At 48.6% G+C, this 144,179-nt stretch overlaps 2 protein-coding genes and 1 long non-coding RNA gene across 3 annotated transcripts in view; 1 reads left to right on the top strand and 2 right to left on the bottom strand.

Annotated features, from left to right (window-relative positions):
* Positions 1–304: 304 nt before the first annotated feature.
* eif6 (eukaryotic translation initiation factor 6) lies at positions 305–90,198 on the bottom strand. The gene is given in 7 exon segments (XM_086005959.1): positions 305–591; positions 13,460–13,641; positions 18,261–18,332; positions 18,334–18,438; positions 49,324–49,499; positions 68,143–68,228; positions 90,076–90,198. Coding segments are annotated over 7 exon segments (738 nt in total). The 5' UTR covers positions 90,183–90,198; the 3' UTR covers positions 305–581.
* A 170-nt stretch (positions 90,199–90,368) lies between these two features.
* LOC147108962 (uncharacterized) lies at positions 90,369–105,540 on the top strand. The gene is made up of 2 exons (XR_015080697.1): positions 90,369–90,474; positions 105,029–105,540. It is a non-coding gene; the product is annotated as an uncharacterized LOC147108962 (long non-coding RNA).
* A 17,333-nt stretch (positions 105,541–122,873) lies between these two features.
* mmp24 (matrix metallopeptidase 24) overlaps positions 122,874–144,179 on the bottom strand; it is a 168,682-nt gene continuing 147,376 nt past the window's right edge. The window contains exons 6-8 of the mRNA XM_086004301.1: positions 127,895–128,054; positions 126,721–126,836; positions 122,874–126,055 (exon numbers count right to left, since the gene is read on the bottom strand). Coding sequence (XP_085860427.1) covers positions 125,718–126,055; positions 126,721–126,836; positions 127,895–128,054 — 614 coding nt within the window. The 3' untranslated portion in view covers positions 122,874–125,717. The remainder of the gene's footprint in view (positions 126,056–126,720; positions 126,837–127,894; positions 128,055–144,179) is intronic.

A 144,179-nucleotide genomic window follows, 5' to 3' on the forward strand; every position in this document is an offset into this window, starting at 1 on the left:
ATGGCCGGTGGAAGTGGTCTGTACAGTAAGTGAAGAAGATTAATCGCACGTTGGTTATTGATTCTAAGGCAGCACAGAGCAGCATATCCGCGAGGAGACAGCCATGTATGTTTAGATTTCCCAACGTGTCAGGCTCGCTCGCTCCCGCTGCCCTGCATGAACTCCACAGGAACAGCAAACACCTCAATGCTGCTAATTCCCAGAGTTCCTGGGAGAGTTCACAAGACACAGGAATTTTCCTGGTGACTCGATGGGCCGTGACTGCACATTGACATCGAACTTCTGAAGAATGTCCAACAAGTCCTTAAAAAGCTAGGATTGATTTATTGCAGTATAGCGTGAACAGTCGGATCTGTTTAATCAACACTGTGACATTTCACCGTCTCGTTTATTACATTCAGATTCTTCTCAAGGGTCATTTAACCTCAAACTGGGGGGGGGGGGGGGGGGGGATTGAATACAAGTAATGTGGATGCATTACAGTAACAACTGTCCATTCCCTGAGCGGACGATGGTATCTCTCTGCTGTCCGTTCTGTAGAAGAACACCATATTCTCCTCAAGCTCTCCACATCTAGTCTTTTATGTTAAGCTGAAAAAGATAAAGAGAATCAGTGTTACTGATAACTTCAGAGGCTTTTGCTAATGCACAGAGGTAAGCAGCACGGAGTCCAGTTCTACGGAGTACTGCTTCTATAGAGTTCTAAACTCGGGAATTTGGTGAGTGAGACAATTCGGTGAGGTGGGGGTAAGAGGTGCTGCTTGATACATTAAAAAAAATATAAACTAGGGTTATATTAGGACTGTGGGCTAAGTTACAGTTAAGACCTAAGGCATATAACAAAATTTAATAAATAAAACAAGATTATTACCTAGATTAAAAACTATTAATAGACAACTGAGTATTTCAAAACTTGAAAACCTAATTAGTTAAATAAAATACAATAGGGATGGCAGAGCAGGTGATGTGTTGCAGGTGTAGCGTGTGGGAGCTGGTGGACCCCAGTGTGATCCACAGCGACCACATCTGCAGTAAGTGTCTACAGCTCGAGGAACTTCGGCTCGGAGTTGATGAGCTGGAGTCCGAGCTTCGGACACTGCGATACATCAGGGAGAAAGTTACCCGGACACTTTGTTCCAGGAGGCAGTCACACCCCTTAGGTTAAATCCTTCAGATTTGGTCCGTGGTCAGGGACAGGAGGGTGTGACTATGAGTGAGGCAGGTACGGGGATCCAGAAGGTAGTATTGGAGGAGCCTCAGCCCTTGCACTTGTCCAACTGGTACGAGGTTCTTGCAGCCTGTGTGGATGAGAGCAGGGACTGCAGGGAGGATGAGCAAACTGACCACAGCAGCGTGGTACAGGGGGAGCAAAAAGGAATGTAGTAGTGGTAGGGGACAGTATAGTTAGGGGGATAGACACTTCTCTGCAACCGAAAGCGTGAGTCCTGAAGGCTGTGTTGGCTGCCCAGTGCCAGGGTTAAAGACATCTGAAGAGGAACTTGGAGTGGGAGGGGAAGGATCCAGTTGTTGTGGTCCACGTAGGTACCAACGACATAGGTAGGACTAAGAAAGAGGTTCTGCTGAGGGAGTATGAGCAGCTCGGGGTTAAATTAAAAAGCAGAACCACAAAGGTAATAATCTCTGGATTACTACCTGAGCCACGAGCAAATTGGCATAGGGTCAATAAGATCAGAGAGTTGAATGCGTGGCTCAAGGATTGATGTGGGAGAAATGGGTTTCGATTCATGGGGCACTGGCACCAGTACTGGGGAAAGAGGAAGCTGTTCCGTTGGGACAGGCTTCACTTGAACCATGCTGGGACCAGTGTCCTGGCAAATCGAATAACTAGGGCTGTAGATAGGGCTTTAAACTAAATAGTGGGGGGGGGGGGAGGGGAAGAGAATCTTAGAAAGCTAAAGAGAAAGATGAGGGGAAACTTAGAAAGTTAAAGAGAAAGGACAAGGCAATAGTGCAGGGTAGCGATAGGGGTAATGATAATCAGAGTGTACAGGAAGGGACAGAGCGTACAAGCATAAGAGTGCACCAGCAAATAGGGTCAGAGTAGGGAAAATGGTAAAAAGACAAAATTAAAGGCTCTTTCTCTGAATGCATGCAGCATTCGTAATAAGATAGATGAGTTGACAGTACAAATAGAAGTAAATGGGTATGATCTGATAGCCATTACAGAGACGTGGCTGCAAGGTGACCAAGGCTGGGAACTGAATATTCAGGGGTATTTGACATTTTGGAAGGATAGGCAGAAAGGAAAAGGAGGTGGGGTAGCTCTGTTAATAAAGGATGAGATCAGTGCAGTAGTGAGAAATGATATTGGCTCAGAAGATCAAGATATAGAATCAGTTTGGGTGGAGATAAGAAATAATAAGGGAAAGAAGGCCCTGGTGGGAGTAGTTTATAGGTCCCCTAACAGTAGCTACACTGTAGGACAGAGTATAAATCAAGAAATAATGGGGGCTTGTAAGAAAGATACTGCAATAATCATGGGCGATTTTAATCTTCATATAGATTGAACAGATCAAATTGGCAAAGGTAGCCTTAAGGACGAGTTCATAGAATGTATTCAGGACAGTTTCTTAGAACAATACATTGTTGAACCGACCAGGGAACAGGCTATTTTAGATCTGGTAATGTGTAATGAGACAGGATTAATTAATGATCTCAGTAAAGGATCCTCTAGGAAAGAGTGATCATAACATGATAGAATTTCACATTCAGTTTGAGGGTGAGAAACTTGGGTCTGAAACTAGTGTCTTAAACTTAAATAAAGGCAATTACAAGGGTATGAAGGCAGAGTTGGCTAAAGTGGACTGGGAAAATAGATTAAAAGGTAAGATGGTAGATAAGCAGTGGCAGACTGTTAGAGATATTTCACAACTCTCAACAAAGATATATTTCAGTGACAAAGAAAGACTCTACGAGAAGGATGAACCATCCATGGCTAACTAAGGAAGTTAAGGATGGTATCAAATTGAAAGAAAAGGCATACAATGTTGTGAGGATTCGTGGTAGGCCAGAAGATTGGGAAATTTTTAGAAACTTCCAAAGGATGACTAAAAAAATAATAGAGGGAGAAAATAGATTGAGAGTAAACTAGCAAGAAATATAAAAACAGACAATAAGAGCTTCTACAGGTATATAAAAAGGAAGAGTAGCTAAAGTAAACGTTGGTCCCTTAGAGGATGAGACTGGGGAATTAATAATGGAAACAAGGAAATGGCAGAGACTTTGAACAAATATTTTGTATCTGTCTTCATGGTAGAAGACACTAAAAGCATCCCAATAATAGTGGAAAATCAAGGGGCTATAGGGAGGGAGGAACTAAAGACAATCACTATCACTAGAGAAAAAGTACTAGGCAAACTAATGGGACTGAAGGCTGACAAGTCCCCTGGACCTGATGGCCTGCATCCTAGGGTCTTAAAAGAAGTGGCTGCAGAGATAGTGGGTGCATTGGTTGTAATCTTCCAAAATTCCCTAGACTCTGGAAAGGTCCCAGCGGATTGGAAAACTGCAAATGTAACGCCCATATTCAAGAAAGGAGGGAGACTATTGGTCAGTTGGCCTCGCATATCTCATTGGGAAAATGCCGGAATCCATTATTAAAGAAGTACTGGCAGGACATTTAGAAAATCATCATAAAACCATGTTGTCTCTGCTTGATTGTATGAAAGGGAAATCATGTTTGACAAATTTATTAGAGTTTTTTGTGGATGTAACGAGCAGGGTGGATAAAGGGGAACCAGTAGATGTGGTGTATTTGGATTTCCAGAAGGTATTCGATAAGGTGCCACATAAAAGGTTACTGCACAAGATAAAAGCTCATGGGGTTGGGGGTAATATATTAGCATGGATAGAGGATTGGCTAACTAACAGAAAACAGAGAGTCGGGATAAATGGGTCATTTTCAGGTTGGCAAACGGTAACTAGTGGGGTGCCACAGGGATCAGTGCTGGGGCCTCAACTATTTACAATCTATATTAATGACTTGGATGAAGGGACCGAGTGTAATGTAGCCAAATTTGCTGATGATACAAAGATGGGTGGGAAAGCAAGTTGTGCAGAGGACACAGTGTCTGCAAAGGGATATAGACAGGCTAAGTGAGTGGGCAAAACTTTGGCCGATGGAGTATAATGTGGGAAAATGTGAGGTTATCCACTTTGGTAGGAAGAATAAAAAAGCAAATTATTATTTAAATGGAGGGAGATTACAGAATGCTGCGGTACAGAGGGACCTGGGGGTCCTCGTACATGAAACACAAAAAGTTAGCATGCAGGTACAGCAAGTAATTAGGAAGGCAAATGGAATGTTGGCCTTTATTGCAAGGGGGATGGAGTATAAAAGTAGGGAAGTCCTGCTACAACTGTACAGGGTGTTGGTGAGACCACACCTGGAGTACTGCGTACAGTTTTGGTCTCCTTATTTAAGGAGGGATATACTTGCATTGGAGGCAGTTCAGAGAAGGTTCACGAGGTTGATTCCGGAGATGAAGGGGTTGTCTTATGAAGAAAGGTTGAGCAGGTTGGGCCTATACTCATTGGAGTTTAGAAGAATGAGAGGGGATCTTATTGAAACATGTAAGATTCTGAGGGGGCTCGATAAGGTAGATGCAGAGAGGATGTTTCCCCTTGTGGGGGAATCTAGAACTAAGGGGCACAGTCTCAGAATAAGGGGCTCGCCCATTTAAGACGGAGATGAGGAGGAATTTCTTCTCTCAGAGGGTCGTGAATCTTTGGAATTCTCTACCCCAGAGAGCTGTGGAGGCGGAGTCATTGAATATATTCAAGGCGGAGATAGACAGAGATTTGAACTACAGGGGAGTCGAGGGTTATGGGGAGCGGGTAGAAAAGTGGAGTTGAGGCCCAAATTAGAACAGTCATGATCTTATTGAATGGTGGAGCAGGCTCAAGGGGCCAAATGACCTACTCCTGCTCCTATTTCTTATGTTACCCTGGTAACAGCTGCAGGTTGATGCATTCACAGAGAGGTCAGTACAACAGAACATTGGGCCAGCAAACACTGCCCTCAACCTCCCAGCTACACATCACGCACTAGAGGAGGACACGGAGCAGTGGCATCTGTGCTGGCTCAGGGGGTAATTGTAAATGTACTGAGCCACACAGACAAGGAAGGACCTGGGACTGTGCTGAGTTAGTTGATCTCAGCTGCAGTGGCTGAGTTGGGCTCAGTATTTCTGGGTGTGGGGGTTTTAGGGGTGCTGGAATAGTGACTACACCCCTGGAAGGTGCAGACACTACAACTCGAAGCGCGACACCATCCGGGACGGTACAGCTCCCTTGATCGGTACTCCTGCCACTGGACACAATCGCCACTCCCTCCACCACCGGCGCACCGTATCTGCAGCGTGTACCATCTACAGGATGCACTGCAGCAACTCGCCAAAGTTACTTCAACAGCACCTCCCAAACCCATGACCTCCGCCACCTAGAAGGACAAGAGTAGAAATGTCGTAGGAACACCATCGCCTCCAACACAGGACGGCAGTGAAAGGGACCGAGAGCGGGACAAATGCTGGAAGCAATGATTTGCTGGGGTGGGGGGGGGGGGGGGATTAGAGGAAGAAGAAAGTACCTGCAGTTCTATAGCACCTTTTACCTCCTGAGGACGTCTCAAAGCGTTTGCAGCTAAGAAAGGGCTTATGTGTAGTCAGTGTTATGCAGACATACTGCACGCAGAACTATCGCACAACAATAATGAGAATCTGTTTCAGTGTTGTTGGTTGAAGGATAAATATTGGCCAGGACACTGGGGAGAACTCCCCTGTTCTTCGTAAATAGTGAAATGGGATCTTTTACATCTGCCTGAATGGGCAGACGGAGCCTCGGTTTAACGTCTCATCTGAAAGACGGCATCTCAGACAGTGCAGCGCTCCCTCAGTACTGCCCCTCCGACAGTGCAGTGCTCCCTCAGTACTGCCCCTCCGACAGTGCGGCGCTCCCTCAGTACTGCCCCTCCGACAGTGCAGCGCTCCCTCAGTACTGCCCCTCCGACAGTGCAGTGCTCCCTCAGTACTGCCCCTCCGACAGTGCGGCGCTCCCTCAGTACTGCCCCTCCGACAGTGCAGCGCTCCCTCAGTACTGCCCCTCCGACAGTGCAGCGCTCCCTCAGTACTGTCCCTCCGACAGTGCGGTGCTCCCTCAGTACCGCCCCTCCGACAGTGCGGCACTCCCTCAGTACCGCCCCTCCGACAGTGCAGCGTTCCCTCAGTACTGTCCCTCCGACAGTGCAGCGCTCCCACAGTACTGCCCCTCCGACAGTGCAGCGCTCCCTCAGTACCGCCCCTCCGACAGTGCGGCACTCCCTCAGTACTGTCCCTCCGACAGTGCAGCGCTCCCTCAGTACTGCCCCTCCGACAGTGCAGCGCTCTCCTGGAGTGTCCATATTAACTAAGTGCTCTAGTACAAGGCAGTGAGAACATATAGCAGCTTGAGAACTGGTCCCGACAATGCCCAGGGTCATTGAGTCAGATTTTCATGCATTACTCTAAAATATATATTTACACACATACCAATTGTTCAGATTTTGGACATCAGACAAAGTTTAAAACCAGACTTGCCTGTACATTCGATCTATTTCTATTTAGTAATTATTAGTGACTAAACTGCTTCAAGTTCAGACATCCTTAAATCAGGTGAAGAGCAGACGGAAACGCTGCTTCTTGGAGCAGTTTGTTGGAGCCTGAATGTAGGTTAACAAGTGATACAGAGGACTGAAAACACATTTCCCAGCACACTAACTCAATGCTGCATACTGCCGATCTAATTTACTCCCAGTTGTACTTTGCTGCACATTATTGAATCAGCTCTGGCCTTTTCCTCAAATCCCATTTTCTGCTTGAATGATATTTATTTTCGTGGATCTCGACACCCACATAATGGCAGCTCTTAATTGACTGCGCAGAATATATCATGGCACTACTCTCCTTCCTAACAATACATCTTAATAACCTCTCGTCCCATGGTCAACAATGATCCCTTAACCAAAGTCACTAAAAGCAGATGATCTTGTCGTTTTTCACATTGCTGTTTGTGGGAGCTTGCTGTGTGCAAATTGGCTGCTGCGTTTCCTACATTGCAACAGTGACTACACTTCAAAAAGTACTTCATTGGCTGTAAAGTGCTTTGAGATGTCCTGAGGTGGTGAAAGTTGCTATAGAAAAGCAAGTCTTTCTACTACTGCACGTGTACAGGCTGGCGCAGTGACTCGAGACTAGGAAGAATTCTCTAGTAAATGAAATGTGAGACTGGAGGTAGTGTTACACTCCATGTTCTTGAAAGAGAACAGTTTTCTACGGGTGTGTAAGGTGCGAGTGTGATCAGTGGTAGTAAGCGCACACTGGAATTTCATCCTTTATATTTCGAGCTGGATTTCTCAACTTCTCTGCATTGTGCACCTGCCGAAGATCCCAGGCAGCGGGAGTTATACACAGAATGTCCTGTGCAGTAACAGCACACTCACCTTTTTACTGTTAACGAGGTGCAGAGCTGGAGGCTGCAGGTGACACAGAGTCTGCTGTGCTCCCCTGATCGGAATGCTCCCAGTTTAAACAGGAATAGCGCAGGGCCGGAGTATCGGGGTGAATGCTTCAGGACAGATCTGCTGATGGGAGGTGTTGTGGGAAGGGCTGCCTTTTCCCAGCAGGAGGTGATGGGAATGGGGAATAATCTGTCTCATGGCCCCTGGTTCCACTCTGTTTAATTGCACCAAACAAGATGGAGCAATTAAACAGAATGGAACCAAGGTACATTAAACAAGGCGATACAACGATCGCTATGGTAACCGTGGGTGGTAATCTGCCAATAACCTGAGGGGAGAAAGAGCAGCGAACTGATTTCAATAAATGGTGTTTAGACAAATACTGAGGCTGAGTGAAAGGACAGGTTAGGAGGGGTGATCGAAACGCGGTCAAAGAGGGGGATTTTAGGGAGGGGGAAGTGGAGAGTTGGAGGGGTTTAGGGAGGGAATTCCAGAGTGTGGGATATAAACTGCTCCCATGTTCCTCACTGGATATGTTGTTTAAACTACACAATCCAAGTAAACTAAATTGGGAAGAATTAGATGCATTCATTTGAAATGAAAGCTATTTTGATGCACAGGGTGAAAACTGTAGACGGTGAAATCGGTGAATCTTATTCCCCCAATGCGAGGTCAGATATTTAAATTAATTTTCTCCCCTCTCCTGAAAACTCCAACCCATTCTTGGATATCGTTCCATGGGAATCGGCTCCCCATTAGCGCCTCACCCAATGGCCATTTTCAATGTGAGACTAGATGGCGAGAGGCCTTTCGACCATGGGAGGCATTAGGTGAGTCTGATATTGTCCTCACTGAACTGCCAAACATACACTTTCCAACTGGACAGAAATCAGGACTGGCTCAAAATCAATCCGAGGGGACAGGGCCAATTATGGTGCCCTTGATGCTTCCCTGAGTGAGGAGACGTAACTCAGACTGGGAATCAAAAGTTAGAAGCTTCCTGTCTGCAAGGCTCGGGTAACACCACCAACCAAGGCCTTTCACAATTGATGCCAAGCCAGCCCGCATTAAAGAGTCCATTAACATTGCAGTCTCTGCACCAGCATCATTACAGAAAGCAGTGTGGGACTGGGTAGGTGAGATAGTCACGCCACTCCACCCTACACCAGCAGCACAAGAACGCCAGCCAGTATGGAATCAGTTTTTTTAGAATCCAGCAGATGGCTGTTATATTTTTAATGTTAGTACAGAGCTGGGCCCTTCCTGAACATTCCCGATTTCCAGCAGGATCCCGAGAATGCTCAAAGAACCCAGAGCTCTTGTGGCAAGTTTAGAGCGGCGCGCAGCTGGCAGTATAGCTCAGGGCTGCAGGTGCACACTGCTCTACAGCAGGTGCTAGTGTCAGTCTAGAAACCTACAGAATAAAGACACGGAGAGATATTTTCTTAATGGTGAGAAGCTGGGAGCTGTGGAGGAGCCGAGAGATCTAGGGTCCAAGTACAGAAATCACTAAAAGCTAGTGGACAGGTACAAAAAATAATTCTCTCAAGGGGGGTGGAATCCAAAAGTGAGGAAGTGATGCTTCAGCTGTAGAGAGCCTTGGTCAGACCCCATCTGGACATTGTGTTCAGTTCCGGGCCCCGCTCCTCAGGAAGGATATACTGGCCTTGGAGGGGGGGGGAGCGCAGATTCACTGGAATGATCCCGGGGCTAAAGGGTTAAATTGTGAGGACAGGTTGCAGAGACTGGGCTTGTATTCAGCTGCATTTAGACGATTGAGGGGTGATCTAATTCAGGTGTTAAAATGATTAAAGGGTTTGATCGGGTAGACAGAGAGAAACTATTTCCTCTGGTGGGGGGGAGTCCAGAACTAGGGGGCAGAACCTTAACATTAGAGCCGGGCCGTTCAGGGGTGATGTCAGGAAGCACTTCTTCACTCAAAGGGTGGTGGAAATCTGGAACTCTCTCCCCCAAAAAGCTGTTGAGGCTGGGGGTCAATTGTAAATTTCAAGACTGAGATCGATAGACTTTTGTTGGATGAGGGTATCAAGGGATACGGAGCAGAGACAGGCGAATGGAGTCGAGGTACACAGGCTCCAGGGGCTGTATGGCCTCCTCCTGTTTCTAATGTTCCTAGATCGGGTTAATGAGATCACCACATATAACAAACATTAGAACAATGTATTTCCGTGCAGAGCCGAGTTAGAAAGGTCATTCAAGAATGACTGTTTGAAGCAGTGATCAGCACTGACTGGCCTCCACCCTATAGCATGGGATAGGCTTAGTGCCACAAAAATTAGGGCCATGTTCATGGAAGATCTACAGCTTCTAGGGTTATCAGTAGGTGAGGGGAACAGATTGAGTTCTTTGCTGAAGAGAGAGTTGATGAGCGTAGTGCAATAGATGTTGTGTATATGGACTTTCCAAAGGTGTTTGACAAAGGGCCACATAATAGACTTGTTAGCAAAATTGAAGCCCATGGGGTTAAAGGGGCAGTGGCTGCTTGGATACAAAATTGGCAAAGGGACAGAAAACAGAAAGTAGTGGTGAAGGGTTGTTTTTCAGACTGGAAGGAAGTATACAGTGGCGTTCCCCAGGGATCGGTATTAACACCACTGCTCTTTTTGATATATATTAATGATCTGGACTTTGGTATACAGGACACAATTTCAGAGTTTGCAGATGACACGAAACTCAGAAACGTATTAAACAGTGAAGAGGATGGTAACAGACTCTAAGAGGACAGACAGACTGGTGAAATGGGCAGACACGTGGCAGATGAAATTTAACACAGAAGTGTGAAGTGATTCATTTTGGTAGGAAGAACGAGGAGAGGCAATATAAACTAAATGGTAGTTTTAAAGGGGGTGCAGGAAGAGAGAGACCGGGGGGTGTTCGTACACAAATCCTTGAAGGTGGCAGGACAAGTTGAGAGGGCTGTTAAAAAGCATACGGGATCCTTGGTTTATAAATAGAGGCATAGAATACAAAAGCAAGGAAGTTATGCTGAACCTTTATAAAACACTGGTTCAGCCCCAACTGGAGTCTTGTGGCCAATTCTGGGCACCGCACTTTAGGAGCATGTCCAGGCCTTGGAGAGGGTGCAGGGGAGATTTACTAGAATGGTGCCAGGGATGAGGGACTTCAATTATGTTGAGAGACTGGAGGAGCTTCCTTAGAGCAGAGAAGGTTAAGGGGAGATTTGATAAAGTTGTTCAAAATCTTGAAGGGTTTTAATAGAGTAAATAAGGAGAAACTGTTTCCAGTGGCAGGAGGGTTGGTAACCAGAGGACACAGATTTAAAGTAACTGGCAAAAGAATCAGAGGCAATATAAGGAAGCTTTTTTTTAATGCAGCAAGTTGTTGTGATCTGGAATGCGCTGCCTGAAAGGGCGGTGGGAGCAGAGAGTCAATAGTAACTTTCAAAAGAGAATTGGATAAATACTTGAAAAGGAAAAAATTGCAGGGCTGTGGGGTTAATTGGAGAGCTCTTTCAAAGAGCCGGCACAAGCACGATGGGCCGAATGTCCTCTTTCCATGCTGTATCATTCTATGACTGCAAAAAAGGCACGAGGGTTGAAAGAAGAGTGGGACAGAAGACAACAAAAATCAAACCGCAGTGATCAGGTGACGCTAGGCTGGGGTTTGAAATCTTGTCGTTTATAAAGGAAGGAAAGACAGAGGGAAGTTAGGAGTTCCACTGTTTTCAAGTCAGAGTCATAACGGCACAGGAGGAGGCCATTCGGCCCATTGAGTCCGTGCCGGCTCTCTAGAGCAATCCAGTCAGACCCATTCCCCTGCTCTATCCCTGTAGCCCTGCAAGTTACCTTCCCTCAAGTGCCTATCCAGTCTCCCCTTGAGAACATTGAGTGTCTCCGCTTCCACCACTTCCGTCGGCAGCGAGTTCCAGGTCCTCACCACTCGCTGCGTAAAAAAGTTTTTCCTCACATCCCCCCTGTATCTCTTGCCCAAAACCTTAAATCTGTGTCCCCTAGTCCTTGTTCCATCAACTAGTGGGAACAGCCTTTCCCCGTCTAGCCTATCCAAGTCCTGGGAGTAAGTTAGAGCAAGAAACAGTGTAATGAATGTTGATTTGAAGAAAGTGAAGAGCAAGAGCTGGGAGGAGCAGTGGGACAGTGCATTTGGGGTTTTGGAGGAATGGGTACATGTGTCTGCCTAATCCAGATGTTTTTGAGTATTCAATCACAGGAGGAATAGCTTTGTCCAGTCGTGCGACTCTACAAGCTGCTACACTGCAGCTGTTTAGGAAGCTGGCCGCAGACCCTCGCTTCACAGCTCGTACCATCCAACAATATAACGGGACAGGATTTAACATGCAGTCTTTAACCTGTCACAGATAACTTTATTGGAACCAACTGATCTGCCGAGCCAGCACATTGAGTTAGCACTATGGAGAGAAAGTGACAGGGATGGAAATGTGACAAGAGATGTTGCCCGACGTGAGGATAGTGAGATTTGACAGATGAAGTGTTAGAAACTTTACTCTGTCAATTCAAATACAATATATTTCTTTGTAGCACCTCTTCCCTTCGCACAACATTAGCAGTGTTTTTTGTCGCAAAGCGACAGATGAGTCCCTGGTTGCCTAAACAGGCTTTTATATTTAAGAACTGTAACCGGCAGCAGACGCACAGGTCTTGTGGCATCAGCTGGAGTCAGAAATATAAACTATCTGATGAGGTTTGAGTGGTGGTGCAGAGCCGTGAGGCTGAGTTTACATTACTCGATGTTACAGGAGCAGAGAGACAGCAGCGGGGTAGCGGAGTGTGGGGTAGCGGAGTATAGTGCAGCGGAGTGTAGTGTAGGGGGGTAGCGGAGTGTAGTGCAGCGGGGTAGCGGAGTTTGGGGTAGCGGAGTGTAGTGCAGCGGGGTAGCGGAGTGTAGTGTAGCGGGGTAGCGGAGTGTAGTGTAGTGGGGTAGCGGAGTGTAGTGCAGCGGGGTAGCGGAGTGTAGTGTAGTGGGGTAGCGGAGTGTAGTGCAGCGGGGTAGCGGAGTGTAGTGCAGCGGAGTGTAGTGTAGTGGGGTAGCGGAGTGTAGTGCAGCGGGGTAGCGGAGTGTAGTGCAGCGGAGTGTAGTGTAGGGGGGTAGCGGAGTGTAGTGCAGCGGGGTAGCGGAGTTTGGGGTAGCGGAGTGTAGTGCAGCGGGGTAGCGGAGTGTAGTGTAGTGGGGTAGCGGAGTGTAGTGTAGTGGGGTAGCGGAGTGTAGTGTAGTGGGGTAGCGGAGTGTAGTGCAGCGGGGTAGCGGAGTGTAGTGTAGTGGGGTAGCGGAGTGTAGTGCAGCGGAGTGTAGTGTAGTGCAGCTCTCCCAGAACGGAGGGCACAGCAGCTGAGTGACTATGGTCCTGGACTAGACATCATGAGTTCAAATCCCATCATGACAAATTCAATAAACCTGGTAATTTGTGAATGAAAACTTCTGGGTTCTAGTAAAAACCCAACTGGTTTACTAATGTCCTCCAGGGAGGAGAACCTACCGTTCATACCCATTCTGGCCTACACGTGACTCTAGTCCCACTCCACATGGCTGAAGAATCTTAATACTCTCAGGGTCACTAGGGAAGGGCAATAAATGCTGGCTTCCCACATCGCAATAACTGGGATTGCAGCACAGAAGCTGAACTGGGCTGGGCTGCTGGATCTCAAGGCAGCACATCGCCGGCTGTATGAGTGGTCGTGGTGTTGTTTATCAAAGTCTGGTACCCAGATTGACTGTGGTTGGAAGGCTGAGGTTCGGTGCAGGCTTGTACAGCAAGCAGCGCACACTTCACCATCACACACCAAAACATTAAATAAAATGAGAAAATTCCTTAGTGCCCCTGCTAAAACACTAATCTTTCTTTTTCAGACACTATTTCAAACACTTCCAGTTCATAGTCCACATTTTGCACCCTGTGTGTTTCTGAATGTTGCCCCAAGCACCACTCACCTTTCTATGAGTGAATCTCTCATACTCGTTGCAATTGCACTGGGCTGAGCTTCATTCAATCGGAAAACGCTCTCGATGACAGACAGCTCTGTGCTGGTAGTGTCGAGTCCGCAGAAAGCGCACCAATCATTCACCACCATCCCCCCGGCGATCACCTCACTGCCACGATTCACCGTGCCGGCCTGGAGCAGAACAAGGGAACAGACGGTGAGCTCGGGTCCTGCAGCCCGCGTGAGCAACAGCTTGTCTGAGAGCCGCACTGAGAAGGCCGCGGATAACTGGTGCAGTCCGGAAGATCGGAAAATCCAGAGGCGAGGGATAGACAGAAGCACATCAGATAGTGAAGCGTGTGGAAAGGGGAATCCAGGAGACTGCAGCAAGTTAAACAGTGACAACAGCGCAAAGGGCAAGGTTCGAGCTGATGGACTGAAGAGAGAGTAGACTCTGGGCTGGGGCGGGGGGAAGGGGAGCAGGCCCGGGGCGGGGGGGAAGGGGAGCAGGCCCGGGGCGGGGGGGAAGGGGAGCAGGCCCGGGGCGGGGGGGAAGGGGAGCAGGCCCGGGGCGGGGGGGAAGGGGAGCAGGCCCGGGGCGGGGGGGAAGGGGAGCAGGCCCGGGGCGGGGGGGAAGGGGAGCAGGCCCGGGGCGGGGGGGAAGGGGAGCAGGCCCGGGGCGGGGGGGAAGGGGAGCAGGCCCGGGGCGGGGGGGAAGGGGAGCAGGCCCGGGGCGGGGGGGAAGGGGAGCAGGCCCGGGGCGGGGGGGAAGGGGAGCAGGCCCGGGGCGGGGGGGAAGGGGAGCAGGCCCGGGGCGGGGGGGAAGGGGAGCAGGCCCGGGGCGGGGGGGAAGGGGAGCAGGCCCGGGGCGGGGGGAAGGGGAGCAGGCCCGGGGCGGGGGGAAGGGGAGCAGGCCCGGGGCGGGGGGAAGGGGAGCAGGCCCGGGGCGGGGGGAAGGGGAGCAGGCCCGGGGCGGGGGGAAAGGGGAGCAGGCCCGGGGCGGGGGGAAGGGGAGCAGGCCCGGGGCGGGGGGAAGGGGAGCAGGCCCGGGGCGGGGGGAAGGGGAGCAGGCCCGGGGCGGGGGGAAGGGGAGCAGGCCCGGGGCGGGGGGGAAGGGGAGCAGGCCCGGGGCGGGGGGGAAGGGGAGCAGGCCCGGGGCGGGGGGGGAAGGGGAGCAGGCCCGGGGCGGGGGGGAGGGGGAGCAGGCCCGGGGCGGGGGGAGGGGAGCAGACTCGGGGCGGGGGGAGGGGAGCAGACTCGGGGCGGGGGGAGGGGAGCAGACTCGGGGCGGGGGGAGGGGAGCAGACTCGGGGCGGGGGGAGGGGAGCAGACTCGGGGCGGGGGGGGAGTGGAGCAGACTCGGGGAGTGGAGCAGACTCGGGGAGGGGAGCAGACTCGGGGAGGGGAGCAGACTCGGGGGCAGGGGGAGGGGAGCAGACTCGGGGCCGGGGGGGGAGGGGAGCAGACTCGGGGCCGGGGGGAGGGGAGCAGATTCGGGGCAGGGGGGGAGGGGAGCAGACTCGGGGCAGGGGAGCAGACTCGGGGCAGGGGGGGAGGGGAGCAGACTCGGGGCAGGGGGGGGGAGGGGAGCAGACTCGGGGCAGGGGGGGGAGGGGAGCAGACTCGGGGCAGGGGGAGGGGAGCAGACTCAGGGCAGGGGGAGGGGAGCAGACTCGGGGCAGGGGGGGAGGGGAGCAGACTCAGGGCAGGGGGAGGGGAGCAGACTCAGGGCAGGGGGAGCAGACTCGGGGCCGGGGGGAGGGGAGCAGACTCAGGGCGAGGGCGGGAGGAGTGAAAACAGTTTAAAACCAGCTGCAGATGTGATGGATGGGGTGAGGGGATAGTAGTCTTTCTTTCTGACCCAAGATGGGCTGAATGGCCTTCCTTGTTTATTCCTGTGATTTATGTAAAATTGCTGATTTTTTCTTCTTCTTTTACACAGGAACTATCCTGTGACAAGAACAATGCAAATATCATGGAATGCATGGAGCAACCAGCTGGTGCCACCCCGTCTTACTGCCGTGTCAGAGAGCCGTGTCTCCACTGGGTTTGGTGACTCGGCCATGGAACCTGGGCTAATGAGAGCGTTTTGTTAAAACTTGTGAACATGACAGTCACGCTCTGGCCATGAAAGTCCAGATCGGCATTTATCCTGCTGATGACCAAACTACATGGCAGCAATAACGCCCTGGAACTGCAGGGCACAGAACCACCTCCAGCTGGCACTCTGTGCTGGATACACTGTCACGCTGCCACACCGCCAGAAATGTCGCACAATGACCGGTTGGTGTCCACTCACTGGCATTTTACTGGGGCTTCATCCTCCTTCTCCAGCCAATGGGCAGCCTGACAGAGGGCTGGAAAAGACCAGGTAATTACTTTACTATTCCAGGATTCAAAGCTGACAGAGCCGGGGGCAGGGTCTGGACACTGGCCACTGCGGGAAAGTGAAGACAGGACTGGGCTGAGCTACGCTGCCACCTCTGGTTGAATATCCCAGAACACCGACTGCCCAGGCTTGCAGATGATGGGTGGACACTTGGGCGAGGTGCTGGCAGGACTGCACACTGACATGAGTCAGCACCTTTGAGGGACGAGGGAAAATATTAAAGAAACACACAGCTGGGACCACACTCCATGGGGGTAGGGGGAAATCAATGGCCAACACCCCAGCACATCGAGCACGTTTTCTCCAGGCTCAAGCTTTAGTCAACGGGAACATTATATTTTCAAACACTGAATGTAAAATCACAGCAGCTGCAGATTCACAGGGTGTGCGTCAGGGCGAGGAACGGGATGCCGTCAGCGGAAAGCCGATTGTAGCAGCATTATCCCAGGGGCTGGAACAGGACAGGGAGTGAAGGGCAGGGGAAGGGGGCAACAATTCACTGCGCGCTGTAACCTGTCTACACCTTGGGTTGGCACCCAGGGGACGGAGTGACTTGTTACCGCCTGATTTCGGTGCCAGCGTGTCGATCAAAAGCTGGCGGCTGCTTCAAATACAAATTCTGGTGCGTCACTCACCTCCGTCAAGCACAGGGTGAAAGGGACACATTATGCCGTGACTGCTATAAACAGAAGTCGAGAGAGGCTGTGCTGCTCAGTTACCATGGCAACAAGCTGAGCGGATCCAACTAATTAATGTCAGCGCAGAGCCCGAGATTCTAACAAGGTTGCTGCTTTCACCAGCAGATGTGACAAGCGAGATTCCTCAGAGTTGTGGCTTTATGTGCCGGGCATTTACTATGGCAGCAGGTTCGGGGGGGGGGGGCGGGAAGGCGGGCGTTACTATGGCAGCAGGTTTGGGGGGGGGGGGGGCGGCGGCCGTTACTATGGCAGCAGGTTCGGGGGGCAGGCAGCCGTTACTATGGCAGCAGGTTTGGGGGGGGGGGGCGGCGGCCGTTACTATGGCAGCAGGTTCGGGGGGCAGGCGGCCGTTACTATGGCAGCAGGTTCGGGGGGGCGGGGGCAGGCGGCCGTTACTATGGCAGCAGGTTCGGGGGCAGGCGGCCGTTACTATGGCAGCAGGTTCGGGGTGGGGGAAGGCGGGCGTTACTATGGCAGCAGGTTCGGGGTGGGGGGGGGAAGGCGGGCGTTACTATGGCATCAGGTTCGGGGGGGGGGGAAGGCGGGCATTACTATGGCAGCAGGTTTGGGGGGGGGGGGGGCGGCGGCCGTTACTATGGCAGCAGGTTCGGGGGGGGGGGGGAAGGCGGGCATTACTATGGCAGCAGGTTTGGGGGGGGGGGGGGCGGGCAGCCGTTACTATGGTAGCAGGTTCGGGGGGGCGGGGGCAGGCAGCCGTTACTATGACAGCAGGTGCGGGGGGGGGGGGGGAAGGCGGGCGTTACTATGGCAGCAGGTTCGGGGGGGGGGGGAAGGCGGGCATTTACTATGGCAGCAGGTTTGGGGGGGGGGGGGGCGGGCAGCCGTTACTATGGTAGCAGGTTCGGGGGGGCGGGGGCAGGCAGCCGTTACTATGACAGCAGGTGCGGGGGGGGGGGGGGCAGGCGGCCGTTACTATGGCAGCAGGTTCGGGGGCGGGCAGCCGTTACTATGGTAGCAGGTTCGGGGGGGCGGGGGCAGGCGGCCGTTACTATGGCAGCAGGTTCGGGGGGGCGGGGGCAGGCGGCCGTTACTATGCAGCAGGTTCGGGGGGGCGGGGGCAGGCGGCCGTTACTATGGCAGCAGGTTCGGTGGGCGGGCAGCTCCCGTAGATCAGCCGGAGAGAGATGTGTAGCCCAGACTGGCCCGCGTGCTCTTCCCTCACAGTTGTACCAGGACAATCACTTTAGAAAAATAGACAGGAGTGAAAAAGTGCCCGTCTTCGCGCTCCCCACCTCGCACCGAGTCAGTCTGGGGTACAGTACCTCTGCCGGCTATCCCACTGGGGGTCGGGAGATATCACAATCGCTCGGAATCCAGTTGGACAATGTCTACACGGCAATCTCTGGGCACGACTGAGCCTGGATGACCTCCCTCCACCCCACTCGCTAGCCCGACGGTGCTGAGGCCACTCATAACCATATCACCATCACAGTGTTAACACAGCACGCAGACAGGCAGCAATCCAGGCACCTTCTGCAGCCAGCAGTGCCTTTACCAACCAGGCTTGTCCCCCGCCCCGAGGCAATGGCCCATCAACAGGATGAAATTGGACTATAACTGTACAAGGAGCTGGGGCCAGAATAGCCAATCTCAGCCTATTTCAGTCTCCCACCCCCAAGCAGCTGATGGGCCACTGGTTAATCATCTCCAGAACAAGAAACAAAACCGTAACGACACACGGGGAGAGGAACAAGGGGCCGTACCACCAGCGGAACCTGCAGCAGGGAGGAGAGCTCATCCTGGTCTTCGATGGAGGTCTTTGGATGGACCAGTCCCTCCCTGGTTACTGAAAGCACAGTAACTGCCCACTAGAACCTGCTCGGCAACGGTCTGTCGGAAAACTTCCACCTTCAGCACATCAGCCAAGATCTCCTCTGTCTCCTGCACAAGGAGGAAGGGAACAAAGGGGTTAGTCCAAGGACTCACATACAGAATAGAGGTGGTGAAGAGGCAGCTTGGGCTTAGCTACTCCGCACCGAGGCTGGTGAATATATCAAACCGGCTGCCAGGAGGCAGAAAAAGCAAAGCGTTCCAGTGATGTATCCCTTAGCCTGAGCCTTCAGAGTCTCCCCCTCACCTCTTCAGAGTCTCCCCCTGCACCTCATCAGTAGCCCCCCCCTCACCTCTTCAGTATCTGAGGAAGGATGTTCTTGCCATGAAGGAGTGCAGCGAAGATTCACCAGGCTGATACCTGGGATGGCAGGAATGACATAAGAGGAGAGATTGGGTCGATTGGGCTTGTACTCCTGGAGTTTAGAAGATTGAGAGGGGATCTCATTGAAACTTATAAAATTCTGTCAGGCCTGGACAGACTAGATGCAGGGAGGATGTCTCGATGGCCGGGGAGTCCAGAACCAGGGTCACAGTCTAAGGATAAGGGGTAAGCCATTTAGGACTGAGATGAGGAGGAATTTCTTCACCAGAGAGTGGTGAACCTGTGGAATTCTCTACCACAGAAGGCAGTAGAGTCCAATCCATTAAATATATTCAAGAAGGAGTTGGATATATTTCTTAAGGCTAAAGGGATCAAGGGATATGGGGAGAAGGCAGGGACCGGGTACTGAATTTGGATGATCAGCCATGATCGCATTGAATGGCGGAGCAGGCTCGAGGGGCCGAATGGCCTACTCCTGCTCCTATCTTCTATCTCCCCTCACCTCTTCAGTGTCTCCCCCTCACCCCCGCCCCCCACCAAAACTCCTTCAGTCTCTCCCCCACCTGTACAGCACAGACACGTGTCTACATGAGCAGTGCTGTATAATGGAAAGTGCTTTCAGTAACGCATGCACCCAAACTCCATCAGTAAAGCTGAGCAGGGCAAACAGCAGCTCATTGCGAGTGGTAAACACAGGCCATTCACACCTTTACCTCGATACCCAGGCCCACACCTGTGCTAAGTTTCTTTCAAATCACTGACTGTCCAGTGATGTTTCACTGTGCCAATAAATGACGGATTACGGTTGGGTGACGTGCTCACCGCTCCCCAGTAGGGTCTTGAATTTCAGTACGAGTTTGGAGTGGCTCCATCCACTGAACAACCGCCCCAACTTCCCCCCAGCCTGGGAGTTCACCCTGCATCAGGGAAAGTCGACAGCACCCGGGGAGAACGAGATCCAAAACGGAGAGCCCACTCAGGTAGGAAACAGGATATCAAAAAAGACACGGGGCCGTACTTGAACAAGTTCTTACATTTTTCACAGCCGTGACTCAGTGGGCAACACTCTCGCCTCTCAGTCAGAAGGTCGTGGGTTCAAGACCCACTCCAGAGACTTGAGCACAAAATTTAGGCTGACACTCCCGGGGCAGTACTGAGGGAGCGCCGCACTGTCGGAGGGGCAGTACTGAGGGAGCGCCGCACTGTCGGAGGGGCAGTACTGAGGGAGCGCCGCACTGTCGGAGGGGCAGTACTGAGGGAGCGCCGCACTGTCGGAGGGGCAGTACTGAGGGAGCGCCGCACTGTCGGAGGGGCAGTACTGAGGGAGCGCCGCACTGTCGGAGGGGCAGTACTGAGGGAGCGCCGCACTGTCGGAGGGGCAGTACTGAGGGAGCGCCGCACTGTCGGAGGGGCAGTACTGAGGGAGCGCCGCACTGTCGGAGGGGCAGTACTGAGGGAGCGCCGCACTGTCGGAGGGGCAGTACTGAGGGAGCGCCGCACTGTCGGAGGGGCAGTACTGAGGGAGCGCCGTACTGTCGGAGGTGCCATCCTTTGGATCAGCAAATTGGCTGTCACGTCACAACAGTGACTACAGAAGTGCTTCATTGGCTGTAAAGTGCACTGGGACGTCCCAACGGCACAAAAGGCGCTGCAGAAATGCAAGTTCTTTTCTTCAAGAATTCAACTTATTTGTAAAAATATGACCAGAAAATACAAACTGAATAGTAGCAGCAATCAAAATAAATGAAGTCCTAACCCAAGCAAGGCGCAGTTTGCCTATTCCGGTGAAAAATAGAAGATATTTAAAAGCAGAGCAAATCCTCAGTATGCAGCTTGCTTCGAACAGTTTGTTAAATGCCAACCCAGCTACAACATATCCGGTGATCAGACTGGGTTTGGCTGGATTGCTAAATGTCTGTTGCTTGACTTACTTTGGTTGCAGTGCTACATATTAAACATATGATTGTGTGCCGCGCTCGGGAGGGGCTCGCGCAGTGAAACAGAAAGGCAATGAGATGTTCTGGAAGAAGGCTGGGTTCACACTTCAGCAAAGCTTGAATTTGTTAACGTTCTGCCTGTTACAAGGTGACTGGACAGATAATACCGACATCAAAGTAGGGACCAGGTGCCAACTTGCAGCCCTGATTGCCCAGTAAGTGATTGCACTGACTCAGAGCACAGGACGGTGAGGGGAAATATCTTCCTGTGCAGAGTGAGACGTTCACTGCTGTGGAGGCCACGCCGAGATTCAGCCTCATCATCCCGGGCTCAGGAAAGTGTCAGCGAGGATTCCCACCTGTGATCGCACCCTCGTGTCAGGACAGCAGGGCTGGGCTCAACTGCCTCCTTTACAGGCTGACAGGTATTGCTGGGTGTGAGCAGCCAATGCCCATCCACAGTGCAAGGAGGTAGAGAAATAACGATTCACTGGAACGGACACCAATATCCAACAGATTCCCCTTCAGCTCTTTGTAAATGAAAAAACTCTATTCATTGTCTTTAGATTCATCACAGATTCATTGTATGCAAACACTTTCTTTAACACAAACTCAAGAGAAATGTAAAAATATAGTGAACAAAAGAGTTATAAATAATTTCAAAGCAGTACGATCTTGTAAAGGTGCAAGTACAACACGGTCTGATCATACATCGCTGTCACAAAGATAAAGCATTATTACTGCTTGCTTCAAGATTTTCACAGCCTGTCCGTGGGCTTCTTATCCAGACACTGCTAATAGCAGTTTCAAAAAATACAAAGTGCTTTTTAAAAAAAATAAGTGGCCCTTAACAAAACATTAGTGAGCGCGGAAAATGGAAGTGTTGCACTGTTATGGTGCAGCGTTCTTCTACGTTTGGGATTTAAGTGTAACCTTGGGGCAGTGCTACTCACGAGCTCTCTGTCCAGGGACTTCCAGGAGAGCTGCTCTCACAGGAGCACGAGGAGACCATTGAGCCCCTCGAGCCTGTTGCGCCATTCAATGAGATCATGGCTGATCTGCGACCTAACTCCATATACCCGCCTTTGGCCCATATCCCTTAATACCTTTGGTTAACAAAAAACTATCAATCTCAGATTTAAAATTAACAATTGATCTAGCACCAATTGCCGTTTGCGGAAGAGAGTTCCAAACTTGTACCACCCCTTGTGTTCTCAGGAATGCTCCATGACAGAGTGGCGAGACAGAGGCTGGGCATCTCCTCGCGCGCCAAGCTCGCCACCCATGCTGACACCACGGGCAGCTGCTGAGTGGCCCTTGCTCGTTGGATCCTGGAGTGACTCTGCCTCCTAAAAGGGCTCCTTTGATTCGTCTTCCTGGAAAGCACCAGAAGGAGCGGGCAGAGCACGGAATTCCAGCTCCGCCTTCGAAAGTCTTCACATGCTGGGGAGGCAGTGAATGGTCCCAGGCTGCATGAGGCCGTGTTAGCTCCCCTCGGTTGGCAGTGCTTTCGTCTATGGGTCAGGAGGCTGTGGGTTCAAGCCCCACACAAGCATTTCATCGTAGCATTGCATCGTACGAGTTAGGCGAACATTCCCATGCAGTACCGAAGGAACGCTGCACTGTCAGAGTGTCGCACTTCTGATGACGTTAAGCAGAGGCCCCCCCAGACTAGGGAGTTGCCACTGTCCGAGAAACCACCAAAGACACGTAAACTCACCACCTGCCTCACTGGTGCATGTGCAGCAGCTGCGCTTCGGCAACAGAACAGGCACTGCACGCCAAAAGGGAAACTTTTAAGACAATGACAATATCCCTTTTCTCTCTTCCAATGGTATGACTGAATCACAAAGATCAGCAAGTTCCCAGGCTTGATCCCCAGCCAGAGGAAAAGCTGGGATTGGGGGGTGGTAGCGGGGGGAGAGAACAGCCAGCTCTCTAGCTCTCGACTGTTGCACAGTTAACCCCTGCAGCAAGTACAAGTGTGTGGATGGTGGCCGTGAACAGTTTCATGGTAAAATAGCTGGCCGACAACCGTCAAGGCTCGCACGTGCAGACTGGTCACTTGGGCGAGGCCCCACATCCTGACACCTTCCTGTGAGTGGGGATTAATGGAGAAATTCCATATCTCAATCGAACCCTAAATTGCAAGACCCACAAGTGGTTCAAATCATTTGAGATGATGAGGAAAGAGAAATAAATAAATTCTGCAACAATGCACACACAATTCAACAAGGCCGTCCAAATACGACGATTCAAGCCAAAGGTTACCAACAGCACTCAACACCCGGCCAGTCTGTTACTATGCAACACGAGCGTGCTGCCAAGGGATGTGGGTCAGGGTACAGGAGGTGGAAGGATGGGAGCAGGTGCAGCTTAAGCTATATCCGAATTAAAACAGTTTGGCAGTGATACGGGGCGGGGGAGCTGTGAATCATTGTTCAAATTTACCATAAGTCTACATACATTAACCACACTATCAGTGCCAGTGCTACAGCTTGCAATGCGATGCCTCGGAAGCAGAAATATTAGCCCTTTAGCGCACATGGAGCTGGAGCAGGATGGGCCAAGGCAAGAGGGGATTTGTAAACAAGGTGAACGGGCTTTACTGGGGGACAGGGAGCCAGTTGCCATCAGTAAGGACCGGGAGGATGAGCGAGTGGGACTCAGTGTGGGACAGGAGGCAGAGTTCTGGTTGAGTTGGAGCCTGGGAGGGGAGAGCGGTCAGTTGGACATTACAAGTTGAGTCCTGAAGTCCTGGATAAGGGGTGCAGTGGGGATGGGGGGGGGGGGGGGGTGTTATAGGACTGGAGGCGAGCAACTTTGTTCAGTTGGAAGTGATGGATAAGATATTGGGTTTGAAGTTTACCTCCGGGTTGAACAGAAGTTGTATATAGTCTGGTTCCATAACAACCCTCAACAACGATGGGACGGGGACAGAATCCATGGTAACGGCAGAGCGTTCGGCCAAGTGTCCAGCGAAATGGCTTCAGTTTTCCCAATATTCAATTGAAAGAAGATTGGTCTTACCCATGACTTGGGTCAGACTGGCTATCTGACAACACCGAGGTGGAGATGGTTGTGGAATTGAGGGAGAGGTGCAGCTGACGTTGTCAGTGTTTGTACAGAAATGACTCCAAGTTTGTAGATAATGGAAGTGACTCTGCACTCCTGGAGCTGAAGGTGTAAATGCAGGAAGCGTGGATCGGAGACAGGGCTATAGCACCAACTGAATGAGCCACACTCCTTGTGAACTTGGCTTCCCACTGGGACCGTCCTTAGTGGCTTTGACCAGTGTGGTCCTGGTGCTGTGGACGTGATGGAAACCAGCTTTACGGGATTTTCAAAGGGAAATTTTACAAGCTACCAAATAATCCAACTTTGCTCTTGTACAGTATTTCCTTTCCAATACACCCTCCTTCAAAGAAAGTTGTTTTCTTTTAAATTATTTGTGCAAGCCATTTCCTAGAAATACTATGCAGTGCTGAGCCGTGCAGCCTGGGGAGGATTCTATAATGTAACTCCTGGTTGAATAGCCTAACAGTCACCGCTAGGCTCACACATGAAGAATGGGTGAGGGACTGAAGGGCTGTGGAACCAAAGAGGAACAATCAGTTAGTGATAGAAGTCAATATTTGAGAATAGGTTAGATGGGCGGCTGAAGGAAAGGGCTATAAAGGATATGGGATCAGAGTGGGCATGTGATTCAGACTCACTCTCTCTCAAATCATCTGGTCATTGCCTCTTCTAATGAAATCTGCCCTGAGGATCAGGACCCCCAGCACGAGTTAATCTCATCACTGCGCAACCACACACAACTCGCAGCAACACAGAAGTGGCAGTATAACTGCAGCTTTGGAACCTGAAGCACCCCCCTCCCCCCAGCCTTTCCACTGCGGGAAGGTTTACTCTCACCTGCCAAGGGAATCAAGAGCAAGACTTGGGCCACAAGTAATATCCATACAGCACGGAATCGTGTTGCTAAACCCATTCTTAATCAGCAGCAGCACGACACTGATTTATAATCAAACTGAAAACTCTGTTGATGTAGAATACACTGTGCTGGAGGATGCTAAGGATGTCTTTAAAGTACATGAGGGGAGGAGGACTCAGAAAAATTTCTAAGCACTAATGATTGACTAGTGAAGGGAGGAAAATCAGCAAGCAATAGGAGGCCGATTGATGATAATTCAGGACTGCACCGAGTGCTCACTTTCCCATTCCACATCCCACTGCCCCAGGATTACCAAGTTCTTAACTCCCTATAAGAGCGTCTGGATCTCACAGCTGTAAAGACTGGGTATTTAACCCTGGGGTTACCACATACCCTGAAGTTCCAGTAAAGATCACCTACCTCGGTGACACCATCTGCACAACAGAGGAATTGACAAATACATTCAGACAAGTGACTGATCTGTGGGCCGAGACAACCTGGCAGCCTCTCACACTGGGAACACTGGCATCAGCGAGAGCAGGGGGAAAGTTCTAGGAGCCTTTATGTCAGAGAAAGGGAGGGGCGAGGCCATGGAGGGATTTGAAAACTAGAATGAGAATTTTAAAGTCGAGGCGTTGCCGGACCAGGAGCCAATGGAGTTTTGGATGATTAAAACTTAGATTGAAGCTTTTTCATTTAAAGCCAGCACTGCGCACAGCCCTGAGCCTAGTGGACAAGATTCAATCAGCAGACTGTGCTGATCTCAGGGAGGGTGGAGGGATGGACACCACTGGACTAGGGGCGGTAAGGAAAGTGTGCAAATGTCAGGTGAGGATGGTACTGGGCTCAGTTGTGAGGCTTCCTATGGTTGAAATGTGGGCAACAGTCACAACTGAATAACAGCCACTCGGGAAAGACACCAGAGGGCGCCTGGTGCCAGTAAAACTAGACCCGAACCAGGAATCAAGCTCTTGGGAAGGGAAAGAAATGAGCCAGCACTGCTTTAAAACTCCTGGAAATGACACAACAGTTTGCCTGAAGCATGAAAAATTAATCTTTAACAAGGGTTGTGCTTTGAATATGAGAGTGTGTGAGAGTTATTATGAGCTGCAATCTTAGCAAGGAATTCGGATTATGCCATAATCAGTGACAGCAAAGCCTGTGCAAGTTTTAAACAGTCAGCTGAACCCAGGAATCGGTAGATTCTTGGCACCTGATTTTCTTTAATGCTGGCAGATCTGGGGTGTTGCTCAGTGAGTTGAAGTTGCAAGGGCGGAGGGAGGGGCCAGGGCGGAGGGGAGGGGGGCCAGGGCGGAGGGGAGAGGGGCCAGGGCGGAGGGGAGGGGGGCCAGGGCGGAGGGGAGGGGGGCCAGGGCGGAGGGGAGGGGGGCCAGGGCGGAGGGGAGGCGGGCCAGGGCGGAGGGGAGGCGGTCCAGGGCGGAGGGGAGGCGGGCCAGGGCGGAGGGGAGGCGGGCCAGGGCGGAGGGGAGGGGGGCCAGGGCGGAGGGGAGGGGGGCCAGGGCGGAGGAGAGGCAGGGGGCACATTGCCACTCAAAATGTGGAAAGGGGTTTGAGATGAAGTACTTGTGTTTAGACTGGAGGAATAAATCTGTGACATTGTCTTTTCCTCAGCACTGCGAGTTAAATGCATTTGTTTCTGTGACACAAGTTACACAAACAAGGACGGCCTGTAGGGGTTGTGGCTACATAAGCAGCAGCCCTTTGAATATAGTTTATTCTATTAAGTGTTGAAAAGTTTAGGGGGGAGAAATACGGTTGCTTGGCGCCATTGGGGCGCAAAGCAACTAGCGCCCGGGCGCGGCACCGCCAACGTCTCCCGCGAAATTCAATGGGAGGTTAGTGTCGGTGGTAGCCATTAGCGCCCCACGGCGTTGCACCGCCGGTGATGACGTCGTCGCCATGCGCAGTGCCCCGGCCGCGATCTTCGGTAGCGCCCCCTGACTTGCCACTGGACGCTATGTCCAACAGAGTCGGGGGGCCCATCTGCGGCCAGGGCGGTGCTAATTAAAGGCGAGATGCCGGGCGGCCATTTTTGTTGCTGGCTGTCTGCCAGCACCTGCCTCCGTTGTCGTCCCTGGCCTCCTGAGCACCCCCGCCCCCCCCCCCCGTGCGGAGTGCCGGCTGCGCTCCGTGAGCCCGGCACTTCTCTTGAGTGCCGGGCTCTTTTGCCGGCACTCCGATCCCTGGTGGCGCAGCTGGGCCCCGGGTCAAGGCCCCTCCCCTTTACGGAGGGGAGGAAGTCCTGCAATACTGCGGCACGTAGCGCGAGATATTCCCTCGCAGTGCCCCAAGAGGGAGGCAGGGCGTTTCCAGAAGCGCCCACTTCCCTCTTGGGGCGCTACTGATGAATTTTGGCCGTGGGGGCGCTCATTTTCTCAGGGTACTAAAAGTAGCTTTTAGCGCCCTAGTGAAGTTAGCACGCCAAAGGGGGCGCGACTCAATTTTCCCCCTAGGTATTTTGTGGTTTGATTTTTTATTGAAGTATTCATTGCTGCGAATAAAGACGACACTGGCTTTTTGGTGCTGTCATTTCTCAATGATTATAGACACAGCACAGAAGGAGGCCATTCGGCCCATCATGTCTATGCCAGCTCTTTGAAAGAGCTATCTATCCAATTAGTTCCACTCCCCTGAATGTTTAAGGTGGTGGATGGCATGCCAATCAAGCGGGCTGCTTTGTCCTGGATGGTGTCGAGCTTGAGTGTTGTTGGAGCTGCACTCATCCAGGCAAGTGGAGAGTATTCCATCACACTCCTGACTTGTGCCTTATAGATGGTGGAAAAGCTTTGGGGAATCGGGAGGTGAGACACTCGCCACAGAATACCCAGCCTCTGACCTGCTCTTGTTGCCACCATATTTATGTGGCTGGTCCAGTTAATTTTCTGGTCAATGGTGACCCCCAGGATGTTGATGGTGGGGGATTCGGCAATGGTAATGAATGTCATGGGGGGGTAGTTAGATGCACGCTTGTTGGAGACAGTCATTGCCTGGCACTTGTGTGGCGTGAATGTTACCTGCCACTTATCGGCCCAAGCCTGAACGTCGTCCAGGTCTTGCTGCATGCAGGCATGGACTGCTTCATTATCTGAGGAGTTGCGAATGGCGCTGAACACTGTGCAGTCATCAGCGAACATCCCCATTTCTGACCTTATGATGGAGGAAAGGTCATTGATGAAGCCGCTGAAGATGGTTGGGCCTAGGACACTGCCCTGAGGAACTCCTGCAGCGATGTCCTGGAGCTGTGATGATTGACCTCCAACAACCACAACCATCTTCCTTTGTGCTAGGTATGACTCCAGCCATTGGAGAGTTTCCCCCCGATTCCCATTGACTTCAGTTTTACTAGGGCTCCTTGATGCCGCACTCGGTCAAATGCTGCCTTGATGTCGAGGGCAGTCACTCTCACCTCACCTCTGGAATTCAACTCTTTTGTCCATGTTTGGACCAAGGCTGTAATGAGGTCATAAGAACATAAGAGAACACAAGAAATAGGAGCAGGAGTCGGCCATTTGGCCCTTCGAGCCTGCTCTGCCATTCAATAAGATCATGGCTGATCTTCTACCTCATCTCCACTTTCCTGCACTGGAGCCAAGTGGTCTTGGTGGAACCCAAACTGGGCATTAGTGAGCAGGTTATTTGTGATTAAGCGCTTCTTGACAGCACTGTCGACAACACCTTCTATCACTTTGCTGATGATTGAGAGTAGACTGATGGGGCGGTAATTGGCCGGATTAGATTTGTCCTGCTTTTTGTGGACAGGACATACCTGGGCAGTTGTCCACATTGTCGGATAGATGCCAGTGTTGTAGCTGTACTGGAACAGCTTGGCTAGAGGTGCGGCTAGTTCTGGAGCACAAGTCTTTAGCACGACAGCAGGGATGTTGTCGGGGCCCATAGCCTTTACTGTTTCCAGTGCGCTCAGCCGTTTCTTGATATCACGTGGAGTGAATTGAATTGGCTGAAGACTGGCTTCCGTGATGGTGGGGACGTCAGGAGGAGGCCGATATGGATCATCCACTCGGCACTTCTGGCTGAAGATGGTTGCAAACGTTCAGCCTTGTCTTTTACACTCACGTTCTGGGCTCCGCCATCATTGAGGATGGAGGATATTCAGAAGTTGTTTAATGGTCCACCACCATTCACGACTGGATGTGACAGGACTGCAGAGCTTTGATCTGATCCATTGATTGTGGGATCTCTAAGCTCTGTCTATAGCATGCTGCTTCTGCTGTTTAGCATGCATGTAATCCTGTGTTGCAGCTTCCCCAGGTTGGCACCTCATTTTTAGGTATGCCTGGTGCTGCTCCTGGCATGCTGTTCTGCACTCCTTATTGAACCAAGGTTGGTCCCTTGGCTTGATGGTAATGGTAGAGTGAGGGATATGCCGGGCCATGAGGTTACAGATTGTGGCAGAGTACAATTCTGCTGCTGCTGATGGCTCACAGCGCCTCATAGATGCCCAGTTTTGAGCTGCTATATCTGTTCTGAATCTATCCCATTTAGCACGGTGGTAGTGCCACACAACACGATGGAGGGTGTCCTCAGTGTGAAGACGGGACTTCGTCTCCACAATGACTGTGCGGTGGTCAGCTCCAAACTATGGTTGTGTGCATTAGTGTCAGACGGGAGTAGTACAGCACAGAAGGAGATTGACTCTTTCGAAGAGTGATTCAGTTAGTCCCATTCCCCCACTCTTTCCCCATATCCCTGCAATTTTTTCTCCTTCAAGTATTTATCCAATTCCCTTTTGAAGGCTACGATTGAATCTGTATCCACCGCCCTATCAGGCAGTGCATTCCAATGGTTGCTTTGATGTGCTATCCCTACATTATAACAGTGACTAAACTTCAAAAATACAACTCCATTGGCTGTAAAGTGCTTTGGGAAGTCCTTTCCTTCTTTCGTTATGATGTATTTAGTTTACCCGTTGCGTTTTGGTGAACAGTTTCATTAAAATCGCTGGATTCGAACTACTGGATAATTCATAATTTCTTTGACCAAGTAACGATTCCAAATCAGCAGGAGTACATGGTTTACAAAGGGAAAAGAATCAGGAGAGATTCAAAGTGTCTCAGGAATGATAATGGACTTGTCACCTTCAATCTCAACACAATGTTAAATTAAAAAGCAAATAGATAAGGATACATAGCTAGAATTGTAGAACGGAGGTTTACAAAGGTCACACCGAGGTTTTATATTCACTGGACAGATATCGTTTCATACCCTTCGATACTGCCACTTCCTTAGGTTAGATTCTGAGACAAGGATTAGTGAGCCAGCTAAACCCATCTCCTTTACATAAGCATAGAAACTACAGCACAGGAAGAGGCCATTCAGCCCATCACAGCGATGCCAGTGCTAACTGCAATTCTATCCACTCAAATCCCGTATTCCTACCCTAACCCCATGTCCTCTTACATTCCTCCTTTTCAAATATTTATCCAAGTCCTTTTAATGTTGTGATGTTCTCTGCTCAATCACCAATTGCAGTATATAGTCATATAATTTAACAAAAAGATATTGCACAAAATCTGTGTCTATGATTGAATCTGGCTCCCTCAGACTGGTACAGAGTCAATGGCAGGAGTTCACTCGCAGACACGGGTTAATGGCTGTGTGGAATTCTGCCCACCACACTACAAAAGGCACATAAATGCACCGCAGAGGGTGATTCCAAGCATTAAAACGGGATGAGAATAGATTAAAGAACGGAAACTCTACATTTTAGGCAGAGGTGGTTGAGGGGCAAACTGGCACAGACAAGGCCGACCCACAATACTACTCGAGGTCCGTAGAGCAAGAGACAACAAATTTAAATTAAAGTAAGAAAGAAAAAAGAAAGACTTGCATTTATATAGCGCCTTTCACGACCACCGGCCGTCTCAAAGCGCTTTACAGCCAATGAAGTACCTTTGAAGTGGAGTCGCTGTTGTAATGTGGGAAAATTAGATCTTAGAAAATCAATTCTTTACTGATTGAGGACTAAACATTTAGAAGAATCTACCCAGCCAGGCAGTGCAATCCAAGATTGTCGAGAGTTCCATCTACAGCTGCACCCCAGGCTGAGTGGCTTCAAAGACTAGAGCGATGACCCTGTTGTTATCTGATAGATAGTCTCTCTGCTAAAATTCAAACTGAACTCTCCCAGTTCAAGGTCCTGTACACAGCCCAGACTTGAAGCAAACATCCTACCTTCCTCCCTCAATCTTTCTTTAACCCCCCCCCCCCCCATCATAACAGTGACTCACGTTGGGTGCAGCTCTGTCACAGCACTCATTCTTTGTGTGAACACAGGAGCCAACACAGCAAGCCTCATCTGTCTAGTCCATGTTTCTGCACAGAGCACTTCCAGCACAGATTGCTGCAGTGACCATCAGCAACCCTTGCAAAATATTCTCCTGCCTTGTCCAGGACTGCAGAGATTAACTGAAGTGGACATTGGTTAACTCTGCAAACACAAGGAATTGAAGCAGGGATTTACACTGTCAGTCCCACCCCACGCAGTGCATTAGCTGAGGTTTTGCTATTAAATGCAACATTTCCCACTGAGAAAGGCAAGAGACAACCAATAGGAAGGGCTTGAGAGCAGACTCGGACAAACCTCAGCCTCCAGTTTACTCGTATTCTTAGCTTGTGTACAGCATCTCCTCTCAACAACCTACAGGGGCCTGGGAATCGCTGGGACAAGTGCCAGCCTTACCATTTAGAGCCAGTATATTCAGTGCGAGTGAGCCTCAGATTAGGCCAGGCATCGTTAAACCAGGGACTCCTCGGACAACAATCCAAGAGCAGAGTCGCAAAACTGGGCCGGAAATAATTCTCCAACACGTCTCTGCACTCCAAATGTAATTCATCTCGGTGACATTGTGGCAAAGCTTCCAAGAAACAGGAGTCATTTTTGGACAAAGTACATCTACACTATGAAGTGAGTCCAGCAATGAATGAGTTAAAACAGATCTGGTGCCCCAAGCCAGCGCTCAGCTCGGAGTGCAGTCTCTAGACATCACTACCAAACACAACCAGCTCCTGCAAGCCCAGTACAAGAGGTAGCACTTAGAGAATTTATTTCATGAAATTACAACTCTTACATTTCCCTTCACAGTTTAAGCAATAAAATTACAGCACATGGACTGAGATTAACATCCTGATTTTTCTGGGGAGGGAGAACGCAAGGAAGACGTGCAGTTATTTAGTGCCGCATCATGTCTCAAATATTTGAAAGGACGTCACATTCCATGGAGCAGATGTAGAAAAGCACGCAGCCATTTTGTGCTTAGCATTATCCCACAAACAGAATAGTAACCAGTTAATCCATTTCTCGGTAGAACTGGTTGCAGAAGGATTAGCACAACATCCGAAGGATATCAGCTCTGTCCATGTAGAGTGCCTTCAGTGCTGCACTGCAGTATAAGTTCAGGACATGTGGGGGTTAAACCCATAAACTTCTGACTCAGAGGCAAGAGGGATACCAACTGGCATACTTAGCACGATAGAATTTAGGCTATGCTGCATAAAATACATAACTGGTGGCCTTGTAACGAGGCAAATCTTTCACATATCGCGTAAATTGTGTCCAGACAATGGAATCCTTTCCTGCTTTCGACACCCAATGACAGCAGCAAGGCATTCCCAGGCCAGGTGCAGAGTAAGGCCACAGTTATACTGCCACAATGATGGCTGTATGCCACAACTACAGCGGAACAATACTGCCTATTGCATTCCCAGGCCACCTTCCTCACACCGAGACTAGGGGCGAGCTCACCGTACTAATGGGGTTCTTGCTCACGGGCTGAGGGTTTGCCATACTCTGCCGGCAGGGCAGGTGCCCACATAAGAACATAAGAAATAGGAGCAGGAGTCAGCCATTTGGCCCTTCGAGCCTGCTCCACCATTCAATAAGGTCATGGCTGATCTTCTACCTCATCTCCACTTTCCTGCACTATCCCCATATCCCATGATTCCCTTAATATTCAAAAATCTATCGATCTCTGCCTTGAATATACTCAATGATTGAGCCTCCACAGCCCTTGACAGTAGAGAATTCCAAAGATTCACCACCCTCCGAGTGAAGACATTTCTCCTCATCTCAGTCCTAAATGGCCAACCCCTTATCCTGAGACGGTGACCCCTGGTTCTAGACTCCCCAGCCAGGGGAAACATCCTCCCTGCATCTACCCTGTCAAGCCCTGTAAGAATTTTGTATGTTTCAATGAGATCATCTCTCATTCTTCTAAACTCTAGAGAATATAGGCCAAGTCTACTCAATCTCTCCTCATAGGACAATCCCCCATCACAGGAATCAGTCTGGTGAACCTTCGTTGCACTCCCTCTATGACAAGTATATCTTTCCTTAGGTAAGGAGACCAAAACTGTACACAATACTCCAAGTGTGGTCTCACCAGGGCCCTATATAATTGCAGTAAGACGTCTTTACTCATATACTCAAATCCTCTTGTAATAAAGGCCAACATACCATTTGCTTTCCTAATTGCTTGCTGTACCTGCATGTTAACTTTCAGTGATTCGTGTACAAGGACACCCATTTAAAAAATACTCTGCTTTTCTATTTTTCCTACCAAAGTGGATAACTTCACATTTCTCCACATTATATTCCATTTACCATGTTCTTGCCCACTCACTTAGCCTGTCTATATCCTCTTGAAGCCTCTTTGCATCCTCCTCACAACTTACATTCCCACCCAGCTTTGTATCATAAGCAAATTTGGATATACAGGAAACTTTGGTTTATCCGGAGGTTAACTGTCCGGAATGCTCGAGCCACTGGCAAAAATCAGGAGCCGTTTCGTTAGGTTTTTTTTCTTTTCGTTGCTTTTTTCCCCCCACCAGTCAGGCTCTGCAAGGTCTCGCTGAAGCTGTTGCTAAGCTACAGAGACGCTTGCAAGGTACGGCTGACTGTTTAGAAGCTGTTGCTAAGCAACAGGGTTTGTTGCCAGATACGGAGCTCAAAATCTCCGTATGTTTCAACATTAGCGCTGGTTTGTCCGGCAGTTTTGATGGGACGGCAACAGCTCGGTCCCGTCGGTGCCGGATAGCACAAAGTTTCCTGTATTACATTTGGTCCCCTCATCCAAATCATTGCTGTAGATTGTGAATAGCTGAGGCCCAAGCACTGATCCTTGCGGTACCCCACTAGTTACAGCCTGCCAACCCGAAAATGACCCGTTTATTCCTACTCTCTGTTTTCTGTCCATTAACCAATTCTCAATCCATGCTAGTATATTACCCCCAATCCCATGACCCCTAATTTTGTTTAATAACCTCTTGTGTGGCACCTTATCAAATGCCTTCTGAAAATCCAAATACACATCCACTGATTCCCCCCATATCTATTCTGCTAGTTACAATCTCAAAAAACTCTAACAGATTTGTTAAACACGATTTCCCTTTCATAAATCCGTGATGACTCTGCCCAATCCTATTATTATTGTCTAAGTGCCCTGTTACCACGTCCTTAATAATAGATTCTAGCATTTTCCTACTACTGATGTCAGGCTAACTGGTCTGTAGTTCCCTGTTTTCGCTCTCCCTCCTTTCTTAAATAGTGGGGTTACAATTTCTACCTTACAATCTGTGGAAAATGTTCTAGAATCTATGGAATTTTGGAAAATGACAACCAATGCATCCACTATCTCTATAGCCACCCCTTTCAAAACTCTAGGATGTAGGCCATCAGCTCCAGGGGATTTATCGGCTTTCAGTCCCATTAATTTCTCCAGTACTATTTTTTTACTAATACTAATTTCTTTCAGCTCCTCATTCTCGCTAGAGCCTTGGTTCTACACTATTTCCGGGAAGTTTTTTGCGTCTTCTTCCGTGAAGACAGACACAAAGTATTTGTTTAATTTCTCTTCCATTTCCTTAGTCCCCATTATAATTTCTCCTGTCTCGGCCTGCAAGGGACCCGCATTTATTTTCGTTAATCTTTTCCTTTTTACATACCTATAGAAGCTTTTACAGTCTGTTTTTATGCCTCTCGCTAGTTTACTCTCATATTCTATTTTCCTTTTCTTTATCAATTTCTTGGTCCTCCTTTGCTGAATTCTAAAATCCTCCCAATCCTCAGGCTGACTACTTTTTTTGGCAACATTATAAGCCTCTTCCTTTGATCTAATACTATCTTTAACTTCTCTTGTTAGCTACGGTTGGGCCACTTTTCCTGTGGGGTTTTTGTGCTTTAAAGGAATGTATATTTGCTGTAAATTATGCATTAATTCTTTAAATGCTAGCCATTGCTTGTCTACCATCATACCTTTTAATGTAGTTTCCCAATCTACCTTAGCCAACTCACCCCTCATAGCTACATAGTTTGCTTTGTTTAGATTTAAGATCCCAGTTTCGGATTTAACTAAATCACTTTCAATTTCAACATAAAATTCTATCATATTATGGTCACTCTTCCCTAAAGGCCCCTTTACTACAAGGTTATTAATTAACCCTTTCTCATTGCACAATACTAAATCTAAAACAGCCTGTTCCCTAGTTGGTTCCTCAACATACTGATCTAGAAAACTATCTTGCATACATTCCATGAATTCGTCCTCCACACTATTACTGCAAATTTGGTTTGCCCAGTCTATATGTAGAGTAAAGTCCCCCATGATCACTGTATTACCCTTGTTACATGTGCCTCTAATTTCCTGATTTATACTCTGCCTTACATTACAACTACTGTTTGGGGGCCTATAAACAACTCCCACCAATGTTTTCTGCCCCTTGCTGTTTCTTAGCTCCACCCAAACTGATTCTACTTCTTGATTTTCCGGGCTACGGTCCTTTCTCTCTACTGTCTTTATCCCATCCTTTATTATCAGGGCTGCCCCTCCTCCTTTTCCATTTTGCCTATCTCTTCTAAAAGTTAAGTATCCTGGAATATTTACTTCCCAACCTTGGCCACATTGCAACCACGTCTCCATTATGGCTATTAGATCAAACCTGTTCATTTCTATCTGCGCTATTAATTCATCTATTTTGTTGCGAATGCTTCACCCATTCAGATATCGTGCCTTTAGCTTTGACTTATTTCTAATTTTCCCTGATGTCACCTCAGTCACTGATGCCCTATGACCTTTGTTACTCTCTCTGTCCCTTCCTGACCCACTCTGCTTATTTTTACCCAAAACTCTACTCTGCTCTAGAGCCTTGACATTTCTCTCACTGCTTTTAAATTTACTCTTTCCTGAGTCCTCCCACCCTCTGTTCATATCTGCCGGCAGGGCAGGCGCTCACAGACCATGCAAACTCACAACTGACCGAGTGTTCAATTGTCAGCAGCTCGTGCATAAGGACTGGGTTCAGATATTTCAAGGAGGTGGGGAAAGAGATCCAGGATAGGGTATGGAAGGGGGAAAGAGACAGATACATAGAGAGAGAGGAAGGGGAGAGGAGGAGGGAAAAAGAGCGAGAGAAAGAAGCAGACATAAGAGATAAGGAGAGATCCATGCCATCTGTGTTTGGTGAAATGCTGGTCTCGGGTGAGAGAAGGATGGCTCGACCCTGATTTTCCCAGTGATCATTTGCACACCTGTTCACTGTACTGAACTCCACAATCGTCTTTTTTTAATTGATTGTCAATCCTGAAGTTAAAAATTAAGCTCTTCAAACAATTAACAGCAGCTATGAGTATATTTGGAAGATCCTGGCACTGCTAATTGTGAACGGCACCTCAGCTGGTGCCTGCTGTCACCCTCCGTGCACTGAGCCCTGCAAGCGGCCCATTTCTCTGTATCCCTCACCCCACCCCACAGTGGGTTGTGCCTGTGCACACTGACCCGTGGTGGATTTTACCCCAATGATCCACTCACATAGCCTTGCTGTGCCCCCAGACCAGGCTCCAGCCTCCAGGGAGCTGTGCCGTCAAATGTGGCAGGAGGGGGCAGAGCTGCACACCCGACACCTGAACACCCAGCGACAGCATGAAACCTTCCTCCCCTGCCCCTCCAGACCCCCTGCTCAGGATGGTCCTGGTGCAGACTCCACCACCAGATACTTGGGGTGCCCCTGGGCCCCAACAAAAGGAGATCGAAGCGAGAGGCCAGGAACAATCCAGCACGCACCTCACTCACACCGCGACAGTCTCGGAGCAAGTAATCTCTTTACTGGCCATCAGTGGGAGTTAACACTCAGATATATTAGACCATAAAGTACCACTGTTCAACAGTAACCTTGAATTTACATTAACATCCAAGGCTCCCGGATAATTCTGTAGCTTCAGTCTAATGTAGGGATCCAGTCAGTCTTTAACTAGTCGATATTTGTAGGAGATTTTCCTCAGTAATCGTGACATACACTTTCATGACCCACACCAGAGCTGCAGTTAAGTTTTCAGATGGGCCAAGAACTGGGATATTAGCTCAACAGCCCGCTTCATCCTCCTTCTTGTAAATCGAGGATGGCTCTCAGGGGAGAAAACAAACAAGACACACAAGCGGGAAAAAGTCAATGTTCCCCGAGTCATTAAAATTACAGAATAATCTAAAGAGGTTTCAACTTAGACTTTACACAGTCAGAGCCCACTTTTAATATAAAATCAGGGACTATTATATTATAGAATGTCTGGCTTTAACACGGGGACTGACTGCATCTTGCCTGGTCCCATTAGCCCCACCCTTTGAACCCGCCGTGGTCCCATTACACCCCCACCCCCCACCCTCTGACCCGGTCCCATTACCCCACCCCCACCCTCTGACCCGGTCCTATTACCCCCCCACCCCCTGACCCGGTCCCATTACCCACCCCCCACCCTCTGACCCGGTCCTATCACCCCACCCCCCGCCCTCTGACCCGGTCCCATTACCTCCCCTGCCCTCTGACCCAGTCCTATCACCCCACCACCCCCCCACCCTCTGACCCGGTCCCATTACCTCCCCTGCCCTCTGACCCAGTCCTATCACCCCACCACCCCCCACCCTCTGACCCGGTCCCATTACCCCCCCCTCCCCCCAGGTCCCATTACCTCCCCCGCCCTCTGACCCGGTCCCATTACCTCCCCCATCCTCTGACCCAGTTCCATTACGCCCCCACCCTTTGACCCCCGCCATGGTCCCATTGACCCCTACTGTGGTCCCATTATTCCCGCCCTTTGACCCCACTTCACCTGAACACTACACTTGGTCTCGACTCCCCCTGTGCAACATCAAGGACTATCGACTCGCATATAAAACTGTAAACTAAAGAGCACATACAAAAATGCATTTAAAAGCTTACACAAAAATAAAATATAGAGCAAGTCCATCAACATCAGAGGAAAAGAGAGACAGGTTTTGGGAGGAATGTCATCAGAACCGATGCTGACCTTGTGTTAATTCTGACAGACCTACTGTGCATTTTCAGCTTTGCCTCAGAATTCCAGCACTCATGTTTTCCCCATTTAAACGTTTTATTATTACTCTGAGTGTGTGCTGATACTGGGTTCTGACTGCAGTTACTAGAGTGTTGCCAGTATAGAGGAGCCCAGCACTGAAATCTGGCTGCTTGTCTATAAACAGTTTGGTCTTTAATTTTTTTGCTGATACTGGTTTCAAATCAAACATTGATCTCCTGGCCCAAGAGCAGATTCCCTTCGTGAATAAATTGACTCGAGTCCAAGCGCAGAATCCCAATGTACACGTCCCATATATCAAGCTGCTGCTCCGAGCAAAGGACACAAGCATTTTCACCTCAGATACATCGCTGTGGATATTAGTTCACAAACATCCATGTCTACAAAACATGCAGCCTGTATTTTCACACTTCCATGTAATGTATGTTGAATTACTTCACACGGAGTGTTGTCACACGTGGAACAGGCTACCTGGGGAGACTGAGGAGGCGGATAGTGTCGGAAAATTCAAGAGGGAACTGAAGAGGTTTTTGGCAAAAGATGTGATTGAGGGGTATGAGCTAGCAATGTATGGTATTTTAAAAATCTTCTAGACTGCAATGACGGCTTCTGGTCCAAAACACACCAGTTTACTGTACACTAATGTGAGACATGTCTGCACACACACCATACTGCAGGCTAGTTAACCCGAGACCCCATACTGCAGGCTAGTTAACCCGAGAGACCGTACTGCAGGCTAGTTAACCCGAGAGACCGTACTGCAGGCTAGTTAACCCGGGAGAGACCGTACTGCAGGCTAGTTAACCCGAAAGACCGCACTGCAGGCTAGTTAACCCGGGAGAGACCGTACTGCAGGCTAGTTAACCTGAGAGACCGTACTAAGAACATAAGAAATAGGAGCAGGAGTAGGCCAATCGGCCCCTCGAGCCTGCTCCACCATTCAATAAGATCATGGCTGATCTATCACTCTCCATCCCACCCGAACCCATGTGATCTCCCGGGAGAGGCGAAAAACCAGATAAAAAACCCAATGGCCAATTTGGGAGAAAAAATCTGGGAAATTCCTCTCCAACCCATCTAGGCGATCGAAACTCTTCCAGGAGATCACTCTGTCCCTATATTTTCTACAGTACTTACCTTCTGTAAAGGCGATCTCCACCCCAGCCAGGAACAGGAATAAAACCATCTCCTGAAATCTAACACAGAATTAGAACACAAGAAGTAGGAGCAGAACCAGGCTACATGGCCCCTGGGCCCGCTCCGTTACCCACAGGGCCATGACCGTTCCGAACATAGACTCATGTCCAATTTCCTGCCCGCTCCCCGTAACCCTTAATTCCCTTTACTTCTAGGAAACTATCTATTTCTGTTTTAAATTTATTTAATGATGTAGCTTCCACAGCTTTCTGGGGCAGCAAATTCCACAAACCTACCACCCTCTGAGTGAAGCAGTTTCTCCTCATCTCAGTTTTGAAAGAGCAGCCCCTTATTTTAAGATTATGCCCCCTAGTTCTAGTTTCACCCATCATTGGGAACATCCTCACCGCATCCACCCGATCAAGCCCCTTCACAATCTTATATATGTTTCAATAAGATCGCCTCTCATTCTTCTGAACTCCAATGAGTAGAGTCCCAGTCTACTCAACCTCTCCTCATATGACCACCCCCTCATCCCCGGGATTAACCGAGTGAACCTTCTTTGTACTGACTCGAGAGCAAGTATGTCTTTTCTTAAGTATGGACACCAAAACTGTATGCAGTATTCCAGGTGCGGTCTCACCAATACCTTGTATAACTGCAGCAATACCTCCCTGTTTTTATATTCTATCCCCCTAGCAATAAAAGCCAACATTCCATTGGCCTTCTTGATCACTTGCTGCACCTGCATACTAACTTTTTGAGTTTCGTGCACCAGGACCCCCAGATCCCTTTGTACTACAGTACTTTCCAGTTTCTTGCCATTAAGATAATAACTTGCTCTATGATTTTTCCTGCCAAAGTGCATAACCTCACACTTTCCAGTATTGTATTCCATCTGCCAAATCTCTGCCCACTTACTTAGCCTGTCTATGTCCCCTTGCAGGTTTTTTATGTCCTCCTCACACTACTTTCCCTCCCATCCTTGTATCATCTGCAAACTTTGATATGTTACACTCGGTCCCCTCCTCCAAATCGTTAATATAGATTGTAAAGAGTTGGGGACCCAGCACTGACCCCTGCGGAACACCACTAGTTACTGATTGCCAGTCTGAGAATGAACCATTTATCCCAACTCTCTACTTTCTGTTAGAGAGCCAATTCTCCACCCACGCCAGAATATTACCCCCAATCCCGTGATTTTTTATCTTGAGCAATAATCTTTTGTGTTATGTTCTTATGTAACCCGAGAGACCGTACTGCAGGCTAGTTAACCCAAGAGACCGTACTGCAGGCTAGTTAACCCAAGAAAGACCGTACTGCAGGCTAGTTAACTCGAGAGACCGTACTGCAGGCTAGTTAACCGGAGAAAGACCGTACTGCAGGCTAGTTGACCCGCGAGACTGTACTGCAGGCTAGTTAACCCGAGAGGCCGTACTGCGGGCTAGTTAACCCGAGAGACCGTACTGCAGGCCAGTTAACCCGAGAGACCGTACTGCAGGCTAGTTAACCGGAGAGACCGTACTGCAGGCTAGTTAACCGGAGAAAGACCGTACTGCAGGCTAGTTAACCCGGGAAAGACCATACTGCAGGCTAGTTAACCCGAGAGACCGTACTGCGGGCTAGTTAACCCGAGAGACCGTACTGCAGGCTAGTTAACCCGGGAAAGACCATACTGCAGGCTCGTTAACCCGAGAAACCGTACTGCAGGCTAGTTAACCCGAGAGACTGTACTGCAGGCTGGTTAATCTGGGAGATGTTCCGATCCTTTCCTTATTATGCTGTGGACCAATCTCCTGTGCAATGTCATAACGGGCTTCACTAAAATCTAATGATATAAAGGCTTCGTTCTCCTGATCCACTCGATCAGCTGTCTGTTCAAACAGTTCAACAGATTTAATCAGACATGGCCTCCCACCAATGTCATGTTTATTTGTCTTGCTGCTTATTTCCCCCGGAGCCTTTAATCCCGTCTTCAGGGTGTGGTGTAATCTTTTACCAGCTACAGGATGTCAGTCCCTCGAGCTCGCCTCCTTCTGTCCTGAAATGAGTACCTAACTGTCCATCTGTACAGACCCATGATCAAGATGTTGACAGCTAATAACCAGGATTTTTACCACTTTGGGGGGGGGGGGGGGGGGGGAGGGGAAGAAGAGTTTGAAATGATGCTCCCACATAAGAACATAAGAATTAGGAGTAGCCCATGCGACTCCTCGAGCCCACTCCGCCACACGGCCCCTCGAGCCCGCTCCGCCACACGGCCCCTCGAGCCCGCTCCACCACACGGCCCCTCGAGCCCGCTCCGCCACACGGCCCCTCGAGCCCGCTCCGCCACACGGCCCCTCGAGCCCGCTCCGCCACACGGCCCCTCGAGCCCGCTCCGCCACACGGCCCCTCGAGCCCGCTCCGCCACACGGCCCCTCGAGCCCGCTCCGCCACACGGCCCCTCGAGCCCGCTCCGCCACACGGCCCCTCGAGCTTGCTCCGCCACACGGCCCCTCGAGCCCGCTCCGCCACACGGCCCCTCGAGCCCGCTCCGCCACACGGCCCCTCGAGCCTGCTCCGCCACACGGCCCCTCGAGCCTGCTCCGCCTCACGGCCCCTCGAGCTTGCTCCGCCACACGGCCCCTCAAGCCTGCTCCACCTCACGGCCCCTCGAGCTTGCTCCGCCATTCAATAAGTTCACGGCTGATCTTCGACCAACTCCACTTTCCCGCCCTATCCCCATATCCCTTGATTCCCTTAGAGTCCAACAATCTATCGATCTCATTAACCACAGCAGCTTTGACTCCAGGCTGGATTTTCTTTTCTTTAAGCCTGTGGGTGATGGTGGCAAGGGCCCGCTGATTGCCCATCCCTAGTTGCCCTGGGATGGGGGAACCTACTGTAGCAATTGTTTTTACAAGTGCTCGGCCCCTTTCGGAGCGAGGCTAAGCCAACCATGTGGTGTGGGATTGAGCCATGAGCACATCAGGCCAGGCAGTGCTCGCAGGCTCGCTTCCCTGACGGATATTCATGAAGTAGTGGGGTTTTTACAACACCCCAGCAGCTCAGTCATTCCTTTCTGGTGTTGCCTCAAAAATCTAATTCAATTTACAACTTGCCATGGTGGGATTTGAACTCGTGATTTTTGGGGTTGCTAGTAATGTTCCCTCGAAGCTGTGCACGTGTGCTGCCGTGCAGCCATCGGGAAGTTACCGCGCAGGCTGCTCACAAGCTGCCGTGCAGCCATCGGGAAGTTACCGCGCAGGCTGCTCACAAGCTGCTGTGCAGCCATCGGGAAGTTACCGCGCAGGCTGCTCACAAGCTGCCGTGCAGCCATCAGGAAGTTACCGCGCAGGCTGCTCACAAGCTGCCGTGCAGCCATCGGGAAGTTACCGCGCAGGCTGCTCACAAGCTGCCGTGCAGCCATCGGGAAGTTACCGCGCAGGCTGCTCACAAGCTGCCATGCAGCCATCGGGAAGTTACCGCGCAGGCTGCTCACAAGCTGCCGCGCAGCCAGCGGGAAGTTACCGCGCAGGCTGCTCACAAGCCGCCGTGCAGCCATCGGGAAGTTACCGCGCAGGCTGCTCACAAGCTGCCGTGCAGCAACTTTAAAGGTACTGCGCACAAAACATTTTTTTTTTTTTTTTTTTTTTTTTTTTTTTAAAAAGAGGGAACATTGGTTGCTAGTCCAGTACCATAAGCACTACAATACTGGGCCCGCCCAATTCCCAACACACTGCCGCATCAGCTGATGCGGTGAGGCATCAGTGCCCTGGACTGTTCTATCGCTGCTCCAAGTATCCATTGAAGACCAAGGTCAGATCCCATCCTCCACCACCCTGACACTCACAGGCACCTCAGCCCCACACATCAGACTGGGAGAAACCTGGACATAACAACATAGCCTGGAAGAATTGTGTTCATACATATATCCACAGTGGCATCTTTTGAGGAATGCACGAAGAGGTACTGAAACAAGAGTGTATTACATTGTCTGCTCCATGTTGGGAGGCACAGGGCAAGGTTTAATAATCACAACCAGGAGCTCATTTAGTGACAAATCCTGGTTTCACTGTGACATTCCAGAATGTTTACATATTTTGAGGGGGGGGTGTAGTTTGTATTTCCTGCAGTAACCTTGCCTGTAATACAAGGAGCTGCGATTCCCACTGGTTTAAGCGTACATTGCATTCCAGAATTCTGCCTGCTTTCACGTGAAACCTCAGGACTCCCGCCGCCTTCTCTGAATTAACAATCGTGTTCCTGCATCGTGTCCAAACGGCAGTTGATGGGTACAGGTTCAGACTGCCGGATAATGAATCCCCCCACCAGCCCAAATGAAGAGATTCTACAAAGTAGTTGCCATGGTTACAACAGCCAACACTTTCCATCAAAAATGTGAGAATCTTCACACTCCCAAATCCTTTTCCTCGAGGAGATCGCATCAGCAGAAGGGATGGGGGTCGTGACTCATACTCTAATCGCATTTGGCAAGCGAGGAAACGAGGAAATTGCAACTCCGATCACACAATGTGGATGGAACTTTCAGAGCCGGTCACACTAAACCAGGATTCCCGATATTCCAAGGGTGTCGCTCAGCGGCTGCCCAGCTCAGAGGGAAAGGGGGAGGGGCTAACGCGGAGCTCATTTAAATAACCCAATAGTTTACAACACACCCAACAGATTGACAGCAATTAAAGCAGAAAGGCTCCATTTGTAAAATAACATTCATGAAGGAGCACTTGCTCCAGAGTGAACAAATCTCTCTCTTCACCAAATAGAAGTGTTCACAAATTTCACTATAGTATGTAGGGAGACACTGGCCTTCCCCAGAGAGACGCCGGCCTTCCCCAGGGGGACGACGGCCTTCCCCAGGGGGACGACGGCCTTCCCCAGGGGGACTCCGGCATTCCCCAGGGAGACGCTGGCATTCCCCAGGGAGACGCCGGCATTCCCCAGGGAGACGCCGGCCTTCCCCAGGGAGACGCCGGCATTCCCCAGGGAGACGCCGGCATTCCCCAGGGAGACGCTGGCATTCCCCAGGGGGACTCTGGTCTTCCCCAGGGAGACACTGCCTTCCCCAGGGGGGGGGCGGTCTTCCCCAGGGGGACACTGGCCTTCCCCAGGGAGACACGGTCTTCCCCAGGGGGACACTGGCCTTCCTTCCCCAGGGGGACTCCGGCCTTCCCCAGGGGGGACTCCGGCCTTCCCCAGGGGGACAGCAGGCGCACCATCAGACATGCACACTCTGGGGTCAGTTTCATCGTGTGCCCAGTGAAAAAGGTAAATGACTCCCACTCTGTGGTAAACCACTTTTATCGTTCACTATCGTTACACTATAGTTATCACTGTTGTATTGTTATCACTGTTCTCACTGTTGTATCACTATACGAGGTCGCCTCTTGTCGCGCTGTTATACCTGGGCTGACCACCTCCGACTCCACCCATGGCTCCACCTACCTGCCCAGGTATAAAGGTAGTCGACTGGCTGGTATTCCTCCTTGGTGGACCCGATCACCCACGAGGGTGGGCTCTGTTATTTAGTCAATAAAAACCTTTAGTTACGTTCCTAACTCGTCGCTTTTTATTGGACGAATTGATAGGTATATCAATTTTATTGACTAAATTTTAAAGATGTCTACTACTGGCCAGCCAGAAGCCCTCCCAGAAGCACAGCCACAGCAGCTTTCAGACACCGGGCTACACCAGCCAGCTTGGCTGCAAGCCCTCAAACCACCGTACCTGGATCTAAACCCACAGGCAGCAAACTCAGCCCTCAACTTCAAACACTGGCTGGACTGCTTCGAATCCTACCTGGAAGAATCCGGCGTCCCTCAGAGATCCAAACTAAGAGTTCTGAACGCCCAAGCGAGCCCGAGAGTATACGCACTCATCCAGGACACGACTACATACGAGGCCGCTATCAACCTACTGAAACAGCAGTACCGGAGCCCGGTAAATTACATGTACACCAGGCACCTCCTGAGATCCCGCCCGCAACAGCCAGGAGAGTCTGTAGCTGAATTTTTACGGGCGCTAAGAGCACTCGGCAGGAACTGTGACTTTAAAGCGGTGACGGCTGTTGAAAATACGGAAGATAATATCCGCGATGCCTTTGTGAAAGGCCTACGGTCCGACTACTCACGGCAAAGACTGCTTGAAGCTAAAGACCTCGACCTGGACAAAGCTGAAGCCCTCGCTCTCTCCCTAGAGGTGGCCCATCAGGACCAGGAGGCGTTTTCCAGGTACTGCTCGCGACCCTGGGACTCGGGCCCGACCCCTACCGCAATACCCTTCGCAGCGCCACCCCCGGGACCTACCTCAGCGTCGGCGTCCCGGACCCGACTGGGACCGCCACCCCCGGTACCGGCTCCGACATCGGGCACCCGCGATCGGGCCGCCGGCTGCTTCTTTTGCGGCCAGGAGAAGCACCCGAGGTCGCGCTGCCCAGCCAGGAACTCTACCTGCTCAACCTGCAGGAAGAAAGGCCACTTCTCTAAGGCCTGCAGGAGCGAACCTTCAGAGGCCAGCAGTGCCTCATGCGAACTGTGGGGGCGGCCATCTTCTTTCAAGGCAACTGAGGCCAGCATCCCCACACGTGAGTCATGGGGGCGGCCATCTTTGATCAAGGCAACCGACCCCAATAGTGCCTCATGTGAGTTATGGGGGCAGCCATCTTCTCCGCCATTTTGTCCTACCTCGTGGGAGACGCCATTTTACCCACCACGCCCGACTGCCACCGGGCCCCCGGACCCGACGACCGCCTCGCCCGCAGACGACAACGACTCGCTTACCTACACACTAGCCTCCGTCACTCTGGATCAAGCCCGCCCACACCACCTGTCCAAGTCGATGATGGACATCAAAGTAAACGGCCACGCCACGACCTGCCTGTTCGACAGCGGAAGCACGGAGAGCTTCATCCACCCAGACACGGTGAGCCACTACTCCCTCCCTGTCCTGCCAACGCGCAACCGAATCTCGATGGCATCGAGGTCCCACGCCACGGACATTAGCGGCTACTGTGTTGTGACCTTGTCGGTTAAGGGTACGGAGTATAAAAATGTTAAACTCCTCGTCCTCCCCCAGCTCTGCGCTGCCGTCCTACTAGGGCTGGACTTCCAATCCCACCTCCAAAGTGTAACCCTAGCATACGGTGGACCCCTCCCCCCACTCACAGTCGACAACCAGCGAATGTTAAACCGCCCACCGCATAACACCTGCAGCCTATCCACCCTCAAGGTGCCGCCACCTTCCCTGTTCGCTAACCTCACCCCCGACTGCAAACCCGTCGCTACCAAGAGCAGGCGGTACAGCGCTGGGGACAGAGCCTTCATTAGCTCTGAGGTGCGGCGCCTCCTGAAAGAGGGCATTATCGAGGGGAGCAACAGCCCCTGGCGTGCCCAGGTCGTGGTCGTTAAGACCGGCGATAAAAATCGCCTGGTCATCGACTACAGCCAGACCATAAACAGATACACCCAGCTGGACGCATACCCCCTTCCCCGCATATCTGACATGGTCAATCAGATTGCACAATACCGCGTATTCTCGACCATCGACCTTAAGTCGGCCTACCACCAACTCCCTATCCACCCCGAGGACCGCCAGTACACCGCCTTCGAGGCGAATGGGCGCCTATACCACTTCCTTAGGGTCCCCTTCGGTGTCACCAACGGGGTCTCGGTCTTCCAAAGGGAGATGGACCGGATGGTTGACCAGAACGGACTGCATGCCACATTCCCCTATCTAGATAACGTCACCATCTGCGGCCGCGACCGGCAGGACCATGACGTGAATCTGGAGAAATTCCTCCGTACGGCCCAACGGCTGAACCTCACCTACAATAAGGAGAAATGCGTGTTTAACACCTCGCGCCTTGCCATCCTTGGCTGTGTGGTAGAGAACGGACTCATCGGCCCCGACCCCGAAAGAATGCGCCCCCTCATGGAGCTACCCCTCCCCCACTGCCCTAAGGCACTGAAGAGAACCCTGGGGCTCTTCGCCTACTATGCCCAATGGGTGCCCAATTATGCGGACAAAGCCAGACCCCTCATGAAGTCCACATCCTTCCCCCTCACGGAGGAAGCGTGCGCGGCCTTCTCCCTCATCAAGGGAGACATAGCCAAGGCCACAATGCACGCAGTGGATGAGTCCATCCCCTTCCAAGTGGAGAGCGATGCATCCGACTTCGCCCTAGCCGCTACCCTTAACCAGGAGGGGAGGCCGGTGGCCTTCTTCTCAAGGACCCTACAGGGCCCCGAGATCCGACACTCGTCGGTCGAGAAGGAAGCCCAGGCAATTGTGGAGGCGGTACGGCGCTGGAGGCATTACCTGGCAGGCAAACAATTTACCCTCCTCACCGACCAACGTTCGGTTGCTTTCATGTTTAATAACAAGCTGAGGGGCAAAATCAAGAATGACAAGATCTTGAGGTGGAGAATCGAGCTATCCACCTATGATTATGATATCTTGTACCGGCCAGGTAAGCTGAACGAACCCCCTGATGCTCTTTCACGAATTACATGCGCCAGCGCACATATCGATAGACTTCAGACCCTCCACAACGACCTCTGCCACCCCGGGGTCACCAGACTTTACCATTTCATTAAGGCCCGCAACCTGACCTACTCCATCGAGGAGGTCAGGACCATGACCAGGAACTGCCAAACCTGTGCCGAATGCAAACCGCACTTCTATAGGCCGGACAGAGCAAGCCTGATCAAGGCCACCCGCCCCTTCGAGCGCCTGAGCATCGACTTTAAGGGGCCTCTACCGTCATCTGACCGCAATGTGTACTTCCTCAACATCGTTGATGAGTACTCCCGTTTCCCTTTTGCCTTCCCCTGCCCAGACATGACCAGTACCACGGTCATCAAGTGCCTGAACGACCTCTTCGCCTTGTTCGGGTTCCCGAACTATATACATAGTGACCGGGGCTCCTCCTTCATGAGCGAGGAACTCCGTCAGTTCCTACTAGCGAGAGGTATTGCAGCAAGTAGGACCACCAGCTACAACCCCCGAGGGAACGGCCAGGTGGAAAGAGAGAACGCGACGGTATGGAAGGCCGTCCTCTTAGCCTTAAAGTCTAAGGGCCTCCCAACCTCCCGCTGGCAGGAAGTCCTCCCGACAGCGCTGCACTCCATCCGGTCACTACTTTGCACTGCCGTTAACGCCACCCCCCATGAACGAATGTTGGTTTTCCCCAGGAAGTCGACTACGGGAACCACTCTACCAACCTGGCTGACCTCTCCGGGGCCCGTCTTGCTGCGAAAGCACGTGAGGGCCCATAAAACGGACCCCCTGGTCGAGAGGGTGAACCTCCTGCACGCCAACCCCCAGTACGCCTACGTGGCTTACCCAGACGGGCGGGAGGACACTGTCTCCTTACGAGACCTCGCACCCTCGGGCACTCCGGAGACACCACCTTTACCCCCCCCCACCACCCCCCCAATTCCAGCCCAGGTAGACGGCATGCCGGAACCCCACGAGCCTTCGCCGACCACGCAGACACCAGCATTAACACCGGATAATGCAGCACCGCCGCTGCGACGATCGGAGAGGCTTACGAGGCCTCCGGACAGACTGACATACCAGAGCTGGTAGTACACTTCACCCCGCCGGACTCAAATCTAAACAAGGGGTGAATGTGGTAAACCACTTTTATCGTTCACTATCGTTACACTATAGTTATCACTGTTGTATTGTTATCACTGTTCTCACTGTTGTATCACTATACGAGGTCGCCTCTTGTCGCGCTGTTATACCTGGGCTGACCACCTCCGACTCCGCCCATGGCTCCACCTACCTGCCCAGGTATAAAGGTAGTCGACTGGCTGGTATTCCTCCTTGTTGGACCCGATCACCCACGAGGGTGGGCTCTGTTATTTAGTCAATAAAAACCTTTAGTTACGTTCCTAACTCGTCGCTTTTTATTGGACGAATTGATAGGTATATCACACTCAAGGTGGCTCTGTAATATAAACAGGGCTCAGCTTTTCAGGGAATCTGGCTCCCTGCAAATTCCAGTTCAGGCCTTAGTGCGTCAGCTGGGCTCAGTTGGTAGCACTCCCGTCTCAGGGAAAGAATATTGTGGGTTCCAGATCCACTCCAGGACCCGAGCACATACTCAAACTGACTTCTGTGCTGTACTGTCAGAGGGGCCATGCTTTGGATGAAACACGTCTGCCTGTTCCACTAATCGAGGCACCCTTCTCAATAAGTATTCCCCATAAAATAACCCCAAGTAAAGCATGCATACTCTGTCGAGGTCCGGGTGCACCAGGGCTACGTAGTCATTGCAGGCGATAACGTTGCCGAGTGCGGAAAGGCGTTCCTCAATTCTCTGGATGGCCACGGATTCTGGGAGGCAATTGCGGATGTGCTGCAGCTCCTGATCCGTTGTGTTATTTGGGACCATTAACCCATGTCGGTTACCTGGGGAAGACAAGTGGACTGATTAGGCCAAGACTAAATAATGTACCATTTACCCTGAATAGGTTCAAACAGGAATGATTCCTCACTGTGCGATCAACAGCAGAATAGCCAGGTTTGTCGTTATTGCACAATTATAAATAGGCAGGAGTTTGGTTCCTGGCTTGCCAGAAAGAAACACCCTTCAATGTAAATCATTAGTTCCATTCTAAAATACAGACAGTATCTCCATCATAAAATGACATCTGATTCACACAAACATTTACAGACAGATCTTTGTGGTATCCTGGGCACGCAAATGATTAATTTACTCCCTTTACTTTTCAGACCTGGGTTCAAAGAAAGCTCAATAGGGATGCTCACTTCCTCTCTGAAGATTATAAAAAGGTCCAGCGAGAAATAAATTAAGATTATGACAGTTTAAAACAGATACAGTCACACCACTTCCAACGCCCGGAATTCAGCACAAATTGGGCAATCTGACTTAGACAAGCGGAAGGATGGGGTGGGGAGATCGAGAAATCGCAGCGTGCCTCTCCGAGGTGGTGGTGGGCCCTCTCCTTGAACTCCTGCAGTCCCTGTGCCTGATGGTGCTCCCACAATGTGTTAGGGAATGCCAGGATCTTGACCCAAGGACAATGAAGGAGGTGATTATATATCCAATTCAGGAAAGCGAGAGATGAAGGCGCTCCTGCGATCTTGCTGCTCTCTCTCCTTGGTGGTAGATGTTGTGGAGCAGGAAGGTGCTGTTAAAATAAGCTGCAGAGCATCCTGTAGACAGTACATCATGTGGTTCCACTCTTACCTAGCCAATCATAGCCAGAGCATATCGAGCAACGGCTTCTCTACTCAGCCCTGCATCGTCACTGTGGAAATTCTACAAGGATCCATCCTTGGCCTCCTCTCCATGTGGCCCCAATGACACTATCTGCAAACATGGACCCAGCTTCCACATGTACGCTGATGACACCCAGCTCTACCTCTCTATCTGCTCCCTTGATCACTCCACCGCCTCTGTGCTACCAGACAGATTTTTGAACATCCAGTCTTGGATGAACCATAATTTCCTCCAGCTACAGACTTTCAGGCACACAGCCATTCCCTTTAGCCCCCAGTACGAACTCTACCCTCGCCACCAACTTCACCCCCTCCTTGATCACCAATTCCACTTGAACCAGACTATTTGTTAGCCTGGCCGACCGAATTTCCAACGACATGTGCCTTCCCGTCACAAAGATCGCTTACTTCCATCTCTAGATCAACAACTTGCCTTTATCTACCATCACTCACCTCCTTCCTTACCTTGGCACATCTGCCACTGAAGCCTTCATCCATGCCTGGATCACCTCCAGGCTCAATTACTCCAATGCTCATCCTATCCATCTCGTCCACCCTCAAAATTCACCCTATTCTGCTTACAAACACTTCAGCCTGGTCATGTGCTGGGCTTTAGGAGGCTCATGTAGCCGCCTTCTCCTGTTATTGGTACTTCATCCTTCGCGATGCCTGGTGCTGCTCTCCTATTCTCACTATTGAGTTCCTTGCTTGATGACGGATGGGTGAGTGAAGAATGTGCTGGGTCATGAGCTTATAGATTATGATGGCATACAATTCTGCTGCCGATGATGGCCCAGAGTAGCTCATGGATTCTGAAGCCAAGACTGCTGGATCTGTCGTTAGTCTGCAGTGGTAGAGCCACATTGTACGATGGAAGGTGTCATTATGAAAATGAGACACAGTCTTCACAAGGACTGTGCAGCGACCAATCTGATCAATGCTATCGTCAACAGACGCATCTACAGCAGGTAGGTTGGTGAGGATGAGATCAAGTAGATTAGTCCATTTTGTTGGTTCCATCATCATCTGACGCAGGTCTAGTCTGGCGATTATATCCTTCACTGGAACTCCCTGTGCTCTTACTTCTCCCCAGGTAACGCTTAAATGGCGTTCAACATAAAGTTCCGATTTGCCAGCTGACGGGGAGTCGGTGGTAATCAGCAGGGAGTTCCCTTGGACTTGTTGGACCTGAAGTCGCGATGCTTCATGGGATCCGGAGAGAATGTTGAGGACTCCCTGGGCCACGTCACCAGTATGGCCATGATACGATGTCTGGGTTGTTACTGCTCGATCAGTGCTCTTAATATTCAGGTTTCTAGCCACTCTTCAGAGTCCAGCGCAGATCAATCAAATATGTCAAACCTGAGATTGATAGATTTTTTGTTGAGTAAGGGTATTAAAGGATGTGGAACCAAGGCGGGTAAATGGAGTTAAGACACAGATCAGCCATGATCTAATTGGATGGCAGAACAGGCTTGAGGGGCTGAATGGACTCCTCCTGTTCCTATATGAATTAATTTTCAATCAGAACACCTTCTGGGCACTGTAGTTTTATATATTAACCATAACCATATGCCCCATCATTTTCTTTGTTTATATTCTTTAACCTTTTGATTTAATCCAATATTTTCAGAAAATAAAACAGCAACAGAGCACATCGAACACTGGTTACAGAAGATTATAATACCAAGGACCCTTGCCCAACTCCAGGAGGACCTCCTTTCGAATGAGGATGGATGGTCTCGGAAACCTTTAGCACTTCCCGTTAACCGGTGATAAAGAGCTGAACGCTCACAATGAGGTAGGAGCGACCCACAGATCCTAACTCGTAGGTGTCCGTGGCAACGCTAGGAATATGGCGGGGAAGCAGCCTCCTTCCAATCAGCATGGCCGTGCAGATTCTACACGAGGTGTGTGGGGTGCAACTGATGAAGCTTTGAGACACACTGTTCAGTGAGTGTCGGAAGAACAGGGACTTGCGGTATTCGGGATTCTTGTTGCCTGCTCACAGGAGCGCGAGGGACGGAAATTCAAACCCCTCACCACGGATAAGCATTAAAAAAAAACAGTATGCACGAGATGACAATCGTTATAGAAGTGACATGTTGAAAAGAGAAAGCACGGAACCCAATTCTGATCACAGTTTGGAGAAGAATTCACATCCCGCTTCCCAACATACCTTCCCAGACAGCCACTGAGCCTTGTAAACAGAAGTGATAAAATATTCATGGCTGTCACTTCCATCAGCTCCAGTTCAGAGTGCTGCAGTCGGCAGGAATAAATTATACAGCAGCTAGCCGGGACAGAGGCAGAGCCACACAGTAAGGAACAATCCCGTGATTGCCACAGAGATGTTTCACTGCAGAGGGAACACAACCATAGCATCAGATTTTGGAAGGGGATTGGGTAAAATGTGATTTGAGAGAAAACCTACCATAATCTTGAACGTATAAAGACTAAAGGGAATTGGACATATACTTAAAAAGGAAACATTTGCAGGGCTATGGGGAAAGAGCAGGGTGTGCGAATGCTCCCCTCAACTGCATGTAAAAAAAAATACCATTTTAAAAAATACAATGCTGAATTTAATTCCCCCACTAACATTCGACGAGGAGATAGAAGCTGTTTCTCATTCACTGGCGGAGTTTGCAGTTTTATCAGCCTTCAGACAGATAGGCAGGCTGGAGTCTGAGGTTACTCATCAATTATTTAAGATAAAACACAGCGGCAGACTAAGCAGCTACTTCACGCAGGATAAAACCCAGGAGAAGGTGACCTCGATTCCACAGCCTGCCTGGCAGCGTTAAGGAGATCCGATTTCAGGTATAACTGAAGCTGCAGTGTTTCACCCCCGACCCACCAAATGCATCGTCGGATCGTTAGTGCTCCTGAGGCACAACATCTTCAAGACTCTGGATGGGAGGGAGTGTGAAATTCACTGTCCAGGGGCGTGCTGCAAGGACGGACATCCTCACGACATGAATTCTTGCTTTCTCTAGCAATAGGCCTTTGTGTTTGTGCTGCAGGTCCATTCAACCATCGATCTGACTCACAGCATCACTCTACCTCCCCTCAATCAAAGAATTGCCATTGATTTGATCCTTTAAACCCAAAGAGTTGGTCCAGGTCCAAACTAGCTGAAGTGCTTCAAAAAGGATGAACATCATGTAATAAAATTCACAGCACAGAAACAGGCCATTCAGCCCAACAGGTCCATGTCAGTGTTTGTGCTCCACACGATCCTCCTCCAACTTCTCACCCCATCAGCATATCTGAGCACTGCAGGCTGTACAAAAACTAATTCGCTTAAGGATTAAAGAACTTCTCTGGCAGATTACTAATTCAAAATGTAATGTTAAAGCAGCAATATTGGAGAGATGTAGTGAGCAGATAAGACTGGGTGCGAAGGAAGGTATTTTAAAAGACATGGGGTTATAGTCCAGTAGAAGAAGAGTTTTTGAAGTATTCTAGGTTCTGTTTTAGTTTTTAAAATGTCAGACTGAAGCACGTTCTTTTCTTCAATCCACCCAATGGGTTTCCCCTTCCCCCAAACCAGGGAGTAAACTAGCAAGAAATATAAAAACAGATTGTCAGAGCTTCTACAAGTACGTAAAAAGAAAGAGAGCAGCAAAAGTAAGCGTTGGTCCCTTAGAGGCTGAGACAGGTGAAATTATAATGGGGAATACGGAGATGGCAGAGACTTTAAACAAATATTTTGTATCTGTCTTCACAGTAGAAGACACAAAAAGCATACCAAAAATAGTGGGAAACCAAGGGGCTAATGAGAGTGAGGAACTTAAAGTAATTAATATCAGTAAAGAAAAAGTACTTGAGAAACTAATGGGACTAAAAGCTGACAAATCCCCTGGACATGACGGCCTACAGCCTAGGGTTCTAAAAGAGGTGGCTGCAGAGATAGGGGATGCATTGGTTGTGATCTTCCAAAATTGCCTAGATTCTAAAATGGTCCCAACAGATTGGAAGGTAGCAACTGTAACCCCGCTATTCAAGAAAGGAGGGAGAGAGAAAACAGGGAACTACAGGCCAGTTAGCCTGACGTCAGTTGTCGGGAAAATGCTGGAATCCATTACTAAGGAAGTGGTAACAGGGCACTTAGAAAATCATAATATAATTAGGCAGAGACAACATGGTTTTATGAAAGGGAAATCGTGTTAAACAAATTTATTAGAGTTGTTTGAGGATGTGACTAGCAGGGAAGATAATGGGGTAACAGTGGATGTAGTATATTTGTCTTTCCAAAAGGCATTCAATAAGGTGTCACATAAAAGGTTGCTATGCAAGATAAGGGCTCAAGGGGTTGGAGGGAATATATTAGCATGGATAGAGAATTGGTTAATGGACAGAAAAGAGAAAGTAGGGATAAACGGGTCATTTTCCGGTTGACAGGCTGTAATTAATGGAGTGCCGCAAGGATCAGTGCTGGGGCCTCAGCTATTTACAATCTATATTAATGATTTGGATGAAGGGACCAAGTGCAATGTATCCATGTTTGCTGACAATACAAAGCTAGGTGGGAAAGTAAGCTGTGAGGAGGACACAAAGAGCCAGCAAAGGGATATAGACAGGTTAAGTGAGTGAGCAATAAGGTGGCAGATGGAGTATAATGTGGGGAAATTAGGAAGGCAAATGGCATGTTGCAAGGGCGTTGGGAGCACAAGAGTGAGGAAGTCTTATGACAATTGTACAGGGCTTTGCTGAGACCACTACTGGGCACAGTTCTGGTCTCCTTATCCGAGAAAGGACATACTTGCCTTCGAGGCGGTGCAACGAAGGTTCACTAGATTGATCCCTGGGATGAGAGGGCTGTCCTATGAGGAGAGATTGTGTAGAATGGGCCGATACTCTCTGGAGTTTAGAAGAATGAGAGGTGATCTCATTGAAACATACAAGATTCAAAGGGGGATTGACAGGGTAGATGCTGAGAGGTTGTTTCCCCCTGGCTGGAGAGTCTAGAACTAGGGGGCACAGTCTCAGGATAAGGGGTCGGCCTTTTAAGACTGAGATGAGGAGGAATTTCTTCACTCAGAGGGTTGTGAATCTTTGGAATTCTCTGCCCCAAAACAAAATAATAAGAATGAAACCGGACGGACCACCCGGCATCGACCGCGGCACCGGCACCGGCACACCCAGCCCAGTCAACCCTGCAAAGTCCTCCTCACCAACATCTGGAGACTTGTGCCAAAATTGGGAGAGCTGTCCCACAGCCTAGTCAAGCAACAGCCCGACATAGTCATACTCACAGAATCATACCTTTCAGCCAATGTCCCAAACTCCTCCATCACCATCCCTGGGTATGTCCTGTCCCACCGGCAGGGCAGACCCACCAGGGGTGACGGGACACTGGTATACAGTCGAGAAGGAGTGACCCTGGGAGTCCTCAACATTGACTCCGGACCCCATGAAGTCTCATGGCTTCAGGTCAAGCATGGGCGAGGAAGCCTCCTGCTGATTACCACCTACTGCCCTCCCTCCATGTTGAACACCACTTTGAAGGAGCACTGAGAGTAGCAAGGGCACAGAATGTACTCTGGGTGGGGGACTTCAATGTCCATCACCAAGAGTGACTCGGTAGCACCACTACTGACCGAGCTGGCCGAGTCCTGAAGGATATAATTGCCAGTCTGGGCCTGCGACAGGTGGAGAGAGAACCAACACGAGGGAAAAACCGACTTGACCCCGTCCTCACCAATCTACCTGTCGCAGATGCATCTGTCCATGACAGCATTGGTAGCAGTGACCACCCCACAGTCATTGTGGAGACAAAGTCCCGTCTTCACACTGAGGACACCCTCCATCGTGTTGTGTGGCACTACCACTGTGCTAAATGGGATAGATTCAGAACAGATCTAGCAGCTCAAAACTGGGCATCTATGAGGTGCTGTGGGCCATCAGCAGCAGCAGAATTGTATTCCACCACAATCTGTAACCTCAGGGCCCGGCATATCCCTCACTCTACCATTACCATCAAGCCAGGTGACCAACCCTGATTCAATAAGGAGTGTAGAAGAACATGCCAGGAGCAGCACCAGGCGTACCTAAAAATGAGGTGCCAACCTGGGGAAGCTGCAACACAGGACTACATGCATGCTAAAAAGCAGAAGCAGCATGCTATAGACAGGGCTAAGCGATCCCACAATCAACGGATCAGATCAAAGCTCTGCAGTCCTGCCACATCCAGTCGTGAATGGTGGTGGACCATTAAACAACTAACGGGAGGAGGAGGCTCCATGAATATCCCCATCCTCAATGATGGTGGAGCCCAGCACGTGAGTGTAAAAGACAAGGCTGAAGCGTTTGCAACCAACTTCAGCCAGAAGTGCCGAGTGAATGATCCATATCGGCCTACTCCCGAGGTCCCCACCATCACAGAAGACAGTCTTCAGCCAATTCTATTCACTCCACGTGATATCAAGAAACGGCTGAGTGCACTGGATACAGCAAAGGCTATGGACCCCAACAACATCTCAGCTATCGTGCTGAAGACTTGTGCTCCAGAACTAGCCACGCCTCTAGCCAAGCTGTTCCAGTACAGCTACAACACTGGCATCTATCCGACAATGTGGAAAACTGCCTAGGTATGTCCTGTCCACAAAACGCAGGACAAATCCAACCCCGCCAATTACCGCCCCATCAGTCTACTCTCAATCATCAGCAAAGTGATGGAAGGTTCATCAACAGTGCTATCAAGCAGCACTTACTCACCAATAACCTGCTCACTGATGCTCAGTTTGGGTTCCGCCAAGACCACTCGGCACGCAACCTCATTACAGCCTTGGTCCAAACATGGACAAAGGAGCTGAATTCCAGAGGTGAGGTGAGAGTGACTGCCCTTGACATCAAGGCAGCATTTGACCGAGTGTGGCATCAAGGAGCCCTAGTAAAACTGAAGTCAATGGGAATCAGGGGGAAAACGCTCCACTGGCTGGAGTCATACCTAGTACAAAGGAAGATGGTTGTGGTGATTGAAGGTCAATCATCACAGCCCCAGGACATCGCTGCAGGAGTTCCTCAGGGCAGTGTCCTAGGCCCAACCATCTTCAGCTGCTTCATCAATGACCTTCCCTCCAACATAAGGTCAGAAATGGGGATGTTCGCTGATGACTGCACAGTGTTCAGTGGCATTCACAACTCTAGAGATAATGAAGCAGTCCATGCCTGCATGCAACAAGACCTGGGCGACGTTCAGTCTTGGGCTGGTAAGTGGCAGGTAACATTCGCACCACAGAAGTGCCAGGCAATGACTACCTCCAACAAGCGAGAGTCTAACCACTTCCCCTTGACATTCAACGGCATTACCATCGCCGAATCCTCCACCATCAACATCCTGGGGGTCACGAAACTTAACTGGACCAGCCACATAAATACTGTGGCAACAAGAGCAGGTCAGAGGCTGTGTGTTCTGCGGAGAGTGTCTCACCTCCTGACTCCCCAAAGCCTTTCCACCATCTACAAGGCACAAGTAAGGAGTGTGATGGAACACTCTCCACTTGCCCGGATGAGTGCAGCTTCAACAACACTCAAGATTGGTACCCTATCCACCACCTTAAACATTCACTCCCTCCACCACCGGCATACTGTGGCTGCAGTGTGTACCATCTACAAGATGCACTGCAGCAACTCACCAAGGCTTCTTCAGCAGCACCTCCCAAACCCGCGACCTCTTCCACCTAGAAGGACAAGGGCAGCAGGCACATGGGAACACCACCACCTCCAAGTTCCCCTCCAAGTCACACAGCATCCTGACTTAGAAGTATATCACCGATCCTTCATCGTCGCTGGGTCAAAATCCCGGAACTCCCTCCCTAACAGCACTGTGGGAGTACCTTCACCACACGGACTGCAGCGGTTCAAGAAGGCGGCTCACCACCACCTTCTCAAGGGCAACTAGGGATGGGCAATAAATGCTGGCATTGCCAGCGACGCCCAGATCCCATAAACGAATAAAAAAAAAGGGCTGTGGATGCTCAGTCAGAGTATATTCAAAGCTGAGAGCGATAGATTTTTGGACTCTAGGGGAATCGAGGGATATGGGGTTCTGGTGGGAAAGTGGAGTTGAAATCGAAGATCAGCCATGATCTTATTGAATGGCGGAGCAGGCTCGAGGGGCCGTATGGCCGACTCCTGTTCCTAATTCTTATGTTCTTAGGCACAAAATGAGCTGAATAGTTTAAATGCTGGTCCTGGTCCCACAGCAGTTTCCCTAGCTCAGGGAGGGTAAGCTTTGAGTTAATTGCACCTGTAAGAAATCATGAATTGGAAGAAATAACTTGAGACAAATGTCTCTTCAGACCGCTGTTGGAATAACTGGATAAACACTTCGAATTTGCTGATGTTCTTGGTTCCCTGCGGATGTTATAACATTCTGCACCGTGGCGGTGACCTTGTTCCCAGACTCGCTGTCTGCTGGTTCTGTGCTAGAAAGGTTGTTGACTATATTTTTGATAATCTACCCTAGGCTCACCCCTAAAGAGAGTAAAATAGATATCTAAAGAGCTTTTAGCACAGACGGGAAGAGCTGTTGGCGCACGCCAGCCGTCTGTCTGATCGGGGCCGATACCAGCTGCATGTCACAGCCGTGTGTCTACTGTGACTCTGACTCTATGTCTATCCTGACTGTGTGTTGTACTTAACTTAAACTGTTGCTCCTTAATGAAATGCCTTACAACTCCTGAGACCCTTTGGGTAATCTGTGTGTGACCTTTGATCCAAATCTTTAAGTGGTGTCAGAAGTGGGATCACAGAGTTGGGAGTTGCAAGGTTCCAGTTGTGGGGACCGGAGGAACTTGGTCGCACGTGATCGTCGCTTAAGACTAAATAAAAGACACTCTGAAAGAAGGGAGAGGGAGAGAGTGGGATAAAGGTAAAACCAGAGTCAAGGGTATTGGCATATTACCGAGAACAGCTAGTAGACAGCCTAACATACAGGGTGGATAAAGGGGAACCAGTGGATGTGGTGTATTTGGACTTCCAAAAGGCATTTGACAAGGTTCCACACAAAAGATTACTGATCAAGATAAAAAATCACAGGATTGGGGGGAATATACTGGCATGGATGGAAGATTGGCAATCTAACAGAAAACAAAGAGTTGGGATAAATGGTTCGTTCTCGGGTTGGCAATCAGTAACTAGTGGTGTCCCACAGGGATCAGTGCTGGGACCCCAACTCTTTACAATCTATATTAACGATTTGGAGAAAGGGACCGAGTGCAACATATCCAAGTTTGCCGACGATACAAAGATGGGAGGGAAAGCAGTGAGTGAGGAGGACATAAAAAACCTGCAAAAGGACATAGGCAGGCTAAGTGAGTGGGCAGAGATTTGGCAGATGCAATATAATGTTGGAAAGTGTGAGGTTATGCACTTTGGCAGAAAAAATCAAAGAGCAAGTTATTATCTAAATGGAGAGAAACTGCAAAGTGCTACAGTACAAAGGGATCTGGGGGTCCTGGTACATGAAACACAAAAAGTTAGTATGCAGGTGCAGCAGGTGATCAGCAAGGCCAATGGAATCTTGGCTTTTATTGCAAGGGGGATGGAGTGTAAAAACAGAGAAGTCTTGCTGCAGTTATACAGGGTATTGGTGAGGCCACACCTGGAATACTGCGTGCAGTTTTGGTTTCCATATTTAAGAAAAGATATACTTGCTCTCGAGGCGGTTCAGAGAAGGTTCACTCGGTTGATTCCGGGGATGAGGGGGTTGACGTATGAGGAAAGGTTGAATAGGTTGGGACTCTACTCATTGGAGTTCAGAAGAATGAGAGGCGATCTTATCGAAACATATAAGATTGTGAGGGGGCTTGATCGGGTGGATGCAGTGAGGATGTTTCCACTGATGGGTGAGACTAGAACTAGGGGGCATAATCTTAGAATAAGGGGCTGCCCTTTCAAAACTGAGATGAGGAGAAACTTCTTCACTCAGAGGGTAGTAAATCTATGGAATTTGCTACCCCAGAGAGCTGTGGAAGCTGCGACATTAAATAAATTTAAAATGGAGATAGACATTGTCCTAGCAGATAAGGGAATTAGGGGTTATGGGGAGCGGGCAGGGAAGTGGACGTGAGTCTAGGTTCGGATCAGCCATGATCCTATTGAATGGCGGAGCAGGCCCGAGGGGCCGTATGGCCTACTCCTGCTCCTATTTCTTATGTTCTTATGACAGAAAAACGTAAGAACATAAGAAATAGGAGCAGGAGTAGGCCATACAACCCCTCGAGCCTGCTCCGCCATTCAATAAGATCATGGCTGATCTGATCTTGGCCTCAACTCCACTTCCCTGCCCGCTCCCCATAACCCTCGACTCCCTTATCGTTCAAAAATCTGTCTATCTCCACCTTAAATATATTCAATGACCCAGTCGGCACGTCCACAGCAGTGGATCCTAAAAATCTTAGAAGACAGTAGCGGAGACTATGACTAACATCCTTGATAAAATCTCTTGAGGATGTTCAGAAAAACAAACTTAAAATAAAGAGAGGTCAAGACAGGTTAGCTTACGGGGCACATTTGTGTGCTGCCCAATTAAATAGGGAGACTAAAGAGTTAAAAGATTTAGTAAGCCAGATGTGGGAAGAAAGAACTTTCTGCCCTCCGCAACCAGTTGCGCTGGGAGCAAAAGACTCATGACAAAATGCAGTGTACACAAAAGAAACTAGATCAAAAACTCGAACAGAATATTGAACTATAGGCAGAAAACACCAGATTGTGTGAGGAGTTAGAGGATGCAAGGGGAGCGTTAAGGGAATTAAACCGGCGAGAAACCACTGCCTCCCCCGAAGCAGACCACGGCCTGTGCTTAGAAAAACCCAACAGCTGCAGGCACCAATCGGCCAACAACGGGCAGTGGTGGCTGCCGTCTCCAAGACAAAACCAAAAGATCACGGCCCTTGCTGGGACAACATAGTTGGGGACCCTACTCCCTCTACTCCACTCCCCACCCTACAAGGATGGCAAGGCAGGGGAGACGATACCAGTATGTGTGGTCACCCAAGCTAAGGCAGAATGCAAGCCCAAGCGCCAGGCTGCCCGAGACCTGGAAGGCGAGGCAGCCTCCTTGACCACCACTAGTAGCGAGGCAGAAATCACAACCACAACCCTCATTGGTCCCTTACCGCGGTTGAAGTGGGGGTGCTAAAAGCTAACCTGGGGGCGGTGGACATGGACATCAGCCCCCTCGACTTCAGGCAGCGGTGGAGGATTTTTATAATCACCCACCCAGAACTAGAAGGGGACGACCTCAAACAAGTCCCCCTGGATGCATGTTCCTCAGGACTAAAACAAGAAATGGACCTGGACATCCTGAGGGGGGGGGGGGGGGGGGGGGCACAATAGATGAGATTGAGTTAGAACTATGCCAAACACTAGGGAAGGAGGGCATTGATTTTCACCAGCTCCTAGCTAACAGGGCCCTACCGAAAGCCCAAACGCCATTGCGCATAAACTCCATGGCATCTTCCAGCACACCAGGGGCGGTAGAGGGAATTACTTCAACTACCCGGGCTTCAAAACCCTCTTTTTGAACTGCCTCCAACCGCTGGTCCATAACGTGCTGGGTGTTTATGTCTCTAAAGACACCAAGTGGGACCAAATACGCGCCCATGCCAGGACTGCTTGGGATCAGACCGGTGCCAATATCCCTAGGACACCTGCCAAAGTTGCAGTCGAGGCCGTTGAGTGCCCGCTGCCTAACCAAAAGTCAGGGCCACCTAGAACTCCAGGGAAAAGTGCTGCAGTACGCTGCTATCTCTGCCACCGTCTAGACCACTGTGCCCCGCAATACAACAATGGTCACAACCCCTCCAGACAGGCAGGCCCCGACTCACTGGAACGACGACTAGAAAAGATGGAGGCAGCATTAGGGGCTTTGAACATCGTCCAGGGAGCCCGACCGGTTGCCACAGTGCATCAACAACCCGAGCAAATGGTAGGCCTTCCACCTCCCCTATGACTCCTGCTGGCCTCTCATCTCAGGGAGATGATTTCCCCTCTCCGATACGATGGTGGTGGGAGATTGGTAGTCAACACTGTTAATTCTGGAGCCTGTCAACAATTAATGTTAGTCGATTCCGGCTCCTCCGCCACCATCATCATTCACGATCCCCACCCCGATCCTATAAAGTGCGTGCCCAAAGATTTATCAGGCTTTGACAATTCAATCCAGACAAGGATTCCTTTCCTTGCAGCTAAAGCAGGGTGTTGTTCGCAAAGGCACGTTCATGACCAGCTTCCCAGTTTGGTTGGTTAGAAAACCGGGTGACTATCAGATGACTATTGATTATCGCAGTATGCAGACGACGCTTGCGTCTGCGCACACTCGGACGTCGAACTCCAAACCATCGTCAACACCTTCACTGAAGCATACGAGAGCATGGGCCTTACACTAATCATCCGTAAGACAAAGGTCCTCTACCAACCTGCCCCCGCCACACAGTACTGCCCCCCGATTATCAAAATCCATGACGAGGCCTTGGACAACGTGGACCACTTTCCATACCTCGGGAGCCTACTGTCAACAAGGGCAGACGTCAATGACAAAGTCCAACACCGCCTTCAGTGTGCCAGTGCAGCCTTCAGTCGCCTGAGGAAGAGAGTGTTTGAAGACCAGGACCTCAAACCCAGCACCAAGCTCATAGTCTACAGAGCAGTAGTGATACCCGCCCTCCTGTATGCCTCAGAGACATGGACCATGTACAGCAGGCACCTCAAAGCACTGGAGAGGTACCACCAACGCTGCCTCCGCAAGATCCTGCAAATCCATTGGCAGGATAGGCGCACCAATGCCCGTGTTCTCGCTCAGGCCAACATCCCCAGCATCGAAGCTTTGACCACGCTCAATCAGCTCCGATGGACGGGCCACATCGTCCGCATGCCCGATACGAGACTCCCAAAGCAAGTGCTCTACTCGGAGCTCCGACACAGCAAGAGAGCCCCAGGTGGGCAGAGGAAACGCATCAAAGCCTCCTTGAAAAAGTACAACATACCCACCGACACCTGGGAATCCCTGGCCCAAGACCGCACAAAGTGGAGGAGAAGCATCCGGGAAGGCGCCGAACACCTCGAGTCTCTTCGCCGGGAGCAAGCGGAAGCCAAGCGCAGGCAGCGCAAGGAGCGCACGTCAACCCAAGCACCCCACCTACCCGCCCCTTCAACCACCGTCTGTCCCACCTGTGACAGAGACTGTAGGTCCCGCATTGGACTCATCAGTCACCTGCGAACTCATTTTTAGTGTAGAAGTTCTGAGGGACTGCCTAAGAGATTGACTATCGCAAACTTAACTCAGTCACCCTCGTGGTTCGGGGGACACCCACCCTACTCTCCCAGATTTCCAGTGGCAGTAATCAGTACAGAATGAGATTCAGTAGAAAACATCAAAAATTTAAAATTGGCTTATGGGAGAAAGGATAAAATAATTATGATGGAATAAAGGAGAAGAGGGAAGATCATGTCTCTTTTCTGCTGTTCTACAGGTTTTTATTTGTTTTCAGTGTAAATTTTGATGTCTTTTTGCAAAGCATCTGAGTGTGTTTGGGAAGTTAGTGTTCCTTTTGTCTGAAAGTCTGTCTTTAAAAGAAAGTGCCCGTTATGTTTGTTTTAGTTCCACCCGCTTTTCTGTGCATTGAGCTAAAAGCCATTTAACCCTTTGTAATCTTGTCTTGGATTTTGGAAGTTTTAAGAATGTGCGAATAAGATTGTGCACCCAGAATTGAAAAAAAAACTTTGAACTACAATTTAAGTTAAGTTGGTGTGGAAAAACTGAGGAAAACAAAAAGTTTGTTTAACAAAAGATTAAGTTTCAGTCTAAGATTTAACCTTGGCGTTGCAGTTGTTATTGCGAATTTTCCAAAGCAATTTGATTTGTTTAGTTTAAGTGTGAAAACTAATTTTTCTCCAGTTGTATTCAGTATTTTTAGTCATTTGAAAAGGCAACTGAAGAAAGAACAAAGAGAAATATTAAGTAACTTCCTGTGTTTTTTTTGTTTTATTTTATCTGTTCTGTATCGTGCTTAGTTAATAAGAATATTTGCTCCACCGCCTTATAAACCTGCAAAGGAGTTAACCCTTGCCGCTGGGGTTTTTTAAAAAATGGTTCACCAAACAACTTTGATCTATGTTTTCTATCTTTAATATTGTGTTGGACAGTAAAGTTCCTCCAGGGCTCATGAATGAGATATGAATAATGATTAATGGGATGCCCCACTTAAGATATAAGACTGAAACAGGAGAAGTACACTACCAAATGGGAATTTTCCTAACTTTCTAGTGAAAGTCAGGAAAGTGTAGTTAAGAATAATAAATTGATAGCTTTCTCTTGGAGACATTTGTGTCCCTGCCTATAATGAACTTGTTAAGAAAACTGAATTTGATAGTCCAGCCACTACCCGAGACATCGGGACCATGCGGTGGAGGATGAGCAAAGATCTCCAGACAATCTTTTGATAAGATCACCTGAAAGCCCGAGAATAGCTTGTATCGGATGGCACATGTGGCATAATATTGAGATGCCGATATGAGTGTGCAAATGTGATTTGTTACATACAGGAAACTTTCGATTAACCGGCCCCTAAATAACCGGAAATGTCGGTTAACCGGCAAAATTCAGGAGTAGGTTCAGGTAACTTTTATTACTTTTTATACTCCATTTGTTGCTGTGCAAGGGTGTAGCTGCAACTGTTGCTAAGCTACAGAGACGCTTGCAACTTGTGCCGATTGTTCTGAAGCTGTAACAGGGTTTGTTGCTTTATACAGAGCTCTCAGCTCCGTATCTTTTACTGTAGCGTTCGGTTAGCCGGAATTTTTGGTGAACCGGCACCACGTCGGTCCCGTCCGTGCCGGATACCAGAAAGTTTCCTGCATGAAGCAATTACCATCCGGAAATGCATGGTGAATCTGCACTGAAGAACAGGTCTTACACATGCTCAGTTAGTTGACAAAAGCACGACATGAAATGGTTAATGTGGCTCAGGAGAGCGAGACAACTTTTAAAGCATTGACCCATACTCCATCGAGAAACTATCTAATTAATGAAACAATCAGAATAGAGTTAAACACACTGGTACCTGTTAGAGGGATTGAAATTGAAGTTGAAGCGGAGAGTTACATGGAATCTGGATTGGGACAATTGAGTCTGGGGAGAAATCATGTTTAGCAAGAATTATCCACAAGATGGATATGAGTAAAAGAGATCTGGAGAATCTTTTAAGTCCATGACTTGTTGATTAGATGTTAAACTGTTATGTCGCTTAAAATGATTGTACGGTTGAATTTAACTGTGACTGTAATAATTGTGTTTTGTAGGTAACAGAGTGTGGGAAAAACCAGTACGAATCCAGTATGAGGTGGTTTTGGTGGTGCCTCCTGTGTCACTACTACCGCGCTTTACGGGTCTAACAGGACCTGTCCCATCAACCAACACGTTTTACTCAGTATCAAAACCTGTACGCAAGTGAAACTGACAGTAAATGAGACACTTAAGCACAGGAAACACTCGTTTAAACGGCACCTAAATATCCGGAATTCTCCATTAACCGGCAAAATTCATACTCCAAAAACAACACCTCAATAACCAGAAATGTTGCCGAGTCCGAGTCTCCCGCGGTGGCCGAGTTAGTCAGTGGGGGTAGTCCTCCAAACTGCCATTACTCGGCTTCTTGGCGCTGTCGGAAGTCCGAACACCTCACTAACAGGAGTCTGACTCTCCCGCGGTGTAGGTGAGTATACTGCACATTTCTTGATTTTTTTATTTTTGTTTGTTAAAAATAGCCTCGGTAGATAACCCTCTCCGTCATCTTTAATCAACCGGCACCATCCCGGTCCTGTCGGTGCCGGATACCAAAGAGTTTCCTGTATGAGCTGCACAATTCAGGTATGACATTCCCGTTGTCAGAGGGTTTCAGTGAGCTCGTGATGCGACTGAACTCCTCCCTAAAGCATTTTTATGTTTTGGAGCAAGACAACTCGAGAATAGATATTGAAATTGACAGCATTGGGGACGACTCACACAGGTGGGATAATGGGCTTAATATATCAGCATACTCTTAGGTTCGTATTATTTCACACGCTCTGGTAGTTCTCCAACTTGTAATGATAGTGTATTTGATATATGTAACCCATGTAGTAAGCCAATTGTGTACTCATGCCTATGACTATATCAGCAATAACAAATTAATTGTGCATACTGAAAAAGAAGATCTGAAGCAACGTAGAGGAGACCCCAGGCGGGGTAAGATCAGGAAAGATAGAAGAAATAGAGAATACCCCAGGTGGGGCAGAATTGGAACACCGGAACACTGAACTGAACCTGTATGAAGGGTCGGAGGTTACTCCTCCCCCTTAAAAGAATGGACTGTAAGAGGGAAATCTTCATTTCTGAGTCTCTCTACTAACGCCCAGGTTGAGAAAGCAATAAGCAAATTAGGGGACTACGAGTAGTGGGAAGTAGCTTATAATGCCAGCGAGCATCCCTGGGCACGAATGGTATCAGCGGGCCGATAACTTAGAACTAGCTAGATTAGTCAAAAGAGGATTGTGAGAAGTCAATATGGATATTTTCTTCTCAAGGTGGGGAGTTGTAAGAAATCGTGAATTGGAAGAACTAACTTGAGACAAAAAAGTCTCTTCAGACTGCTGTTAGAATAACTGGATAAACACTTTGAATTTGCTGATGTTCTTGGTTCCCTGTGGATGTTATAACATTCTGCACCGTGGCGGTGACCTTGTTTCCAGACTAGCTGTCTGTTGTTTGTGTGCTAGAAAGGTTGTTGACTGTATCTTTGATAAGCTACCCTAAACCCACCCCTAAAAAGAGTAAAAGAGATATCTAAAGAGCTTTTAGCACAGACGGTGAAGGGAAGGGAAGAGCTGTTGGTGCACGCCAGCTGTCTGTCCGATCGGGGCCAATACCAGCTGCTTGTCACGGTCGTGTGTCTACTGTGACTCTGACTCTATGTCTATCCTGACTGTGTGTTGTACTTAACTTAGACTGTTGCTCCTTAATGAAATGCCTCACAACTCCGGAGACCCTCTGGGTAATCTGTGTGTGTGGCCTTTGATCCAAATCTTACTGTGGCCTTTGATCCAAACCCCATACCGCACACTATCAGATAAATGGAGTTTGGTTGGATGAAGACAAAAATGTATAGCTCTAGATGAATGTCCGGGCAACCAGCAAGCCTGGCACTCCCGCCGCTGTCCCTCTACCCCCCCCCCCGGCCCAGCGTTCCCGCCCCGCCCACCCCCCTGCGCTCTCTACATCCGGCAGATGGGACAATAGCATTCTGCTTTTTAAGAGATTATTGTTTCTACTATGTAATTTCTTAATTTTCATATTTTCCCTTCTTTGAGGTCATCTCCCAGCACGAAGCAGACTGAGGGGAGCAGTCAGGAATTCCAATTACTGGGCTTCGCCAATCCCAGACGTATTGAGTTGTGTGGATGCGTGCGAGAGCAGACTTGGGCGAGTGACTCTCCAACCACTGGCCCTCCCGTCATGCTGGCACTTAATGGCACTGCACGATGAAGGTAGTACGAATTCAGGAGGAACTTCTTTACCCAGAGAGTGGTGAGAATGTGGAGTGGTTGAGGCGAATAGCAGAGATGCATTTAAGGGGAAGCTAGATAAACACATGATGGAAAAAGGAATAGAAGGATATGCTGATAGGGTGAGATGGAGAAGGGTGGGAGGAGGCTCGTGTAAAGCATAAACACCAGCACGGACCTGTTGTGCCGAATGGCCTGTTTCTGTGCTGTGAATACTCAAATAACCGGACTCCTGCACATTTAAAAACAAGCTTACCGACACACATTCTTCCAATGATTCTGCATCCTGCGATGGAGGCGTGGACCACGGGGATAGTCTCGGATAACTCCCCTTCAAAGACACTGAAAACACAACACACAGCTCGTTAACAGCAAGCCTTCAGCAGGCTGATTAACACATTATTCTGACCAATCCACACAATCCAACGCACACAGCAATAGTGTTGTAGGAAGGGAAATCAGGACCAACTCTCTGCCAAAGGTTTATATGGTCGTGCCATGCAAATCCTTGGGCATCCTGTGTGACCCAGAGCTAAGCTTCAAACCCCATGTTCCATCCATCACCAAGATTGCTCCTGTCAGCCTCCAGAACCACCCCACCCCACCTGCTGCTTGCCCCCCAGCCTCCGTAACCTGCCCCCCCAGTCTCCACTCGCCCCCCAGCCTCTGTAACCTGCCCCCCCAGTCTCCGCTCGCCCCCCCAGCCTCCGTAACCTGCCCCCCCAGTCTCCGCTCGCCCCCCAGCCTCCGTAACCTGCCCCCCCAGTCTCCGCTCGCCCCCCCCAGCCCCCGCTCCACCCACCCCCAGCCCCCGCTCCACCCACTCCCAGCCCCCGCTCCACCCACCCCCCGCTCCGCCCACCCCCAGCCCCCGCTCCGCCCACCCTCAGACTCTGGTACAAGTCTGCACTCAAACGCTCTACGATGCCACCCATTATATCAACATCCATAAAAGGGCCAATTTAATACAGAAAATCCCAGATATGCATCAGAGCAGTGTTGATTATACATGCAGAGCCTGTACAAGCTCTTCCAATGGGTAACGGTGCTGCCTGGTGGATATGGAGCCGTATGGGTTCACTCTCAGTCTGTGTTGTGTTAGGAGGTCCCAGCTTCAGTAACACTGGTCAGTTGGTAAGTGAGATCAGCATGCATGATGTTGGGGTGGGGGGGCGGTGCTGGACAATCAGTCAGGGCTCCCTCTTCTGAATATTATCCGGAATATTGGGCACATACACGGAGAATGGATCGTGAGGGTCAGTCCTCACAGGAGCAAAGAAAAACCCCACGACTCCCAGGTCAGATCTTACAGTACCTGATCTTATAGCGATTTAAAGAATGAATGTATATTAGTTACATATTTTAAAATTCATAGAGCTGCTTTCAATCAGTAAAGTGAAATATGGGAACATTCACTTCATGAATTTTTTATTGAGTAAAGCTCAGATACTCTCATTCAGAATATAAATATTAAATTAATCAAATTAGTTCAGTTTGGCATACAGATTAAAAACAATTTGACAGCGTGACGTTTACAGAGGCTGCAGTGACAGCGTGACGTTTACAGGGGCTGCAGTGACAGCGTGACGTTTACAGGGGCTGCAGTGACAGCGTGACGTTTACAGGGGCTGCAGTGACAGCGTGACGTTTACAGAGGCTGCAGTGACAGCGTGACGTTTACAGAGGCTGCAGTGACAGCGTGACGTTTACAGGGGCTGCAGTGACAGCGTGACGTTTACAGGGGCTGCAGTGACAGCGTGACGTTTACAGGGGCGGCAGTGACAGCGTGACGTTTACAGGGGCTGCAGTGACAGCGTGACGTTTACAGGGGCTGCAGTGACAGCGTGACGTTTACAGGGGCTGCAGTGACAGCGTGACGTTTACAGGGGCTGCAGTGACAGCGTGACGTTTACAGGGGCTGCAGTGACAGCGTGACGTTTACAGGGGCTGCAGTGACAGCGTGACGTTTACAGAGGCTGCAGTGACAGCGTGACGTTTACAGAGGCTGCAGTGACAGCGTGACGTTTACAGGGGCTGCAGTGACAGCGTGACGTTTACAGGGGCTGCAGTGACAGCGTGACGTTTACAGAGGCTGCAGTGACAGCGTGACGTTTACAGAGGCTGCAGTGACAGCGTGACGTTTACAGGGGCTGCAGTGACAGCGTGACGTTTACAGGGGCTGCAGTGACAGCGTGACGTTTACAGAGGCTGCAGTGACAGCGTGACGTTTACAGGGGCTGCAGTGACAGCGTGACGTTTACAGGGGCTGCAGTGACAGCGTGACGTTTACAGGGGCTGCAGTGACAGCGTGACGTTTACAGAGGCTGCAGTGACAGCGTGACGTTTACAGGGGCTGCAGTGACAGCGTGACGTTTACAGGGGCGGCAGTGACAGCGTGACGTTTACAGGGGCTGCAGTGACAGCGTGACGTTTACAGAGGCTGCAGTGACAGCGTGACGTTTACAGGGGCTGCAGTGACAGCGTGACGTTTACAGGGGCTGCAGTGACAGCGTGACGTTTACAGGGGCTGCAGTGACAGCGTGACGTTTACAGGGGCTGCAGTGACAGCGTGACGTTTACAGGGGCGGCAGTGACAGCGTGACGTTTACAGGGGCTGCAATGACAGCGTGACGTTTACAGGGGCTGCAGTGACAGCGTGACGTTTACAGGGGCTGCAGTGACAGCGTGACGCGTTAGAGGACAGGGAAAGAAGCAAAGCTGTTCTCATTAAGGTGACTTATCAGTTCTATCTGCCTGAATATCATTTTCAACAGAACTGCAAATTGCAATCCCCAAAACACCGACAATCCCATGTAATAAAACTGGAATTCATCTAATGTAGTCAGCCCCTCAGTCATCGCTGAGCTGATGGATGAATGGGGATTCAGTGGCAATAGTCATTGTAATGCAGCAGATGTGCCCGTTTTCACCACAGTCCCCCATTTTAAAAGAACTGAAAGACTTGCATTTCAACAGCGCCTTTCATAACCACTGGACGTCCCAAGGCGCATTGCAGCAGTCAATTTGCGCACAGCAAACTCCCATAAACAGCAATGCGATAATAACCAGATAAATCAGTTTTTTTATTGATGTTGATTGAGGAATAAATATTGGCCAGGACACCGTGGCGAACTCCCCTGCTCTTCGAAATAGTGCCATGGGATCTTTAACGTCCACTTGAGAGAGCAGACGGTTTAATATCTCATCTGAGACGGCACCTCCGACAGTGCAGCACCCCCTCAGTACTGCCCCTCCGACAGTGCTCCCTCAGCACTGCACTGGAGTGTCAGCCTAGATTTTTGTGCTCGAGTCTCTGGAGTGGGACTTGAACCCACAACCTTCGGACTCAGAGGTGAGGGTGCTACCCACTGAGTCACAGCTGACACTGTAAAGGGAACTATCCTGTCCGGATTTTGTAATAGATGGAGTCTTGCAGGAAATAAAATACAATATAAGCTGTGACTCAGAATTTCAGGGAGGAAACAGGGAGAGGAGGCCCCGGCATTTACAAGAGGGGTCGGTGCAGAGGTACTGACCTAAAAGCAATTCACCGCAGCATTACCAAGCATAACTAACAGGCTGGGGTACAGCACCAGTGGTCCTCCTCATTCCCTCCCCCTCCCCCCACCAAAAAATGGCAGAGTTTTTCTGACAGGTTATGGTGCATCTAATCTATCAGAGCAGCAGAACAAATTTTAAATCAATAATGTACTTTTACAGCCCAGTTTCAGCTCTTTAACGTACCCCTTTAGGCTTCTGCAATGTGAGCAGATCTAGCCTGCCTTTGCTCTGCTTTCTAGAGCCGGCCATTTCATAGAAAGATGCGACTGCTGCCAACAAAATTAATTGGCTGCACATGTGCTGTTCCAGTGTTTTTTTGTCTTAAGATATTACAGTCGCTCTCTTTACAATTGCAGAGTATCCACGTTGCCCATCACTAATTCCAGACTCTTCTGGTCCGAATGCGGGTTTATTCTCCGTTCGCTTTCAACATGCAACGGTTTGGAATAAAGGCCAATTCACAGCATATATTCGAGCTCAATCTTTGTACAAGTAAGATCAGATTATGGATTGATCCCTTTTCGCAGGAGCCACGGCGGGAGCTAAACCGCAGCAGAGACTCCTGGTGGAAGAAGTTGAACAGTGACAGAGCTGCTATTGTGGTCTCGGTTAGAAGTGCAATTGTAACACAACAGGGGAATTACAGTTAATGAACTGATAACCCCAATAGCAATTCATTTTCTTCTTTCTTTCACACGGAGCTCATGCTCTGTACAAATAAATCTCCGCAATCCTCCCCCCACCAAATTATTATACATTAATACTTAAACCAACCCACGATATTATTATAAAACCAACCCAAAGGGCCACAGATTTATACGATATAACGGTATTATTATACATAATATTTAAACCACCAGAGTTATACGCAGAAGGCAGCTTTCAGTCGGTCACTCTATTCATAGAATCAGAGAAATTTATGGCACAGAGGAGGCCATTCGGCCCATCCTGTCCGTGCTGGCCCAATGAGCGATCCAGCCTAATCCCACTTCCAGTTCTCGGTCCGTAGCCCTGTCGGTTACGGGCACTTCAAGTGCATATCCAAGTACTTTTTAAATGTGATGAGGGTTTCTGCCTCTACCACCCTTTCAGGCAGTGAGTCCCAGACTCCCACCACCCTCCGGGTGAAGAAAGTTCTCCTCAACTCCCCTCTAATCCTTCTACCAATTAATTTAAATCTCTGCCCCCTGGTTATTGACCTCTCTGCTAAGGGAAATAGGTCCTTCCTATCCACTCTATCTGGGCCCCTCATGATTTTATACACCTCAATTAGGTCTCCCCTCAGCCTCCTCTGTTCCAAAGAAAACAACCCCAGCCTATCCTCACAGCTAAAATTCTCCAGTCCTGGCAACATCCTGGTAAATCTCCTCTGCACCCTCTCTAGTGCATCTTTCCTATAATGTGGTGACCAGAACTGCATGCAGTACTCTAGCCTAGTGTTTTACACAGTTCAAGCATAACCTCCCTGCTCTTATATTCTATGCCTCAGCTAATAAAGGAAAGTATCCTGTTTGCCTTCTTAACCACCTATCCTGCTACCTTCAGGGATCTGTGGACATGCACTCCAAGGTTTCTCTGTTCCTATACACTTCTCAGTATCCTCCCATTTATTGTGTATTCCCTTGCCTTGTTAGCCCTTCCCAAATGCATTATCTCACACTTCTCCGGATTGAATTCCATTTGCCACTTTTCTGCCCACCTGACCAGTCCATTGATATCTTCCTGCAGTCTACAGCTTTCTTCCTATCAACCACACGGCCAATTTTAGTATCATCTGCAAACTTCTTAATCATACCCCCTACACTGCAGTCTAAATCATTGATTTATACCACAAAAAGCAAGGGACCTAGTACTGAGCCCTGGGGAACCCCACTGGAAACAGCCTTCCAGTCACAAAAACACCCGTCGACCATTACCCTTTGCTTCCTGCCACTGAACCAATTTTGGATCCAACTTGGTGTGGAGGACGAATTCTTGGAATGCATGCGAGATGGTTTCCTGGAGCAGTATGTGGAGGAACCAACCAGTGAACAGGCTATTCTGGATCTGGTACTGTGTAATGGGAAGGGGCTAATCAATAATCTTGTGGTAAAGGGGCCTTTAGGGACAAGTGACCATAATATGATTGAATTTTACATTAAGTTTGAGAGTGATTTAGTCCAATCTGAAACTACAGTCTTCAATCTAAACAGAGGAAACTACAAGGGTATGAGGGACAAGTTGGCCATGGTAGATTGGGAGACTACACTAAAAGGTATGAAGGTGGACATACAATGGCTAACATTCAAGGAAATAATGTATAATTTGCAACAAACATATATTCCTCTAGGGCATAAAAACCCAAAAGGAAAAGTGATCCAACCATGGCTAACAAAAGAAATTAAAGCTAGTATTAAGTCAAAGGAGGAAGCTTATAAAGTTGCCAGAAAAAGCGGTCAGCCTGAGGATTGGGATCTGTTTAGAAATCAGCAAAGGGGGAACCAAGAAATTGATAAAGAAAGGGAAAATGGAATATGAGCACAAACTAGCAAAAAATATAAAAACGGATTGTAAAGGCTTCTATATAGGTATGTGAAAAGGAAAAGACTGGCGAAGGTAAATGTAGGTCCTTTACAGTCAGAGACGGGAGAATTTATAATGGGGAATGAGGAAATGGCAGAGAAATTAAATAAATGTTTCTGTCTTCACAGAGGAAAACACAAAAAACCTCCCAGAAATACGAGAAAACCAAGGGTGTGGCGAGAATAAGGAACGTAAAGAAATTATTAGTAAAAAAACAGTACCAGCAAAATTAATGGGACTAAAAGTCGATAAATCCCAAGGACCAGATGACCTACATCCTAGGGTTTTGAAGGAGGTGGCCATTGGGATAGTGGTCGCATTGGTTGTCATCTTCCAAAATTCTATAGATTCTGGAACGGATCCTGCAGATTGGAGGGTAGCAAATGTAACCCCGCTATTTAAGAAAGGAGGGAGAGAGAAAACGGGGAACTACAGACCTGTTAGCCTGACATCAGTAGTTGGGAAAATGCTGGAATCTATTATAAAGGATGCAATAACTGGGCACTTAGAAACTAATAGTGAGATTGGGCAGAGTCAACATGGATTTATGAAAGGGAAATCCTGTTTGACAAAGCTATTGGAGTTCTTTGAGGATGTAACTAGTGGAATAGACAAAGGGGAACCGGTAGATGTGGTGTATCTGGATTTTCAGAAGGCCTTCGATAAGGTCCCACACAAGAGGTTGGTGAACAAAATTAGGGCACATGGAATTGGGGATAATATATTAGCATGGATTGAGAATTGGTTAACAGACAGAAAACAAAGAGTAGGGATAAACTGGTCTTTTTCAGGATGGCAGGCTGTGACTAGTGGGGTACCACAAGGATCAGTGCTTGGGCCCCAGCTATTCATAATCTAGATCAATGATTTGGATGAGGGGACTAAATGTAACATTTCCAAATTTGCTGATGATACAAAGCTAGGTGGCAGTGTCAGTTGTGAAGAGGCTTCAAGAAGATCTTGACAGGCTCGGTGAGTGGGCGAGAACATGGCAGATGGAATACAATGGCCCAGAAATTCGGGTCTCCACGGGTGAGTACGCACGGGGTACTCACGCGTGGGCCCGATGGAAGTGCCGGTTTCTTGCATGCACTGCGCATGTGCGGGAAACCGGCACTTCCATTCCTCTGAACGAAGGGGTTCAGAGGTCGAACGCATGCGCGGGGGAGTCTGCGCGTGCGCTTTGAACTTACGTTTTTTTTTTTTAAACAGGTTTTTCCGTGAGGGCAAGTCTTTAGCTTTTAGAAACGTAAAAACCAGGCGTAAGGCCTGCATTTTAAAAGGTAAGTGGTCAATTAATTAAAATTAAAACATTTTTTCCACAGGTTTATTATTTTTAAATACTTTAAAGCAAGGTAAGTTTATTTTTAGCCCCGTTAGAATATAAAATTATTTTTTTCAAAAATTTAAATTATTGTTTAAAATAGTTATTTAATGTAATAAGAACATAAGAAATAGGAGCAGCAGTAGGCCAATTGGCCCCTCGAGCCTGCTCCGCCATTCAATAAGATCATGGCTGATCTGATCCTAACCGCCAATCCACTATCACAGAACCATCTCCTGAATCTAACAGAATTAGACACACGAAATAGGAGCAGGATCAGGCTACACGGCCCCTGGGCCCGCTCCGCTACCCACAGGGCCATGACCGATCCGAACCTAGACTCATGTCCAAATTCCTGCCCGCTCCCCGTAACCCTTAATTCCCTTTTCTTCTAGGAAACTGTCTATTTCTGTTTTAAATTTATGTAATGATGTAGCTTCGACAGCTTTTTGGGGCAGCATATTCCATGGACCTACCACCCTCTGAGTGAAGTAGTTCCTCCTCATCTCAGTTTTGAAAGAGCAGCCCCTTATTCTAAGACTATGCCCCCTAGTTCTAGTTTCACCCATCATCAGGAACATCCTCCCCGCATCCACCCGATCCAACCCCTTCATAATCTTATATGTTTCAATAAGATCGCCTCTCATTCTTCTGAACTCCAATGAGTAGAGTCCCAATCTACTCAACCTCTCCTCATATGTCCATCCCCTCATCCCCGGGATTAATCGAGTGAACCTTCTTTGTACTGACTCGAGAGCAAGTATGTCCTTTCTTAAGTATGGACACCAAAACTGTATGCAGTATTCCAGGTGCGGTCTCACCAATACCTTGTACAACTGAAGCAATACCTCCCTATTTTTATATTCTATCCCCCTAGCAATGAAAGCCAACATTCCATTGGCCTTCTTAATCACTTGCTGCACCTGCATACTAACCTTTTGAGTTTCGTGCACCAGGACCCCCAGATCCCTTTGTACTTCAGTACTTTCAAGTTTCTTGCCATTAAGATAATAACTTGCTCTACGATTTTTCCTGCCAAAGTGCATAACCTCACACTTTCCAGTATTGTATTCCATCTGCCAAATCTCTGCCCACTTACTTAGGCTGTCTATGTCCCCTTGCAGGTTTTTTATGTCCTCCTCACTCACTACTTTCCCTCCCATCTTAGTATCATCTGCAAACTTTGACGTGTTACACTCGGTCCCCTCCTCCAAATCGTTAATATAGATTGTAAAGAGTTGGGGACCCAGCACTGACCCCTGCGGAACACCACTGGTTACTGATTGCCAGTCTGAGAATGAACCATTTATCCCAACTCTCTGCCTTCTGTTAGGTAGCCAATCCTCTATCCATGCCAGAATATTACCCCCAATCCCGTGATTTTTTATCTTAAGCAATAATCTTTTGTGTGGCACCTTGTCAAATGCCTTTTGGAAGTCTAAATACACTACGTCCACTGGTTCACCTTTATCCACCCTATATGTTACTTCCTCAAAGAACTCCAGCAAATTTGTCAAACATGACTTCCCCTTCATAAAACCATGCTGACTTTGTCTTATTAAGTTAAATTTATAGTTTATTTAAAAAGTGTGATGATTTTTAAAAATTTATTTGAAGGTTTACTACTATTTTGGGGCCGTAGTATTTATAAGTTTTGACAGGTCTTCCTGTCACTACTTATGAATGGGCTTTTCCCTGCACCGATTGGCTGCCCATGGCCCACGTGATCCCAGGGGACGCATCGCACTAACTACTCCCCTGGGACACACAAGCACAGCGCGCCGGCAGCTGGGCCAGGCCCCGGAGCGCGGAGCGGAATTCCATGGGGCCCTACAGCTCAACTGCCGGCGCGCAAGGTAAGTGCAGGTCGGGGGCTTGCACCCGCGGGAAGCCCCGGACCCGAATTTCTGGGCCAATGTGGATAAATGTGAAGTTATCCGCATTGGTAGAAAAAACAGAAAGGCAGAGTATTTCCTAACTGGTGAAAAATTGGGGAATGCAGATGCTCAAAGGGACCTGGGTGTCCTTATGCATGAGTCAGTGAAAGTGAATGTGCAGGTGCAGCAAGCCAATAGGAAGGCAAATGATATGCTGGCCTTCATTACAAGAGGATTTGAGTACAGGAGTAAAGAACTCTTACTCCAATTATATAGGGCCTTGGTGAGACCACACCCGGAGTACTGTGTACAATTTTGGTGTCCTTACCTAAGAAAGGATATACTTGCCATAGAGGGAGTGCAACGAAGGTTCACGAGATTGATTCCTGGGATGGCGGGACTGTTGTACGAGAAGAAATTTAGTAAACTAGGCTTGTATTCTCTTGAATTCAGAAGAATGAGAGGGGATCTCATTGAAGCATACAAAATTATTACAGGGCTTGATAGGGTGGATGCTGGGAGAATGTTTCCCTTGGCTGGGGAGTCTAGAACCAGGGGCCACAGCCTCTGGATAAAGGGTAGGCCATTCAGGACTGAGACGAGGAGAGATTTCTTCACACAGAGGGTGGTGAATCTTTGGAATTCTCTACCCCAGAGGGCTGTGGAGGCTCAGTCATTGGGTATATTCAAAACAGAAGTCGATAGATTTCTGACTAGTGAGGGCATCAAGGGATATGGCGATAGGGCCGGTGAATGGAGTTGAGGCAGAAGATCAGCCATGATCTCATTGAATGGCCTACTCCTGCTCCTATTTCTTATGTTCTTACGCCACTTTCCCTTGGATCCCATGTGTTTTTACTTTTCTGACCAGTCTGCCATGTGGGACCTTGTCAAAAGTCTTGTTAAAATCCATTTAGACTACATCAAATGCACTACCATTATCAACCCTCGTTACCTCCTCAAAAAATTCAATTTAGTCAGACACGACGTCCCCTTAACAAATCCATGCTGACTGTCCTTGATTAATCCGTGCCTTTCTAAATGACGATTTATCCTGTCCCTCAGAATTTTTTACAATAACCACCAAGGTTAGGCTGAGTGGCTTGTAATTACTCGGTCTATCCCTTTCTCCCTTTTTAAACAATGGTACAAGATTAGCAGTCCTCTGGCACCTTACCTGTAGCCAGAGAGGATTGGAAAATGATGGTCAGAGCCTCCGCTATTTCCTCCCTTGTTTCTCTTAACAGCCTGGGATACATTTCATCCGAGCCTGGGGATTTATCCACTTTCAAAGATGCTAAACCCTTAATATTTCCTCTCTCACTATGTTTATCTCATCTAATATTTCACACTCCTCCTCCTTAACTTCAATATCTACATCATTCCTCTCTTTTGTGAAAACATGGAGCTCTATATTCTAACCCCAATTCCCTGTCTTTTCTCCATATCCCTTAATACCTTCACTTCCTTTTAAACACCTCCATTGGTTCTGCACCTGTAACTTTTAGCAAGATGTTCCACATTCTCAGCCCTGTGTGAAGCAGCTGTCTCGCTTCAGTTCTAAGAGTCTGGCCCTCATTCGAGATTCCACTACCGACCCCGCCAATCCCTTTTGTTATTTTAAACATGCAATTAGATCACCCTTTAAGTTCATGTCCAGGGAATATAACCCAAGTTCACATTCTCTCCTCTTAGCTCAGTGCTTCATCCCAGGTACTCTCCCGGTGAATTGTCCTCAGGCTCTCTAAAGACTGTTCTATAACCACCTAAAACTGAACACAATACTCCAGAGGAGGTCTGACCATAGTTGCAGTTTGTTCCTTCCTTTTACACTCTATACCTTATGAAGTGCAGCTTCCTGGTACTACCTGGTCACCTTTTTTCCATGCAAGGGAAGTTTTAATGACTTATGTACCTGGACACTGTTCATTTACCCGCCCTACTGCCTCCCTGTTTGGACTGTAATCCCATCTGCTAGTCTTACACCTGGAATACACGGCCTCACACTTTGTTAAACTGTATCGGCCAGTCTTACACCTACTCGTTTATTCCACACCCATCATCAGAATACCTCCGAGCTCAGTTGGACATACTCCCCTCTATTCCCAAATCCAGGTCATTTATTTGTCGAGGGACAGGCAGGGGCTCAGGATAGCACCTGAGGCGACATTGTTCGTCACCGCCTGCCACTCTGAGAACACCCTTTATACCCCAGCTGCTCGCCACCTTGCCTCCAATGCCATGAATCTCAGTTTTAGCTAGCAATCGCTTGTATGGACCCACTGCCTCCTGAAATCAGCTGTGATGGCCCTGTGGTGGAATAGTCTAGGCTCAGCATGCACACAACTGTACTCCAGCATTTGACAGCACTTTGGGGGGGGGGGGGGGGCGGTGGAGAGAAGGGCACAGAAAAATGTAAACTGGTATCTTCCTCCACATTATGTGGAGAGGTTGTCCCGTGACATGCAGCAATAATATGTGAATGGGATGCAGTTTCTCAAATCATTACCATGATGGGAAATGACAGTGCAATGTTTGGACTGAGTGAGCAGTCAAATTACTGCATGACTCACACTGCACCATGGAGACACCCAGAACAGGTAGACTTTACACTGTGCACTCAGACCAGAGAAGGCATTTTGTTGAAACACACCACTGTTTGGTAAATATTTTAAAATATCTAACTGCAGAGCTCCTGAAACAAGCGCTTGAGCCAAGAGGCACTCAGCCACAGCATGTCTGCGGGGGAGTTAATGGCTTTGTTCTGTTGAGGGAGTGAAATAGTTCTCACATCACCGCAGGCTATCCCCGCACTCAGTCTCTGCTACAAACCGAGAAGGTGCTGGAAAGAACAAGAACAATCCCAAGGCAGCTGGAAGGTGCTTCTTCTTCTTAGGCAGTCCCTCGGAACTGAGGATGACTTGCGTCCACACTAAAAATGAGTTCTCAGGTGACTGATGAGTCCAATGCGGGACCTACAGTCTCTGTTACAGGTGAGGCAGATGGTGGTTGAAGGGGCGGGTGGGTGGGGTGCTTGGGTTGACGTGTGCTCCTTCCGCTGTTTGTGCTTGGCTTCCGCTTGCTCCCGGCGAAGAGACTCGAGGTGTTCAGCACCATCCCAGATGCTTCTCCTCCATTTTGTGCGGTCTTGGGCCAGGGATTCCCAGGTGTCGGTGGGTATGTTGCACTTCTTCAAGGAGGCTTTGAGGGTGTCCTTGAAGCCTTTCCTCTGCACACCTGGGGCTCTCTTGCTGTGTCAGAGCTCCGAGTAGAGCACTTGTTTTGGGAGTCTCGTTTCGGGGCATGTGGACGATGTGGCCCGTCCATCGCAGCTGATCGTGCGTGGTCAAAGCTTCAATGCTGGGGATGTTGGCCTGGGCGAGAACACTGACGTTGGTGCGCCTATCCTGCCAATGGATTTGCAGGATCTTGCGGAGGCGGCGTTGGTGGTACCTCTCCAGTGCTTTGAGGCTTGTCCTAGACTCACCCACCAGCTGGAAAGGTTGCTCTCTACCCTATTAATTCCTTTCAAAATCCTAAAAACCTTAATCAAATCACAGTACGGCAGATGTGGTCTAACCAGGGCTTTGTATAGCTGTAGCAAAACTTCCTCCCCTTTATATTCCAGCCCTCCAGTTATAAAGGCTAACATTCCATTAGGCTGATTGATTATTTATTGTGTTTGACCACTACATTTTAATGATCGGTACATGGATCCCTAAATCTCTTTGGACCTCCACTGTTTCTGGCATTTCACCATTTAAAAAATACTCGGATCTATCCTTACTTTGATCCAAAATGGATAACCTCACACTTACCTATCAATGTCTCTTTCTAATTTTATGCTCCACTCTATACTACTTACTATGCCACCAGTCTTTGTGTCATTGGATGAAAGTCTCTTTTGATTGCTGGCTGTCAGAGAGTAAAAACTGACCCTAATTTGCCACGAATTGACAGGCTGGTGTGGGAAATGGAAGGAAAGGTCGCTCTGCCACACTAGCGTTGCTTGAGTTTAGAGGTGAACTATGTTGCTGGGGAGGGTGGATGCTGACACTGGCTGCATGAAATGGGAAGATCTCCACTCCCCAGCACTATCATAGAGCATGATAATAGGCTCAGAGGTCAGAAGTATAAGCTACTGAAAAATAACTTAGATCAGATAGCACAAACTTCTTCATAGAGGCGAGGAATGGTGAATAACCTGCCACGCAGGGTAACAGAGGGTAAGGGCGCTAAACACTGAGGGAAGACCAGAGGCTGAGCTCGACTGGGCAGAAAGGCCCTTTCTCATTCTCTTTAATGGTGCTCTGAGCTAGTGGGTGAAGGACAGGAGCTGGGTAAGGAACATTCATAGAAACATAGAAGATAGGAGCAGGAGTAGGCCATTCGACCCCTCGAGCCTGCTCCGCCATTCAACGAGATCATGGCTGATCATCCAAACTCAGTACCCTGTCCCTGCCTTTTCCCCATATCCCTTGATCCCTTTAGCCTTAAGAAATATATCCAACTCCTTCTTGAATATATTTAATGAATTGGCCTCTACTGCCTTCTGCGGTAGAGAATTCCACAGGTTCACCACTCTCTGGGTGAAGAATTTCCTCCTCATCTCTGTCCTAAATGGCTTACCCCTTATCCTTAGACTGTGACCCCTGGTTCTGGACTCCCCGACCATCGGGAACATCCTTCCTGCATCTAGTCTGTCTAGTCCTGTTAGAATTTTATAAGTTTCAATGAGATCCCCTCTCATTCTTCTAAACTCCAGCGAGTACAAGCCCAATCGACCCAATCTCTCCTCATACGTCATTCCTGCCATCCCAGGTATCAGCCTGGTGAATCTTCGCTGCACTCCTTCCATGGCAAGAACATCCTTCCTCAGATAAGGCGACCAAAACTGCACACAATACTCAAGATGTGATCTCACCAAGGCCCTGTACAACTGCAGCAAGACATCCTTGTTCCTGTACTCAAACCCTCTCGCTACGAAGGCCAACATACCATTTGCCTTCTTAACCGCCTGCTGCACCTGCATGCTTACCTTCAGCAACTGGTGCACAAGGACGCCCAGGTCTCGTTGCACTTCCCCTTCTCCCAATCTATTGCCATTCAGATAATAATCTGCCTTCTTGTTTTTGACACCAAAGTGGATAACCTCGCATTTATCCACGTTATATTGCATCTGCCATGCTTCTGCCCAATCACCCAACCTGTCCAAATCATACTGGAGTTTCTCGGCATCCTCCTCACAGCACACACGCCCACCCAGCTTTGTGTCGTCTGCAAACTTGGAGATATTACATCTAGTTCCCTCGTCCAGATCATTAATATATATTGCAAATAGCTGGGGTCCAAGGACCGATCCCTGCGGTACCCCACTAGTCACTGCCTGCCACTCGGAAAAAGAGCCGTTTATTCCAACTCTTTGCTTTCTGTCTGCCAACCAGTTCTCTATCCAAGTCAATACCTTGCCCCCAATCCCATGTGCCTTACCTTTACACGCTAATCTCTTATGCGGGACCTTATCAAAAGCCTTTTGAAAGTCCAAATACACCACATCCACTGGTTCTCCCTTATCTATTTTACCAGTTACATCCTCAAAAAATTCCAGTAGATTAGTCGAGCACGATTTACCTTTTGTAAATCCATGTTGACTTTGTCCGATCTGGTCACTGTTTTCAAAGTGCTCTGCTATTACATCTTTTATAATGGACTCTAGCATTTTCCCCACTGCCGATGTCAGGCTTACCGGTCTGTAATTCCCCGTTTTCTCTCTACCACCTTTTTTGAACAGTGGGGTAACATTAGCTACCCACCAATCCATGGATACTGTTCCAGAGTCTATCGAATGTTGGAAGATGACCAGCAATGCATCTACTATTTCTAGGGCTACTTCCTTAAGTACCCTATGATGTAGATTATCAGGCCCTGGGGATTTATCGGCCTTCAATCCCATCAATTTCTCTAACACCATTTCCCTACAAATACTGATTTCTATCAGTTCCTCCCTTTCATTAGACCCTATGTTCCTCGACATCTCTGGGAGGTTATTTGTGTCCTCCTTTGTGAAGACAGAACCAAAGTATGAATTTAGTTGGTTTGCCATTTCTTTGTTCCCCATTATAAATTCCCCTGATTCTGACTGCAAGGGACCTACGCTTGACTTCACCAATCTTTTTCTCTTCACATATCTATAAAAGCTTTTAGTCAGTTTTTATGTTCCCTGTAAGCTTACTCTCATACTCTATTTTCCCCCTCTTAATTAATCCCTTTGTCCTCTTTTGTTGAATCCTAAACTGCTCCCAATCCTCAGGTTTACTGCTTTTTCTGGCCAATTTATATGTCCTCTCCTTGGATCTTATGCTATCCCTAATTTCCCTTGTTAGCCACGGTTGGGTCACCTTTTTTGTTTTATTTTTATGCCAAACTGGGATGAACAAATTCTGTAGTTCATCCATGCGATCTTTGAATGTTTGCCATTGCCTATCCACTGTCAACCCTTTGAGTGACATTCCCCAATCAATCCTACCCACCTCGCGCCTCATACCATCGTAGTCCCCTTTATTTAAATTCAGGACCCTAGTCTCTGAGTCAACTACTTCACTCTCCATCTTAATGAAGAATTCTATCATATTATGATCGCTCCGACCCAAGGGGCCTCATACAATAAGATTGCTAATTAATTCTATCTCATTACATAATACCCAGTCTAAGATGGCCTGATCTCTAGTTGGTTCCTCGACATACACTCCAGGAATTCCTCCTCCACAGTATTGTTACTAATTTGGTTAACCCAATCTATATGTAGATTAAAGTCACCCATGATAACTGCTGTGCCCTTATTGCATGCTTCTCTAATTTCACTTTTAATGCCATCCCCGACCTCACCGTCAATGCACCAGAAATGCCATCACCGAGGGTGAAGCTGCTGTTTAATGGCACCTGACAGTTTCACCTGTAGAAGACCCACCACCTGGGCTGGAGAAACACCAACCTGTTCAAATTAGTTTGCCAATACAACCAAAACAGGCGTTAGCTTTATCTGGTAAATAATCCCTCAAAGGGGCTGGTGCCAGTCACATGTGAGGCTGAGCACTTGGTAAAGTTTCTGATACATGACAGCATACCAACATCTTTAATCGGGAGGCTGTTCAGTGCTAGTGTCTGGAGAGGAACGGTGCCGATCCACTCAACGCTTACCAACACTCTGCTAAAATCATTCAAGATGCACCAAACAGGGAAGGGAAACACAACCAGGCCGGCAGAGGCTGTTTTCATTCACCTATTCTGTGTCAGCACTCGCTCAGTGGGTCTCACTCTCGCCTCCGAGTCGGAAGGTTGTCGGTTCAAGTCCCACTCCAGAGACTTGAGAACAAAAACCAGGCCGAAACTCCAGTGCAGTGCTGAGGGAGTGCTGCATCTTTCGGATGAGACGTTAAACCGAGGCCCCGTCTGCTCTCTCAGGTGGACGTAAAAGATCCCATGGCACTATTTTGAAGACGAGCGGGGGAGTTCTCCCTGGTATCCTGGTCAATATTTATCCCTCAATCAACATCACTAAAAACAGATTAACAGGTTATCACATTGCTGTTTATGGGAGCTTGCTGTGCGCAATTGGGTGCCGTGTTTCCTACTTTACAACAGTGACTACACTTCAAAAGTACTTCATTGGCTGTAAAGCGCTTTGAGACGTCCTGACTTCATGAAAGGCGCTATTGAAATGCAAGTCATAGAAACATAGAAGATAGGAGCAGGAGTAGGCCATTCGGCCCCTCGAGCCTGCTCCGCCATTTAATGAGATCATGGCTGATCATCCAAACTCAGTACCCGGTCCCTGCCTCCTCCCCATATCTCTTGATCCCTTTAGCCTTAAGAAATATATCTTTCTTTCTTTCTGAACTCACCTCCTTTCTAATTTATTCCATCCCAAAGGTGCCAGCTCATCCTAAAGACCATGTGCCATGCATTACTTGCCATGTGTACAGATCATTCACAGAGGGTTTCAGTCTCGACTCCACACTCCCTTTCCTGCACAAGTTGCTGGATAGGGACCTGGCTGATGTTGCCTCACCTTTGACCAGGGACGATGAGGATCTCTCACTATCACCCCTGCAACTCAACTGCACTGCCCTCATCAACCCTCTCCATTACTTCAAAGAATGGAATCAAGTTCGTCAATTTGCCTGTGATTTTTAGTGATTTGCCTCTTTCAGAAATCCATGCTGGCTGTAGCTTATTAACCCATGCTTCTCCAAGTGAGAATGAATTTTGACCCCAACAATGGCCACTAGTAGTTATTCCACCACTGAAATTAGGCTGACTGGACTGTACTTGCTGGGTTCATCCCTCTCCCCTTTTTTGAACAGGAGTGTAACATTTGCAATCCTCCAGTCATTTGGAACCACTCCCATATCCAAAGAGCATTGAAAGATTGTGGTCAGAGCTTCTGCTATCTCCACCCTAGCTTCCCATAGCAACCTAGGATGTACCCCATCTGGACCGAGTGACTAGTTAACTTTGAGTGATGCCAACCTATTTAGCACCTCCTTGGTGTCAGTGGCTCAGTGGGCAGCACCCTCGCCTCTGAGTCAGAAGGTTGTGGGTTCGAGTCCTACTCCAGGGACTTGTGCACATAAAGCTAGGCTGGCACTGCAGTGCAGTGCTGAGGGAGTGCCGTCATTTGGATGAGACGTTAAACCGAGGCCCCGTCTGCTCTCTCGGGTGGACGCAAAAGATCCCACGGCACTACGTCGAAGAGGAGCAGGGGAGTTCCCCCTGGTGTCCTGGGCAATATTTATCCCCAATCAACATCACTAAAAACAGATTATTTGGTCATGATCAAATTGCTGTTTGTGTGATCTTGCTGTGCGCAAATTGGGTGCCGTGACAACCCCTCAAAAATGACTTCATTGGCTGTAAAGCGCTTTGGGACGTGAAAGGCGCCATAGAAATGCAAGTCTTACTTTTTCCTTCCTATCCAACTGTGCCCAGTGTCGGGGGCCCAGGTCACAGCACTGTGTGCCCGGCCCGGAGCCAGGACTCAACCCTCTCTCACCAGGACCCTGACCACCCTCTCACCCCTCCCCCCCGACCCTCTCTCCCCACACCCCATCTCTCCACCCCCCGCCCCCGGAACCTCTCCCCACCCCCCCCACCCCCTCTCTCCCCACCCCCCGACCCTCTCTCCCCACCCCCACCCTCTCTCTCTCCCCACCCCCCCCGTCCCCGGACCCTCTCTCCCCACCCACCGGACCCTCTCTCCCCACCCCCCCCCCCCCCCCCGGACCCTCTCTCCCCACTCCAGACCCCCTCTCAATTCACAATTCACAATTCAAATCGCTTTATTGGCATGATAAGTTACATCTTATGTTGCCAAAGCATCAAAATACATTTATGGTTGAGCACATAAACGCAGTTCTATTCATACAGTGTATAAACAGGTATATCCCTGAGTGTATAAATATACATTCCCATTGTTTATATATATTCTTTTCTTAGTTTACTGGTTGTCCCTCTGTTCATGGCAAGCTGTAACATAGTGTGCCGCCAGTGTTACACAGCTTCTCTCCTCTCCCAGTAGGAATGGGAGTTTTTGGTTGTCATTCAGATTTCTGAATTCAGGGCATATTTGTGAGAATTTTTGGTAGAAATTCTCCCTGATGTCCTGATATTTTCCACAGGCTGTGAGGAAGTGCATCTCTGTCTCCACTACTCCCTGACTGCAGTGAGAGCATATCCTGTCTTCTCTTGGCAGCCTGGTCTGCCTGTGTCTGCCTTTTTCGATCGCTAGGCTATGTTCGCTAAGTCTGTACCTTGTCAAGGTTCTTCTCAGTTTGTTATCCTTTACCATGGTCAGGTAATCAGCTATGTTGTATTGTCTGTTTAGGGCCAAGTAGCAATTGAGTTTGCTTTGGGTTTTTGTTGTTTCTGCCCAATATGTCAAATATTTTTCCTTTTGCTTAGCGACGATTGTGTTGGGTCGAATTCTTTGTGTTACCCTGTCACTGTCCTGGGGCTGGTTATTGTTAGTATTGTTAGTAGTTACTTCACTGAGTCCCAGGACTAGTTGACTGAGGGTATTCTTCTTTATGGTCAGCTCTTGGCATTTCAGGGCGTCGTAGTGATAGCATTGGGGGTTGCTCATTTGTAGGTGATTCCAAAATTTGGTGGCTCTTTTTTGGATAGTGATTATTAATGGATATTGGCCTAGTTCCGCCCTGCATGCATTGTTTACTGTTTTCCTTTGAGTCCGGAGGATACTTTTACAGAATTCTGCATGTGGGATCTCAATTGGGTGTTTGTCCCATTTTGCGAATTCTTGTTGAGTTAGCGGTCCCCATACCTCACTGCCATAGAGTGCAATTGGTTCAATTACTGATTTGAAAATTTTGAGCCAAATGCTAATTGGGATTTCTATTTGGATTGATTTTTTGATGGCATAGAAAGCCCTTCTTGCTTTCTCTTTCAGTTCATTCACAGCCAGTTTGAAGTTTCCCGTAGAACTGATTTTTAAGCCCAAGTATGTGTAGTTAGTGGTTTGTTCAATTTTGGTTGTTCCTACTGTGAAATTTATTTTGGGTCCCTGATGTTTGGATCTTTGCTGGAACACAAGGACTTTGGTTTTTTGGGGATTTATTGTCAGGGCCCAAGTCTGGCAGTACGACTCCAGCAGGTCCAGGTTTTGCTGTAGCCCCTCTTTAGTTGGTGACAGAACCAGGTCGTCTGCATAGAGGAGGAATTTAACCTTGGATTCATATAGGGTGAGGCCGGGTGCTGTAGATTGTTCAAGTAGTTTTGCCAATCCATTTATGTAAATATTAAAGAGTGTCGGTGAGATTGGCGAGCCCTGCGTCACCCCCCGCCCCTGTGGGAAGTATTTTGTTTGTTTGTCTCCAATTTTAACTGCACATTTGTTGTTTGTATACATTGATTTAATTACATCATATGTTTTCCCTCCTACTCCGCTTTCGATAAGTTTCAGGAATAAACCGTCATGCCAGATGGAGTCGAAAGCCTTCTGGAAATCTACAAAGCATGCGTAGATTTTGCTTTTGTTATGGTGAACGTGTTTGTCAATTAGGGTCTGTAGGGTGAAGATATGATCGGATGTTCTATAGTTTGGCAGGAATCCAATTTGGCTTTTACTCAAGACATTGTGCTCCTCAAGGAAGTTTATAAGTCTTTTGTTTATGATGCTACAGAATACCTTCCCCAGGTTACTGTTTACACAGATGCCTCGATAGTTGTTTGGGTCGATTTTGTCCCCACTTTTGTATATGGGCGTTATGAGTCCTTTGTTCCAGATATCAGGGAAATAACCGACACTCAGAACCAAGTTGAAGAGTTTTAGGATAGCCAGTTTCATTTTGTTGTCTGTGTGTTTAATCATCTCGTTTAGTATGCCGTCTGTCCCGCAGGCTTTTCCTGGTCGCAGGTCCTTGAGTTTTTCAAGAAGTTCTTTTTCTGTTATTATGGCGTCCAGCGGGTTTTGGTTATCTTTTATGGCCATTTCTAGCTTTTCCAGTTTTTTGCATATTTGGTGTTGCTCTGGTCTTAGTGTGTTTTTCTGGTATAATTTTTCAAAGTGGTTTACCCATGTGTCCCCATTTTGAATGGCCAAATCGTCGTGTTGTTTTTTGTGTAGTGTTTTCAAGTTTTCCCAGAAACAATTGGAATCAATGGATTCCTCCATGGAGCTGAGTGTATTCTTAATATATTGCTCTTTTTTGGTTCTGAGTGTGTTTCTGTATTGTGTTAGTGTCTGACAATAAGTAAGGCGTAATTCCTCGTTTTCTGGATGTCTGTGTTTTTGGTTTGATATTTTTCTAAGTTTTTTCCTCATGTTATGGCAACCTCGGTCAAACCATTTTTCATAGTTTTTTGTTTTGGGTTTGTTCTTGCGAGCTTTCAAGTTTGTATTTGTTGCCAAATTATCAAAAATATTGTTTAGTTTAATAACTGCCCGGTTTACGCCTTCTTTATTGTGAGTGTATATGTTATCCAGAAAGGTGTCTAAGAGAGCTTGAGTTGATGCATTGCTAATTGTTTTCTGGTATTTTTCCGTGTCGTTTTTGGCCCATCTGTATGATTTTTTGGTGTTGTACAGTTTACTGGGTTGTGTTTCTATGTTGTTTGTTTCTGTCTTTTTGAGGAACATAGTAATTTGACTGTGATCTGACAGTGTTGTTTGTGGTTTGACTGTGAATGCTCTGAAAGAGGATGGGTCTAAGTCTGTAATCATATAGTCTACTGTGCTGCAGCCAAGAGGTGAGCAATAGGTCGATCTTCCTAGGAGGTCTCCTATGAACCTACCATTGACAATGTACAGACCCAGGTTTCGACAGAGCTGTAGTAGCTGTTTTCCGTTGGTATTTGACTGCTTGTCGCAGTTATGCCTGTGTGGAAGGGATGTCAAAGTGGTTATTCCCGAAAACGTAATTGTTTCCCTGATTATTGGTGAAGTCTGGTTCTTCGCCCGTTCTTGAATTGAGGTCCCCACAGATCAACACGTTCCCCTGGGCCTGGTATTGGATAATTTCCCCCTCCATGTTGGAGAAGGTGTCCTCTTTAAAGTACGGGGAATCGATTGGAGGGATATAAAGTGCGCAAATGTAAACATCTTGGGTGTTTTGAGATAATCTCCCTCTCAAGTTTGAGCCACATATGGTTTTCGCCCTTTTTTATAAATTTGATGTAATTCTTAAGTTCTGTTTTAAACCAGATCAGTATGCCTCCGGAGTCTCTCCCCCCTCTCACTCCCTCTCACTCCCCCCTCTCCTCTCCCTCCCACTCTCCCTCTGCCTCCCCACCACCCCCCCAGACCATCTCTGTCTCTCGCCCCGCCCCCAGACCTTTCCCCGTTTCTCACCCGTAGAAGTTCTCGGAGCCGCCGATCGCCACCAGGCAATAGGCGTTGGTCAGTTTGGCGAAGCAGCCGATCTCGTTGTTGTTCTCAAAGGAAGCGCGAACCGCCATCGCGGGGCCGGGCCTGGGTCTGGTGCTCGGGGCCTCGGGCTGTGTCTGGTGTCGGGCCTCGCTCTCCGGGTGTTTCTGGGGCCGGTGTCGGGGCCAGGCTGTGTTGGGGCCGGGGGTCGGTGTTCGGGACTCGGGGGCCGGGCTGTGTATGGTGTGGGGGTCGGGGCCTCGCTCTCCGGGTGTCTCTGGGGTTCGGGCTCTCTCCGCTCTCCGGGCAACGTGCTCCCTGGCAACCCCGCTCCACGTCACATCCGCCTCAGGAACAACCCGGATGGTGGGCCGGCACCGGCGGGTAAGGTCAGAGAGAGTGAGTGTGTGAGAGAAAGAGAGTGAGTGAGCGAGAGAGAGTGAGTGTGAGTGTGAGAGAGAGTGTGGGAGTGTGAGAGTGAGTGTGTGAGAAAGAGTGTGAGAGAATGACAGAGAGAGGGTGTGTGAGAGAGAGAGAGAGTGTGTGAGAGAGTAAATAAGAGTATATATAAATTATATGAAAGTATATTTATACACTCAGGGATATATCTGTTTATACACTGTATGGATAGATCTGTATTTTTGTGAACAAACATGAATGTTTTCCGATGCTTTGGCAACATAAGATGTAACTTGTCATGCCAATAAAGCGATTTGAATTGAATTGAATTGAATTGAGAGAGAGAGAGTGTGAGAGAGAGAGAGAGAGAGAGAGAAAGACAGAGTGTGTGAGAGAGAGAGAGAGAGAAAGACAGAGTGTGTGAGAGAGAGAGTGAGAGAAAGTGTGAGCGAGTGTGTGCCAGCGAGTTGGAAGGTATACAGTGGTGTTCCCAGGGGTCGGTTCTAGGACCACTGCTTTTCTTGATATATATCAATGACTTGGGATTGGGTTTATAGGGCACAATTTCAAAATTTGCAGATGACACAAAACTTGGAAGCATAGTGAACAATGAGGAGGAGCGTGATTGACTTCAGGAAGACATAGAGAGAGCTGGTGAATCTGCAGACACGTGGCAGATAAAATTTAATGCAGAAAGGTGCGAAGTGATACTTTTTTGTAGAAAGAATGAGGAGAGGAAATATAAACGAAAGGGTACAATCCTAAAGGGTGTGCACGTACAGAGGGACCTGGGGGTATATGTGCACAAATCGTTAAAGTTGCTGGGCAGGTTGAGAAAGCAGTTAAAAAGGCTTACGGGATCCTGGGCTTCATAAATAGAGGCATAGAGTACAAAAGTGTGGAAATTATGATGAACCTTTATAAAACACTGGTTCGGCCCCAACTGGAGTATTGTGTCCAATTCTGGGCACCGCACTTTAGGAAGGATGTGAAAGCCTTAGAGAGGGTGCAGAAAAGATTTACGAGAATGATTCCAGGGATGAGGGACTTCAGTTACGTTGATAGACTGGAGAAGCTGGGGTTGTTCTCCTTGGAGCAGAGAAAATTGAGAGGAGATTTGATAGAGGTGTTCAAAATCATGAGGGTTCGGGACAGAGTAGATAGAGAGAAACTGTTCCCATTGGCAGAAGGGTCGAGAATCAGAGGACACAGATTTAAGGTGATTGGCAAAAGAACTAAAGGCGACATAAGAAAAAAAACCTTTTTTACGCAGCGAGTGATTAGGATCTGGAATGCACTGTCTGAGAGGGTGGTGGAGGCCGACTCAATCTTATCTTTCAAACGGGAATTGGATAAGTATCTGAAGGAAAAAAAATTACAGGGCTATGGGGAAAGGGCGGGGGAGTGGGACTAGCTGAGAGTCGGCACGGACTCGACGGGCCGAATGGCCTTCTTCCGCGCTGTAACCATTCTATGATTCTATGATCCCCAGGAGATTATACAGCTGCTGCTGGTGGCGATCTATAATTCTGATGCTCCAGGGATCACCCGTGCAGCGGGCAGGAGGGACTGTTCCTGCCTCTCATCTTACCATCTTCATACAGATAGAATTAGAGGGAAAGAAGGACTTACATTTATGGAACAGTTTTCATCACCTCAGGACGTCCCAAAGTGCTCCACAGCCAGTGAAGTACTTTTGAAGTGTGGTCACTGTTGTAATGTAGGAAATGCGGCAATTAATTTGTGCACAACAAGCTCCTAATAGAGATGGGGGGATTTGTAGATTGCCTCAGCCCCATTCTCCAACTAAGCAAAAATGAAATTGACAATGGAGAAAAGCTTCAGTAGTCTGAAGAACTCAAAGTTGATGTCTGCAGAGCCCTTGAACTGCTGCAGTACCAGGCAAGTGACAGACAACAACAATTTGCATATTTATAGCGTACTTAACATAGTACAATGACCCACGGCGCTTCACAGGAGCGTTATCAGACTGCATTTTACACCGAGCCACATAAGGAGATATTAGGGCAGACGGCCAAATGCTTGGTCAAAGAGGTCGGTTTTAAGAAGCATCTTAAAGGAGGAGAGAGAGGCGGAGAGATTTAGGGAGGGAATTCCAGAGCTCGGGGCCCAGGCTGCTGAAGGCACAGCTGCCAATGGTGGAGCAATTTAAAAATAGGGGATGCTCAAAAGGCCAGAATTAGAGGAATGCAGAGATCTTAGAGGGTTGTAGGGCTGGAGGAGCTTACACAGATAGGGAGGGGGGCGAGGCCATGGAGGGATTTGAAAACAAGGATGAGAATTTTATAATCGAGGCGTTGCCGGACTGGGAGCCATTGGTAGGTCAGCGAGCACAGGGGTGATGGAGACTTAGAACATAAGAAATAGGAGCAGGAGTCGGCCATTTGGCCCTTCGAGCCTGCTCGGCCATTCAATAAGATCATGGCTGATCTTCTACCTCATCTCCACTTTCCTGAACTATCCCCATATCCCTTGATTCCCTTAATATTCCAAAATCTATTGCTCTCTGTCTTGAATATTCTCAATGACTGAGCCTCCACAGCCCTCTGGGGTAGAGAATTCCAAAGATTCACCACCCTCTGAGTGAAGAAATTTCTCCTCATCTCAGTCCTAAATGGCCGACCCCTTATCCTGAGACTGTGACCCCTGGTTCTCGACTCCCCAGCCAGGGGAAACATCCTCCCTGCATCTACCCTGTCAAGCCCTGTAAGAATTTTGTATGTTTCAATAAGATCACCTCTCATTCTTCTAAACTCTAGAGAATATAGGCCCAGTCTACTCAATCTCTCCTCATAGGACAATCCCCCCATCCCAGGAACCAGTCTGGTGAACCTTCGTTGCACTCCCTCTATGGCAAGTATATCCTTCCTTAGGTAAGGAGACCAAAACTGTCCACAATACTCCAGGTGTGGTCTCACCAGGGCCCTATATAATTGCAGTAAGACGTCTTTACTCTTATACTCAAATCCCTTTGTAATAAAGGCCAACATACCATTTGCTTTCCTAATTGCTTGCTGTACCTGCATGTTAACTTTCAGTGATTCGTGTACAAGGACACCCAGGTCCCTCTGAACACCAACATTTCCCAATCTCTCACCATTTAAAAAATACTCTGCTTTTCTATTTTTCCTACCAAAGTGGATAACTTCACATTTCTCCACATTATATTCCATTTGCCATGTTCTTGCCCACTCACTTAGCCTGTCTATATCCCCTTGAAGCCTCCTTGCATCCTCCTCACAACTTACATTCCCACCCAGCTTTGTATCATCAGCAAACTTGAATATGTTACATTTGGTCCCCTCATCCAAATCATTGATGTAGATTGTGAATAGCTGAGGCCCAAGCACTGATCCTTGCGGTACCCCACTAGTTACAGCTTGCCAACTCGAACATGACCCGTTTATTCCTACTCTCTGTTTTCTGTCCGTTAACCAATCCTCAATCCATGCTACGTAGTATATTACCCCCAATCCCATGAGCCCTAATTTTGTTTAATAACCTCTTTTGTGGCACCTTATCGAATGCCTTTTGAAAATCCAAATACACCACATCCACTGGTTCCCCCTTATCTATTCTGCTAGTTACAATCTCAAAAACTCAGAAGAGATTTGTCAAACACGATTTCCCTTTCATAAATACTTGTTGACTGCCCAATCCTATTATTATTTTCTAAGTGGCCTGTTACCATGTCCTTAATAATAGATTCTAGTATTCCCTACTACTGATGTCAGGCTAACTGGTCTGTAGTTCCCTGTTTTCTCTCTCTCCTTTCTTAAATAGTGGGGTTACATTTGCTACCCTCCAATCCGCGGGAACCGTGCTAGAATCTATGGAATTTTGGAAAATGACAATCAATGCATCCACTATCTCTATAGCCACCTCTTTCAAAACCCTAGGATGTAGGCCATCAGCTCCAGGGGATTTATCGGCTTTCAGTCCCATTAATTTCTCCAGTACTATTTTTTTACAAATACTAATTTCTTTCAGTTCCTCATTCTCATTAGAGCCTTGGCTGTCCACAATTTCTGGGACTTTTTTTACATCATCTTCCGTGAAGACAGACACAAAGTATTTGTTTAATTTCTCTGCCATTTCCTTATTCCCCATTATAATTTCTCCTGTCTCAGCCTGTAAGGGACCCACATTTACTTTCGCTAATCTCATCCTTTTTACATACCTATAGAAGGTTTTACAGCCTGTTTTTATGTCTCTCACTAGTTTTCTCTCATATTCTATTTTCCCTTTCTTTATCAATTTCTTGGTCCTCCTTTGCTGAATTCTAAAATCCTCCCAATCCTCAGGCTCACTACTCTTTTTGGCAACATTATAAGCCTCTTCCTTTGATCTAATACTGTCTTTAACTTCTCTTGTTAGCCACGGTTGGGCCACTTTTCCTGTGGGGATTTTGTACCTTAAAGGAATGTATATTTGTTGTAAATTTTGTATTAATTCTTTAAATGCTAGCCATTGCTTGTCTACCATCATGCCTTTTAATGTAGTTTCCCAATCTACCTTAGCCAACTCACCCCTCATACCTACATAGTTTGCTTTGTCTAGATTTAAGACCCTAGTTTTGGATTTAACTAAATCACTTTCAATTTCAATATAAAATGCTATCATATTATGGTCACTCTTCCCTAAAGGCCCCTTTACTACAAGGTTATTAATTAACCCTTTCTCATTGCACAATACTAGATCTAAAATAGCCTGTTCCCTAGTTGGTTCCTCAACATACTGATCTAGAAAACTATCTTGTATACATTCCATGAATTTGTCCTCCACACTATTACTGCAAATTTGGTTTGCCCAGTCTATATGTAGATTAAAGTCCCCCATGATTACTGTATTACCCTTGTTACATGTGCCTCTAATTTCCTGATTTATACTCTGCCCTCCATTACAATGACGGTTTGGGGGCCTATAAACAACTCCCACCAATGTTTTCTGCCTCTTGCTGTTTCTTAGCTCCACCCAAACTGATTCTACTTCTTGATTTTGGAGCTAAGATCCTTTCTCTCTACTGTCTTTATCCCATCCTTTATTATCAGGGCTACCCCCTCCTCCTTTTCCATTTTGCCTATCTCTTCTAAAAGTTAAGTATCCTGGAATATTTAGTTCCCAATCTTGGCCACATTGCAACCACGTCTCCGTTATGGCTATTGGATCAAACCTGTTAATTTCTATCTGTGCTATTAATTCATCTATTTTGTTGCGAATGCTTCACCCATTCAGATATTGTGCCTTTAGCTTTGACTTATTTCTATTTTTCCCTGATGTCACACCTGTGGCACACCACCCGCACTGCCAGTCCTATATGACCTTGTTTTATGTAATTAAGTTTAATTAAATTTGTAACTAGGTAACTTAGTTTACAGTGTAATTTCTTGATTACTTACTTGATCTGGCTTAAGTTAAGGGTACTGAAATTAACTATATCTGTAACACAAAGCACTAAAGTAGTGTAGGCAAAACGCAGCAACTTCTTCCTCCTCTTCTCCAAATTCCCAAGTACTGTTTAAATACACTCTGTTTTAATCCCGCCTGTGCTCTGCGGACCTGTATACTTTTATACTCTAGGAGCCTCACCCAATTTACCAGTGTTGACTCAGCTCTCCTGCTCCTGGTGATTGGCGCCGATTCAAGACAAACACTTACAGCTGACTGACCGTTAACTGTCACTGGCAGGCAGCTTCTGTTAACTAGTTTTTAAAGTTCTAGCTTAAAATCAAAATCTTAAACTAAATTTCACTTTTTACAGCTCCCACTTACCCAATACTTACCAGAAATTCCCACTCTTTCCAAATTCCCAAATAAAACACTGTTCAAGTCCACTCTGTTTAATCCTGCTCTCTGCAGACTGTAACCTTTAATAACCTTACCCCAACAAAAATCTATCAATCTCAGTTTTGAAATTTTCAATTGACCCCCCCCGGCCTCAACAGCTTTATCAGGGAGAGAGTTCCAGATTTCCACCACCCTTTGTGTGAAGAAGTGCTTCCTGACATCACCCCTGAACGGCCTGGCTCCAATTTTAAGGTTCTGCCCCCTTGTTCTGGACTCCCCCACCAGAGGAATTTAAAAAAATATATATATTCATGGGATGTGGGCATCGCTGGCAAGGCCAGCATTTATCGCCCATCCCTAGCTGCCCTTGAGAAGGTGGTGGTGAGCCACCTTCTTGAACCACTGCAGTCCGTGTGGTGAAGGTGCTCCCACAGTGCTGTTAGGGAGGGAGTTCCAGGATTTTGACCCAGCGACGATGAAGGAACGGCCGATATACTTCCAAGTCAGGATAGTGTGTGATTTGGAGGTGGTGGTGTTCCCATGCGCCTGCTGCCCTTGTCCTTCTAGGTGGAAGAGGTCACGGGTTTGGGAGGTGCTTGATATACCTATCAATTCAGTCCATGAAAAGCGACGAGTTAAGGTAGTAACTATAGGTTTTTATTGGCTAAATAACAGAGCCGACCCTCGTGGGTGATCGGTTCCAACAAGGAAGAATACTAGCCAAGCGGTCACCTTTATACCTGGGCAAGCAGGCGGAGCCATGGGCGGAGTCAGCTGAGGTCAGCCCAGGTATAACAGCGTGCGTGGCAAGAGGTAACCTTGTGTAGTGATAACAACAGTGTAAACAGTGATAACAACAGTGTAACAATAGTGAACGGTTGTGAACGATAACAGTGGTTTACCACAGTGCTGCCAAACAAGCCTTGGCGAGTTGCTGCAGTGCATCTTGTAGATGGTACACACTGCAGCCATGGTGCGCCGGTGGTGGAGAGAGTGAATGTTTAAGGTGGTGGATGGGGTACCAATCAAGCGGGCTGCTTTGTCTTGGACGGTGTCGAGCTTCTTGAGTGTTGTTGGCGCTGCACTCATCCAGGCAAGTGGAGTGTGTTCCATCACACTCCTGACTTGTGACTTGTGCCTTGTAGATGGTGGAAAAGCTTTGGGGACTTGGGAGGTGAGACACTCGCCACAGAATACCCAGCCTCTTACCTGCTCTTGTTGCCACAGTATTTATGTGGCTGGTCCAGTTAAGTTTCTGGTCAATGGTGACCCCCTGGATATTGATGGTGGGGGATTCGGCGATGGTAATGCCATTGAATACCAAGGGGAGGTGGTTAGACTTTCTCTTGTTGGAGATAGTCATTGCCTGGCACTTGTGTGGCGCGAATGTTACCTGCCACTTATCAGCCCAAGCCTGAATGTCGTCCAGGTCTTGCTGCATGCGGGCATGGACTGCTTCATTATCTGAGGAGTTGTGAATGGCACTGAACACTTTGCAGTCATCAACAAACATCCCCACTTCTGACCTTATGATGGAGGAAAGGTCATTGATGAAGCAGCTGAAGATGGTTGGGCCTAGGACACTGCCCTGAGGAACTCCTGCAGCAATGTCCTGGGGCTGAGATGATTGACCTCCAACCACCACAACCATCTTCCTTTGTGCTAGGTATGACTCCAGCCAGTGGAGCGTTTTCCCCCTGATTCCCATTGACTTCAGTTTTACTAGGGCTCCTTGATGCCACACTCGGTCAAATGCTGCCTTGGTGTCAAGGGCAGCCACTCTCACCTCACCTCTGGAATTCAGCTCCTTTGTCCATGTTTGGACCAAGGCTATAATAAGGTCGGGAGCCAAGTGGTCTTGGCGGAACCCAAACTGGGCATCAGTGAGCAGGTTATTGGTGAGTAAGTGCCGCTTGATAGCACTGTCGATGACACCTTCCATCACTTTGCTGATGATTGAGAGTAGACTGATGGGGCGGTAATTGGCCGGATTGGATTTGTCCTGCTTTTTGTGGACAGGACATACCTGGGCAGATTTCCATATTGTCAGATAGATGCCAGTGTTGTAGCTGTACTGGAACAGCTTGGCTAGAGGTGCGGCTAGGTCTGGAGCACAAGTCTTCAGCATGACAACCGGGCCCACAGTCTTTGTTGTATCCAGTGCGCTCAGCTGTTTCTTGATATGATGTGAAGTGAAGCAAATTGGCTGAAGACTGGCTTCTGTGATGCTGGGGACCTCAGGAGTAGGCCAATAGGGATCAACCACTCGGCACTTATGGCTGAAGATGGTTGCAAACGCTTCAGCCTTGTCTTTTGCACTCACGTGCTGGGCTCCACCATCATTGAGGATGGGGATATTCATGGAGCCTCCTCCTCCCGTTAGTTGTTTAATGGTCCACCACCATTCACAACTGGATGTGGCAGGACTGCAGAGCTTTGATCTGATCCGTTGATTGTGGGATCGCTTAGCCCTGTCTATAGCATGCTGCTTCTGCTTTTTAGCATGCATGTAGTCCTGTGTTGCAGCTTCCCCGGGTTGGCACCGCATTTTTAGGTAAGCCTGGTGCTGCTCCTGGCATGCTCTTCTACACTCATTGAACCAGGGTTGGTCCCCTGGCTTGGTGGTAATAGCAGAGGGAGGGCTATGCCGGGCCATGAGGTTACAGATTGTGGTGGAATACAATTCTGCTGCTGCTGATGTCCACAGTGCCTCATGGATGCCCAGTTTTGAGCTGCTAGATCTGTTCTGAATCTATCCCATTTAGCACAGTGGTAGTGCCACACAACACGATGGAGGGTGTCCTCAGTGTGAAGACGGGACTTGGTCTCCACAATGACTGTGCGGTGGTCACTGCTACCAATACTGTCATGGACAGATGCATTTGCGACAGGTAGATTGGTGAGGACGAGGTCAAGTAGGTTTTTCCCTCTTGTTGGTTCTCTCACCACCTGTCGCAGGCCCAGACTGGCAGTTATGTCCTTCAGGATTCGGCCAGCTCGGTCAGTGGTGGTGCTACCGAGCCACTCTTGGTGATGGACATTGAGCAGACTCGAGGGGCCCATTGGCCCACTCCGCCTCCTATTTCTTATGTTCTTAAGTCCCCCACCCAGAGTACATTCTGTGCCCTTGCTACTCTCAGTGCTTCTTCCAAGCGGTGTTCAACATGGAGGAGTACTGATTCATCAGCTGAGGGAGGGCGGTAGGTGATCATCAGCAGGAGGTTTCCTTGCCCATGCTTGACCTGAAGCCATGAGACTTCATGGGGTCCGGAGTCAATGTTGAGGACTCCCAGGGCCACTCCTTCCTGACTGTATACCACTCTGCCACCACCCATGGTGGGTCTGTCCTGACGGTGGGACAGGACATACCCAGGGATGGTGATGGAGGAGTCTGGGACATTGGCTGAAAGGTATGATTCTGTGAGTATGACTATGTCGGGCTGTTGCTTGACTAGTCTGTGGGACAGCTCTCCCAATTTTGGCACAAGTTCCCAGATGTTGGTGAGGAGGACTTTGCAGGGTTGACTGGGCTGGGTGTGCCGTTGCTGTGTCCGTAGCTGGTGCCGAGGTCTGTTTTTTTTCATTCATACTGTTTTTCGTAGTGGTTTGTTACAACTGAGTGTCTCGCTGGGCCATTTCAGAGGGCAGTTAAGAGTCAACCACATTGCTGTGGGTCTGGAGTCACATATAGGCCAGACCAGGTAAGGACAGCAGATTTCCTTCCCTAAAGGACATTAGTGAACCAGATGGGTTTTCCAGTAGTTTCATGGTCACCATTACTGATACTAGCTTTTATTCCAGATTTATTTAATTAACTGAATTTCAATTCCCAGCTGTCGTGGTGGGATTTGAACTCACGTCTGCAAATTATTAGTCCAGGCCTCTGGATTACTGGTCCAGCCACATAACCAAGCACCCAAGGCCCTTCCCCACTGCGAGCCAAGAACGGAGAGGTACTCATCAAGGACAGGGAGGCAGTCAGTGCCCGCTGGAAGGAGCACTTCGAAGATCTCCTTAACCAAGACTCTGTCTTCGACGCGAGTGTCCTCAACTCCATCCCGCAGCATGCTATCCGCCACCATCTCAGCACAAGCCCAGCCCGGCATGAGGTTGAAAAGGCCATCCGACAACTGAAGAACAACAAGGCCTCAGGAGCAGATGGAATCCCTGCCGAGGCGCTAAAGCATGGCGGAGAAACACTACTGGCGTGAATTCATGAACTAATTTCTCTTATCTGGAAAGAGGAGAGCATGCCAGGGGACCTCGGACGCCGCAATTGTGACCATCTTCAAGAAAGGTGACAAGTCTGATTGCGGTAATTACAGAGGAGTTTCCCAGCATCGAAGCTCTGACCACGCTCAATCAGCTCCGATGGATGGGTCACATTGTCCGCATGCCCGATACGAGACTCCCAAAACAAGCGCTCTACTCGGAGCTCTGGCACAGCAAGAGAGCCCCAGGTGGGCAGAGGAAACACTTCAAGGACACCCTCAAAGCCTCCTTGAAAAAGTGTAACATCCCCACCGACACCTGGGAATCCCTGGCCCAAGACCGCACAAAGTGGAGGAGAAGCAAGCGGGAAGGCGCCGAACACCTCGAGTCTCTTCGCCGGGAGCAAGCGGAAGCCAAGCACAAACAGTGGAAGGAGCACACGTCAATCCAAGCACCCCACCCCTTCAACCACCGTCTGCCCCACCTGTGACAGAGACTGTAGGTCCCACACTGGACTCATCAGTCACCTGCGAACTCATTTTTAATGTGGAAGCAAGTCATCCTCTGTTCCGAGGGACTGCCTAAGAAGAAGAGATGCTACCATTCCCTAAATAGTTTCTATTTACCCTATCGAATCTTTAATCATCTTAAACACCTCGATCAGATCACCCCTTCATCTTCTACACTCGCGGGGATACAAGCCCAGTCTATGCAACCTGTCCTCGTAATTTAACCCTTTTAGCCCCGGTAACTTTAGATCATGCGGTCGCTACCTTGGTGTCATATTTGACCCTGAAATGAGCTTCGACCACATATCCACAGAAAAACTAAAACCGCCTATTTCCACCTGTCTCCACCCTTGCCTCAGCTCATCCGCTGCTGAAACCTTCATCCCTGCATTTGTTCCCTCGAGACTCGACTATTCCAACACACTCCTGGCCGGCCTCCCATCTTCCACCCTACGTAAACTTCAGCTCATCCAAAACTCGGCTGTCCGAGTCCTAACTCACACAGTCCCGTTCACCCATCACCCCCTGTGCTCACTGCCCCATGTCCTAACTCACACCCAGTCCCGTTCACCCATCACCCCCTGTGCTCACTGCCCCGTGTCCTAACTCACACCCAGTCCCGTTCACCCATCACCCCCTGTGCTCACTGCCCCGTGTCCTAACTCTCACCCAGTCCCGTTCACCCATCACCCCCTGTGCTCACTGCCCCATGTCCTAACTCACACCCAGTCCCGTTCACCCATCACCCCCTGTGCTCACTGCCCCGTGTCCTAACACACACCCAGTCCCGTTCACCCATCACTCCCTGTGCTCACTGCCCCGTGTCCTAACTCACACCCAGTCCCGTTCACCCATCACACCCTGTGCTCACTGACCCGTGTCCTAACTCACACCCAGTCCCGTTCACCCATCACCCCCTGTGCTCACTGCCCAGTGTCCTAACTCACACCCAGTCCCGTTCACCCATCACCCCTTGTGCTCACTGACCCGTGTCCTAACTCGCACCGAGTCCCGTTCACCCATCACCCCCTGTGCTCACTGACCCGTGTCCTAACTCACACCCAGTCCCGTTCACCCATCACCCACTGTGCTCACTGCCCAGTGTCCTAACTCACACCCAGTCCCGTTCACCCATCACCCCTTGTGCTCACTGACCCGTGTCCTAACTCGCACCGAGTCCCGTTCACCCATCACCCCCTGTGCTCACTGACCCGTGTCCTAACTCACACCAAGTCCCGTTCACCTATCACCCACTGTGCTCACTGCCCCGTGTCCTAACTCACACCAAGTCCCGTTCACCCATCACCCCCTGTGCTCGCTGACCTACATTGGCTCCCAGTTAAGCAGCGCCTCGATTTCAAAATTCTCATCCCTGTTTTCAAATCCCTCCAATGGCCTCGCCCCTCCCTATCTCTGTAATCTCCTTCAGTCCCACAACCCCCCCCGAGATATCTACGCTTCTTTAATTCTGCCCTCTTGAGCATCCCTGATTATAACCGCTCAACCTTTGGCGGCCGTGCCTTCTGTTGCCAGGGCCCTAAGCTCTGGAATTCCCTGCCTAAACCTCTCCGCCTCGCTACCTCTCTTCCCTCCTTTAAGACGCTCCTTAAAACCTGCCTCTTTGACCAAGCATTTGGTCACCTGCCCTAACTTCTCCTTATGTGGCTCGGTGTCAAACTTTCTGTTTTATAATCACTCCTGCACAGCACCTTGGGATGTTTTACTATGTTAAAGGTGCTATATAAATACAAGTTGTTGTTGCACGTACCAAACTCCTCCACTCCATGCTGGACCCCTGCTAGTGTAGCTGCAGGCAGAAAGGTCCTTTTGTCCCCCTCCATAGTTTGGTCACATCCCCACATCCAGCTGTTCTGACAGCAATGACTGATCCCGAGCAACTGAATAATGCTACTTGGGTAGGTCCTAGAGAGTGACCGATGGCCATTGAACTGGTCCCCCGCAGGGAGTCAGAATGTGTAGGTGAGGAGAAGGATTATGGAGGAACGAGTACCAATGGATGCCCCTGTTTGCTGACTGCCCCGGGGCAATATTAGGAGCAATGTGAAAGCTGAGAAATTAATATTTTTGGTGTCTTGTTCAATGAAACTTTTCCATTGAAGGTTTGATATAATTTTTCCCAAACTGTAAACTATCAACTGTTGTATCAGGCAGCGGTCTCATTGTTTTCTGTAATTGAGGAGAGTTGAAGGGGGTGATTTGGCAGAGCAGCAGGTTAAGCACTGCCCTTTTACCTCTGGGATCTGGTGATGAACCCAACCCAGACTGATGTCTGTAAGCAGGTTCCAAGCAGTGCCAACCCGGTTCCTAGTGGATTTAGGACTAAAACTGGCAGAAAATTGGCCGTAATTTTGCACTAAGGCTGCAATCTGACTCGGGCTCACCATGAGAGGGCTGAATTGTACACGCATGGATGTTGAGTGAGGATTAGACAGGCTCTCTGCTCCTGACTGCCACCCAGCTCCTGCCAGGACAGGCGCTGCCTGTATCTGGATAGCCAGAGTTCAGTATGGTGCCTCACCTCACCCCCACACTGCCGACCAGCCTCGTGAAGCTCACTGTCTCTCACCTTGCATGAAAAATAGCTACGGGTGAGGTTCTGGGGGTCGCCCAGTCGCTGTGCAATTAAAGTTGAGTAAATATCCGCACCCCAAGGAGAAAATGGGTGTCAAAAAGAAATGGGCGGCCCTGGTCCAGCATTCAGTGTCCTTCAATACCTCAATCTCCGTATTTCGCATTCCGTTTCAAGGACATCAAATATGGCGAGGTCGCGTCGATCTGATGTGACGTACAAGAAAGCAGCTGGTTCCAGTTAACACTATCTCAAATTACTGAAGAAGTGCTTTGGGGAATAGATTGTATAATTCCATCTGAGCATCAAGATTACTGGGATATCTTTCCTGGAAAAGCCCCCCACCCCCCTAAAGCTGCAGTGATGCCAGGTGCCAGTGAGATTCTTATTATGTTTGAATGTTTCTCATTCTGCTCTCTCTGGCTCAGGGCATGTTGCTGGGCAGAGTTCCACAGACACCCGCTACCTCGTTGGCGGGGCGGCCTCGTGTGTGAGCCCATTGTCGGTCCCAGGTTGAGTTCTCAGTTATCTGTCTCGGGAGCAGCAGTGAGGATGCTACAATTGGTCTAGGTGCCCTGGGTTAGGGAGAGGGCCTGTGCACAGCAAGATCCCACAAACAGCAATATGATAAATAACCCATTAATCAGTGTTGATTGAGGGATATGTATTGTCCAGGACATGGGGAAAACGCCTCTGTTATTCTTTGAGTAGTGCCTTGGGAGATTGTGTCCACTTAAACAAAACTAACAAGAAATGGAATGTAAATCCTACACAGGCTGAAAGGGTGGAAAGAAAGAAATCTCCAGGCGTGGGTGGTTCTTGTCCCCAGTACAGGAGGGGTAAAGGACAAGATTTGTAAGGAACTGAGTATCTGATGAGTGCTGGCAGTAGATTGCAAACGGCCGCTTTCCTTCCCTAAAGGACATTCGTGAACCAGTTGAGTTTTTATGACATTCCGACAGCTTCATGGTCACTTTTACGAGTTTCCCCCCGGCCCCCCAAGTTAACCTACTTCCTCCTCCATCATCTCTCTCTCCCCCCGCGCGCTCTCTCCCCCCGCGCGCGCTCTCCCCCCCCCCCCCGCCCCGCGCGCTCCCCCCCCCCCCCCGCGCGCCCTCTTCCCCCCCCGCGCCCTCTTCGGGGGGGGGGGGGAGTGCAGATTGTGCTGTGATTGTGCCCCACCCCCACAGACCCAATCTGACCTCATTGTGATGTGTGCTGACCTCATTTGGCATATTTTATGAAGGGTTCGGAGCGGATATTGATTCAAGCTATGCTTCCCCCTTTGATTTAACCCCTCTGCGACTGTTCTAATGATAGACAGGGAGAGTCGGGCGGGAGGCAAAGATGAACTTGGCTAATTATTGTCCGGAGGATTGTTGAGTTTTACCAACTCTTGTGATTTGGTTTATTTTCCCAGCAGACAATGGGTGGGGAGCAGAGCAACGAACACCAACCAACAACTAACCTGAGCCCGGAGCTGGGTAAGGAAAAGGAGGCAACGACACCAGAAACATCGGCTCCTTCAGGCCAGCCAGGCCAGGCTGAGCCTGGCACCGTTCCCCAGATACTGATTGGGGGCAAGATGGTGGATGACATGCGCTTTATGATGGCATGCACCAACTGGTACTGAGGCATAGGGCATAGCGGGGGATCAGATGGGGACGAGTCAGGAGGTGACAGGTGTATAGACGTCGAGAGTGGATTAGGGCTCGTCTGCACCATTTCCAAGAATTGATGCCTTTTGTCAATCAGCAGAATAAAGAGGAATCTTCGCACGAGGATTGGGGGAGAATGCTGGACTGTACCATCGGTGACGGGGAGAGCAGTATGTAATTTCCACCATGACATGTCACACACAGCTGTCACGACTCTGTTTTCCAATATTTTCATCATCAATTTGTGCACTCATAAATAAATGGGATGAAGGTTTGCTGTGTGATTTGGATGCATGATCTGCTCTGTGAGAGGTATTTGCCAGTGAGATAATCTTCTCTACTCCCTAAATAATAGCTGAGATTTAACTGAGTGGAAAATATTCATTCATCTGAGACTGAAACCCAACGAGAGACTCCAAGACTGAACAAACCCAGCGTCTCGGAGACTGGAACACAGGAACAGGAGGAGGCCATTCAACCCTTCCATTCTGTTCCGCATTCAATCAGATCATGGCTGATCTGTTTCTTAACTCCATCTCCCCGCCTTAGTTCTGTAACCCTTAATACCCTTACCCAACAAAAATCTATCAATTTCAGTTTTGAAATTTTCAGTTGACCCCCAGCATGATCAGCTTTTTGGGGGGGAGAGAGTCCCAGATTTCCACCACCCTTTGTGTGAAGAACTGCTTCCTGATATCACCTCTGAACGGCCTGGCTCTAATTTTAAGGTTATGCCCCCTTGTTCTGGAGAAATTAGTTTCACATCATAGCCTTTGTCTTGGGGCTGGAATACAAAGGGGAGGGAGCGATGCTGCAGCTGTCCAGAGCTCTGGTCAGACCCCATCTGGAGTCACTAGGTTCAGTTCTGGGCCCCGCTCCTCAGGAATGATATATTGGCCTTGGAGGGGGGGCAGCGCAGATTCATCAGAATGATACCGGGGCTAAAGGGGTTAAATTATGAGGACAGGTTGCATAAACTTAGCTTATCATAGAAAAATTGCTGGGCTATCGTGCAGCACAGACCATTCGGCCCATCGTGCCTGTGCCGGCTCTTTGAAAGTGCTATTCAATTAGTCCCACTCTCCCCAGAGCCCAGCAATTTTTCCTTTTCAAGTATTTAATTCCATTTTGAAAGTTACTATTGAATCTGCTTCCACCGCCCTTTCAGGCAGCGCATTCCAGATCACAACAACTCGCTGCATGAATAAAAATCTCTTCATCTCCCCCTCTGGTTCTTTTGCCAATTCCCTTCAATCTGTGTCCTCTGGTTACCGACCCTCCTGCCACTGGAAACAGTCTCTCCTTATTTACTCGATCAAAACCCTTCATGATTTTGAACACCTCCATTAAATCTCCCCTTAACCTTCTCTGCTCTAAGGAGAACAACCCCAGCTTCTCCAGTCTCTCCACATAACTGAAGTCGTTCATCCCTGGAACCATTCTAGTAAATCTCCTCTGCACCCTCTCCAAGGCCTTGACATCCTTCCTAAAGTGTGGTGCTCAGAATTGGACACAATACTCCAGCTGGGGCCTAACCAGTGTTCTATAAAGGTTTAGCATCACTTCCTGGCTTTTGTACTCGATTCCTCTATTAATAAAACCAAGGATCCCAAACACTTTTTTAACAGCCTTCTCAACTTGTCCTGCCACCTTCAAAGATTTGTGTACGTACACCCCCAGGTCTCTGTTCCTGCACCCCCTTTAAAACTACCATTTAGTTCATATTGCCTCTCCTCGTTCTGCTTGGCTAGTAATGTACGTACCGTGCAGCACTTGTAACAGGTTTGTAATATTACACGGTGCAGTACTTGTAACTGGTGTGTATTGTACACCATTAAAAATGTGAGTCGTGAAATACACAGTGATCCAGTACTGACTTTAATCTCCTTAATCCAGGCATTTTAAGAGAAAGTAACGGTTTGACAGACTTTTGAGTGAGAGAGAGACCGAGCTTGGACTGACACTACAAACCGCATCTCATCAAATGACATTTACCCACAGACTCCTCCTACCTTGAAATCAAAAGACATTGAAAGCAGAGACTGAAGGAATCATCCTTACACTGAAATGGGAAAAGGAGAATTCCATTCCATTTTTCTTTTTCAACTTGTTCAGAAACTAACATAAATATGATTCTGTCCCATTTTACAATTAGAAAGAAAGACTTGCATTTATATAGCGCCTTTCACCACCTCAGGACGTCCCAAAGCGCTTTACAGCCAATGAAGTACTTTTTTTGAAGCATAGTTACTGCTGTAATGAAGGAAACGTGGCAGCCAATTTGCACACAGCAAGCTCCCACAAACAACAACGTGATAATGAGCAGATAATTTGTTTTAGTGATGTTGATTGAGGGATGATTATTAGCTAGGACACCGGGGATAACTCCCCTGCTCTTCAAAATAGTGCCATAGGATCTTTTATGTCCACCTGAGAGAGCAGACAGGGCCTCGGTTTGTGAAGGAACAAGCCATATTCAGAAAAATACACCATTCTATGAAAGAATTCTAGCCTTTCTAACATGACAAACTGGGCTTGAAAATCTAAAAATCTAAAAACCTAACAATGGAAAAGCTGTAAACAGCATACAGGCTAGTGAGATAAGATAAGTTGTTGACACTGAATCAATAACCTTATTGAAACAGGAGGTTGGAGACTCCTGAAGTCTGCAGCCTTGGAAAAAACACTGGTACACCCTGTTAAGGTGTCGTAAATTACACTTTGGAAAGAAACACAGAAAATTAAAAAAACATATGCCTTCATAAAAATGAAAAACACAGGAGACACGATTCTGTGTTGCAACCAGCTGAGGTGACTTAAGAATTGCATAGATCACCCTGGTTGAGGAGTTTTAATTTATACATCGTAAAAAGACACAAACAGAAGACCTTAGTAAGAATGACATCAAATAGATGCACCTGCTCCACACCGTTTTTTATGATAAGCTTCGAACACCTAAAGGAGAGACACGAGTCTGCTTGCTACCAGCTGAACTGACTAAGAATAGCAGGGGTCAGCAGAAAAATGACTAGAGCTAATTAGCTTACATCAGCAGAAAACTTAAAAGGATAGACTACTGAAAAAGGATATAAATATTGATCTTTCAAATGGGATGATAGATTCGCTGTAAGGGGCAAAGTGATTCTCAGCTTCAGAGGCAAGCTCTGTAAGTCTACAACTCTTTGTACCTCGGGGATCAAGGTATTGAAAGGTATTGATTTTGGTGGATATCCTGGAATAAACTAAGAACTGTAAATGTAGAGAAGTTAAGATTTGAGAATAAGGATCTCTGATAATAGAATTGTAAGCTTTCTGTTTTTGGAACTGTTAATGTTGCGATTGAATCACCAACTGTAAATTACTTGTCGGTTCTTTAATAATTCTATATATTTTTAGAACCAGTCTCACATAATACTTCTGTATCAAACTCAATCTCTGTACGCTCTTTGGTGAGGAGTTGCAGAATTCTGGGGGAGTTATCCGGACCCTCATAATATCCAGAACATTACAGTCTAGCTAAACTTATTAAAAGTGCTATCTGGAGGACGGTAACATCTTCAGGTTGTTCCTTCCCTTTAGGGAGAGATAGCCTGGACCTTTAGACCCAATTAAGCGTCTTTAGGATTCAGCTACCTCAAACTTTAGTTGAAAGTGAACGTCTGGGGAATACGCCTGATCCGGGGTAGCCCTAAAGGGGCTAGAACTAGTAATTATCCCTTCAGGTTTCACGTCTCATCCGAAAGACAACACCTCCGACAGTGCAGCACTCCCTCAATACTGCACTGGAGTGTCAGCCTAGATTTTTGTGCTCAAGTCTCTGGAGTGGGACTTGAACCTGCAACCAACTGAGCCACAGCTGACACCCGAGTGTCAGTACTCAAACCTTGGGCCATCAATTTGCATCTCCTGCCACATATTTATTTGTAGGTTCCAGGGACTTGGTTTGTAGGAAAATGTCACAGCCTTTGTCTCAGGCTGAACCAGACTGTTCATGACCTCAGCGTCCTATTTTACCCTGAGCTGAGCTTCCGACCACATGTCCTTTCCAGCACCAAGACCGCCGACTTCCACCTCCATAACATCGCCCGTCTCTGCACCTGCTGCTGAAACCCTCATCCGTGTATTTGTTCCCTCTAGACTTGACCATTCCAATCTTCTCCTGGCCGGCCTCCCATTTTCCACCCTCCGTAAACTTGAACTCATCCACAACCCCGCTGACCGTATCCTAACTCGCACCAAGTCCCGTTCACCCATCACCCCCTGTGCTCACTGCCCCGTGTCCTAACTCGCACCAAGTCCCGTTCACCCATCACCCCCTGTGCTCACTGCCCCGTGTCCTAACTCGCACCAAGTCCCGTTCACCCATCACCCCCTGTGCTCACTGCCCCGTGTCCTAACTCGCACCAAGTCCCGTTCACCCATCACCCCCTGTGCTCACTGCCCCGTGTCCTAACTCACACCCAGTCTCGTTCACCCATCACCCCCTGTGCTCACTGCCCCGTGTCCTAACTCGCACCAAGTCCCGTTCACCCATCACTTCTGTGCTCACTGCCCCGTGTCCTAACTCGCACCAAGTCCCGTTCACCCATCACCCCCTGTGCTCACTGCCCCGTGTCCTAACTCACACCCAGTCCCGTTCACCCATCACCCCCTGTGCTCACTGCCCCGTGTCCTAACTCGCACCAAGTCCCGTTCACCCATCACCCCCTGTGCTCACTGCCCCGTGTCCTAACTCGCACCAAGTCCCGTTCACCCATCACCCCCTGTGCTCACTGCCCCGTGTCCTAACTCACACCAAGTCCCGTTCACCCATCACTTCTGTGCTCACTGCCCCGTATCCTAACTCGCACCAAGTCCCGTTCACCCATCACCCCCTGTGCTCACTGCCCCGTGTCCTAACTCGCACCAAGTCCCGTTCACCCATCACTTCTGTGCTCACTGCCCCGTGTCCTAACTCGCACCAAGTCCCGTTCACCCATCACCCCCTGTGCTCACTGCCCCGTGTCCTAACTCACACCCAGTCCCGTTCACCCATCACCCCCTGTGCTCACTGCCCCGTGTCCTAACTCGCACCAAGTCCCGTTCACCCATCACCCCCTGTGCTCACTGCCCCGTGTCCTAACTCGCACCAAGTCCCGTTCACCCATCACTTCTGTGCTCACTACCCCGTATCCTAACTCGCACCAAGTCCCGTTCACCCATCACCCCCTGTGCTCACTGCCCCGTGTCCTAACTCACACCCAGTCCCGTTCACCCATCACCCCCTGTGCTCACTGCCCCGTGTCCTAACTCGCACCAAATCCCGTTCACCCATCACTTCTGTGCTCGCTGACGAACATTGGCTCTTGGTCCGGCAACGGCTCAGTTTTAAAACTCTCCTCCATATCTCTGTAACCTCCTACAGCCCACTGAGATCTCTGCACTCCTCAAATTCTGGCCTCTTGTGCATCCCCAATTTTCATCGCCCCACCATTGGCGGCCTTGCCTTCAGCTGCCTGAGCCCTAAGCTCTGGTATCCCCTCCCTAAACCTCTCCGCCTCGCTACCTCTCTCTCCTTTACGACGCTCCTTTATCTAAGCTTTTAGTCCTTCTTTGGCTTGGTGTCCAGTTATGTTAAAGGTGGTATATAACTGCAAGTAGAGTACCAAAGGAGGCCATTTGGCCCATCGTGCCTGTGCCAGTTCTTTGAAAGAGCTATCCAATTAGTCCCATTCCCCTGCTCTTTCCCCTTAGCCCTGTAAATTTTTTCCCTTCAAACTTTTTTTATTCGTTTATGGGATCTGGGCATCACTGGCAAGGCCAGCATTTATTGCCCATCCTTAGTTGCCCTTGAGAAGGTGGTGGTGAGCCGCTTTCTTGAACCGCTGCAGTCCGTGTGGTGAAGGTACTCCCACAGTGCTGTTAGGGAGGGAGTTCCAGGATTTTGACCCAGCGACGATGAAGGATCAGCGATATATTTCCAAGTCAGGATGGTGTGTGACTTGGAGGGGAACTTGGAGGTGATGGTGTTCCCATGCACCTGCTGCCCTTGTCCTTCTAGGTGGAAGAGGTCGCGGGTTTGGGAGGTGCTGCCGAAGAAGCCTTGGCGAGTTGCTGCAGTGCACCTTGTAGATGGTGCACACTTTAGCCACGGTGCGCCGGTGGTGGAGGGAGTGAATGTTTAAGGTGGTGGATGGGATGCCAATCAAGCGGGCTGCTTTGTCCTGGATGGTGTCGAGCTCATTGAGTGTTGTTGGAGCTGCACTCATCCAGGCAAGCAGAGAGTATTCCATCACACTCCTGACTTGTGCTTTGTAGATGGTGGAAAGACTTTGCGGAGTCAGGAGGCGAGACACTCGCCACAGAATACCCAGCCTCTGACCCGCTCTTGTTGCCACAGTATTTATGTGGCTGGCCCAGTTAAGTTTCTGCTCAATGATGACCTCCAGGATGTTGATGGTGGGGGATACGGCGATGGTAATGCCAATGAATGTCAAGGGTAGGGGTTAGACTCTCTCTTATTGGAGATAATCATTGCCTGGCACTTGTGTGGTGCGAATGTTACCTGCCATTTATCAGCCCAAACCTAAATGTTGTCCAGGTCTTGCTGCATTCAGGCAGGGACTGCTTCATTATCTGAGGATTTGTGAATGGAACTGAACACTGTGCAATCATCAGCAAACATCCCCACTTCTGACCTTATGATGGAGGGAAGGTCATTGATGAAGCAGCTGAAGATGTTTGGGCCTAGGACACTGCCCTGAGGAACTCCTGCAACAATGTTGATGATTGGCCTCCAACCACCACAATCATCTTCCTTTGTGCTAGGTATGACTCCAGCCAGTGGAGCGTTTTCCCCCCGATTCCCATTGACTTCAGTTTTACTGGGGCTCCTTCATGCCACACTCGGTCAAATGCTGCCTTGATGTCAAGGGCAGTCACTCTCACCTCACCTCTGAAATTCAGCTCCTTTGTCCATGTTTGGACCAAGGCTGTAATGAGGTCTAGAGCCGAGGGGGGGAGAAATTCGGTTGTTAGCGCCATTGATTAACGCCTAAAGAGGCCGAGAAGTGGGGCGCTAGCCAATTTCTGGGCGGGCGCAGGGCGTCTAGCGCCTCGCCTCATATTGAGCATGCATTTAGCGCCGGCGCCCGCTCATGGGCGCAGGCTGATTATGACGTCATTTGAGTGTGCAACGCCTTTTGGGCGCCCCGGACCGGAAATTCAGTGGCACCCCCCTCTGTAGCGCCTGGCGCTAATAGTGACCGCTTACCTGGAACCTTACCAAGTCGCTCTCGGGCTGGAGGAGCGTTATTTAAAGGGGATTGGTGTGGTTTAAAAGCGGCAGCCATTTTTGGAGCACAACTTCCTCGAGAGCTACAAAGAGTTGCTGAGCTGCACACTGAGAGCCAGCGCAGACAGACGATCTTCAGCCTTCTGACCATCACCTTGCTGTTGGTGAGCCTTGACAACAGGGAACCTTCCTGTGGGCACTTATTATGGGGGCTGCATTGGAGGGGAACATCCTACTGCTGAATCATCTGGAAAGGGCACTGAGACGCTCGGAGAGGGGGGCGGGCATGGCCAGACGGAGGAGGGCCAACAGACATCGCCACATCAGACCTTACGCTGGCAGGGTTTTCCGACAGCAGTTTTCCTACATGAACATGCCAGAGGAGCAGTGTGTCAGAAGGCTGCGATTTAAAAAGGAGGTGGTGACTGAGCTGTGCCAGCTGCTTCAGCCAGATCTGCAGCCTCAGATAAGGTGCAGGACATCTCTGTCGGTGGCTGAGAAGATGCCTGATGGCCTGAACGTCTACGCGAGCGGCTCTTCTCAGGCTGTGCGTCAGAGGCTGATCAGAAGTAGCTTCTAGGCCCCTCTCACGGAATGCTTGCTGCCATTCCAAGGACAGGAATGGAACCGGTCTGATACCCCCAAGCCTGTGAAGGGCAAGATGCATGTAAATAGCAGGCATAGCCATTGTAAATGAAGAAAGTGTTTCATTACACAAAATGTGGTTCCTTCAAACATGAGAAAGCTATGGCAACAGAAAGCAAAACTAATACACTGACACATAACTGCCTCTCACACCTGGGAGACTGTCCAAAACATAAATCACATTCCGACATCTTCCTTGGCCTTGATTCCACTGCGCCAAACAAAGCATCCAATGCCCCATCAGTGAGGCGTTCCGCCCTCTGCCTCACCCTTTCCATGTCTTGCTAGGCTGGTGCGCCACAGGTAGGCTCCCACCGCTTTGAAGGCCTACAAGGCAGTGAGTGTGTCTGGTGATGCCCTGCCGCCGCGAAATTGAGTTGCGCCGCCGGGTTAGCGCCTTAAGAGTAGCGTGCAGCGCCTGATTTAGCGCCGCAATCACCTTTAGGGGCGCTGCAACCCAATATCGCGCTAGGTGGCGCTAAATTGCGCCTGGCGCTAAACTTTGCACATCGCCAGGACTTGCGCCCCAAACGCGGCTATACCGAATTTCTAGGCCGAGTGGTCTTGGCGGAACCCAAACTGGGCATTAGTGAGCAGGTTATTGGTAAGTGCCGCTTGATAGCACTGTTGACGATACCTTCCATCACTTTGCTGATGATTGAGAATAGATTGATGGGGCAGTAATTGGCTGGATTGGATTTGTCCTGCTTTTTGGGGACAGGATATACCTGGGCAATTTTCCATTGTCAGACAGATGCCAGTGTTGTAGCTGTACTGGAACAGCTTGGCTAGAGGCATGGATAGTTCTAGAGCACAAGTCTTCAGCTCTACAGCCGGGATGTTGTCAGGGCCCACAGCCTTTACTGTATCCAGTGCGCTCAGATGTTTTTTGATATCACGTGGAGTGAATCGAATTGGCTGAAGACTGGCTTCTGTGATGGTGGAGACCTCAGGAGGAGGCCGATATGGATCATCCACTCGGCACTTCTGGCTGAAGATGGTTGCAAACCCCTCTCCCCTGTCTCCTCCACCCTCACCTCCAACAACAAATGTGAGGAGCTCATGGACTTCTTTGTCTCTAAGATTGAGACCATCCGATCAGCTGCCTCTGCCACTTCCCTTCCTTCCCCTAGCCCACCGGGCCAAACTTCCTCTAAGGTTCCCCCCTGCCCTAGCCCTGAACTCGCATCTTTCTCCAGTTTCTCTCCGATCTCCCCTCATGATCTCTCCACGCTCATCTTGTCCATGAGACCCACCTCCTGCTCCCTCGACCCTATTCCCACCAAACTGCTGACCACCCAACTTCCTTTTCTGGCTCCCATGTTAGTTGATATTGTTAACGGTTCTCTCTCCTCAGGTACTGTCCCCGTCTCCCTCAAATCTGCCGTCATCACCCCTCTCAAAAAACCAACCCTTGACCCCCGCCGTCCTTGCAAACTACCGCCCCATCCCCAACCTCCCTTTCCTCTCCAAAGTACTTGAACATGTTGTCACCTCCCAAATCCGTGCCCATCTTTCCCGCAATTCCATGTTTGAATCCCTCCAATCAGGTTTCTGCCCCGCCACAGTACCGAAACGGCTCTCATCAATGACATCCTTTGTGACTGAACAAAGGTAAACTATCCCTCCTCGTCTTTCTTGACTTGTCTGCAGCCTTTCACATGGTTGACCACTCCATCCTTCTCCAACGCCTCTCCACTGTCGTCCAGCTGGGTGGGACTGCACTCGCCTGGTTCCATTCTTATCTATCTAATCGTAGCCACAGAATCACCTGCAACGGCTTCTCTTCCCGCTCCCACATCGTTCCCTCTGGTGTCCCCCAAGGATCTATCCTCGGCCCCTCCTATTTCTCATCTACATGTTGCCCCTTGGCGACATCATCTGAAAACACAGCGTCAGTTTCCACATGTACGCTGACGACACCCAGCTCTACCTCACTACCACTTCTCTCGACCCCTCCACTGTCTCTAAATTGTCAGACTGCTTGTCCGACATCCAGTTCTGGATGAGCAGAAGTTTTCTCCAATTAAATATTGGGAAAACCGAAGCCATTGTTTTCGGTCTCCGCCACAAACTCCGTTCCCTAGCCACTGACTCCATCCCTCTCCCTAACATCTGTCTGAGGCTGAACCACACTGTTCGCAACCTTGGTGTCATATTTGACCCTGAAATGAGCTTCCGACCACATAGCCGCAGAATAACAAAGACTGTCTATTTCCACCTCTGTAACATCGCCCGTCTCCGCCCTTGCCTCAGCTCATCCGCTGCTGAAACCCTCATCCATGCCTTTGTTACCTCTCGAATTGACTATTCTAACGCACTCCTGGCTGGCCTCCCACATTCTACCCTACGTAAACTTGATGTGATCCAAAACTCAGCTGCCCGTGTCCTAACTCGCACCAAGTCCCGTTCACGCATCACCCCTGTGCTCACTGACCTACTTTAACTCCCGGTTAAGCAACGCCTCGATTTCAAAATTCTCATCCTTGTTTTCAAGTCCCTCCATGGCCTTGCTCCTATCTGTGTAATCGCTTTCAGACCCACAGCCCCCTGAAATATCTGCGCTCCTCTAATTCTGCCCTCTTGAGCATCCCTGATTATAATCACTCAACCACTGGCAGCCGTGCCTTCTGTTGCCTGGGCCCTAAGCTCTGGAATTCCCTGCCTAAACCTCTCCGCCTCTCTACCTCTCCTCCTTTAAGACGCTCCTTAAAACCTACCTCCTTGACCAAGCTTTTGGTCACCTGTCCTAATTTATCCTTACGTGGCTCGATGTCAAATTCTTTGTCTTATAATACTCCTGTGCAGCCCCTTGGGGCATTTTACTACGTTAAAGGTGCTATATAAATACAAGTTGTTGTTGTTATTTAATTAACTGAATTTAAATTCCACAGCTACCGTGGATGGATTTGAACTTGTATGTCCAGATTATTAGTCCAGGCCTCTGGACCTCTATGCTACGGTATATATCCAATTCCCTTTTGAAAGTTACTATTGAACCTGCTTCAGGCAGTGCATTCCAGATCATCATAACAACTTTCTGCGTAAAAAATGTTTCCTCACCTCCCCTCTGATTCTTTTGCCAATCTCCTTAAATCTGTGTCCTGCTAAATGTTTGGCACCAACCCCTCCTAGTTGAAGTTCCTGAGTTTTATTCCCTGATGTTGGTGGAGCCGGCAGACCGATGCTGTAACCGCTGCCGTGGGTTCAGCTCTGACCCTCCTCCATTGGTCAAATGGCTTCCCCCTGCTCACTGTCCAACCGCAGACACAAAGAATGGCCACTGCTCGAGGAGCCAGGTCTTAGGGAACGGAGGCCAAAGGGCAGGGGGCGAAGGGAACGGAGGCCAAAGGACAGGGGGCGAAGGGAACGGAGGCCAAAGGGCAGGGGGCGAAGGGAACGGAGGCCAAAGGGCAGGGGGCGAAGGGAACGGAGGCCAAAGGACAGGGGGCGAAGGGAACGGAGGCCAAAGGACAGGGGGCGAAGGGAACGGAGGCCAAAGGACAGGGGGCGAAGGGAACGGAGGCCAAAGGGCAGGGGGCGAAGGGAACGGAGGCCAAAGGACAGGGGGCGAAGGGAACGGAGGCCAAAGGGCAGGGGGCGAAGGGAACGGAGGCCAAAGGGCAGGGGGCGAAGGGAACGGAGGCCAAAGGGCAGGGGGCGAAGGGAACGGAGGCCAAAGGACAGGGGGCGAAGGGAACGGAGGCCAAAGGGCAGGGGGCGAAGGGAACGGAGGCCAAAGGGCAGGGGGCGAAGGGAACGGAGGCCAAAGGGCAGGGGGCGAAGGGAACGGAGGCCAAAGGACAGGGGGCGAAGGGAACGGAGGTCAAAGGACAGGGGGCGAAGGGAACGGAGGCCAAAGGGCAGGGGGCGAAGGGAACGGAGGCCAAAGGGCAGGGGGCAAAGGGAACGGAGGCCAAAGGACAGGGGGCGAAGGGAACGGAGGTCAAAGGGCAGGGGGCAAAGGGAACGGAGGTCAAAGGACAGGGGGCGAAGGGAACGGAGGCCAAAGGGCAGGGGGTGAAGGGAACGGAGGCCAAAGGGCAGGGGGCGAAGGGAACGGAGGTCAAAGGACAGGGGGCGAAGGGAACGGAGGCCAAAGGGCAGGGGGCGAAGAGAACGGAGGCCAAAGGACAGGGGGCGAAGGGAACGGAGACCAAAGGGCAGGGGGCGAAGGGAACGGAGGTCAAAGGGCAGGGGGCGAAGGGAACGGAGGCCAAAGGGCAGGGGGTGAAGGGAACGGAGGCCAAAGGGCAGGGGGCGAAGGGAACGGAAGTCAAAGGACAGGGGGCGAAGGGAACGGAGGCCAAAGGGCAGGGGGCGAAGGGAACGGAGAAATTAGAAAGGAAAATAAAAGGTGCAGTGCACAAACAAGGAATGAGTGCAGCCCTAAGCTGGGTATCTCATCGCTCGTGGGTCTGAGCTGATTGGCCAGCACATGAGGTGAGGTGACTCCCTTCCATTAATCGGATGGACCATCATCCCATCCTCGTGAACTCCAACATCATCAGACCAAAACAGACCACTTCAGCACTGTCTCCAGCAGGCACTCCATGTTGCCCAGTGCCCTGTGTCTCACTTACTTAGAAAAACATCGATTAAAAGTCATCATTCACTCGACAGCTCCAGCTCGCTGCTCAATTTAACCAGACTTCATTTACAGGACAATTGCATTCAAACTGATTTTTTTCCCAATATTTATTCAAAGAGAGTCTGCAGGCGCCTCGCTCGCATTGACCCAGGAGGGAGTCCACACTCTTCTACTAAATGCAATCTTGTGCCAACCATTTCGTTTTGATGACTTCCCTTTCTGTGGTAATGAAGAACTGTTTCACAAACATTCAACGAGATAATTTAAGCCACTTGAAAACACGCCATTGTGTTTCGTGCAAGTGAAAATGGGCGCAAGGAAAATGGACAGCGAGTCAAAAGAGAGTAAGTGGGGTGACCAAAATCCGGTGGGTTCAGTGAGAAGTGTTGTGTATGTGCCTTTAAGAGAAGAACTGATTCTATACTGCAGTACCAGCAGTGACCACCCCTGTATATAAAGCCATAGCAGGCTTCTGTATTTCAGTCTTGAATTACTCTCTGTTCAGTAAATACCTGTTTTATTGTTCTCCTGCAGTCTGAGTATTATTGATCCTCGGACACTACAAGAAGCACTCACGTCTTTAAGAGTGATCGGTCGTGAGTAGGTTATAGATGTGATGGTGCCCCTTTACCTCACCCGGCTTCCATTCTCCTCTGCCAACCACCTCCTTAAACCCTCTCCCCTGATCTCCAAATAAAATGCAAGGAGCTCATGGACTTTTCTGGTCAAGATTGAGACTGCGTCTGCTGCTTCCCCTGTCTGCTGTCCGCCTTCTCCCTCAATCCCATTCCCAATAAACTGTTGACCACCCAATTTCCCTTCCTGCCTCCCCTGCATTCCCAGAACTCCCTGTTTGAATCACTCCAATCAGGTTTCCTCCTTTTCCACAGCACCAACCAAAGTCACTCACGATATTCTCTGTGACTGTGACCATCCCTTTTTACCTCGCTCCAACCTTTGACACGATCAACCAGATAATTTTCTCCCAACGCCTCTCCTCCATTATTCTGCGTGATTCCACTCTTGCCTATCCAATCGCAACCAGACACCTCCAGCTTCTCTTCAGTGTCAGCCGTGTCTCAGTGGGCAGCATTCTCGCCTCTGAGTCACAAGGTAATGGGTTCAAGTCCCACTCCAGAGCCTTGAGCATAAAAGAAAATCCAGGCTGACACTCCAGTGCAGTACTGAGGGAGCCCTGCACTGTCGGAGGGGCAGTACTGAGGGAGCGCCGCACTGTCGGAGGGGCAGTACTGAGGGAGCGCCGCACTGTCGGAGGGGCAGTACTGAGGGAGCGCCGCACTGTCGGAGGGGCAGTACTGAGGGAGCGCCGCACTGTCGGAGGGGCAGTACTGAGGGAGCGCAGCACTGTCGGAGGGACAGTACTGAGGGAGCGCCGCACTGTCGGAGGGGCAGTACTGAGGGAGCGCCGCACTGTCGGAGGGGCAGTACTGAGGGAGTGCCGCACTGTTGGAGGGGCAGTACTGAGGGAGTGCTGCACTGTCGGAGAGGCAGTACTGAGAGAGCACCGCACTGTCGGAGGGGCAGTACTGAGGGAGCGCCGCACTGTCGGAGGGGCAGTACTGAGGGAGCGCCGCACCGTCGGAGGGGCAGTACTGAGGGAGCGCCGCACTGTCGGAGGAGCAGTACTGAGGGAGCGCCGCACTGTCGGAGGGGCAGTACTGAGGGAGCGCTGCACTGTTGGAGGGCAGTACTGTGGGAGCGCTGCACTGTCGGAGGGGCAGTACTGAGGGAGCGCCGCACTGTCGGAGGGGCAGTACTGAGGGAGCGCCGCACTGTCGGAGGGGCAGTACTGAGGGAGCGCCGCACTGTCGGAGGGGCAGTACTGAGGGAGCGCCGCACTGTCGGAGGGGCAGTACTGAGGGAGCGCCGCACTGTCGGAGGTGCCATCTTTAAACCGAGGCCCCGTCTGCTCTCTCAGGTGGATGTAAAAGATGCCATGGCACTATTTTGAAGAAGAGCAGGGGGGTTCTCCCCGGTGTCCTGGCCAATATTTATCCCTCAACCAACATCACTAAAACAGATTATCTGGTCATTATCACATTGCTGTTTGTGGGATCTTGCTGTGCGCAAATTGGCTGCCACATTTCCTACATTACAACAGTGACTACACTTCAAAAAGTACTTCATTGGCTGTAAAGCGCGTTTGGACGTCCTGAGTTGGTGAAAGGCGCTATAGAAATGCAAGTCTTTCTTTCCTGCTCCTGCCCCATTACCTCTGGAGTCCTCCAAGGATCTATCCTTGATCCCTCTTCTTCCGCATCTACATACCGTCCCTTGGCGACATAATCGATTGACATGGGGTCAGGTTTCACATGTAGATTCCATCCCTAAACATCTCCGACTCTCTTCCTTAAAGCACCTCTTTAACACCTACATCTCGGACCAAGCTTTGGGTCATCTGCCTCCTTCTGTGGCTTGTGTTCAGTGCTCCTTCCGCTTAAGGCCCATTCCTTGCAGGAGATTTTTTTTAGTCTAGTCAACACAAAAACCGATTTGAGACAATTAAGAATATGAACCATTTTCTAAGTTAATGGCACTGTTTAGAGTAAGGCCTCAGCTTCATTGAAGTGAAGTGGTCCTTCCAGCGAAAGCCATTCTGAGTGGGTTGACTATGGGGAATAGAGGAAGAAATTAAAGGAATGTTTCTGTCACTATCTTAATTAAAACACTGTAGATTTTCAAATATTTTTGGTTGAGCTGAAAATTGCCGGATTGGTTCCAGTCCCATCGGGACGAGAGTGGCTTTTTTAGATAGAATTTGAACAGAATTGCTTAAGGCCCATTCCTTGCAGGAGATTTTTTTTAGTCTAGTCAACACAAAAACCGATTTGAGACAATTAAGAATATGAACCAATTTTTGGACAAGCCTTTCAGTCCCAGGGACAGCGCCACCTGGTCGCTCGCACGAGTCAGTGAAAACTTAAGACGCAGCCTTAGTCTCACATTCATTGTTCTGTAAATTGATTTTGGGGATGGGGAGGTTGACCTCTGACCTAATCCGGCAGCTGCCCAAATTTTACAGGTAATCCACAGGTGAGTCAATGTCGGATATGTTTCTGGCTGTGACCGTTAATTGGAAGAGTCTCAAGTTCTGATTGATCCGTTGTGTTTTATTCTGAATAAATCAGCCTGAAATGAAGAAAAGATTTTCACCCAACCCTCTCCTTCACCTACATGCTGCCTCCCCTATCATCACCTCCACACTGACGGTACCCAATTCTAGCGATCCACCATCTCTCGATGCCTCTGTGCTATCAGACCGTTTGTCCCACACCCTCTTGGCTGAGTCACAACTTCCCCAATCTCAACCCAGGGAGGACCGAGTCTCCTATCGCACACTCTGTATCCTGCCACCAACTCCACCCCAGAATGCTGGAGGAAGCTCACACGTAGGCGTGGGCTCGGAGGTCAGCCTGAGGTCAGTCACTGGAAACTGCATCAAATCCCCGGTGAAGAATCAGCCAGGGAGCAGTCGGTGTCTCTTCCACCATTGCAAACTGGTGACAACGGGAGAGAATAGCGAGTCCCCTCTGTCCTGGCGCCCAGGCTCCGGGCGATAGGATACAGCACCCAGTGTGCTGGGGGCGGGGGAATCCCCCATTTCATCCACTGTCGGGGGAATCCCCCATTTCGCTCACTGTCAGGGGAATCCCCTATTTCACTCACTGTCGGGGGAATCCCCCATTTCGCCCGCTGTCGGGGGAAACCCCCATTTCGCCCGCTGTCGGGGGAACCCCCCATTTCGTTCGCTGTCGGGGGAATCCCCCATTTCGCCCGCTGTCGGGGGAATCCCCCACTTCGCCCGCTGTCGGGGGAATCCCCCATTTCGCCCGCTTTCGGGGGAATCCCCCCACTTCGCCCGCTGTCGGAGGAATCCCCCATTTCGCCCGCTGTCGGGGGAATCCCCCACTTCGCCCGCTGTCGGGGGAATCCCCCACTTCGCCCGCTGTCGGGGGAATCCCCCATTTCCCCCCACCCCGGGTAACTCAGGATAAATCCTCCCCCCCCCCGGGTAACTCAGGATAAATCCCCCCCCCCCCCCCCGGGTAACTCAGAATAAATCCCCCCCCCCCAGGTAATTCAGGTTATTTCCCCCCCCCCCCCCCGGGTAATTCAGGTTATTTCCCCCCCCACCCCCCCGGGTAACTCAGGTTAAATCCCCCCCCCCCCGAATGCGCCGCCAGGCTCAAAACAGGAAACTCAGGGCAGCGCCACCGGCCTCATTATAATATATGTAAATAAGCTGACTCTGGAAGGGAGCGATATTTGGGGATCATCTTTTGCCCCGTTTTACTGCCACAAAGGTTACTGGCCCCGATTATACACGGAGATAACTGAAGTAACATGAATGTTCGAGGCATATTAGAAGTGAGAATAGATCTCTTTCCTGCCTGAATCCGGATTCTCTATTTCCAATCTGAACTTGCTCAAATTTGCATTAAACTGCATCCCATCCCCCACAGAAAACCAGTGCGTTTGATGAGCTTCATGTCGAGAGCCAATGATTCATGGTTCAGAGGGCTTCTCAAATCTAACTTGAAACCAGCAATAATTGATTGAGTTCTAATGAAAGGTCATCGACCGGAAACATTAACTCTGTTTCTCTCTCCACAAATGCTGCCTGACCTGCTGAGTGTTTCCAGCATTTTCTGATTTTATTTCAACAATGATTGGCTCATTCTAAAAGCCTTTCAAGAAAATGTGAGAATTCTGCAAAAAGAACGAGAGCTGTTGGGTTGGATGAGGCAAAGGGGCAGATTGATGGGAAGGATCGGCGAGTCCACTCCGATCTTGGTGCTTTTACTGGAAGCACTGCTCAGTAAAGTTGAGCAGAGTTTTTCACCTCCACTTAAGCTCAAGATTTCCACAATCTATTTCACTTTCACACAAAAACAGCAAAAGAAATTCCTCAAAAATTGGACAACTTCAATATTGCAAATCAGCCCCACCCCAAAAGTGAGCAGTTTCCACTTCCTCTAAGGGAACTAAAACCTTGGATAATCGTCGCACTCTTTAACATTCCTACTATATGATAACGATTACAGGAAAGGTTGAGCAAAAAAAAACCATGACAATCTTAAGTGAAACTTTCCATGATTTTTGTTAAACTTTGCAAAGAATTTCTACATTATCTTTTCCCAACAATTACATCTACACAGACCTTCGGCTCAGCTCAAACACTCAATGTTTTCACTGGTGCACAAAACAACAGATTGCATCGAACGTTACTGATAAATCGGATTCCTTCGACACAAGCCGACTATAGGACACCCACCATTTTGATTGATGCAGCAGTTTTGGCAGCCATTTTGAGTGCGACAGTGGCTGCTCGTGGCCTTTGGGGAATGTTTGAAACAATCGTACCACAGATGAAACATGAATGGATTCAACAAATAACAATTAAAAATTTAACAATTTAAAGTTTAAAATTCAGCTCCAGCCCACAGCCACCTGGATAAGCATTCTGCAACTGTAGCATCTGAAGAATGCCAGGCTGGTCTGTGTAAACAAACTGTGAGAAAATCAGAACATTAAGTCTGAATATCAGAGCTGCTGGAGTGCTCGAATCTGGAGGGAAATCGGTCAATGCAAAAAATAAATAATTTGAAAATAATTCAGAAGTTGTAGAAAGATTGACCTGTGTCCTTCCCCCTGGCCAGCAGTAATTGAAATGGTCCCTCACATAACTGCTACAATATTTACCGTTATATTTTACCAGTCTCCAGGGGAAGACGGGAGGCCAGAGGAACAGAGACGGTTTACAAAATAAATGAATTATCAGATAATATTTAAACCTATCAGGTGCCTGTTGATAGTTGCAGCTACACTGTGCAGCAAGACAGTCTACAACCCAATCAGTGTCACATACACCAGGCTGTGGTAACAATATATTTGTACAATCAATTTTCATGTAAGCAATCATCTTAAACACTTTCATAAGAAGATCCGTAATTTCATCCCAAAACTTACAAAAATCAATGGGCACCTTTTGATCCACAATTTTCAGCTTGCCTGTGTTCCCATTTGTTTTGTTGGGGCAGTGTTTAAAAACTCAATTAAGCATATCAATAGCTGCAGATTTTAAAAGCAGAATGGAACAGATTCCTATTGGACTATAAGCTCAGGGGTGATGAGCAATCACTGGTGATGGATTAACAACCCTGGCTCCCTCTGACAAAATGGCTGCAGCGCCCGTCTGCTGATAAAAGATAATCTTCTGCAGTTCGAGTCCATGGGGGCAATAAATTTTAATTGAGCCAGATAAAATTGACAACCATGACAAAATGGTTGGTAGTCAACAATGGGTTCATGGCAGCCATTTTATCAATCAAGCACGTATTGGTGAGCAGTCATTCGCAACTCGTTTCTGTGGTGCCAATCTACATAAATCTTTCCTTTCCCCATCAACAAAACGCTGCCTGAAACTGCATAGCACACGGTTAAAATGAGCCGTTTGAAATTTTTGTTGTGAAAGCGAACTCTATGACGCAAAATTATATTTCCTTGCTTTTCAAATTACTTAAGTGTAGACAAAAGAAAACCTGACTTTCTTTGAATTGGCGAACCTGTTTAGTAAGAGATTGACTGTACATCAGATCTTTACTACGCTTTCAATCAATGTCTTATTGCAAACCCCTTTCAAAGCATTCATGTCTCTCAGAATCAGTGCAATGGTGAGCATTGTGACAGCCAATCGGAACACCAGCTCAACTACAAGAAGAACGTTAACTGGCAAATGAGCTTCGTCTGAAATCCTGTTTAATACCTCATCCATCAGTAACTATATTATGTCATTAACTGACTGTCATTAGCCACTCCAGTCAATTTTAACACACACCAAGTGGCATCTGCAGCTGCATAATACTGTGATGATCAGTTAACTGATTCAGCTCCACCACCAAATCCTGGTCATTTCCAAGCCATTGTGTTTTTTCGGGTAGTAACTACTCCACCTGTCCTCTGACAGACTATCAAGTGGCACTTCTGTTTGTTCAATGACTCGAGGACACTGGATGTGTGGCACCATGGCTCTGGATCTACCAGTACACGAGACAGGTAATGCTAACACTGACCGCTTAGCATGCTAGGCCTGATTAGGCCTGAATGTAATTAGGCCTCTGTTGCCATAGTCACAGTTTCATTAATGACATACCGATGAAGGTTCACAAAGACTCGTTAATGTTGACATTCAAAGACTTGACCAAACAACTAACAAAAGAAAATGTTTTAAGGCTGTTTAACTATTGTAGATATTTTGGCCCCCACTTATTTCAAAATACATTGAAATTGTTTAAATTCCCTGTAGATGAATGAATCCACATTTTCTCTTTTTCCTATTGTTCCAGTTAATGTGTAATAAAATGACGCTCCCATTTTAAGAGTCAAGATCTCTGTCCAAGTAGCATTATATGTTCTCTCATCTTTCATGACCAGTAAAATCTTTTCTCACTCAACATTTCTTTCCATTGATGTTTTTAGTTTTCAATGAATATATTGTGGCGTATGTGTATCACAAACAAAAATCGTCCAACTACATTGAAGGTTGTTGGTTTGCAGAATGAAGAATCAAAGAGACGGAGTTTGTCTTCATTTCTTCCATGGTGCTTTCCTTCTTTGTCTGAGAAGGTCCACCCAACAACATATCAAAGCACACACGCAGACTGGGCCTACACAAAATGGCACACCAAAACATGAATGAGGCATTGTAGTAACGATGTGAGATGTGTGTTGCGGGAGGCACCCAGTTCCCTATCTGTTCCCTCGTTCAGCAGTAGAAACACCACAAATAACCCAAGGTTCAGAGATACTAGGCTCTCAAGTCATTCTTCCCATGGTCGGAAGATTCTTGCCTCATTCACAAATAGCCCTCATGTGAACCAATGACATTTTTAAAAACATCTGTCTTTTTGTGCGCAGATCTTCATACCCACTCTTGCACTGAGCGTTTGCAGGACACCAGGTTCTGCTGAGACCCTTTCTGCTTAAACTGGAAGATGGTGTAGACAAGCACCAGGATGCAGAGGGACAGGATGCAAGGGATGACGACGGCGATGGCATTCACCGTGCTGGGCACGTCATTGATCTGGACCATGATGTCCACATCATCATTAGGACGATGCCGGTCTTTGCTCGTGTCGACATCTTTGTGATTGCAGCCCATCCAGTCCTTGACTATCGACCGGGGATACCCGGGCTCCACAAGCAACTTCTGGTTGTCAAACTTCCAATACTGCTTCCCTTTGTAAAAGTACGTGTAAGCTGATTGAAAAAATAGAAAGAAAATTAAAACAATAGGAAGATCGTCTGCAATTTTTGATCAGAAGTTTGTTGGATCATGGAATGCTTCACCACAGGGAATGGTTGAGGCAGAGCGCATTGCAGAGGTAGGTACAAGGCTATGGGGAGAGCGTGGAGCAGTAGGATTAGCTTTGGATTGCTCTAGCAAAGGGGCAGCACAGGCACAATGGACCAAATAGCCTCCTTCTGTGCTGTATGTGTTTCAATGGATCATTGCCATTAACTTTACTCCTGTCTGCCAGTACCCAGTGCCGCAAATATTGCCAATTAACCGCAGAGAGCAGCACTCAGCACCTCACCTCACCTTCCTTTTCACTCCTCGTGAGACAGATGTTACTGAACAAAATACTGGTACCCTGGAGACTGGCAGCAGATCAATGTCGGCACTCGCCAACACTTGCACCCAATGGATTTTCATGATAATCCGGCAGATTTCATGTCAATTTTGTTCAGGTGTCAGCGCCCAAATGACAAGATTTATTGAATTCAATTTGACAACTTGCCCCGGTGGGATCTGAACTCAGGGCTAGTGGGTTGCTAGTCCAGGACCAGAACTACGAGGTTACTTCACCGAATCAGTGACACTGCACGGGTATAAACGCTCCAGCTCTCTGCTATAGACTTACTTCCTTCTTTGCTGACGAAAGCACCCTGTGGTGCCTCTGGAATTCCCTTCCATATGGTGATGGGCTTGGGGTATCCTGGGTCTGATGCTTGCTTCTCCTCGTTATACCTCCAGTACCTGTCAAACAAGCAACAGCATCATCTCATCATCCCCTGCACTGGCTCAGCTTTGCACCATTCACCACTGGCCACATTTCTTAGCAAACCACAACAGCGTCGAGAGGCGAATGAGGGTCACCCTCCCAATGGGACTGTCCCACCTGAGGCAGGATTGAGTCACACAGACCGGGGAGGGTACAAGCTTGGACTGTGGTGTGTGCGGAGTTAGTAGGTGTCAGTTTGGGCAGCAGTTAGTGGCGCTACAAGTGACCACAACACACCTGGTTGGTAGAGTGTGAGAAATGAGCCTGGGTCCCTGCTTCTACTCACAGCTGTGTTTACAGAGCTGCAGATTCACCCAGGAGGAGAGAACAGCATTGAATAAAAAGATGACGTTAACTGTACTAAGCAATGATGACCAGATGACTGTCCTGGCATGTCCAGTTACAGCGACAGGCACTGTTAATCCCACAAACAGAGACACAGAAACACAGTCACCTGGTTCTAACAGGTTAAAGAAAGAAAGATCTGAATTTATATAGCGCCATATCACGTTTCTCAGAAACGTCTTGAAGCGCTTCACATATAACAAATTAATGACTGTTCTTTGGACAAACTTGGTAGCAATTCTGTGCATGGCAAGATCCCACGCACAGTAATGAGGTTTGTTCTTGGTGGTTTAGGTTGAGGGAGGAAGGCTGGCCTGGATATTGGGGAAAGCTCCCCAGCTCCTCAAATCGTGCCGTGGGATCTTTAACACCCAAGTGAACCACTGGGACAGGCAGAGAGGTCAGAAGACACACATGTGACAAGGCATCTCTCCCTCGGTGCTGCACCGTAGTGTCAGCCTAGATTAGGAGCTCAAACTCTGGTGGGAGGGTTAAACCTTCGACCTCTGACTCAAAGCCAACAACTGGGCCAAGCTGAGACTGAAAATAAGATGTGAATTAAAAAATACAATGTAAGGAATATTTCTCTGAATAAATAAACAAAACACGAATATGTTTCACGTATACAGCTCACTTTTAGAAACACAGTCAATATTCTAACTCCAGATTGCAAAAACATTGAGATTACTTGTTTCCTTTGAAGAAATAGGTTTTTCCCACTGGCTCCCAGCGCAGTGCTGTATCGATTCCTTCCCTCGGGAGGCCTTTGCCCAACTGCACCAGACCGTGAGGATACCCGGGCTCCGCTGTCACCTCCTTAAACACCCAATACTTGTCTCCTGTGAATCAGTAACACCAAATGTCACATCATTCGTCTTGACAAAAGCAGAGAGCAATGATTGATTGATTGTTTAATCCCTTTCTGTTTTCTTGTCTGGCCCAGGGAGCTCATCCAACACCACCATGGAGAAATGCCCGACCCAGATTCAACGCCCATCTGACTGGCATGGTTCTCAGTGGCTCTGGGCTAGTGAAAGGAGAATGGATTGATATCCAGAGATCCCCGTGGAAAGTTCTAGTGTGTGGATGTTGGACAGGACAGAATGGGGCTCAACTGGAAGTGTCCTCCTGACACTCACTACCCAGGCCGGTATCTCAAGAATGCCAACTTGAGTCAAATATCAGAGGTGTTGGTGAAATCGTACCTTCAGGAGGGGAAGAAAGGATTGGTTAAATTCCCCCCTCCCTGTTTTCGGTATTTTTACCCCCAGGGCACTACTTCGAAGAAGAGCAGAGGAGTTATTCCCGGTGTCCTGGCCAATATTTATCCCTCAACCAACATCACAAAAACAGATTATCCGGTCATTATCACATTTTGTGGGACCTTGCTGTGCGCAAATTGGCTGCTGCATTTCCTACATTACAACAGTGACTCCACTTCAAAAGTACTTCATTGGCTGTAAAGCGCTGTAAAGGGAGTATGGCAAGGCTGGATGGCAATTATTTTAATGCAAGGAGTCTCGCGACATCGTGAATAGCACGTTTAGGGAGTTGGACACACCACAGGTAGAGGTTGGACAGGAAGAAAGGGAACGGGTGACCAACAGGCAGAGTACTAGGCGCAGGCAGATAGTGCAGGGATCCCCTGTGGCCATCCCCCTCTACAACAGATACACCACCTTGAGTGCTGTTGGGGGGGATGGCTTATCAGAGGAAGGCAGCAGCAGCCAACTTCCTGGCACCAGGGGTGGCTCTGCTGCACAGAATGGGAGGAAAAAGAGGGGTAGAGCTATAGTAATAGGGGATTCAATTGTAAGGGGAATAGATAGGCGTTTCTGCGGCCGCAAATGAGACTCCAGGATGGTGTGTTGCCTCCCTGGTGCAAGGGTCAAGGATGTCTCCGAGCGGCTGTAGAACATCTTGGAAGGGGAAGGTGAACAGCCAGTTGTCGTGGTGCATATAGGCACCAACGATGTAGGTAAAAAGCGGGATGAGGTCCTAAAAGCGGAATATAGGGAGTTAGGAGGTAAATTAAAAAACAGTACCTCAAAGGTAGTAATCTCAGGATTGCTACCAGTGCCACGTGCTAGTCAGAGTAGAAATAGAAGGATACTTCAGATGAATATGTGGCTAGAGGAATGGTGCCAGGGGGAGGGATTCAAGTTCCTGGGACATTGGAACCGGTTCTGGGGGAGGTGGGACCAGTTCAAACCGGATGGTCTGCACCTGGGCAGGGCTGGAACCGATGTCCTAGGGGGAGTGTTTGCTAGTGCTGTGGGGGAGGGTTTAAACTAAAATGGAAGGGGGTTGGGAACCTGAGCAGGGAGACAGAGGAAAGGGAAACAAGGATAGAAGCAAAAGATAGGAAGGAGAAAAACAAAAGTGGCAGTCAGAGAAATCAACGGTTTAAATCAAACATGGCCACAGTAAATAATAATTCTAATAGGTCTAAGAGCATTAAAAAAACAAGCCTGAAGGCTTTGTGTCTTAATGCGAGGAGCATTTGTAATAAGGTGGATGAATTGACTGCGCAAATAGAGGTAAACGAATACGATTTGGTTGGGATTACGGAAACGTGGCTCAAGGATGGCCAAGGCTGGGAACTCAACATCCAGGGGTATTCGATATTCAGGAAAGATAGGCAAAAAGGAAAGGGAGGTGGGGTAGCATTGCTGGTTAAAGAAGGGATTAACACAATTGTAATGAAGGATATTAGCTCTGATGATGTGGAATCTGTATGGGTAGAATTGAGAAATACTAAGGGGAAAAAAACATTAGTGGGAGTGGTATATAGACCTCCCAACAGTAAGGCGGAGGTTGGGGATGACATTAAAAGGGAAATTAAAGAAGCGTGCAATAAGGGCACAGCAGTCATCATGGGTGACTTTAATCCACATATAGATTGGGCTAACCAAATTGGTAACAATACTGTGGAGGAGGAATTCTTGGAGTGTTTACGGGATGGTTTCCTGGACCAAGATGTCGAGGAACCAACCAGAGAGCAGGCCATCTTAGACTGGGTATTATGTAACGAGAAAGGATTAATTAGCAATCTTGTTGTACGAGGCCCCTTGGGTCGGAGCGATCATAATAAGATCGAATTCTTCATTAAGATGGAGAATGAAGTAGTTGACTCAGAAACAAGGGTCCTCAATTTAAATAAAGGAAACTACGATGGTCTGAGGAGCGAGTTGGGTAGGATTGATTGGGGAATGGCACTCAAAGGGTTGACGGTGGATAGGCAATGGCAAACATTCAAAGACCGAATGGATGAACTACAGAAGTTGTTCATCCCAGTTTGGCATAAAAATAAAACAAAAAAGGTGACTCAACCGTGGCTAACAAGGGAAATTAGGGATAGCATAAGATCCAAGGAGAGGACATACAAATTGGCCAGAAAAAGCAATAATCCTGAGGATTGGGAGCAGTTCAGGATTCAACAAAGGAGGACAAAGGGATTAATTAAGAAAGGGAAAATAGAATATGAGCGTAAGCTTGCAGGGAACATAAAAACTGACTGTAAAAGCTTTTATAGATATGTGAAGAGAAAAAGATTGGTGAAGTCAAGCGTAGGTCCCTTGCAGTCAGAATCGGGGGAATTTATAATGGGGAACAAAGAAATGGAAGACCAACTAAATACATATTTTGGTTCTGTCTTCACAAAGGAGGACACAAATAACCTCCCAGAAATACCGGGGAACATAGGGTCTGATGAAAGGGTGGAACTGAAAGAAATCAGTATTTGTAGGGAAATGGTGTTAGGAAAATTGATGGGACTGAAGGCTGATAAATCCCCAGGGCCTGATAATCTACATCCCAGGGTACTTAAGGAAGTGGCCCTAGAAATAGTAGATGCATTGCTGGTCATCTTCCAGAACTCGATAGACTCTGGAACGGTACCCATGGATTGGAGGGTAGGTAATGTTACCCCACTGTTCAAAAAAGGTGGCAGAGAAAAAGCGGGGAATTATAGACCGGTAAGCCTGACATCGGTAGTGGGGAAAATGCTAGAGTCTATTATAAAAGATGTAATAGCAGAGCACTTGGAAAGCAGTGACAGGATCGGACAAAGTCAACATGGATTTACAAAAGGTAAATCGTGCTTGACTAATCTACTGGAATTTTTTGAGGATGTAATTGGTAAAATAGATGAGGGAGAACCGGTGGATGTGATGTATTTGGACTTTCAGACGGCTTTCGATAAGGTCCCGCATAAGAGATTAGCGTGCAAAATTAAGGCACATGGGATTGGGGGCAAGGTATTGACTTGGATAGAGAACTGGTTGGCGGACAGAAAGCAAAGAGTTGGAATAAACGGGTCGTTTTCCAAGCGGCAGGCAGTGACTAGTGGGGTACCGCAAGGATCGGTCCTAGGACCCCAGCTGTTCACAATATATATTAATGATCTGGACGAGGGAATTGGATGTAATATCTCCAAATTTGCAGATGACACAAAGCTGGGTGGGAGGGTATGCTGCGAGGAGGATGTCATGAAACTCCAGTACGATTTGGACAGGTTAGGTGATTGGGCAGAAACATGGCAAATGCACTATAATGTGGATAAATGTGAGGTTATCCACTTTGGTGGCAAAAACAGGAAGGCAGATTATTATTTGAATGGCAATAGATTGGGAGAAGGGGAAGTGCAAAGAGACCTGGGTGTTCTTGTGCACCAGTCGCTGAAGGTAAGCATGCAGGTGCAGCAGGTGGTTAAGAAGGTAAATGGTATGTTGGACTTCGTAGCAAGAGGGTTCGAGTACAGGAACAAGGATGTCTTGCTACAGTTGTACAGGGCCTTGGTGAGACCGCACCTTGAGTATTGTGTGCAGTTTTGGTCGCCTTATCTGAGGAAGGACGTTCTTGCCATGGAAGGAGTGCAGCGAAGATTTACCAGGCTGATACCTGGGATGGCAGGAATGACGTATGAGGAGAGATTGTGTCGATTGGGCTTATGCTCACTGGAGTTTAGAAGATTGAGAGGGGATCTCATCGAAACCTATAAAATTCTGTCAGGCCTAGACAGACTAGATGCTGGAAGGATGTTCCCGATGGTCGGGGAGTCCAGAACCAGGGGTCATAGTCTAAAGATAAGGGGTATGACATTTAGGACTGAAATGAGGAGGAATTTCTTCACCCAGAGAGTGGTGAACCTGTGGAATTCTCTGCCACAGAGGGCGGTGGAGGCCAGTTCATTAAATATATTCAAGAAAGAGTTGGATATATTTCTTAAGGCTAAAGGGATCAAGGGATATGGGGAGAAGGCAGGGACAGGGTACTGAATTTGAATGATCAGCCATGATCTCATTGAATGGCGGAGCAGGCTCGAGGGGCCGAATGGCCTACTCCTGCTCCTATCTTCTATGTTTCTATGTTTCTATGAGTCTTGCGAGTAAGGCAGATGAATTGAAGATGTTGATGAACACATGGGAGTATGATATTGTTGCTGTCACAGAGACATGGTTGAGGGAGGGGCAGGACTGGCAGCTGAATATTCCGGGGTATAGAATCTTCAGGCGAGACAGAGTGGGGTTTAAAAGAAGAGGGGGTGTCACAATATTAATCAAAGAGTCAATTACTGCTGTAAGGAGGGATGATATATTAGCAGGTTCCTCTAATGAGGCCATATGGGTAGAACTTAAAAACAAAAAGGGGGCAAGCACTTTGCTGGGAGTGTACTATAGGCCCCCAAACAGTCAGGGGGAGATAGAGGAACAGATATGTAGGCAAATCTCAGAGAAATGTAGAAATAATAGGGTAATAATAGTAGGGGATTTCAGCTTCCTCAATATTAACTGGGATAGTCAGAGTGTGAAAGGCTTAGAGGGTGCGGAATTCTTAAAGTGCATCTAGGAGAGCTTTTTGAGCCAACATGTAGAAAGTCCTACAAGAGAGGGGGGCGGTACTGGACCTAATTCTAGGGAATGTAGCCGGGCAAGTGGTGGAAGTGTCAGTAGGAGAGCATTTTGGCGACAGTGACCATAATTTGGTGAGATTTAAGGTAGTCATGGAAAAGGACAAAGATGGACCGGAAATAAAGGTTCTAAATTGGGGGAAGGCCGATTTTAATATGATAAGGCAGGATCTGGCCAAAGTGGACTGGGATCAGCTACTTGTAGGAAAATCCACTTCAGAGCAGTGGGAGTCTTTCAGAAAGGAAATAGAGAGAGTACAACGCCAACATGTTCCTGTAAAAGTCAAGGGTGGGACCAACAAGCCCAGGGAACCCTGGATGTCAAGGGATATACAAGAATGGATTAGGAAAGAAAGGGAGGCTTTTGGCAGATACAAAGGACTAAAAACAGTGTAAGTCCGAGGGGAGTATAGAAAGTGCAGGGGGGTACTTAAAAAAGAAATTAGGAGAGTGAAGAGGGGGCATGAAAAAACACTGGCGGGCAAAATAAAAGAAAACCCCAAGGTGTTTTATAAGTATATTAAGGGCAAGAGGATAACCAGGGAAAGAGTAGGGCCCATTAGGGACCAAAGTGGCAATCTGTGCATAGAGCCGGAAGATGTAGGTGAGGTTTTAAATGAATATTTTGCATCTGTGTTCACTATGGAGAAGGACGATGTAGGCATAGAAATCAGGCAGGGGGATTGTGATATACTTGAACAAATTAGTATTGAGAGGGAGTTGGTACTAGCGGTTTTAGCAGGCTTAAAAGTGGATAAGTCCCCAGGCCCAGGCGAGATGTATCACAGAATCACAGAAACCCCACAGTGCAGATAGAGGCCATTTCGGCCCATCGAGCCTGCACCGACACATATCCCACCCGATCCCCGTAACCCCTACTCCAACACATATCCCACCCTATCCCCGTAACCCCACGTATTTAATCCCCCTAACACTAAGGGTCAATTTATCATAGCCAATTGACCTAACCCGCACATCTTTGGACTGTGGGAAACCGGAGCACCCGGAGGAAACCCACGCAAACACGGGGAGAATGTGCAAACTCCACACAGACAGTCGCCCGAGGCCGGATTCGAACCCGGGTCCCTGGCGCTGTGAGGCAACAGTGCTAACCACTATGCCACCGTGCTGGAAGGATGTTCTTGCCATGGAAGGAGTGCAGCGAAGATTCACCAGGCTGATACCTGGGATGGCAGGAATGACGTATGAGGAGAGATTGGGTCGATTGGGCTTGTACTCACTGGAGTTTGGATGATCAGCCATGATCTCATTGAATGGCGGAGCAGGCTCGAGGGGCCGAATGGCCTATTCCTGCTCCTATCTTCTATGTTTCTATGTTTCTATCCAAAATTGGCTTAGTGGCAGGAGGCAGAGGGTGATGGTCGAAGGTTGTTTTTATGACTGGAAGCCTGTGTCCAGTGGTGTACCGCAGGGATCGGTGCTGGGTCCTTTGCTGTTTGTAGTGTACATTAATGATTTAGATATGAATGTAGGGGGTATGGTCAGTAAGTTCGCAGATGAGACAAAAATTGGTGGAGTGGTAAATGGCGAGGAGGGAAGCCTCAGGCTACAGGACGATATAGACGGGTCAGTCAGATGGGCAGAACAGTGGCAAATGGAATTTAACCCTGAAAAGTGTGAGGTGATGCATTTTGGGAGGACTAACAAGGTAAGGGAATACACAATGAATAGTAGGACCCTAGGAAGGATAGAGGATCAGAGAGACCTTGGTGTGCATGTACATAGATCCCTGAAGGCAGCGGGACAGGTAGATAAGGTGTTTAAAAAGGCATATGGGATAGAAACATAGAAGATAGGAGCAGGAGTACGCCATTCGGCCCTTCGAGCCTGCTCCGCCATTCAATGAGATCATGGCTGATCATCCAAACTCAGTACCCTGTCCCTGCCTTTTCCCCATATCCCTTGATCCCTTTAGCCTTAAGAAATATATTGAACTCCTTCTTGAATATATTTAATGAATTGGCCTCAACTGCCTTCTGTAGTAGAGAATTCCACAGGTTCACCACTCTCTGGGTGAAGAAATTCCTCCTCATCTCAGTCCTAAATGGTTTACCCCTTATCCTTAGACTGTGACCCTTGGTTCTGGACTCCCCGCCATCGGGAACATCCTTCCTGCATCTAGTTTGTCTGGTCCTGTTTGAATTTTATAAGTTTCAATCAGATCCCCTCTCATTCTTCTAAACTCCAGTGAGTATAAGCCCAATCGACCCAATCTCTCCTCATACGTCATTCCTGCCATCCCAGGTATCAGTCTGGTGAATCTTCGTTGCACTCCCTCCATGGCAAGAACATCCTTCCTCACATAAGGCGACCAAAACTGCACACAATACTCAAGGTGTGGTCTCATCAAGGCCCTGTACAATTGCAGCAAGATATCCTTGTTCCTGTACTCGAATCCTCTCGCTATGAAGGCCAACATACCATTTGCCTTCTTAACCGCCTGCTGCACCTGCATGCTTACCTTCAACGACTGGTGCACAAGGACACCCAGGTCTCCTTGCACTTCCCCTTCTCCCAATCTATTGCCAATCAGATAATAATCTGCCTTCCTGTTTTTGCCACCAAAGTGGATAACCTCACATTTATCCACACTATACTGCATCTGCCATGCATCTGCCCAATCACCCAACCTGTCCAAATCATACTGGAGTTTCTCGGCATCCTCCTCACAGCACACACGCCCACCCAGCTTTGTGTCGTCTGCAAACTTGGAGATATTACATCTAGTTCCCTCGTCTAGATCATTAATATATATTGTGAATAGCTGGGGTCTTAGGACCGATCCCTGCGGTACCCCACTAGTCACTGCCTGCCACTTGGAAAAAGACCCGTTTATTCCAACTCTTTGCTTCATGTCTGCCAACCAGTTCTCTATCTAAGTCAGTACCTTGCCCCCAATCCCATGTGCTTTAACTTTACACGCTAATCTCTTATGCGGGACCTTATCGAAAGGCTTCTGAAAGTCCAAATACACCACATCCACTGGTTCTCCCTTATCTATTCTACCAGTTACATCCTCAAAAAATTCCAATAGATTAGTCAAGCACAATTTACCTTTTGTAAATCCATGTTGACTTTGTCCGATCCTGTCACTGTTTTCCAAGTGCTCTGCTATTACATCTTTTATATAATGGACTCTAGCATTTTCCCCACTACCGATGTCAGGCTTATCGGTCTATAATTCCCCGTTTTCGCTCTACCACCTTTTTTAAATAGTGGGGTAACATTAGCTACCCTCCAATCCTTGCCTTCATTAACTGAGACATAGAATATAAGAGCCAGGGAGGTTATGATGGAGCTACAGCTGGAATACTGTATGCAGTTCTGGTTGCCACACTATAGGAGGGATGTGATTGCATTGGAGAGGGTGCAGAGGAGATTCACCAGGATGTTACCTGGGCTGGAGCGCTTCAGCTATGAAGAGAGACTGGACAGGCTGGGGTTGTTTTCCTTAGAGCAGAGAAGGCTGAGGGGGGACCTGATTGAGGTGTACAAAATTATGAGGGGTATAGATAGGGTAGATAGAAAGGAAGTAGAGGGGTCAATAACCAGGGGGCATAGTTTCAAGGTAAGGGGCAGGAGGTTTAGAGGGGATTTGAGGAAAAACTTTTTCACCCAGAGGGTGGTTGGAATCTGGAACTTACTGCCTGAAAGGGTGGTAGAGGCAGGAACCCTCACAACATTCAAGAAGCATTTAGATGAGCCCTTGAAATGCCATAGCATACAAGGCTACGGACCAAATGCTGGAAAATGGGATTGGAATAGACAGGGCTTGATGGCCGGTGCGGACACGATGGGCCGAAGGGCCTCTTTCTGTGCTGTAAAACTCTATGGCCTAGATTTTCAGTGTGCCGTGAGGCGGGCTTTTAGGCGGGCGGGAGGCAAAAATCCCGACACCATCCCGCCTCCACGTAAGTTTCAGAGGAGGCGGGCACCCGCCCCGCACTGGGACCCGCCGACCCGAGGCGGGAAGGGGTAAGTGCCAATTAACTGCCCGTTAACAGGTAGTTAACAGGCAGTTTTTAGCCTAATCCCTATTTTGAGGGGTGTCGTGTGGGATTCCTGACGGCTCCAAACCACACCAGGTTAGAGCAGGCGCACCGTTGGGTTGACGGACTTGGAGGGGTCGCGATGTCGGTGTTCAGGTGAGTGATGGGTGCATGAGTGCAAAGGTAAGTGTGTTTGGTGTGTCTAAAATGTGTAAAGAAGTTTAAATTACCTGTACTTACCTTTACAGCCTTTCTTTCTCTAGGTTTCGGGAGTCCATCACTCAGCCGGCACTGAAAGCAAAATGGCTGCGTGCTGTCAAAAGTGACAGCCTTCAGCTTTCAGTGCTGGCGAGATTTCTAACTGAGTCTGTGTAGAAGGACTCATGTTAGAAGTCAGACTGTCAGTGTTTGACAGCTTCAAACAGCTGTGAGACACTGATATTTCATCTGCCAAGACCTCTTGAGATGAAATTTCAGTCTGTGATGTCACCTGTTGCTGGGTGGCCCTTAATTGGCCTGCTGAGCCCGCTGGGCAGGCTCAACAAGGTCAATCAAGGGAAAATCGCGTGGATTGGCCGGACGTCGATGTAGGTGGGACTAAAACCCGAAAGTTGTAGTCCCGCCTCCTTCCCGACAGCGTAATGAAAATCGACCCCTATGACTCTATGTATGGCTCTATGAGATGTCCGGTGGTCATGAAAGGCGCTATATATTTTTTATTCGTTCATGGGATGTGGGCATCGCTGGCAAGGCCAGCATTTATTGCCCATCCCTAATTGGCCCTTGAGAAGGTGGTGGTGAGCTGCCTTCTTGAACCGCTGCAGTCCGTGTGGTGAAGGTGCTCCCACAGTGCTGTTAGGGAGGGAGTTCCGGGATTTTGACCCAGCGACAATGAAGGAACATATCAGTGCAAGTATTTCTTTTTTCTTTTTATAAAACACAGGTCCAACCTCAACTGGAGTATTGTGTCCAATTTAAGATGTATGTGAAGGCCTTAGAGAGGGTGCAGCAAAGATTTACGAGAATGGTTCCAGGGATGAGGGACTTCAGTTACGTGGATAGACTGGAGAAGCTGGGTTTGTTCTCCTTAGAGCGGAAAAGGTTGAGAGGAGATTTGATGGAGGTGTTCAAAACCATGAGGGGTCTGAACAGAGTAGATAGAGAGAAACTGTTCCCATTGGCGGAAGGGTCGAGAACCAGAGGACACAGATTTAAGGTGATTTGTAGAAGAACCAAAGGCGACATGAGGAAAACTTTTTTACGCAGTGCGTGATTTAGATCTAGAATGCACTGCCTGAGAGGGTGGTGGAAGCAGATTAAATCGTGGCTTCCAAAAGGGAATTGGATAAGTACCTGAAGGAAAGAAATTTGCAGGGCTACGGGGAAAGGGTGGGGGAGTGGGACTAGCTGAATTGCTCTTGCAGAGAGCCGGTATGGGCTCAACGGGCCGAATGGCCTTCTTATGCTCTGTAACCATTCTATGATTCTATGATTTTACGTTAAACCGAGGCCCCGTCTGCTCTCAGGTGGGCGTAAAAGATCCCATGCACTATTTTGAAGAAGAGCAGGGGAGTTGTCCCCGGTGTCCTGGCCAGTATTTATCCCTCAATCAACATCACTAAAAACTGATTATCTGGTCATTATCACATTGCTGTTTGTGGGAGCTTGCTGTGCGCAAATTGGCTGCCACGTTTCCTACATTACAACAGTGACTACACTTCAAAAAGTACTTCATTGCCTGTAAAGTGCTTTTGGACGTCCGGTGGTTGTGAAGGGTGCTATAGAAATGCAAGTCTTTCTTTTCTTTTTTAATGTGGTGGATGGGGTGTCGATAAAGCAGACCATTTTGTCCTGGATGGTGTCGAGCTTCTCGAGTGTTGTTGGAGCTGCACTCATCCAGGCAAGCGGAGAGTATTCCATCACACTCCTGATTTGTTTAACAGAAAGGTAATGTTTCACGGCACAAAGTCACACGGTCGTCCTTTCTGCATCAGCGAGTGTGCCACTGAGAACGTCAATAATCCACGAGATTAGAATTTGAAAATGAGGACGCAGCAATTAACCAGCCATTTAAACATGAATAATGTGAATTGGCTGAAAAATCGAGGCACTTAAAATGAAAATAATCCCAGCAAGTTTCTAAAAACAAAGGTTTGGAATCCCCCAGAATCGGGGGTTTCATCTTGGCGTAGGTTCCGGGTTGGCTTTGTTGGGGTTTCCGACACTGACCCCCAAAGTTCTCAGGGTCAGGGGAACCTCACAATGTAAACGTTTTGTTCGGGCCTGCACCAATAGGGGCTCGACTGTGTCAGGAGGCTGCAAGCTTTCTCTCGATCTGTTCTCGGCATGGCCAGCATCTGTGGCCCATCCCTACAGTGCTGTTAGGTCAGGAATTCCAGGTTATTAACCCAGCGACGATGAAGGAATGGCGATATATTTCCAAGTCGGGATAGTGTGTGACTTGGAGGTGATAATGCTGCCACGACATTGCTGCCCTTGTCTCCTTCTAGGTGGTAGAGGTCATGGGTTTGGGAGGCGCTGTTGAAATAACCTTGGCGAGTTGCTGCAGTGCATCCTGTAGATGGTACACACTGCAGCCATGGTGCGCCGGTGGTGGAAGGAGTGGAGACTGAGTCCTAGGGTAGGGGTGCTGATCAAACAGACTGTTCTGTTCTGGATGGTGTCGAGCTTCTCGAGTGTTGTTGCGACTGCATCATCCAGGGGAATTGAGAGTATTCCATCACACTCCTGACTTGAGCCTTTTAGGGAGACTGGGGGGTGGGGGAGGGGTGGTGGTGGGGTGGGCAGGAGGTGAGTGGCGGATTATGTCAGCAACCGGGGGCGGGTTTGGAGCCCTCCACCCACCCCCCCAGAAAAAGAGGATAAAGTACACCCCTTTATGAGGGGACACCAGGCTTAGGCTCCAGGTGGGCCCCACTCACACAGAACAGGGTACGAGGCTGTCGTTGTCCTACCAACTCGGGGATGAGGGAACTCCTGGTCACTCCCGTTTCTGCGCTGCTGGGCTTGATCACAGTGATCAGAGGCCCAATTTCCAGCTCTTCCACCAACTTCGTGGTCATACATGTTGGGCCTGTTACTCGGAGCTCCCACATTATAGGCTTGGTCCCAAATAGACCCAATACATCAGGTCCTATATTAAGGTTTCGGCATTCATGAGGTCTCAAGTCACTACCCCGATGGTGGAGTTGCAGTATTGGTACTGTAACTGGCAAAAGTTAGCGGCAAAGTATTCTACATACAGGTCAATCTAAAGATGATACAGCCTCCAAATACCAGACAGCTCACAAATAACATGGCCGCAGGGTGACCATGACTGGGAATTAAACATACCAGGTTATTTAACAATCAGGAAGGACAGGCAGGAAGGGAGAGGAGGTGGGGTGGCTATGTTAATAAAGGAAGGAATCACTATAATACAGAGAAATGATATTGGGTCAAAGGAGCAGGATAGTGAAACAGTTTGGGTGGAGATAAGGAATAATAAGGGGAAAAAAACACTAGTGGGTGTAGTCTATAGGCCTCCGAACAGTTGCAACTCTGTTGGACGGAGTATTAATCAGGAAATAGTTGAGGCTTGTAATAAGGGAACAGCTATAATTATGGGGGATTTTAATTATCATATTAACTGGACAAATCAAATTGGGCAGAGCAGCCTTGAGGATGAGTTCATTGAGTGTATTAGGGATGGGTTTCTTGAGCAGTATGTAACTGAACCGACCAGGGGGCAAGCAACCTTAGATTTGGTCCTGTGTAATGAGACAGGATTAATTAAAAATGTCCTAGTAAAGGATCCCCTTGGAATGAGTGACCATAACATGGTTGAGTTCCATATTCAATTAGAGGGTGAGAAGGTTGGATCTCAAACAAGCGTGCTGAGCTTGAATAAAGGAGACTATGAAGGTATGAGAGCGGAATTGATTAGAGTGGACTAGGAAAATAGATTAAAGGGTAAGACGGTACATGATCAGTGGTGTACATTTAAGGAGTTATTTTACAACTTCCAAAAAATATATATTCCACTGAGGAAAAAAGGGTGTAAAAGAAAAGATAGCCATCCGTGGCTAAGTAAAGTAATTAAGGATAGTATCCGACTAAAAACAAGGGCATATAAGGTAGCCAAATCTAGTGGGAGGGTGGAAGATTGGGAAGTCTTTAAAAGACAGCAAAAAATAACTAAAAGATTGATTAAGAAAGGGAAGATAGATTATGAAAGTAAATTAGCAAAAAATATAAAATCAGACAGTAAAAGTTTCTATAGTTATATAAAAAGAAAAAAGGTGGCTAAAGTAAATGTTGGTCCCTTAGAGGATGAGACCAGGAAATTAATGGTGGGAAACATGGAGATGGCAAAAACACTGAACAATTATTTTGTATCAGTCTTTACAGTAGAGGACACTAAGAATATCCCAACACTGGACAAACAGGGGGCTCTAGGGGGGGAGGAACTAAATACGATTAAAATCACTAAGGAAGTGGTACTTGGTAAAATAATGGGACTCAAGGCAGATAAATCTGAGGAAAAAAGGGTGTAAAAGAAAAGATAGCCATCCGTGGCTAAGTAAAGTAATTAAGGATAGTATCCGACTAAAAACAAGGGCAGCACGGTGGCATAGTGGTTAGCACTGTTGCCTCACAGCGCCAGGGACCCGGGTTCGAATCCGGCCTCGGGTGACTGTCTGTGTGGAGTTTGCACATTCTCCCCGTGTTTGCGTGGGTTTTCTCCGGGCGCTCCGGTTTCCTCCCACAGTCCAAAGATGTGCGGGTTAGGTTGATTGGCTATGATAAATTGACCCTTAGTGTTAGGGGGGATTAAATACGTGGGGTTACGGGGATAGGGTGGGATATGTGTTGGTGTTGGTGTAGGGGTTACGGGGATCGGGTGGGATATGTGTCGGTGCAGGCTCGATGGGCCGAAATGGCCTCTATCTGCACTGTGGGGTTTCTGTGATTTGATTTGAAATCCCCTGGACCTGATGGCTTGCATCCTAGGGTCTTGAGGGAAGTAGCGGTAGGGATTCTGGATGCATTGGTAATAATTTTCCAAAACTCACTGGACTCAGCAAAGGTCCCGGCAGATTGGAAAACTGCTAATGTAACACCTTTATTTAAAAATGGTAGTAGGCAGAAGGCTGGAAACTATAGATCTGTTAGCCTAACATCTGTGGTTGGTAAAATGTTAGAGTCCATTATTAAGGAGACAGTAACGGGACATTTGGATAAACATAATTTAATAGGACAAACTCAGCATGGTTTCATGAAGGGGAAGTCATGTTTGACAAATTTGCTGGAGTTTTTTGAGGAAGTAACATACAGGGTGGATAAAGGGGAACCAGTGGACGTAGTGTATTTAGACTTCCAAAAGGCATTTGACAAGGTGCCACACAAAAGATTATTGCTCAAGATAAAAAATCACGGGATTGGGGGTAATATTCTGGCGTGGGTGGAGGATTGGCTCTCTAACAGAAAGCAGAGAGTTGGGATAAATGGTTCATTCTCAGATTGGCAACCAGTAACTAGTGGTGTTCCGCAGGGGTCAGTGCTGGGTCCCCAACTCTTTACAATCTATATTAACGATTTGGAGGAGGGGACCGAGTGTAACATATCAAAGTTTGCAGATGATACAAAGATGGGACGGAAAGTAGTGAGTGAGGAGGACATAAAAAACCTGCAAAGGGACATAGACAGGCTAAGTAAGTGGGCAGAGGTTTGGCAGATGGAATACAATGCTGGAAAGTGTGAGGTTATGCACTTTGGCAGGAAAAATCATAGAGCAAGTTATTATCTTAATGGCAAGAAACTGGAAAGTACTGTAGTACAAAGGGATCTGGGGTTCCTGGTGCACGAAACTCAAAAAGTTAGTATGCAGGTGCAGCAAGTGATCAAGAAGGCCAATGGAATGTTGGCTTTTATTGCTAGGGGGATGGAATATAAAAACAGGGAGGTATTGCTGCAGTTGTACAAGGTATTGGTGAGACCGCACCTGGAATACTGCATACAGTTTTGGTGTCCATACTTAAGAAAAGACATACTTGCTCTCGAGTCAGTACAAAGAAGGTTCACTCGGTTAATCCCGGGGATGAGGGGGTGGTCATATGAGGAGAGGGTGAGTAGATTGGGACTCTACTCATTGGAGTTCAGAAGAATGAGAGGCGATCTTATTGAAACATATAAGATTGTGAAGGGGCTTGATCGGGTGGATGCGGTGAGGATGTTCCCAATGATGGGTGAAACTAGAACTAGGGGGCATAATCTTAAAATAAGGGGCTGCTCTTTCAAAACTGAGATGAGGAGAAACTTCTTCACTCAGAGGGTGGTAGGTTTGTGGAATTTGCTGCCCCAGAAAGCTGTGGAAGCTACATCATTAAATAAATTTAAAACAGAAATAGATAGTTTCCTAGAAGTAAAGGGAATTAATGGTTACGGGGAGCGGGCAGGAAATTGGACATGAGTCTAGGTTCGGAATGGTCATGGCCCTGTGGGTAGTGGAGTGGGCCCAGGGGCCGTGTAGCCTGGTTCTGCTCCTACTGTGTTCTAATTCTGTGTTAGATTTCAGGAGATGGTTTTATTCCTGTTCCTGGCTGGGGTGGAGATCGCCTTTACAGAAGGTAAGTACTGTAGAAAATATAGGGACAGAGTGATCTCCTGGAAGAATTTCGATCGCCTAGATGGGTCGGAGAGGAATTTCCCAGATTTTTTTCTCCAAATTGGCCATTGGGTCTTTATCTGGTTTTTCGCCTCTCCCCGGGAGATCACATGGGTTCGGGTGGCTGCACAGTGATAGAAGATTTGAGGTTAGGATCAGATCAGCCATGATCTTATTGAATGGTGGAGCAGGCTCGAGGGGCCGATTGGCCTACTCCTGCTCCTATTTCTTATGTTCTTATGTTCTTAACCCTGACTGGTGACTAGGGCTTGTACCAAACACAGTCAGTGCACAAAACAAACAGTGCCCCGGCACCCTCGCTAGACTGAAGACCCATTTCCACCGGCCTAGCTGTCTGCTTCAATCTTGCATAAAAAAATGAGGC

This window comes from Somniosus microcephalus, chromosome 13 (genome assembly GCF_052327205.1).
Source record: "Somniosus microcephalus isolate GS21.2 chromosome 13, FLI_Smic_1.0, whole genome shotgun sequence".
Taxonomy (NCBI): Eukaryota; Metazoa; Chordata; class Chondrichthyes; order Squaliformes; family Somniosidae; genus Somniosus; species Somniosus microcephalus.